General features: G+C 54.6%; 8 protein-coding genes and 3 long non-coding RNA genes across 40 annotated transcripts in view; 5 read left to right on the forward strand and 6 right to left on the reverse strand.

Annotated features, from left to right (window-relative positions):
- Positions 1-2399: 2399 nt before the first annotated feature.
- Positions 2400-7949, forward strand: SLC25A39 (solute carrier family 25 member 39). Of its 6 annotated transcripts, none has more exons than XM_045814327.2 (12): positions 2400-2423; positions 4529-4628; positions 4762-4821; positions 4946-4990; positions 5238-5371; positions 5734-5801; positions 5945-6069; positions 6248-6421; positions 6758-6867; positions 7091-7178; positions 7264-7344; positions 7434-7949. In XM_045814327.2, exons 2-12 carry the CDS (start codon positions 4544-4546, stop codon positions 7547-7549), a joined length of 1086 nt encoding a protein of 361 aa, XP_045670283.2. In that variant the 5' UTR covers positions 2400-2423; positions 4529-4543; the 3' UTR covers positions 7550-7949. The 6 variants fall into 6 exon arrangements, with proteins under 6 accessions (XP_045670283.2, XP_045670281.2, XP_045670284.2 ...); XM_045814325.2 differs by lacking the exon at positions 2400-2423 and adding an exon at positions 3290-3445; XM_045814328.2 differs by lacking the exon at positions 2400-2423 and adding an exon at positions 3290-3445 and having other exon boundaries at positions 7091-7172.
- A 650-nt stretch (positions 7950-8599) lies between these two features.
- On the reverse strand, positions 8600-17883 carry RUNDC3A (RUN domain containing 3A). 5 transcript variants are annotated; one of them, XM_045814401.2, is made up of 11 exons: positions 17726-17883; positions 13880-13995; positions 13352-13485; positions 13067-13152; positions 12032-12121; positions 11851-11931; positions 11598-11763; positions 11339-11496; positions 10472-10609; positions 10249-10355; positions 8600-9209 (listed from the first exon to the last, which is right to left on the reverse strand). In XM_045814401.2, the coding sequence occupies exons 1-11, from the start codon at positions 17830-17832 to the stop codon at positions 9067-9069; spliced, it is 1326 nt and encodes a 441-aa protein (XP_045670357.1). In that variant the 5' UTR covers positions 17833-17883; the 3' UTR covers positions 8600-9066. The 5 variants fall into 5 exon arrangements, with proteins under 5 accessions (XP_045670357.1, XP_045670356.1, XP_045670355.1 ...); XM_045814400.2 differs by having other exon boundaries at positions 13352-13488; XM_045814399.2 differs by having other exon boundaries at positions 13352-13500; positions 17726-17881.
- An 8696-nt stretch (positions 17884-26579) lies between these two features.
- LOC123802978 (uncharacterized) lies at positions 26580-35742 on the reverse strand. 2 transcript variants are annotated; one of them, XR_015721279.1, is made up of 5 exons: positions 34820-35742; positions 34074-34219; positions 32742-32799; positions 29904-30083; positions 26580-26772 (listed from the first exon to the last, which is right to left on the reverse strand). It is a non-coding gene; the product is annotated as an uncharacterized LOC123802978 (long non-coding RNA). The 2 variants fall into 2 exon arrangements; XR_015721280.1 differs by lacking the exon at positions 32742-32799.
- A 4074-nt stretch (positions 35743-39816) lies between these two features.
- LOC148107942 (uncharacterized) lies at positions 39817-44630 on the reverse strand. The gene is made up of 2 exons (XR_015721281.1): positions 42106-44630; positions 39817-41849 (listed from the first exon to the last, which is right to left on the reverse strand). It is a non-coding gene; the product is annotated as an uncharacterized LOC148107942 (long non-coding RNA).
- On the forward strand, positions 40717-56677 carry SLC4A1 (solute carrier family 4 member 1 (Diego blood group)). Its single transcript, XM_045814047.2, has 20 exons — positions 40717-40856; positions 44421-44501; positions 44627-44717; positions 45763-45842; positions 46706-46886; positions 46990-47125; positions 47569-47692; positions 47831-47915; positions 48083-48264; positions 48760-48970; positions 49197-49409; positions 49588-49736; positions 49848-50042; positions 50894-51067; positions 51513-51602; positions 52094-52260; positions 52780-53033; positions 54015-54184; positions 54277-54453; positions 54923-56677. Exons 2-20 carry the CDS (start codon positions 44487-44489, stop codon positions 55001-55003), a joined length of 2775 nt encoding a protein of 924 aa, XP_045670003.1. The 5' UTR covers positions 40717-40856; positions 44421-44486; the 3' UTR covers positions 55004-56677.
- A 17530-nt stretch (positions 56678-74207) lies between these two features.
- UBTF (upstream binding transcription factor) lies at positions 74208-88806 on the forward strand. Of its 6 annotated transcripts, none has more exons than XM_045814098.2 (21): positions 74208-74643; positions 77580-77718; positions 79176-79351; positions 79882-79965; positions 80063-80218; positions 82677-82741; positions 83023-83143; positions 83506-83616; positions 83954-84087; positions 84264-84405; positions 84703-84744; positions 84868-84981; positions 85077-85232; positions 85600-85755; positions 85858-85968; positions 86342-86430; positions 86533-86722; positions 87512-87559; positions 87664-87735; positions 87825-87968; positions 88054-88806. In XM_045814098.2, the coding sequence occupies exons 2-21, from the start codon at positions 77661-77663 to the stop codon at positions 88177-88179; spliced, it is 2295 nt and encodes a 764-aa protein (XP_045670054.1). In that variant the 5' UTR covers positions 74208-74643; positions 77580-77660; the 3' UTR covers positions 88180-88806. The 6 variants fall into 6 exon arrangements, with proteins under 6 accessions (XP_045670054.1, XP_045670050.1, XP_045670055.1 ...); XM_045814094.2 differs by lacking the exon at positions 74208-74643 and adding an exon at positions 74803-75107; XM_045814095.2 differs by lacking the exon at positions 74208-74643 and adding an exon at positions 76314-76449.
- A 6309-nt stretch (positions 88807-95115) lies between these two features.
- Positions 95116-103173, forward strand: ATXN7L3 (ataxin 7 like 3). Of its 5 annotated transcripts, none has more exons than XM_045814133.2 (13): positions 95116-95736; positions 97094-97204; positions 97499-97631; positions 97837-98008; positions 98192-98289; positions 98486-98508; positions 98816-98882; positions 99021-99106; positions 99431-99499; positions 99773-99816; positions 100091-100162; positions 100257-100414; positions 100535-103173. In XM_045814133.2, exons 2-13 carry the CDS (start codon positions 97154-97156, stop codon positions 100681-100683), a joined length of 1122 nt encoding a protein of 373 aa, XP_045670089.1. In that variant the 5' UTR covers positions 95116-95736; positions 97094-97153; the 3' UTR covers positions 100684-103173. The 5 variants fall into 5 exon arrangements, with proteins under 5 accessions (XP_045670089.1, XP_045670086.2, XP_045670087.2 ...); XM_045814130.2 differs by having other exon boundaries at positions 95118-95736; positions 98837-98882; XM_045814131.2 differs by having other exon boundaries at positions 95120-95736; positions 99078-99106.
- Positions 103174-103251: 78 nt separating this feature from the next.
- Positions 103252-107407, reverse strand: TMUB2 (transmembrane and ubiquitin like domain containing 2). 11 transcript variants are annotated; one of them, XM_045814142.2, is made up of 4 exons: positions 107300-107387; positions 106391-106489; positions 104761-105327; positions 103252-104519 (listed from the first exon to the last, which is right to left on the reverse strand). In XM_045814142.2, exons 3-4 carry the CDS (start codon positions 105300-105302, stop codon positions 104153-104155), a joined length of 909 nt encoding a protein of 302 aa, XP_045670098.2. In that variant the 5' UTR covers positions 105303-105327; positions 106391-106489; positions 107300-107387; the 3' UTR covers positions 103252-104152. The 11 variants fall into 11 exon arrangements, with proteins under 11 accessions (XP_045670098.2, XP_087710455.1, XP_087710457.1 ...); XM_087854329.1 differs by having other exon boundaries at positions 106330-106489; XM_087854331.1 differs by having other exon boundaries at positions 107246-107365.
- A 111-nt stretch (positions 107408-107518) lies between these two features.
- Positions 107519-111931, forward strand: LOC123803059 (uncharacterized). The gene is made up of 3 exons (XR_006782742.2): positions 107519-108007; positions 110455-110593; positions 111276-111931. It is a non-coding gene; the product is annotated as an uncharacterized LOC123803059 (long non-coding RNA).
- Positions 111932-112288: 357 nt separating this feature from the next.
- Positions 112289-120034, reverse strand: ASB16 (ankyrin repeat and SOCS box containing 16). Its single transcript, XM_045814470.2, has 5 exons — positions 119635-120034; positions 117453-117720; positions 114724-115216; positions 114221-114334; positions 112289-113764 (listed from the first exon to the last, which is right to left on the reverse strand). The coding sequence occupies exons 1-5, from the start codon at positions 119933-119935 to the stop codon at positions 113579-113581; spliced, it is 1362 nt and encodes a 453-aa protein (XP_045670426.2). The 5' UTR covers positions 119936-120034; the 3' UTR covers positions 112289-113578.
- A 3694-nt stretch (positions 120035-123728) lies between these two features.
- Positions 123729-135216, reverse strand: part of HROB (homologous recombination factor with OB-fold) — a 14659-nt gene continuing 3171 nt past the window's right edge. Inside the window, exons 3-10 of the mRNA XM_045814117.2 lie at positions 132544-133719; positions 131350-131433; positions 130051-130191; positions 129390-129498; positions 129118-129203; positions 128700-128825; positions 127016-127133; positions 123729-124554 (exon numbers count right to left, since the gene is read on the reverse strand). Of these exons, the coding sequence (XP_045670073.1) occupies positions 124466-124554; positions 127016-127133; positions 128700-128825; positions 129118-129203; positions 129390-129498; positions 130051-130191; positions 131350-131433; positions 132544-133719 (1929 nt within the window). The 3' untranslated portion in view covers positions 123729-124465. The remainder of the gene's footprint in view (positions 124555-127015; positions 127134-128699; positions 128826-129117; positions 129204-129389; positions 129499-130050; positions 130192-131349; positions 131434-132543; positions 133720-135216) is intronic.

A 135216-nucleotide genomic window follows, 5' to 3' on the forward strand; every position in this document is an offset into this window, starting at 1 on the left:
CTAGGCCCTGGGGGTGCAAGCTGGGGGTGGGGGCGAGCACACCGTCCTGCTGCTGGGCTTTGCTGGGGAAGAATTCAGTCTCAGAATAAACTACCTCCCATTTATTTCCCTCCCCCAGTGCCAGGCAAGGACTTGTCCCCACAAGGAGCTGTCCCTACAGTAGCTTCTGGGACTGGCACTGTTTTCTTCCCTTTTAGAGTTTCTGTTTTTCCATCTGATGAGGAAGCCAGTAATGGCCACATGGGGCCACATGCTGCCTCTGGAAGGACCACTGGGTGCGCGGTCAGTGTGAACCGTGACCAAGTGAGCCAAGACAGTGACTGCTTCCTCCTCCGGTCTCTGGGCTTGTTCCTCTGGGCAGGCAAGTCTAATCAGGGCTCCTGGGCTTCATGGGCTGGGCTCCTGCTCCCCCTGCAGCTGCCATGACCATCCTTGGGACATGTAGCCACCAGCTCCTGTCGTGCCTCATGGGCCACAGATCACCTCTCCCACCTGCCCACATGGCTGCCACGGAACTGGGCTTTGGTCACACCAATGATGCCACAAAGCATTTACCTGCGGCAGAAGGCAGGGACTGTGATCTGATCATCTCTGGGGTCCTGACAGGGGCTGCAGAACCGTTTGTCGACTCTTCACACGGCTTTCACAGATGTGAGTTTAGCTAGGAGTCTGTAAATTAGGCGGGACGAGTGACATAATCCTTTTTTTTTTTTTAAAGATTTTATTTATTTATTTGACAGGGACAGCCAGCAGAGAGGGAACACAAGCAGGGGGAGTGGGAGAGGAAGAAGCAGGCTCACAGCGGAGGAGCCCAATGTGGGACTCGATCCCGGAACGCTGGGATCACACCCTGAGCTGAAGGCAGACGCCTAACGACTGCGCCACCCAGGCGCCCCGACATCATCCTTCTTTTCAGATAAGGAAACTGAGGTGTAGCAACAAATCTCAAAGGCATCCTAGTGCCAGAAGAAAACCAGAAATGAAATCAAGTCCCTTATTCTACTGTGGGGGAAACTGAGGGTCAGAGGTCACCAGGTTTGGTTCCTGACCACTAATTTGCGGCTGTATGATTTTGGCTCTGGGCAGGAAGGGGTGTAAGGAATTACTGCTCTCTCTGCCTGCATTTGGAGTCAGAGGTAGGACCAGAACCTGGTTGCTCTAAAGGCCCTTTCCAGAACTTTCTGTGACACAGGTCAGGCGGTGGTGGTGGTGGTATTGGGGGGGAATCAATAATAATGATGATGACAATAATAATAATAGTCATTGAGTGTTTGCCACATGCTAGACAAGGGTCTGAACACTTTACGGCTATTAACTCATTAAATCCTCACATAATTCCTGTGAGGTGGGGGCATCATTATCCCTCTCAGCTCACTTTATAAAGGGGGCAACTCAGGCTTAGAGGCAGTAAGACGTTTGCTAGAGGTCGCAGGGCTCCTGCAGGAAGCAGCCAGGTCCCTGCCTCCCAGGTGCTCTGATCTTGAGGCAGACAAGTGCTACCTCCCCACAGGCTGTGTTCTTGGGAGTTCTGGAAGCCTGAGGCCCAAGTAGGTAAAACCTTCACAGGTGAGCAGGTCACCGCAGGCAGCAGAGAACCCAGGTTGAGAATGGAGTGGGTGGCAGCTCCTGCCGCCTCAGGCAGTTAGGGGGTTGAATTCTGGCTCTTTCCTTTGAGTGACCTTGGGCGATTTGACCTCTTAGGCCTCCATTTTCTCATTTATAAAACGGAGATTGCGCAGAAGTCTTGGTTCCATTTCGCACCAGCAGTCACTATACACGTGGCCCTCAGTTTTCTCCCCTGTAAAATGGGGAGGGTGGCTGTGGGCTGTGAAAGTGTTCGGGTAACCATAACTTTGGGGCTGTGAAAGACAGTAATAGAAACCGGGTTCTTGCCTTAACATACAGTTTATAAAATGATTTTGTGTAATTTCGGACCTCCACTGGATGGGGGAAGGCAATGCAAAGGGCGCCTTCTATCCTGCCCTTTCGACCATTGGCCACTTCACCAGTTACAGTTTCTACTCTCCCGCCCCTAAACTTCGGCTGCCCAGCCTCTACGAGCCGCAAGGCCAGTTTCAGGGAAAGCGGATGGTTGGCCCCTTAGAATCCACGTGCTAACCCCGCGGGCGCCGAATGGCTGGGCGGCTTAAGTCCGAGAAGCTGGTGACGTCAAAGTCACGGTCGGCCCTTCTTAAAGGCGCAGATTCGCAGCCCGTGTTGGTTTTTCTGTGTTTAAGCAAATAATTACGACCGCACAAACGTTTTAAAGGCGAGGCAGTTGGCGGGCTTTCAGGTGCGGGGCTTGCCCGGAAGACAAATGTGTCTCCTTGAGAAGCGGCAAATGTGTCTCCCTGAGAAGCGGGATCAGAGACGTCAGCGCAGACTTAAGCCCACCTGTCCCCCAGGGAGGCAGCCTGCTGAAGGTTCGAATTCCAGGCACTTAAACTTCGAGTCTCAGTTTCATCTTCTGTAAAAAGGGGCCTAATAATAATATACTTCTCAAAGTTTGGGGGCTTAGAAGAAGTAACGATGTGAGAGTAACCAACGCAAAAATGTCAGTCCCCTTCTTCCCTACTCAATCCTCTCACTGTGCGAAGGAGGAACCCGAGGCCCAGAGGGGTGGTGCAACTTGCCCAAGGTCACAAGGTGGTGGGACCAAGCCTCGATTGAGTCCGGCCGACCCCGGATTTCCTGGCTCCCGAGCCAACCTTTTCGCTGTCCAGCCTGCCTGGCCCGAGTCACGGCTCGTCTAATCCCATCGCCGACAGGCGCAGGATACCCAGTGGTTTGCCAAGTGGTTTTGGAGCTGTGTCTCAGTCGATTATCTGTAAAATGGGGATAATGCTAATTCCTGTTTGGGTCGCCGTTAAGTTGTAAAACCTCAGCAGGGAGCCCGGCGGGTAAATGTTTGTCATCACTGTCTGATATCCCCGTGGCCTTGGAAGAACTGATTCAAATCCCTGCCTCCCCGCAGATGAGGACACTGAGGAAGAGGGGAAGAGCGCGTTACCCGCGCTAGCCTGGCACGTAGGGGGACCGCCGGAACTCTTGGGGCAACGATCGTCTAGGATACTGGTGGGATAGAGTTTGTGAGAATACGCTGTTAAGTGCGGTGCTGCCGCGGGTCATGCCCGACGTGGAGACCCACGACCTTGGGGCTCTGGCCCTGCCGGGCAGCCGCGGCGCAGCAGCGGCGCCGGGTGGGGGGCGCGGCGAGTCCCCAAGCGGAGGCTAGTGGGCGGGGCCGTCGGCACTCCGGGCGCGTAGCTGGTCGGCCGGCGGAGGGCGGAGCGTCGCGGCGCGGTCCGTGGGCGGGGCGGGCTCGGGTGCTTTCAGAGAAGGCCTTGGTGCAGGGCGAGCGCGCGGACCGTACACCGGCCGCGGAGCCGCCATGGGCCCGCTGGGCCCCGGGCGCCGGGCAGCGCGAGCACCGGCCTAGAGTCAGGTGGGCGGAGCTGGACCTGGGTTGAGGGCCGGGCTGAGGGCGGCGGCGAAGGTGGGCCTCCGGAGGTCCCGGGGAACCTGAGTCCGGTCTGGGCTGGGGCCCCGGAGTCGCGAGCCGTCAGGCCGACCCAGTCGGTCCCATCGGGCGTCCCCGGCGCGCGGGGCCGGAGTTTCTCCGAGGGGCAGTAGAGATCCTGTGTTCCCAGACCTACTTCCCGCCCTCTCGGCCGAACCCGCGGCCTCTGTCTCGGGGAGAGAGAGCAGAGAGATTGCCCTTCCCATCCAGGCCTGGGGGACTGGCCCTTCCGGCCTCGGCAGGAGGGTGCGGGAGGGAGGGCCGGGAACCCAGCTTCCAGTTCCGAGAGCGGATGGCCCTTTCGCGACCGTCAGATTTGTTTACACGTTTCCCCCGTTGCTCGGCCCCACCTTCCACGCCCGGTGACTCGGGGCACACAAGTGCCCGCCTCGGGAGTGAGGGGCTTAGACGGATGGCTCAGGCGTCTTGATCTTTGGGTCCCCGGGGCCAAATAGGGCGCCTGCCCCGATGAGGGGGCACAGTAATTCCATGTTGTTCGGATGAGGGAATGGCAGTGGGCCGTTGTTGCCTCTTAATCAATGAGTAACTACCCAAGCTTTTTTCCCAACTACTCTCAGAGTGACCTTGTTCAGGTCGCCTCACTTCTCTGAATCTCTGTTTCTTCACTGACAAAGTAGAGCTGACGAAAAATGCATTAAAAGGTAATTGTGAGGGCGCCTGGGTGGCTCAGTCGGTTAAGAGTCTGCCTTCGGCTCAGGCCATGATCCCAGGGTCCTGGGATCGAGCCCGAATTGGGCTTCTGCTCAGCAGGGATCCTGCTTCCCCCTTTCCTCCCCAGTCGTGCTGTCTCTATCAATAAATAAAATCTTTAAAAATAAAAGGTAATCGTGGGGATTGTTTGAGTTCATATTCGGTGAGTGAATTCAGGTAAAGGGCTGGGTCAAATCCCAAAGTGCCCCTGCCTCGTGTCTCCCCCTCCTATTGATTCCCCCTCCCACTGATTCTTGTTTTGTGAGTCCGGGTTCCAGCTGACTGTTTGTTTTTCAGAATTGAAGCTACAAGATGGCTGACCAGGACCCTGGGGGCATTAGCCCCCTCCAGCAAATGGTGGCATCAGGCACTGGGGCTGTGGTCACCTCCCTCTTCAGTAAGCTCTGGGGAGGCGGGGAGGGGGCAGCTGGGGACTGGGGCAGACCAGAGGTTGGAGGTGTCTTGGTCCTGGGGGAGGGGGCAGGGATGGGGTCCTGAAAGGAGCCTTCAGACCTGTCCTCCTCCTCCAGTGACACCCCTGGACGTGGTGAAAGTGCGCCTGCAGTCTCAGCGCCCCTCCACGGCCAGTGGTGAGTGCGCGACCCTGGAGCCCATGTGGGGTGGTTGGGAAAACAAGGATCTTCCTGAGATGGGGTCCCCAGGACGGCGGGGGGGGGGGCCTCTCCTGACTTAAGGGACTGCCTTATATTTTAGAGCTGATGCCTCCCTCCAGACTCTGGAGCCTCCCCTACGCCAAATGTGAGTTCCCCAAGCCTCAGGGAGCTTGTGAAGGTCCAGGGGAGGGAGCGGCCCAGTCTCCCCAGGGGACCTGAGGGCCCCACAGCCCTACCCCACACTTCCAGGTTCTATCAGTGAGCCCTGCGTCCTGAACAGGAATGTCCACCCAGGGACCCCGGCCTCTGCTGGCCCCCTAGGGATGGGGCTGACCCCCGTCCCTACAGGGTTCCAGGGCACTGTCCTGCTAATGCCCTCTCCCCTTCCCCAGTGCCCTCCTCTCTCCGGTCCACAGGGAAGTGCCTCCTGTACTGCAATGGCGTCCTGGAGCCCCTCTACTTGTGCCCGAACAGCGCCCGCTGTGCCACCTGGTTCCAGGACCCCACCCGCTTCACTGGCACCGTGGTGAGGAGCGGTTATGACCCTGCCTGGGGCTCGAGGCGCCCCGGGGGGACTCACGTTGATGGGGCGGCAGAGCCAGGGGGAGCGGGCAGTGCGGAGCAAGCAGCAGTGGCCCGGGTCAGTTCGGGACGGGCTCCCCTGGGGCTGTGGTGCCTCTCTGCGATTTTGAAGGATGGGCGGGAGTCTGCTCGGAGCTTAGTGAGCCATTGCACGTGTGCCGGCCTGAGGGGCTCCTGGCTCTCAGCAGGACCCAGGGCTGTGGGCAGAGATGAGGGCATCAGGCTAGGGCCAGCTCTGGGGGAGCCCCTCTCAGAGCATATTCACGGTCTTCCTCCTTCCTCCTGGACTGCCGTCCACTCGGCCAGGACGCCTTTGTGAAGATCGCGAGACACGAGGGCACCAGGACCCTGTGGAGCGGCTTCCCAGCCACCTTGTGAGTCTCCCAGTCCCGCACATTGCTTTTCCCTGCTCTACTCCTCTGGTCCTTTGCTCTCCTGTCAGCTGGCTGGGGCGGTAGGCACCTGGGAGGTTGGAAGCCTTTGGGAATCCCGGCTAATGACTGTTCAAACCCCCCAGGGTTATGACTGTGCCGGCCACTGCCATCTACTTCACCGCCTATGACCAACTCAAGACCTTCCTTCGTGGTCGAGCCCTGACTTCTGACCTCTACGCACCCATGGCGGCTGGCGCACTGGCCCGCTGTGAGCACAGCCCTGGGCCCTTGATCTCTCTCTGCGCCCCAGCTCTCCTGGAGCCCAGTCCTGGCTTCCAGCTCCAGTGTCTGGCAGCTTACGGGTAGAGGGATCTCTGGGGCCCCCAGATCCCCAAAAGGCAGCTGTTGGGCCCTGTGAGCTGACCCCTCTCCACTCTTCCCCCTAGTGGGCACCGTGACTGTGATCAGCCCCTTGGAGCTGGTGCGGACAAAGCTGCAGGCTCAGCACGTGTCTTACCGGGAGCTGGGTTCCTGTGTCCGAGCTGCCATGGCTCAGGGCGGCTGGCGCTCGCTGTGGCTGGGCTGGGGCCCCACTGCCCTTCGGGATGTGCCCTTTTCAGGTAGGAATGAGGGGTGCAGGGGGTGGGTAAGGGAGCCTCTGGATGACGTACAAGAGGTTTACAGTTAAGTCCCAGTTTTGCTATTACTGACTTTGAAGTCTGTTTTCTGGGCCTTGAATATCTCATCTGTGAAATGGGCCCAGCAGACGGGGTAGTCACCCAGGTTTCCAAGAGAAAATTCCTGCAGAGGGCCTGTTACAGAAACTGACACGCCATAGGCAGTCCGCATTCTCAGGAGGGAGGGGTCGTCACATTGTGTGGCAGTGGAAAATGGGAGGTTTGAGGCCACCCCACTGTTCTCCCCAACTCTGACGGATGTACCCGTATGTCCGCCAGCCCTGTACTGGTTCAACTACGAGCTGGTGAAGAGCTGGTTGAGTGGGCTCAGGCCTACAGACCAGACATCCGTGGGCATCAGCTTCGTGGCTGGCGGCATCTCAGGGACGGTGAGTTGATCGCGCAGGGAGTGAGGCCAGTGGGTGTGGCCTCGGGAGGCCTGAGGGTTGTTGGAGGCGCTCAAGGGAAACGTGCTCAGGTAGCTGGCTGCCTGTCGAGGAGCTTGCTCTTCGCTCTGCCTTGGGAAGCCCTAGCTAAGGCTGCCAGAGCCTGGCTGGCTGCCCGGGTTGGGGGTCCTGGGACTGGAGACATGCTCTCTCCGCGCCCCACCAGGTGGCGGCCATCCTGACTCTACCCTTCGACGTGGTGAAGACTCAGCGCCAGGTTGCGCTGGGAGCGGTGGAGGCTGTGAGAGGTGAAGGTTGTGGTTGGCGTGGGGCTGGGTAGGTGGGGGCTCAGGTGGGGGCCCAGGTGGGGTCTTAACCGGCCGTGCCTCGCCTCTACAGTGACGCCCCCGCGCGCCGACTCCACTTGGCTGCTGCTGCGGAGAATCCAGGCTGAGTCAGGCACCAGGGGACTCTTCGCAGGTGAGCGTCTGTGTGGGTGTCCAAGCTCGGGGGGGATTGGGATCCCCTGGGACCCTGACCTCTGACCCTAACGCCCCCTCCCATTGCAGGCTTTCTCCCCAGGATCATCAAGGCCGCCCCCTCCTGTGCCATCATGATCAGCACTTACGAGTTCGGCAAAAGCTTCTTCCAGAGGCTCAACAGAGAACAGCCTCTGGGCTCCTAAAAGGAGCCAGGGGACAAGGACCCCATCTCTTCCCTGGATGGGGGGTGGTGCAGAAGGAGACTGAGCCAAGTGCCTTGTCCTCAGCACTGAGGGGAGGGGCCTCATTTCCCTTCCCCCTCAACTGTGAGCCCCAGGGGTATGGGGCTGCCCCTCAAGGCCTGCCCAGGCCCCCCCAAAACAGCTTTCTTCCTGCTGTTTCTCATTCCCAGGCCCCAAGGATAATCACTTTTCCACCCCCACCCCCAAGTCTAAGACCAAATCTCACTGTCCCTCCCTTCCCACCATTTCCCTGTGTGTTTGCTGTAGCTGGGTCTGCTCCCGGGAGCCACAAAACCCCAGGCCTGGTGTAGTCTGCACCCATCCCTGTTAATCCCTTGAATCTAAAGATGATGAACCTCTCTCCAGTGCCTGTGATTGCAGGGTGTTTGGCGGGGGGGGGGGGGGGGGAGGGGGCTTGGTGAGTGACTTGCACAGAGGAGGCCTGGAAAGGACCTTGACATTGGCTTTGACTACCCAGGTGGTACCCATACAGAGGACCCCACCCCAACTTAGAGTCAGGTTAGGGTGAGTACCGAGAATTGAGGGGGTGACAGGTAGCATTAGGGCCATGGTGGAGGGTGGTGAGACCTCTCCGGACGAACGTACTCCAGTGCCAGCGGAGGAGGGAGGTGCCTCGTTGTGTCTGCAACTTTGAGCCAAAGCTGAATTGCTCGGGATGATGGGAGAACAGGGCCCTGCCAGGGCTTGTCTCCTCCGTCCTGCCCCCAGGGTGTGTTCCTCGTGGGCGGGCAGCGAAGCAAGTTACGAAGAGTATCAGGTTGAGTGGGGCTTTTACATGTCGTGGTCCTGCCCTGGACAGACCCAACATTTAGGACGCTTCATACAAAAGCACCCTGCTTCCTGAGTTATTCTGACCGGGCTGCTCCTGTGGGGAGCACACCCGTTGTGTCTGGTCCAGCATCACCTTGGTTACGGGCCCAGCACTGCCTCTGTCGAATTGTGCCACCTTAGGACAGTGCCCAGTCCCAGCCCCCCACAGACAAAGTTGCCCTCAGTCTTCTGGTTTTTATTTGCCTGATCCCCTCAGAGCCCCTGCCCTGGGGGCTGAGGAAGGAGTGACTCCGGGGGATACACAAGGACAGACTGGAGAGGCATGGGGCGTGGGGGTGCTGAGGCTGGGCCACCAGCTCCTGAGGAGGTTGGTGGGGATGAGCGAAGAAGAGTCTGGTAGGAAGCCAGCCGGGTGCCAGGGACACCAGAAGAACGGAACAATCTTCCCCAAGGGCGCCCTGTGGCCATGGTGCCCCTGCGTCCTGGCCCAACCGGCTTCCCTTTGCAGCTCCTGCTCCCTTGGGCAGAAAGTTAAAATGGGCAAGAAGCAAAGGGTGCTTTTCACAAGAGACCCGTGGCTGGGTGGGCAGCGTTCTCTGGAAAAGTGGCCTGGACTGGGGGACTCAGGAAAGGTGGCAGGTGCCTGTGCCCCTGGCGGGTGGGGCTGGCGCTGCCCACGCCGCTCCTCAGCTGGGGCTCAGTGCCGGGCTGCCCTCGGGACTGTCGCTCACCAGGCACTCGTTGGATTTGAAGCTCGCCAGGGACTTGCAGCTGGGGATGGAGGCCAGGGAGCCGCAGAGGCCCAGCATGGAGGGCGTGGGGTCCTTCCCTGGGGAGAGAGGGCAGGTGAGGCCAAGCCAACCGGTCTGCCTGTGTGTGAGTTGGGGAAGAGGGGTTGCAGAAGAAGGCAGTGGAGGGGTAGCCCTCAGGTCAGCCCGCCCCCAGGAAATTTTCCCCATTTCTGGAGCATTTGCCATTTTCAAGTAAACCTGGAGAAGCATCCGGCCATGCCATGCACAGCGCCGGGACACTGTGTTGTAATCGTCAGTTTATGTCTCTGTCTCCCCCTGAGGTTCATCCTCTGTCTGTTTATTAAACACACGGTGAGCACTTGTTCCGTTCCAAGCACTGGGGATACAGAGAACGGACGAGACACGGTCCCTGCCCTCACGGAGCTCACAGTCTGGGGGGGGGGGAGACAGACACACAGACAACCACAAACACAGTGTGGCGGGGTTCCACGTCCATAGCCTGCCTTGTCTCAAAGAAGATCTAAAGTCATCCAGTACAGTGTGGTGTTTGGAAAGAAAAGGCAGAAGTCCAGGCCCCGGGGAAAACTAGGGTAGGGAACCAAGGTGAAGCCAGGGGAGGGCAACACAAAATGCATGCGTTGAAGTCCCGGACATTCGCTGGAAGGGAGCCACTAATTTGGCTTTGAGCTTCCTGGCAGCCAAAGAAAAGGGGGGAAACAACGGTCAGGCAAGCGGTTCACAGAGCGCATGAGATAAGAGCAAATTAGTTAGGCGAAGAATTCCCCGAGAACCTGTGAGCCCCTTGAGGATGTCATCATGGCAAAAAGCCATTGAGCCCCCACGGTATGCTACACTGGTGATCAATCAGCACCCCCTCGTTACCGATGAGAAGGGCTCAGCAAGGTGAAGTGATGGACCAAGCTCGCACAACTGGAGGAGGCGCTGCTGCAGTTTGCCTCAGGGTCTGCCCAACACCCCAAACCAAGCTCTTAAATGCTGTACTAAGCTCTCTGGGCTGAATGAAGGAGGTACTTGGCCAGGGTCTGACCACAGGCCGTAAGGCCTGGCCTCAGCCCTTCTTGGAAGATGCTAGGTGCTGGGTTGGGGGGGGCTCACCGATGGGGCCCCAGGGCTCTTCATCCCGCTTGCCCTCTCCCAGGCGCTGGGAGTCTGAGCTCAGGCTGGCTTCGGCTGACAGCGGCTCCGTGCTCATGAAACTGTGTCTGTGGCAGAGCAGAGGGCTGATGTGCAAGCAGAGGCCTACAGCCCTGCCCCCCCAGCCCCTCTTCCCCAGTAAGGGCCAGCACTCAGGCCCAAGCTGAGCCTGGCCAAGGCTTACCTCCGGTACAGCTTGGGGTTGTTGGCACCCTCTGCCCCATTGAGCGTTCCCAGTGATGGCCATTGGTTGACCAGGGGCGTGGTGAGCTCTTTGGAACCCTGGGCCAGGGGAACGTGGTCACCGGGGATCAGACCTGTCCTGGGATGGGGAGGAGGGGTCAGGCCTGACTAGGAGAGGGAGCAGAAGTGGGGAGAGGGGGCTCAGCAAGGGGTGGGGGGTTCCAAATAAAATCTGGGCAGTAGAAATGGGGACAGAATGTCAAGGACCAGTAGGGCAGCTCCGTACTGAGGGTCAGAGAGGAAATGGGGACTTAGTGTGCTCGTGCTTATGATGGGGGTTTGAGGGAATAATGGGGTGTCATGGGACTCAGGTCAGGGTGTTGGAGTGGGTAAATAATGGAGTGGGAATCCTGAAGGGCAATGGAGTACCTTGGGGGATCATGCTGGGAGGTCACAGGGTGATGAAGAGGTTTAGGCGGAAGCTATCAGAAGGCTGAGTAACAGTGAAGTCAGGGATCACAGATTAGAGGGGTGTTGAACAGAGGGAATAATGCAATCACGTTGAAGGTTACTGAGTAACATTCAAGGTCCTTCTGAGTAATGTTGGGGTCGCAGCAGTAACGTTCTGCAGCCATGCTAGCTGATGGATGAAGTGGGGAGCCGGTTTGGGGGGAGGTCCCTGGATCTTATGTTGAGGGTGATTTAGTTCACTGGGGAGGGGGCCTTGGGGTGGAAATGAGGGGATCAGTGGTTTGATGCTGGCGGTTGGTTGCGCTGGATGCTGTTATCGAGAAAGGTGATGTTAGAGTCAGTGGGGGCGATGTGGTCGGGGTGGCCGGGACGGGGGCAGGGCGGCGGCGGCGCTCACAGCTGCTCCTGCAGCTCCAGGATCACGCCTTCCAGCTCCCGCTTCTCGCGCTGGTTCTGCGCTGCAGCCTCCTCCAGCTGCAGCTGCAGCCGCCGGTTCTCCGCCTCCAGGTCCTTCAGCTGCGACTCGCGCAGGCGCACCAGCTCCTCCAGGTAGCCCTGCGGGGCGCCGGCTGAGCCCGGGCGGCCGGACGCGGGGGCTCCCAGCGGCCGCCCGCCCGCTCCCCCAGCCCCCCGCTCCCCCGCCGCGCATCACGCACCTTCTGCGCGTAGACGATGCGGAACTTCTGTTCCATCTTGTGCCATTTGCTGTACCAGCTGTCCTCGTCGGTGACGAGCGGCAGGTACGGGTGCTCAGGCGAGTTGTCCTCGCTCGTACTGCTCTCGGCGCTGTGCCGCTCCTCCTCGTCCGTCAGGTAGTCGTAGCTTGGGGGAAGGAGCAGTGGGCACGGCCCGCCCTGCCCGCCCGCGCCCCGCCATCCCCGCTCCCACCGCAACAATCGCGCTGCTCACCTCTGGGTGAACTTTAGGTAGGGTGTGTAATCGATGACCACGGGGGTCTTGCCGTCCAGCACTTCGCCCTTCAGGCAGAAGCTGGGGGCGGGAGAACCACAGGGTGGGGGGCGGGGATGAGGGGATGGGAGTGTGGACGTTCGGGGCTAAACTCCCTCCGCCGCCGCCACCCAGCCCCCACCTGAAGTCTATGGCGCTCAGTCCGATCAGCATCCCGGTGAGGACGGTGGCTTCCTCCCGCAGCATGATGGCTCCCGAGTCATAGAAACGTCTGCGGGGGTTGGGGGGATGGAGGGACTGATGGCGCGGCATCCTCATCCTCCCAGGGAGGCCCCACCCCTCAGGACTAATCTTGCTGGCTTACTACAAACCTTTCCTAGAGGAAGGAGGTATCCCTCTCCTGCTCACCCCTCAGGTGTGGATCTCGCCTCTCCCTCAGAGTGGCGCCCATTGTGGCTCCCATGTATTAGAACGTGTGTTCCCCGAGAACACTCTCCATCTTCTGAACGACCCCTTTCCCACCAAGTATGGGATCATCCAGATCCATAAAGTCAGGAAGCAAGTTCTAATCGTTAGTGCTTGGCATACAGTAGGTGCTCAAAAATATGTTGATGCACACTCTGAAATGCGAGGACAGACTAGAGATAGAATGGAGTAAAACCATAGGGTTGTATGTGACCACTGGATGGGGGGGCGGGAAACATGCCCCCCCCCCACTGTACTCCGTTTCAAACACACATCCTGCCTGTGACCCCTGCCCCTGAGACCCCATCTCTCTGCAAAGCCACAGTACAGGGACTGAAGCTCCGCACATTGGGACTCTGTAGTCCGTGGGCGGCAAGTACGGACTGCTGCCACTGTCTGGGGAGTAGGCGGGGCTCTGTGTTATGGGTCACGGAACAAGGCCAATAGATAAAATGATACATAGTTGAGGCTTGTTCAGAGGTGTGTCTAAGGTTAGCGATGTGCATGAGATCAATACCGTGGGATGATGGAGAAGAATGGATTTGACTTGGAAGAAATGGTGGTGCTAAAGGTGAGTTCTGGGACCACAAGCTCGATGGCCAGAGGATAGTCTGGGAGAGGAAAGCTAGCAGTGCATGCTGGGAGTTGTGGTCCAGTTGAAGGTTGCTCCAGGAACTTAAGGATCAAGTGTGTTTAGGCAACGAATGCGCACACTGGGACCTGTGGTCTGAGCTGCTGGAAAGGGGCTGACCTGGTGGTCCGGGTGTCCCGCAGAGCCGTGGTGATGTATTCCGACATTCGCTTCTCCATCAGTGCCACCCGGATCCATGCCCGGCCCTGGAAAGCACACTCAACTTTATTTATTGCCCTGAAGGAACCCAGGAGTGCACCATTGGGTCTAGACCTGCTGTGGCTCTTCTATCCAGTGCCCGTAGACAGAGTTGAGGAACAAGGAACAGGCAGTCCCCTCCCCCGCCTGTCTGTGTCCCCCTGCAACCAACAGCTGCCCTGGCCCTGCCCATCACAGGCCCCTCACCTTGGCTCGGGCTGTGCTGATGTTCTCCATGTTCTCAATGCTGCTCACACAATTGTTGGGCACTTTGCTGCAGGCCAGCCGGATATAGTCCCAGAAGCCCCGCTGCCCATCTGAGCTGAACCAGCTCACTGGACCTGCTGGGGCACAGGCTGAGCCAGGGCAGGGAGGGGGCTCAGCAAAACCAGGGAGTTTGTAGAGGGTCCATGTAACGGGGTACACACATGCATAAGTATAAGCAGCCCCACCCGCACATGGTTCCTACCCCAAGCATGTGCACGCACATACATGTACACAAAGGGCACGCTAGCATGTACTTGCACGCCCACTGATGGCGCTTGCGGGCACCCACTGTATGTGGCCAGAAGACCCCCCTTCCCTCCTCCTGGCTGTGTGCATGGCCCAGCCAGAACTGGGACCAGGTCAATGACGGGGTTCAGAAAGCCACGAGGTAGATCAGAGCGGGAGGCTGGAAGCTAAAGGCTGGGAGTTGGGAGAGCTGGACGAAGGGGGACAGGGAGCGGGGCCCACCTTTGAAACGGTGGCTGAGGATCTGCTCTAAGATGGCTGCAAAATTCACAAACTCCTCGGATGAGTCATCGATGGGCTCCGCCGTGTATTTCTCCAGCAGCGTTTTCACAGAGAACCTGGTGGGAGGAAGGGAAAGGGGGCAGTGGGGTGTCCAGTGAGAAGACGGGGAAACGGTGGTAGAGGAGGGGTGTTAGGCAAAGAGAGGGAGTGAAGGGCAGAGGAGAGGTCATGAAGAGCATGGCGTGGTGGGGAGGCCCAGGAAAAGAAGGTGAGAGACGGGGGAGATATACAGTGACCGCAGAGGTGCTGTGACATGGCAGTGAAAGAGTGGCAGGTGGGAGACTGATTGACAAGCAGGTGGCAGCCAGAGAAAGGAAGCTTCAGGAATAAGGTATGAGAGGGGACAGAACCGTCAGGAGGCAGATGATGCATGTGGGGTCAGGGGGCTGTCCCAGAGCCCCTTCCTTCTTGCCCTGGCTTTGCAGTTGCATTTTTGTTGGGTGTGGGTTGGGGGTCAGCTACGAGTTAGAAAGTGGGTTTGTACCCCTGCCTAGAGCTGTCTTTCGCTATTGCTGAAACAAACTTCAGTCCCTTCTTGGGGGGGGGGTCACTTGTGCCAGGGCATGTGAGTCGAAACTGAGCACACGGAGCGTGGGCATGCAGGGGTGGCCAGGTGGGCTTGTAGCACACGGATGCCCCCCTTCCCCCGTCTCCTTCCTAGCTTGGTCGCCCACACACCAGCTGCCCAGAACCAGGCGGTGCAGAGCTGGGCTGGGGCGGGGTGTGTGTGTGTGTGTGTGTGTGTGTGTGTGTGTGTGTGTGTGTGTGTATTCAGGGTGTGGGTCTGACACACACACTGGGTGGGAGGGGGCATTGGCAGCAAATCTCTGGAAGGGGCCTTAGGGGCCCAGACACCTGGCTTTTCAGAGAGGAGGGGAACCAAGGGAAGCCAATGGGGCCGAGAAGCGGGGGCCCAACAGCCCTCATCCCCCTCTGCCATCCTGCTTGGAGCCTCAGCTACCTCTGCAGTCCCTCCCCCTGCAATCTCCACCTGCCATCCCTGCAGTGCGGTGGGGCAGGAATGAGGACGCAGCTTCCGACCTCCCGTTATTGCCCTACTGTGGGTGGCAGAGCAGGAGTGGGGTATCCAGGGGTATGGGGCCTTCTTGGAACTGCCCTTTCCCCCCTAAGCTTATCCAGCCATGTAATGTGCCAAGCAGTTCATGTACCCTCACCCATCCTACAGCAGCTCTGGGAGGTCCGTCCTCTTTGCATCATCCCCATTTTACAGATAAGGTGACCTAGGGCTCAAGACGTTGACTGATCTGTTCAGAGTCACAGGGTGGTGAGGAGTCAAGTCTGATTCCAAAGACCTTGCTCTTTCGGCTCCATCCTGCAGCCTCCCACTGGCTGTCACGATTACCAAGGCCTAGGAGAAGCCCCTGCCTCCTCTGCCTTCCCCTCTGCTGGCTCCAGGCCTAAGCACGGGCCTCTGTGGCTCGCAGGCCAACGGCGGACCTGAGCCAACGGACCTCCCTCCCTTCTCGCTGGGCTTAGAGCTGCTCTGACCTGAAATCAGAGCCAGGTCAGTGCTGGGCTTGTGGTAGGGGGAGGTGGCCTGGTGGACTCAGATCCTGTTTCCTTGTGATACCCTTGCGGCCTTGGACAAGTCATTTAATCTCTCTGAGGCCCAAACAGGACTGATAGTACCTGCCCCAGATGCCAGGAAGGACTAGGGGAAGGGGCCTGTGTATAGCCCATTGGGCAACGGTGGCCAGGAGCAGGGCCATTGATGGGAGGGTTGGCCCTGCCAGAAGGAGCCTGTGTTTGGGGCATTAGCTGGGCCTCATTATGCAGCACCCCCCCCAACCGTGATATTTTCTGTCATCTGGGTCAGCCCTCAGTGGGGGCCTGGGGCTGGTGTCAGCATGGCGGCCATCTGCCATCGCACTCAGGGCTGCTGCAGAACCGGCCATCGCCCCCGGGAGCCCCACGGAGTGCTCCCTGTTAGGTGCAGTGGCTGCTGCAGGTTACCATGGAGACAGGGAGGCCAGGGCCCAGGGGAGCCCTTGGCCTGCTAAAGGGAACTGTTCTGGGAGCTGGAGGCGAACCACATGACAGTGATGAGGTGGCAGAGGCCCGAGGGGTTTCTGAGCCTTTGTCATGCCCCCAATCCATCCCCTCCCAAAATCTGGGCCTCACACCCCAGCTCTAAGTCCACTTCCAATCCAGCAGAACCTCTGCTTCTCCAGCCGAGGCCAAAGGGGGCTCCCCCTTCCCCGTACACTGGGGAAGGCAGGCAAGAGAAAGAAGTATCTTCTTCTCAGGGACAGGAGGGGAATCATCAGGACAGGGCTGTTTTCGTGTGCCAGGCACTGGGCTAGGCTCCTACGTGAATTAAGCCATTACTATTCCTTGGCATGGCTGTTACATCTACAGTGGGGATGATGAGGCAGCCAAGGCCCAGAGTGGTTAGGAGACTTCCTCACGGTTGCACAGCTAATAACTGATGAAGTAAGAGCCTGACCCTAGGACCCTCTGGCCCCAAAGGCAGAAACCTTTGTTTTATACCACACTGGCAGGGTTTGAGGGGTGAGGGTGGAGGCACTGGCCTGTACTTTGGGCTGGGTGGGCCATTGCTGCACTCATTCCTTCTGTAACATTCCAGGCATTTTTATAGAGGTCTGATGTGTATAGCACTGTGCTAGGGACTTGGACATAATGGTGTGAGATGATGCAGTATGGTTGGGTGTGTGCTCGGAACCTGGACGGAGCTATGGGAGGCAGGAGCCAGGGCATCAGGTGAGCACTGATTCCTGGGAGAAGGAGCAGGGCCAAGGCCTGTGTGTAGGCAGGTGGGGGTGGCAAAGCCGGACAGCTGAGCCCTGCACTTGGAGCACCATGCCCTCAGAGATGGCATGGGCAGGGGTGGTGGTGGTGGTGGTGGTGGAGAGGTTGCAGATGGAGAAGGCAGCTGGTAGGGGGGTCCTAGAGGGAGAGAGGAGGTAGGTGAAGCTGAGGGACAGTGGCTGAGCAGCTGGCTGCTACTGGCTCAGGGTAGGGCAGTGAGGGTGAGTCACTGCAGGGCTGAGGTGGGAAGGGTCACTTCCTGGGCCCCCAAAAAGGAGATGAATCTTCCCAACACTGCGACAGCCCCACCCTCAGGGACCAAAGGCCCTGCCCTCCCCATCTCCTCCCTTGAACCCAGGAGACCCAGGCTTCTGCAGTCAGACTCTCAGTCCTTCCCATGGCAGGCACAGTGCCCCTCACCCTTCACTGGGTGGATTTAGGGGCCCTGCCCACACCCCCAGTTGACCCTGCCACAGGCTGCAGCTGTCCAGAGATGGAGGCGGGCACCGGTGACTGCTCCCGGATTTGAGCAAGGGAAAATCTCTCAGGAAACCCCTCCCCAGGGAGGCCAGGCTGACAGGGGTAGGAGTAAGGGTATGCTTGGAGGGCGTTCACACGCACTACTCGTCAGTGCTTCCCTGCCCACCCCGCCCCCGCCCCCAGCCAGGGAGCCAGCCAGCCCACCCCTCCCCCTCCCCCTCACGCACAATGTCACTTCCTGGTTTTCACAGGAAGCTGCAGTGCCAATTAAACACCCCTCACCCCCCAGGCCCCGGGCTGGGCATAGGCCTGACTTGGCCTAGAAGGGTAGGGACCAGACCTCCAAAGCCCCTCTTGGTCTGGACCAGGAGGGACAGTGGACACGCTCCTCTTAACTCTGCGCTTCCTCCCTTTTCTCCGCGGCTGCTGTGCATTCTCCCGCGGGCACGCTCAGTCCGTATTTCCGCAGCCCGCCCCGACGCCTCTCCCTGACCACCCCCCGCCAGCGGCGCCCACCTGCACACGGTGATCAGGTTCCTACGCTCCACGGCCACATTGCGGGAAGACGCTTTCTTGGAGGACAGCCCCAGAGCCATGGTGGTCTGGACAAAGCTCGCTTCCATCCAGATGTGCGGCCACTGCTGCCGCCACCAGCTGCCCCCCACCCCGCCTGGCGCCCCGGTCCCCCCGCCGGATCACGGCTGGGCCCTCTGCCCGCCGGGGCCCCTCGATCCCTGCACGGCCATCCCCCTGCCGCTGCTCCCGCGCCCGGCCCCCTGGCACCCTCCCCCGGCGGCGATTCCAGAGCAAAACAAGGCCGGGGAGGGAGCTCTCCGAGGTGCTGAGCCGGGGCCCGTCACCCCCCTCCCTTAACCGCCCGCCCCCCTCGGTCGGTGACGTCAGGGCCCTCGGGCCCCGCCCCCGGCAGGCTGGGCACCAATCCGCAGAGGATGCAGAATTTGGGGGTGGGGGCTGGGGCCCGAGGGAGGGCGGAGGGGGTCCCCGGAAGAGGCAGCGATTGGAAGGAGAAAGAGGGGGCATCTGACCTGTTCTCCACTCCCACACTCAGGGCCGGGGACCCCTCGCCTCGCGTTTCTGAGTTCTGACGACTGAACTCCCTTGTTTCTGACCTGTGATCGGTGGTGTCTCAGAGTTTTCCTCCTGCTGCGGGAGAAAGGAGGTCCTCACCCTCATCCCAGCCCCGCCTCCCCACCCATTCTGTATCCGCGTTCTCAGAGAGACCGGGGCCAGGTCTACGTCCAGAAGGTGCAGGTGACCCTATGCGCTAACCTTGGAGGCCAAGGAGCAGTCGGAGAGACTGTGTGTCTAGCATTTGAATTGTCAGCACCAACGGATGTATTCAGCTGCTCCTAGGGTGGGGGATGGGAATCCAGAATAAGCTGTAGGAGCCCAGCGCCTGGAACCACTCAGGACAGTGAGACTAGACTGGCAGCTATGGGCCTGGGCTCCGTGGGGGCTCCCAGCAGTAGGACTGGTGCCCACAGTGGTGCTAAGGCACTGCTTTCTCTCGGGAGTCCTACCTCCTCGCATCACCCCAGGGCAGAGGGCTTGAGGGTTAACCTCGTGGCTGCCAGCATTGCTGCGTGGTGCCATCAAATCTCTGCAAGGCTAGGAGGGCCCGCAAAGCTGATCGCATCTTTTAGGGGAAAGTGAAAGAGATGGAGGCATAGTCTGGCTTTTTTTCACCCTTTACCTCCCAGTTGCTCTCTCATCCCTACTCTCACCTGCTTCATTCCTCTACTCAACCTGTTCTTTTTCATACGCTGAAATCCCCAGCTCCCACAGACATCTTTCTGTGTTGATTAAGAGGGGGTCCACCGAATTTCCCTATCTGGCTTCAGGAATGTCCATCCAAGGGCTCAGCCTGTATCTATTCACCAACTCCACCCACCTGCTGATTTACTCCACTTTGCAAGTATAAAGTCAAATGTCTCCACATCGATTCAGATGTGCACCAACATCTGAGTAGGATCAGCAGGCAGGAACCCTCCGTTAGCACGAACAGAGGAGGAAGAGATAAAAGGCTACAAGTTCACAACGCTGTTCTGACTCCCCGGGGGCAGGGGAGAAGGTCTTGGCTCCCAGCACAGATCTCATGCCCACTCAACTTCAGCCTCAATTCTTGGCTTCTGGGACCTCAGACTTGGTCTTTTCCATTTCTCCTTTGCCTTTCCCCTCTTACCTCACTTCTAGAAGCCCCTCTTATCATCTTCCTGCCTCCAGATACACAGCCAATGCCAATCACGGTGGTCTTTTGTTTTTCAATTGCAGGATATGTTATATGCACAAAAGAGCACATAAAACACATATGCGCAGTTTAAAGACTGTTTACAAGACAAACACCTGCGTCATCCCCTTAAAGATCAAGAAATAGAAAGTTGTCAAGAACTCAGGACTTCCCATATACTTCTCCCAGATCTCATCTGCATCCATACCCCCGAGATAACCATTATCCTGACCTTCGTGATAATCATTTACTTGCGTTTCTTAATAGTTTTATCACCTATGTGTCCATCAATTAAAAATATAGTTTAATGTTTCTTTATTAAAAGAAAATTCTTTCTGTATTATTCTTTCTATTCTTTCTATATTATTTTCCTTGTATACTATTCCAATGCATGTCAATACTAGTCTCTATTCTATCACCGAGCGTAACTTTGTGTATCAGATAGGGCCAAGTAAGAAAAATAGAAACTGTGTTATGTATTTCAGATAGAGGAGATTTAATGCAGGGAATTGGTTACACAGGAGTTAGAAGACTAAAAGCAAAAAGAGAAAAAAAAAAAAACACTGAGGCACTGTGGAACTAGTAACTAAATGAAGCAAGGAGGGCTGAGGGAACAAAAGATAAGAGGTGGGATTACTACACCCAAGGAGCCCGCAGGTAGGGCCCTGCTAGGTTGGGGCTCAGACTCAGGCAGAGTCACCAGCGGGCTGCTGCTTATTCCTCAGAGGAATCATCTACAAAGCTGGGTTTTGGGCATGCAGAAAGAAGCTGAAGGCTGGAGACAACTTCCAATGACAGGAACTCGAACAAAACCAGAAAAATGGGGAGATAGTTTCTTCTCCCTTCTTCCTGCATTCCATCTCTCTCTAGTGTCTCCTATTAGCAGAACCTCACAGAAAGCCAGTTAGTAATGGAGTCTGGAAAACAAGTTTGCAGAGTCCTAATCCCACCCAGCATCGGACAGCAGAGACTGGAAGAATGGATTTGGAGCAGAAAGACAAGAAATGAATAACAGGTAACCATCTGCCTCTTTTCCTGCTCAACATTTACACACGTTTCTATACATATTTGAACGGTAACAAACTTCATGCCTTTGCCCAGCAAGATGCAATTGTCCTTTGTACAAATGAAGATGCTCTGGCGCCCTCCCCAAAAGTAGAGATGCAAAGTCTCTACAGTAACAGTATCCATTTCTGGGTGATACTAATACCTCTCCTAGTTCAGCCACATTTCCTCTAGAGGTTTCTGTAACTGAAAGACTGAAGTATAAAGTTCACTACCAACGACAACCTTTATATAAAATAATAAGGAAAAGGAAGGAGGGGGGAAATTAAAATAGAGAGAGGGTATATATAATACAAAGCAAGAAAGAAAATTCCTGGAGGAGCCCTGGTGGCTCAGTCGGTTGAGCATACAACTCTTTTTTTTTTAATCTTTATTTTTTTTAAGATTTTTTTTTTAAAGATTTTATTTATTTATGTGACAGAGAGACAGCCAGCGAGAGAGGGAACACAGCAGGGGGAGTGGGAGAGGAAGAAGCAGGCTCCCAGCGGAGGAGCCTGATGTGGGACTCGATCCCGGAACGCCGGGATCACGCCCTGAGCCGAAGGCAGACGCTTTAACGACTGCGCTACCCAGGCGCCCCTAAGATTTTTTTTTTTTAATTTGACAGAGGGAGCAAGAGAGCACAAGCAGGGGGAGCAGCAGAGGGAGGGGGAGAAGCAGGCTCCCCAATGAGCAGGGATCTTGACCTGAGCCCAAGGCAGACACTTAATGACTGAGCCACCCAGGCGCCCTGGAGCATCCGACTCTTGATTTCAGCTCAGGTCATGATCTCAGGGTCTTGGGATCGAGCCCCGAGTTGGGCTCCCTGCTCAGCAGGGAGTTTGCTTGTCTCCCTCTCCCTCCGCCCCTCCCCCTGCTCATGCTCACTCTCTCTCAAATAAATGAATAAAATCTTTTTTTTAAAAGATTTATTTGAGAGAGAGAGCTAGCAGTGGGAGAGGTGGAGGGAGAGGTGGAGAAGAAGGCTCCCCACTGAGCAAGCAGCCTGATGCAGGACTCCATACCAGGACCCTGAGATCATGACCTGAGCCGAAGGCAGATGCATAACCAACTGAGCCCCCCAGGTGTCCCCCTCAAATAAATCTTTTAAAAAAGAAAATACCAGTAGCTTCTATAATCCTTATTTTATTTATTTATTTATTTATTTATTTATTTATTTATTTATTTGACAGAGAGAGAGCCAGCGAGAGAGGGAACACAAGCGGGGAGAGTGGGAGAGGAAGAAGCAGGCTCCCAGCAGAGGAGCCTGATGTGGGGCTCGGTCCCAGGACTCTGGGATCACGCTCTGAGCCTAAGGCAGACGCTTAATGACTGCACCACCCAGGTGCCCCCTATAATCCTTATTTCTGTAACTTGTCATAAATTGATCTTTATAACTCTCCTCTTCCATTACTCATTTCATTTTCACTTTGCCCTTAGCCAAAACCTCAGTTTGTTATTACTGTTTTTTAACCAAGTCAGGTGACCAAACCTTCATTCTTGATGAATCTAAATCCTCAGAATTGTGTTCCTATGCTTTTTCTTTAACTTTTGCTATTGGACATGGAAGAAGAAAGAGCCATACCAGAGAATCACATGGGTTCTAGACAGTCTTCCCTACCGTCATTGTATAGCTGCAACCCACTATCCCTTGGTATTTGGGATAGTCGCCCCAGAAGGTAACCTCCTTCTTTGCTGTGAGCCTAGGCAAGCCTTAATCTCCATCTGAGTGGAACCATTGTTGCATCTAGGGCAAGGATTCTTCCCTTGGTGTAGTCAGTGCTGTCCATGCTCCTTCCACATTCCTCAAGCCCTTGGGTTCACTGGAAGAACTTCCAACTGCCAGAAAAACTGCAGTTCTTTCCCTGAGGGCTTTCTCTGGCCACTGGAGCCTGCCCTGCTAACACTGGACAGGCTGAAAGTTCTGGGGAATGGTACTCCCACCCAGAGCAACCTTCAGGGAATACTGGATGGGGATTGGTGAATAAATACCTCAGCTCCCTCAGCCCTCACGTGGGATGGTCCTGAGGCTCAATTATTACTGGTTCCGAGTTTCCCAATGGAATTTTAAGCTCTCGTGGTTCACACTCTTAACTTGTTTGACGGTACACCCTTTATTATCCTCCTCTTCTTCCCCATGTTACTTTCCCACTTGCTTAGCATCGTTTCTCAAATAAAGACTTGCTTTTGAATGCTTGACTTAGGTTCTCCTTCTGGGGCAACCCCCCAAAATACAGCTGGTATCTGAAGTGGTCCTAAGAAGCAGATCCCCAGGACAGGATTCTGGAATTGGAACACTCACCATCCAGATGGCAATAAGGATTCCATTGCTGAGGTAAGCGGGGGCGCTGATATCCACTAGACTGCTGCCCGTCACGCTCACTCTCACTGCGGTGAATACGGGGAAGCACTACGTGTGCGTCTCTCTCTAGTATTAGCGATATAAGAGGGAAATGGTAATTATAAGGATTGTGGAGTTGGCCGGTTGTTGTTAAATGCCATCGAAGTGCTAAAAGACAAAAGTGAGAGACTCTCTTCAGCCAAACCATCAACTCAGGGTACAGTGTAAGAGCCAGAAGGCCTCTGTGGCAGCATCTAACGAAACTCTCATCGGCAGCTTGTGCAGGGCAGACTGTGCTGAAAATCAATGCCATAATCTGATTGTGAGAAGAGCAGAATTATATGTTTAAAGACACAGCAAGTCATGACCCTGGTAGATTAGAAGTAGGACCCTCAGACCTGGTATGGGATCATCTGTCCAGGAACCCCCAGATTTTCCTGAACCCTTTGGGCCAGCAGAAGTGGCCTCTTCTCCTTAGAGCAGCCTCTCCTTGCTTGGATATCATGCAAAGTCTCACCTGAGGCAAATGCCTCACAAGATGATACCTGCCCTCTTCAAGATCGAACCCTGACCCCCTCTGTGATTCTAGACCAATAGCTTGGTCAAGTGTCACCATGAACTGAGTGGGGGAAGTACTGTCCCAGCTATGGGAAAAAAGGGATAATTCATCAAAAGACTGCAGGATCTGGCCAACCTGTAGCAGCAGAAATTGGGGGAACATGCTTGGGAATGGATCTTGAGGGTGCTGGACTAGGGCCAGGGGGTGGAATATAAATAAGTCTGGATGATGGAGAGTTTATTGATCTGGGATACGCTACCATGACTGAGACTTTAACATGTTAAAGGCTTGGCAAGGCATCTGAAGCCAGTTGCAATATGCTACTGGCATAGATCTTCAAAGTTTAGGAAAACTATACATTACAGCAAATGAGGTGGTGATGCTGGAACTTCCTTGGCAGAAAGGGAACTTCCTTGGGGAAGAGGTTCAAAGGCACAGAGAGGTGGGCACACAGGATGAAATTATGATTGTATGTGACCAGAGAACCCTCCAGCCTCCTGTGTTCCTCACGAAGGTCCAGAGATACTTCCTTCAATAAAGTGATAAGAAATATGCTAGTTGTTGGAGGGCACTGGTACCATTTGCAGCTCAGTGGTGGCTCTGCTCTGCAGGTGAAAGTTGATGGTAGTGGAAACTGCTGTGAAAGTGGGCTTCCTAGAGTCAACAGGTACAACAGGAGCCTAGAACAGAGGCCAGGTGATGGCACTTAACCATCAGAGTCAAGGTGGACATAATTACTGTAATGGGCAGAAAGACCAAAAGGGCCATCTGGGATCTGTTGTGGGCGCCTATTTTCAATTCTTTTGAATTGCTGTGTCATATGGTTATTCTATGTTTAACTTTTTGAGGAACAGCCAAACTGTTTCCACAGTGGCTGAACCATTTTATATTTCCACTAGTCATATACGAGCGTTCCAATTTCTCCACCAACACTTGCTGTTTTCCATTTTCTATAATAGTTATCCTAGTAGGTGTGAGGTGGTCTCTCATCGTGGTTCTGGTTCCCATTTCTCTAATGACGAATGATGTTGATTATTTTTTCATGTGTTTCTTGGCCATTTGTAGATCTTCACTATTCAATCCTTTGACAATTTTGTAATTGAGTTGTTTGCCTTCGTGCAATTGACTTTTAAGCTGATGCTGCTAATTTACTAAAAAGTTCTGTAAGCTGAAATAACGGACCTGTAGCTTCTTTTGGATTGTCTTGACTCACGATTAGGTCATTTGCAAAAACAGGTTTGCTTTTTCCTTACCAAATAGCAAGCATCCTTGTCCTGTTTCTGACCTCAGAAGGAAAGATTTTGTTAAGTGTGATGTTTGCCATAGGTTTTTTATAGATATTCCTTATCAGGTTACAGAAGTTCCCTTCTATTCTTAATTTGCTCAAATTATTAATCATTAATGGATGGCAAATTTTATCAAATGCGTTTTCTGTTTCTGAGACGAATATGTGGTTTTTACTCTTTCTTCATATTCATGTGGAGGCTTACATTAACTTATTTTTCTGTTATAAATTCCATTTACAGGATAAGCCAGTTTGGTCATGGTGTACTCTCTCTCTCTACTGGTTTTAGGTTGCTAAATTTTTCTTCATTTATGATTTAAAAATTTATGTTCATGTGTGAGATTGACCTATTATTTTCCTTCCCTGTACTATCCATGCCAGGTTTGGGTATTAAGATTATGTTGTTAAATGAGTTAAGACATGCCCCCTTATTTTTTATGCTTTGTGGAATAATTTGTGAATCTTCCGAAGCACTTGCTTCTCGAATATGTGACTGAATTTAGTGATGAAGGTATCTGGTCATGGAACTGCCTTTGCTGATCCGATTTCTCTAATGGTTGTGGATTATTTGGGTATTTTGTTTGTTCTCTTTTTATTCTTAGTTTTTTAGTTTGACTTTGTCAGTTGGTGTCTCCATCTTTAAAAATCAACGTCACCAGGGGCGCCAGGGTGGCACAGCGGTTGAGCGTCTGCCTTCGGCTCAGGGCGTGATCCCGGCGTTATGGGATCGAGCTCCACATCAGGCTCCTCCGCTATGAGCCTGCTTCTTCCTCTCCCACTCCCCCTGCTTGTGTTCCCTCTCTCGCTGGCTGTCTCTATCTCTGTCGAATAAATAAATAAAATCTTTAAAAAAAAATCAACCTCACCGAAGAATAATTTACACACAATAAATGCACCCATGTTAATTTTACAAGTCAGTGAGTTTTGACAAATGTATGTACCCTCAATAAAGATATGACATATTTCCATCACCGAAAAGATTTCTTTGTGCCTCTTCCCTGTCAATCCTCTGCATCACCCCTCACCTCAGACAACCATTTATCTACTTTCTGTCATTGTAAACTAGGTTTTTTTTTCTTTAGAATTTCATTTAAATGGAATCATATAGGAGGTACAAGTTTGTGTCTAGCTTCTTTCACTTAGCATAACATTTTGGAAATTCATTCATGTTGTTGCAAGTTTCATTTGCTGAGGGGGACTGGTGGCTAAATACAGTGGGTAAGGTGTATTATTCCATTGTGTGGATGTAACACAATTTGCCCATTCACTTGTCGGTGGACATCGGGATTGTTTTGATTCTTTTTGACTATTTTGGCTAATGCTACTACAAATAGTACTGTATAAATTTTCAATACTTTTAATCAAATATTTTTGTTTCTCTTGGGTATATACCTAGACGTGGAATTGCTAGATCATATGGTAAGTATGTGTTTAACTTTATAAAGTAATTTCTCAAGTGGTTGTACCATTTTACATTCCCATCACCAATGTATGAGAGGTCCACTTGCTTTATAGAGTTGCCAACATTCAGTATTTTTCTTTTTAATCTTAGCCATTCCGCTGGGTATGTAGGGGTACCCTGCTGTATTTCTTCTTTATTGAGGCATAATTGATATATAACAAAATGTTTAGATTTTGAGTATGCCATTCACTAATTTAATAGAGAGATGCACTCCTGTATCCCACATACCAGTTAAGGCACAGATCATTTCCACAACCCCAAGGACATTCTCCTCTGCTTTGTCCCAGTCAATCCCCACTACCACAGAAGCAACTACTGATTTCTAGAACCACAGATTAATTCTGCCTACTCTAGAACTTTATATAAATGGAACCATACAATAAATACTCTTTGGCACTGGCTGTTTTCATTCAGCACAATGCTTTTGAGATTCACTGATGTGGAAGCATGGGTAAGTAATTGTTTATTTTTATTGATAAGTACGCCAGAGTTTGTCTATTCATTCTCCTGTTGATAGACGTTTGAACTATTTCTAGTTTTTCGGTTATTATGAAGAAAACTTCCATGAACATTCTCATTCAAGGTTTTCGTGAACATATATTTCATATCTTCTCGGGTAAATATCTAGGAGTAAATAAATGAATCATAAGATAAGTATATGATTAACTTTTAAAGAAACTGCCAAACCGTTTTCCAGAGTGGTTGTACAATTCGTACAATGTATAAAAGTGTAAGATTTCCAATACTCCACCTCCTTTCCAACACTTGGTGCTGTTGCTCTCTTTGCATTTTAGCCATTTAAGTGAGTATGTAATGGTATCTCATTGTGTGCCTAATCTGCATTTCTCTGATGACTAGTGATGTGGAGCTTTTTCACGAGCTTATTAGCCATTTATTTTTGCGCATGTGCGATGTGTCTGTTCAAGTCTTTTGCCAATGTTTTTTATTGCCACCCAGGCACCCCGTTATTTATTTATTTAAATAATCTCTACACTCAACGTGGGGCTTGAACTCACAACCCTAAGATCAAAAGTCCGATGCTCTTCTGACTGAGCCAGCCAGGCGCCCCATCACCTTTTCATTTCTAATATTTGCAATATGAGATCTTTGTTTTCTTGATAAATCACACTGGAGATTTTTAAATTGTATTAATCTTTTTAAAAAACTAACTTTGTTGTTACTGATTCTGTCTATAATATTTTATTTTGGGTTTTATGTATTTTTACTCTTATTTTTTTCTACTTTTAAGGGACTCATCTTGTTCTGCTAAACTATAGAAATGGTACTTAAATTGTTTATTATAAACTTATTTTCCAATATATACATTTAAGGCCACAGTTTTTTCTCTGAGTATTGCTTTAGCCATATCTCACAAATATTTTTTCATTCAGTTCAAACCATTTTATAATTTCCATTTTGGTTTCCTCTTTAACCCATGGGAACCAGTAGGACAGATAGATAGAGACATACAGATGGAGATATATAAGCATGTCTCTCTCTCTGTACATATATATGTATGTATGTTTATGTATTTATAAATATATTCTAGATGTGCATAGATATTTACACATGAATATATACACAGATATTTATATGTAAATACATATACATATTTATATTTGGCATATTTGATTTATCTCCAAGAAATGGGCTCACTCAGTTGAGGGGGCTGGTTAGGCAAGTCCAAAGTCTGTAGGGCAGGTGCTGACACTGACCAGTCCACAGGCAGAAGTTCTTCTCCATCAGGGACCCCTTACTTTTGTTCTTAAGGCCTTCCAACCGATTGGCGAGGACCATCCCTATTACCCTTTACGTAAAGTCAACAGATTGTAGGTGCTAATCACGTATACAAAACAGCAACACCTAGATTAGTGTTTGATGAATGGTGGAGTGCTATAGGCTAGTCAAGTTGACACGTAGAATTAACCCATCACTCTGCTCTATGGGAATCTGTCTGATGCTTCTCTCATGATTAGAGTTGATGAGTTTTAGGAAGGAAGATCACGGAGTCCCATATTCATCCCATCATGTCAAGTACACATACTATCAACATCATTAACGGCTGATGATGTCGACCAGCCTCACGGCTGAGGTAGCGTCTGTCAGGTTGCTCCGCTATCAAGTTACATGCCTCCCCCCAGCACACACTTCCCAAACTGTAGTCTTTTTGAAGGGAGTCGCTATGCACTGCCTACACTTAAGAGTGGGGACTTATGCTCCCCCCCTCCTTGAAGGTGGAGTACCATATATTATCTAGAATTCTGCTGTTTGGGAGATTTACCTCTTCCCCTACATCTATTAATTTATTCAATCATTTAAATGTATCAATATAGACTCATGGATATTTATTTTATACTTTGGGTTATAATCCAATACTACTTTATTTTTTTTTACTCAAATTGTTCTAGGTTTGACCACTGGGAACCGCATGGTATGTATTTCCCCATCTTCTCACCTACACCTTTCAGCATCAGCACGCACAAACATTTATTGAGTATCTAGTGCGTGCCACGCCCTGTGACAATCATCCACGACCTACATGTAGTTTAGTGCATCTGTGGACGGAATGAAGAGGAACTGGGGAGGTTAGCGCTATGAGATTTGAACATCAGCAAGGAGTGATAGGCTCTGATTTGGGCTGTAGTAGGCCATCAGTTATAGGGAAGCCAACGGATAGCTCCTTGATGATTGGCCAGATAACGTGGAATTTTACAATTACTCCCGCGTTTCTGGCTTGAGCAATGGGTGGATGGGGATGTCATTGGCTGAGATAGGGCAACTTGGAAGAGGACCAAGTTACAAGACTGTGCAGAATGTAAGGAGAAGATAGCTCAGGAAAGACAAACTCTGGGGAGCATCAACATGGGGGGAGGTGATAGGAGGAAGATGCGCCAGCCTAGAAGATAGAGAAGAAACCATCCAAGAGATAGGTGGGGAACTGAAAGCAGACATTTCCAAGAAGGGAGAGGCTGCACATGTCAAATGATACAGAGAAATCCAGCTGGGAAGCTGGGCAGTGTCCATTAGATTTAGAAACTAATTGGTTATTAGTGGAAAGGGGAGATGGGGAGATGCTGGACAGTCTTGGGTAGAGGAGGGAACCAGGGGTGAGGAAGGAGTTGAGCTATGAATGGAGAGCAACACAGCAATCATTGTAGGGTCAAGAGAAGATCAGTTATTTTAACGGGGTAGGCTTAAGTTCATTTAGGGCTCTAGAGAAGGAGCCATTTGGGGAGGAGGGGACGACATTGAAGGAGGAAGACTGGAAGTGGTTGGAGCGGTGTGCTCAGAAGAGGTAGGGAGTCCCAAGGAACAGCCTGAGCCCCCTGGAGGGCAGGGGGTGTCACTACAGACAAGTTTATAGGAGTTGGGGGTAGGAGAGGTTATTTATTAAATTCTTTAAAGTCCAAGGGCCTTTACTGGTGGAGAGAAATCCTCACTAGTATGCAAACTTGGTTTTGTGTCCTGTTTATTACCCTTCTGAATCTACTGAGGAACTGATATTGCTTTAAGCAATCAACATCTCTCTAATATTCACCCAACAAATTCACCCAAATTAGGAATTTGACAAATTAAATTTCTCTAAACATTTTTTTTCTCTAAACATGTTAAGGACGCATTGCCTTCCAGCAACGACAAGAAACACAGGGAGTGCTTACTATCCCATTTACTATGCGCCAGGCACTGTTTGACGTGCTTTATATGCTGTATTTCATGAATCCTCGCAAACCCGGGAGGAAGGTACTAGATATCACCTGGTTCCAGTTAGGCATCTGAGCAGATTGAAGTCCAGAGAGGTGAAGTAAATTGCCCAAGGTCACACCATTGGAAAATGCCAGAGTTGGAACAGGAACTCAGTCACCTGGGCCACCGTGACTACTACGATCACGCACTGTGATGAAAACATGGCTGATTTTTCCGAACACGTCACACGCCTTAAACAATTGAGAAAACATACACAAATAAAGTTATTTCCAAATTTCCAATATGTCTGGTTACCAGGCAAACGGAGGCGTCTTTGCAATGGTTATTTTCCAATGATTGAAACTCTGTCTGTAAAGCACAAACCGAGGAGAGGGACCTTAAAGCCACCAGGTGAGGCATTTCTCATGTACTCGCTCATTTTTTGCTCTCACTTTCTGCCCCTTTGGTCACAAGGCTGCCCGCTTCTGCAGAGGCCCGTCCATGGTCAGAAGCACATTTCGACTCCCTGGACATCCAGTGCGCATGGCCCCGCTTCTTTGCACACCGGACTTATTTCCGGTTTGCCTAACTATCCTGACCTTCGTGATGCTCAAACTGTCCGTCCCCCCGGCAGAAGGACTTCCCACCCCCCACCCCCACCCCTGGCATCCTTCAATGTGTTCTTGCTTCTCCCGGATGTGAAAGCCCCTGTCATCCTGGGACTCTTATTCCCTTTGAGTGGAGAACTTAGAACAATCTGGGTGTTGGGCCACGTGGGGTCTGAGTGAGGACCTCCAGCAGCCGAGGCCTGGATGTGAGGACACGCCTGTGGTGGGATCGGGCAAGGTCGGGGGCTGCTGGGCAGAGGAGGCGTCTACACACCGCAGGTGCTGGCCGTCCTTGGCAGCTGCCCTCCAGGTCTTCCCGTTGGAGAGGGAGAAGGGATGGCGGGCCCCACCAAGCCGCGGGCCCGCTCCTCCATGGACACAGCATGTACAGTGCGTTGAGCACATCTGTGTACCTCTCTGCTACATCAAGGTTTCCAGGGGGATGGGGGGACGAATCCCTGCTCATCCTGAGGTTTATAGGCCAAAATGATGTGTGACTTGGTGTCTGGGAGGCTCCCACGGGTTCTGGGCTGCTGCCTTTCTCTGCACAGTCCCAGGACTGTGGGGTTTACTCTCTCCCAGACTTGAGGCCCCAGGCCCCTCAGCATGCATTCAAGGCTTTTGTATCTCCAAGTACCCAGTACAGTGCCGGACACATTATAGGGCAAAATAAATGTTATAGACCTACTCCTTGGATGAATAAATGAACTAACTCCCCATCTTTTCAGAGTCAAGGCTTAGCAAACCCCATGTCTTCCAGCTATCCAAAAGACAAACTGAGGCATCGACTGGAAACCCTTCCCCCATCCTCCACTTCCCACCCATATCAGACCTAGTATTTTTTCTCTAAGGCAATATGGGTTAATGTCCCCTCCCAAGTCTCCCAGCTGACAGCGCTGGATTCTGAGATAGGGGCCTGGGCCCTGCAGACACTGTTCCCTACTCCCCACCCCACCCTACCCTACCCCACCCCACCCAGGGCCTCTTCTGCACCCCTGGCCAGGCCCAAGTTGAAATTAACCAGTGGGGGGGGGGGGCAGGCCCGAGGCTCTGGGTCCTGATTGGCTGCTCCAAGGCTTATTCAAAAAGAAACAAGGGGGGGTTGGTGAGCTTGGACTTGGGGGCTCCCCGCCCTCCTCCAGGCTCTGGGAAGAGCAGCTGCTATTGAACAGAGTCTGTTGGAGCCTGTTGGCCTCCCCACCCAGGGACACAGAGGTGAGTGGGAGGAACAGAAGCTTCTGAAGATTCCCCCACAAGGTCTCCCCAGAGCTCAATCTTCCTGTTGGGATTGAGGGTGGGCAGCTCAAGGTCCCCTGGTTGGGACAGTCTGCAAATGAGGAGAAGCTAGGGTCCGGGGTTTTGGAACCCAGAGGCTTTGCCCCTCTCCTTCCCCACCAGCCAGGCCTTTGGGCATCTACCCCCACCTGCTGGGAGTATCACATGTCAGGATCCAGCAGGTGGAGGGCTCCCTCAAGAGACCCCTGTGCTGACTAGGGTCTTCTCCCAACCACCGCAATAGCTACTAATTATCAGACATGCTGTGTGCCTGGAGCTCCGTCAGGGCAGTCTGTACAAAATCTCACACTACCTCACAACCTCTCTGGGAGGCCGCATGTTCCGAGGAAGGATCCGAGACTTTAATGATATCTGGGAACTTACTCAAGGTCACACAGCTGGTAAGAGGCCAGACACAGTTGGTTTGACTCCAAAGCCATTGGCTTAACCACACCTCCCCCGCAACACACACACACACACACACACACACACACACACACACACACACACACACACACAGTGGGGGACACACCCATACGCCCAGGCCCTGGGACAGACCCTGCCATCAGCTGTCAGGCAGAGGCGCCAAACATCTGGCTCAGCTGATAGGAGGGACAGAGAAGGGATGGAACTGTTTGAGGAGGGAAGAGCTGTCCATCAAGTCAGGCCTGGCCCTTTTCTGGAGGAACCATCTGTGGCCTCCTCCAGCAGGGATGGTGAGAGAAGGGGCCCTCCTGGGCTGGAAGGGGGGGCCCAGACAGACGGGGAGGCCCACCTGCCCTGAGCAGGGGCAGCCACAGAGAGAGACCCCGGGGGACGCATATAAGAGACAAGCCAGGGGCAAGACAGGAAAGACAGAGGGAAGATGGAAGAGGACCTCCCCCAACCCTTCTCCTGTCTCACCACAGACAGCGACTGAACAGGAGCAAATTCCTGCACCTCGTCCCACTACCCCCGCCTCCTCCGACCTCCCCCATCCCCCCGCAGCCCTGGCCCAGCAGGAGCGCAGCTGCAGTCAGTGCTTACTGTGAAGGTTTCCCGGGGAGTCACGACTGCAGTGATACGTGTTCTATCAGCACTTTACCTTAAAATAAAGGGCACGGAGAGGGTGACTGGGGGAGACCCTTCCTTAATGCTGGGGCTCCTCTCACACAGCAAAAGTTGCCCTGGGGACCACAGATGCAGCCTTCTAGACACGGCACCCTGCTACCTTGGCTCCTGCCATCAGGGACCCTCTGAGCCCAGAGGGCTACTGCCTGGGGCTGACCCCCTCTCCCACCCCCCAGTAAGACAAGTGGCTACAGACTCCCAAGTGTTCCAAAGGGTCAGGCGGGGAAAGGAGTGGGGAGGGACGGGCAGCTTCCCAGCGGGGGCTGATGATGTTTGATGACGGTTGAGAGCCGGGATAAGGCCCCCACCCCACCTAGTTCTGAGCTCCTACTGGGTGCAGGCCTGCCCTGAAAGCAGAGGGGGACTGAGTCACAGGAGGGCCCTCGGGAAGGGGAGGAAGAGCGTGGTGGGGGTCCCCGCAGGAAGACCCAGAGAGGAGAGCCCCAATGGGGGACAGGTGGCAAGTCAACGAAGGGGAGGTGGCCGGCCTGCCGAGGGACTGAGCTCAATTTTAAACATTTAACCAGGGGAAGGGAGAGTGCAGAGACCAGGATGAGTAAGGTGGGACCTGGAATCAAGAGCAAGTTCACAGCCAGGAGGCCAGGCCAGGAGGTCAACAGAAACTGGGTCAGAAGGAAGAATTTGGACTTTATCCTGAGGTCATCAGGGGCGGCTGGGAGTGGAGTAGGAGTGCAGGGTCAGTGGGCCCCTGGCACCTGTGCGCGGCTCCCTGTGTGCCCTAGCCCCCTAGCCCCGTGGGAAGGAAGAGGGGGCCTCTCTCCGCACTTCCTCTGCCCACGCACGGCTCCCACGCTTGGAGCATCCAGGTACGGGGCCTCTCTCCCCACTCACCTGTGGGTTCTCTGCCCCTCCCCAGAGGTCCTTCCGGTGTGGAGCTCTGAATTCCCCCCACCTCCGCCCTAAGTGGGCAGGCGTCGGGGGGGAGGGGGTCGGGAGGGAGGAATTCAGGACCGAATGTGGATTCGGGCGGAAGGAAGGGGTTGGCCAACCTGTCCGGCCCGCCCCCCAGGCCTCCATAAGCCTGTAAGACTGCTAAGAGGCCGCAGCCCCACCTGAGCCTGAGGGGCCCACAGGGGTCTGGCTCCCTGTGGCGGCTTGACCAGGATTGACCTGGAACTCTCACTGACCAAGAGGAGCCATTTCCTGGAGGGTTTCCCTCCCTGCCCCCCTCCCAAGCTTTGTACCCAGGCTGCCTGTGTGGGAATCCTGCCCCAGTTCCACACTTACGATAGGTGTGACTTCTGGGAAGTAACTTGAACTCTCTGTGCTCCACGTTATTCAAATAGTGGGAGGATTATCAAAGGGCAGCCCGTAAGACAGCTCGCCTTGGTTGAGGGTGGTCTTTGTGCTCTGTAATAAGTCCTTTTGTTCGGCTGAGGAAGAGGGGGGTCAGAGGTTGATGGTTAATGGGAAAGAGACGAGGTGGGAAGGGCTTAGAATTTAGCCTCCCTGCCCTGGGCTGCAGTTTGTCTAAACTCTTCCTCATTCGGAAGCCCTTCAGTCTCCGGGATTTTGTGCCCCGTCCCACAGCTTCTCTCTCCCCCCGTGGGCTGTGCTTCACCCCCGGGGACAGAGGCTAGACCGTGGGGTCAGTGTCGGGTGAGAAAGAACCAAAAAGGATGATTTGGAACAGGACCTGCTGGGTTGGGAAATGGAAGGGGCCAGCACTCCAGGGGACAGGGACGGCGCTGCCAGTATTCTGCACCAGAGGGTCCCACTTGTCCTGAAAGAAGCCTCCTCCTGGAAGCCTCCCCTGACCACTTTGCAATCTTATCAGAGAATTCCTGGGGCCTGAGCAGTTGCAGCTCAGCCTCGGTGAGCCGGGTACCCTGTTCCCGCATGTGGTAAGGGCCAACCATCTATGCATCATTGAGGTATTTCTAGAGAGACCCTCCCAAGGGTCCTGGGAGGAAAGGATGATACGTTTACAGCCTTGACCCTAAGGTTCAGGGAATATGGAATATCTCGCTCACCGAGCATCAGGCATCGGCTGAGACACAAGTCGTGACCCCCTGGTTCCACGTCACACACGGTCTGTCCACTCCAGCACTTCTCCTGGGGGTGGGGCCGCCTCTGGGCATGTAATTTAAATTCCAGATTTCCTAGCAGCCATGGGAAAAAGGAAGATCTGGTAACATAGGTAGGTTGTTCTCCCTCTGCCGAGAAACAAAGTGAAACAAAGAAACCTATCAGTTCGTCTGAAGTTCCGGACCTCTTCCTAGCACTGGGTTCCAGGACGAACTAATTCATGGCTTCTATGTAACATCCGCCCCCAGTGATTTGCAGAAGTTACAGAAACCTGGCCACAACAGCCAGCTCTTGTGTGGATCCCATTCCAAGCTAAGGCATGCCATGGGGAGAACTCGCCGTGGAATTTCGCAGGGAAACAGCGCTAATAGACTCCATGTGATTGTTTCCTGGCTTCTAACTTGATCCAGGGTGGAGCTGAGGAGCCGGCCCGATAGGTAGAAAGAGTTGAATCAACGCTGGAGCCACAGAGAGCAAGGTTCACATTCTTGGCCCTGCTACCTGCTATGTCACCTTAGGCAAGATACTTCATCTCTCTGAGCCTCATTTTCCCCATCTGTGAGATGGGAATGAGACTACATTCCTCAAATAGTTATTACGGGGAGTCATTCATTCATTCGGTAAAAATTCAGAGCCTACTTGTGCCAGAGACTGTGGTAGGCTCTAGAGATACAGTGATAGAAAAGTCTAGCAAAAAACTTGCCCTCATGGCATTTATGTTCTAGTGGAGAGAGATAATTAAGCAGGAAACTCTCAGCTGGTAGGAAAAAGAAGAGGATTATTTAGCAGGTGATGTGATTCTGGCAGAGATGACTGGGTATCCTCTAAATTTCATTCCCCTTTTCTTCCCGTGTACTAGAACTCTGGACACAAGACTTCCCAACATAAAGACTACATTTCCCAGGCTCCCTTGAAGCTGAGTATAGCCATGTGACTAAGTCCTGACTTATAAGCAGAAACAACCTCCAGGAAATGTCCTTCAAGGGAAGGGGCACATCTTCCTTCACCCTTTCCTCCTTCCTGTTGGCTGGAACGCAGAAGTGATGGCTGAAGCTCAAGCAGCCACAATGAGCCACGAAGAGAAAGCCACTTGCCCAAGATGCCACAAATCAGAAGGTACCTGGGTGCAGTCCTTGACACTGCAGGGCACCGTGCCAGCCTGGGACCTGCTACTTCCAGATTTTACATCAAAGAGAAATAAATTCCTGTTGTGCTTAAACCACGGAGATTTTGGGTTTTCTCTCACACACAGTCCACCCTGATTTTCCTTGACATTGTGACAGAGTGGCGGGGGGTTATCTCTAAATGGATGGTCAAAGAAGGTCTTTTGCGGGGGTTACATTGATCTGAGGCCTGAATGGTGAGAAGGAGCAGCCAGGGGGAGATTAGGGAAGAGCATCCAGGCAGGGTGGGGAGAGACAGGCAGAAACGATGCAGGTGCCTAGGGCACCCACGTGGCTTAGTCAGTGAAGCATTTGCCTTTGGCCCAGGTCATGATCTCAGGGTCCTGGGATAGAGTCCCGCATCAGACTCTCTGTTCAGCAGTGAGTCTGCTTCTTCCTCTCCCTTTGCCTGCCGCTCCCCCTGCTTGTGTTCTCTCTCTGTCAAATAAATAAATAAATAAATAAATAAACAAATAAATAAATAAATAAAAAGAATGATGTAGGTGCCTTAAAGGAGCAGGACAAGGGGGGTGAGCCAAGGGCAGGAGTAGCCTGCTGTGGGGAGTGGTGTCACCCCACACGGGGGGAGCCATGAAGGAGTTTACAATGGGGGGTGAGGTCTTCTGACCTGTTTCTAAAAGGCCCGCGGGGTGCCTGAATGATGCAGTCAGTTAAGCGTCGGACTCTTGGTTCTGGCTCAGGTCATCATCTCAGGGTCGTGAGATCGAGCCCTGAATCAGCTCTGTGCTTAGCACGGAGTCTGCTTGAGAGTCTCTCTCCCCCTCTCTCTCTGCCCCTCCTCCCCACACTCTCTTTCTCTCTCAAATAGATAAATAAATCTTTAAATAAATAAATAAATAAATAAATAAATAAATAGTCAGTCACTCTGAGTGCTGGGGGGCACCTAGGGGGCCCAAGTGAAGCCAGGAGACCAGAGGGAGGCTCCTGGGGTGACTGAGGACTGAGATGGTGGGGTATAGGATTCCCAGGGAGGAAGGCTGGGCTGGTTCATCCCTGAGCACCTTTCCAGTTCCAGTGCCATCCCCCACCTCCCCCATCCTCCCACCCCCACACCCCTCCCCTGCCCTAATGATGACGGTCCGTTCATAATGTGCAGGGATTACCGCCCTACTTCCATTAACCCCCGGCCGGCTCTGGCCTCCAACACATGCTGTACCTTATAACTCTGGTCCTTCCACGTGGCAGGACTTGCTCCCTCTTCTGATGCACTTTTCTAAGACTCAGCTCAGAAGACTCCCTGGGGCCAGCTCTACTTCCCAAATTCCTTGTCCCTCAGGCTCCCCCATCCTTTGTTCGTATTCCTGTCATTGCCCTCTGTGATCGTTATGTGCTGTCATCCACACTGGACATGAACTCCCTGAGGGCAGATGCTGCGTGATTCAGTCCCCGTGGCTGCTTCTCTCCCTACACAACTCAGTCCCTTACCTGTGTCCAGAGCAGGTGATGTTGTCAAGCTAGTTCCCATCTTCTTTTCATTTGGTCTTCACAACAGCCCAGAGAAGAAAACCAAGAGAGACGATATGGCCCGCTCAAGGTCATGTATCCACCTAGGTCGCAAAGCCTCCTGCCCCAGCAGTTCCACGGAACCCAGATGTCCCAGTCATGGGGCACTTTCCCATGGTTTGAGTCCCCAGTCCATGAGGATACAGGAAGTCCTATCTTCACCAGAAGTACCCACGGGCCCCTCCAGGTCACCTGGCCAGACCCCGTTCCATCAGTGGGTTACGCCATGCCATCTGGACATTCCCTCCCCTTAGTAGCCACTGCAAACCACGGTCCTCTTTGTCCTGAGTGTGGGCCCAGATCTTCCCTCCAGTGCCTGCAGGGGAACTGTCCAGCAAGGCTTTGCTGGGGGCTTGGGGAGAGCTGCCAAACTCACCCAATGGGCACCCAAGAGCAGGTGTGAGATTATGAGCTGTGTCTGCCTTCAGCGGTCACAGGCCCAAGCTGCTCCACCGAACAGCTCGTTGCCAAGTCCACTGCAAGGGATAGCTCACTGAATTGCCATGAAACCCCCTCCCCCTTCTCACGTGGAATCTCAGCCTCTGCTCCTTCAGGCCAAAGAGAGAAAAGGCAGCCTCCTTTCCAAGGCCCACTGCCAAGTCCTCACCTCTCACTGAGGACTGACCACATCCCGGGATGATGGAAAACGAGAAAGCCTCATCCTTCAGGAGAACTGCATTCCCTGCCCAGAAGTTCTCCCTCAGGGGCAACCTGTCCCTGTCCCCAATCTGGACTGTGTGCTTTGGAATAACATCATATGGGGAGTGCAACCAAGCCACCGCTCGGGGTGGACTTCCTCAGGCTCAGCCCGGAGGTCCTCAGCTTCCCTTGTTCCTACTGACACTTGGCCTTGGCTCTCAACCATTCATGAGCACAGACTTGGACAAGGACACCCATGAACCTTGGGGAGGGGAACCTGGTAGGCTCTTCCCTTAGAACTAGGAAATGGGGGCAGGGTGGGGGGACAGGGGTGGCAAGAAGGACTCCATGGGAAGAGGGAATCAGAATACACCCTCAAGGCATCCTGGGGCCCTGCTTCATTCCCCCAAAATGCCAGGTTTCTGACCATCTCTGTGTGGCCCAGGGGCATGGCCAAAGGGTGGTAAGCCCCTTTCTTCTTTCCCCAGCTCCTCGCCCAGTGCCAGGCTCGTGGAGCCTTCAGATGAACCGAAGTCCAAGTTGGAATAAAAGGTGTGATAGGAGCCATCGCTTCTTCCTGGAAAAGCATAAACAAGCAAAAGGTGATGTTGGGCAGATTGGGGGAAACATCGGCGTTCAGTCGGCAACAAGAATGACCCAGAACACGTGGTATGAGTACAAAGAACCAGAAGCCAACCTGTTCTACTGCTGCGTGGGTGTCTGGTGGGCTGCCAGGGGGTGGTACCCACAGAACAGCCCAACAGCTGGACTGAGCGGCCCATAAGCCAGATGTTCCCACCGACACCCCCCAGTTGGCGGTGATTTCTGGGCCGGGGACAGGGGCTCCTGTGCTGCCTTCTGCCTCCAGCTGCCTCTCACTCCCGGGCCAGGCAGAAGGGCAAGGCGCCCGGGGCCCTCTGAGCTGTGGTGAGAGGGCAGGGCCTTCACCTGGTCTTTGCTGCCACCGCCACAGCCCAGTCTGGCTGGGGCTTGAGACCGATCCTACCAGCCCAGAGCGATCACCGGTCCTGGAAAAGGAAGAGGCATCCGCCAGCTGCCTTCAGCCAGGGCCTCCGTTCGCGACTAGCATGAAGGCCAAGGCTGGCAGAAGGGAACCCAGGGCTTAGCATCAGGCAGGCAGTGGGCCTAAGGCTCAGCTCCCGCTCCCTCAGCCAAGAGGCCTGGGGCCAGTAGCCCACCTCTCCAGCCCGGCTTCCTCATCCATCAGAGAACAACGATAAGGAGGGGCTCGGAGGGTGCAGAGAGCTGGCGCGTCTGCAGGGCTGGACGCAGGGCCTGCACGGAGCCCGCGGCGGTCCACCCGTGCTGCTCTTCACAGGGAAGCCACTGGACTACTCTGTCACTCCAGTGGGAACTGAAGAGACTGCAAGGATTAGGTGTGACCTCCAGGGGAAGCCCCCAGCCCAGTGTCCGGACACAGGAGGAATCGGCCTCTTTCCCTGCCCCTTTCCCTCTCCGTCGGGCTCAGCACAGTGCAGGCTTGTGGTCGAGCCCCACGAAATGGTGGGGAGATTGCTGGATACGCCATCTCTCTGTCCCTGTCTGTCTGAGCCGGAAGCAGGGAATCCCCAAGCTGGGAGCCACAGAACCAGGTGCTCTCATTTTATAGGAAGGACAGAGAGGGCAGGCACTTGCCCAAGGTCCCACAGTCAGGGGGTTTTGGTGCTGGGCTAGGATGGCTTCCCCTTGGTGCCCAGAACAGTATCTACAAACCCCCCTTTCTGTCTGCTTTCAAGCCGCTCTTCATTCCTGCCCATCTGAACTCCTCCCACAGTCTGTGCTTCTTCAGCAAGCAGAGCCCGGGAACAGGTGACTGGCCCCAGCATCCCCGGGAGCCGAGGCTGCCCTGCTGGGGGGTGTGGGCAGGGGCATGGCGGGGGCCGAGAATGCGGGCTGCTCTGGCCTGGGGGCCTGGGCCTGGCTGCCGACAGAGAAGTCAGTGTGCCCAAACATTGGGGCTTTGTGAGCTCTGAGAGCCGTGTGGGGAAGGTTGTTTTTGTTGACCTGACATTGTTTCAGGTTGACCGAGCGGCAGCGTCTTCGCACCCAGGCACCGGCTCTTTGGAGCCATTTGGGGTCTTGGGGAGAAGGCGGTGAGGCTGCAGAGCAAGAGCGAGTTCAGGGAAGACACGGAGAGAAGAGAGAAGGCCCTGTGTCTCTTGGGGCCAGAAGAGAGGAGCCTGGCCAGAGTGAGGACGGACAGAGGCAGGACGGGAGCATCCAGGAGCTGCGGCAGACCTGCCAGGAGGCTGAGAGCTCGAGAACCCAGCCGTCGAACCTTAGTCCACAAAGGAAGACCCAGGAGAGTCCTTGGGAGCCAGGAAGGCAGCAGGAGGCATTGGGGGCTGGCCAGCTGGGGTGGGGTGGGCCAGACTCACAGCTGTCCAGATGTGTGTGAGAGATAACTGTGTTTACTGGGCACCCAGAAGGAGCAGGGCGGGGGGTGGGAAGGGGCTCCCCGGGACGGTGAGGCGGGCAGATTAGGAGGCGGGGGCATGAGTCAGGGGTTTGGGAGCTGCCCCCGGGGTTTGGAAGCCAGGACTCGGTGCTGTTAGAGCAGGCGTGAGCTCGGCTGGTGGCAGAGGATACCCGTGGCTGCGGGAGTTCGCGGAGGGACCCCGAGGCTCGTGAGCAGGTGAGCAGGGCTGGAAAGGGCTGGGGGTGGTCCTGAGGCACCTGTTCTGAGGGTTTCTGCAGGTGCCCAGCCTGAATCTGTGCCAAGGTGGACACAGGCGCCCGACCTCCAAGGGGGTGCAGGTGGGTGGGATGAGCAGGGTAGGATGTGTGTTGTTACCCCTAAGGGCACAGGCCCATTGGCACCTACAGCTGGGGAGCGGGGCTGCAGGTGTCAGGAAAAAGAGGCGGGCACATGGCGCCAGAGGTATGTGTGGCTGGTGGTGGCGGGGGGGGGGGGATCGGATCCCCCTCCAGGTGTGGATCCTTGTCAGGCTCCCATTTACCAGCCCCTTGGATCCCACAGACTCAGGTCTTACCCCCCCAGCCCCCTCTGTCTTCCACGCATGGGGACCCACAGGCCATCCTATCTCCCTCCGGTGAGGACTGTTGTTCACAGACACTGCTTCCCATTTGGGACACTTCCAGGGAGTCGACCAGGCAGACCTGGCCCTGTCCCCAGCCTAGGGAGTGTTTGGAGGGAAAGGAGGCGTCCCCATCGCCCGAGGATCTCAGAGTGCTTAGGCTAATTCCATGGGAACTGAAGGAAGATCAGAAACAGATGAAGATAGCAAGTCTGACCTTGACCCCCAGTCACGGCGGTAATGACAGCCAACATTCACACGGAGCTCTTTCTGGGTCAGGCGTGTTCTGAGGGCTTTATGTAGATCAGCTTAGTGCTACCACAGGCCAACAAGGTGGGTATCATTACTATTACCCCACTTTGCAGATGAGAAATCCAAGACACAGAGAGGTTGAGTCACTTGCCCATGGTCACACAGTAAGTGGCAGGTCTGGGATCCGAACCCAGGCAGTCCGACTGGGGAGTCCATGCTTTTAACCCACGAGCACTCAACCAGCTTAGAGCTGTTTTCTCTTCTGGGAGGCAGCTCAGCTGAGGGCTAGAGATGTAGCTGGAGTCAGGTAGGCCAGGGTTTCGTCCTGCCTCTGATACCTACCGGCCAGAGGACCAAGACCAGTTAACCTCTCTGAACCTCAGCTTTCTCATCTGTAAAACGGCGTTAGTGACATTACCCACTTCGCAGAATGCTTTAAAGATTCTAAGAGATAAGGCAGTACGGCTTTGTGCGGTGTGGGGGCGATTACGCAAGGCAGTGCTATGCCCCCGGGGAGCCCTCCCCATCATCTGGTCTCCCCCCCACCCCCTGCCAGCTGTGCCCCACCTCCGGGACTCCAGATGCCCTGCTCACCCTTATCTGGCCTTGCCCTGGCTGGCTGGCCGGCCAGGTGTTTGACGAGCTTCCAGACACAGGGCGGCGATCGGGTTCCGAGCTCTTATCAGTGCCGAAGCAAGGCCTGCAGCTGGGGCCAGAGGGCAGGGGGCCGGGCTGCAGTAGGGGCTGCAATCTGGGTCATGGGGGCACCCTCTAAGGCCCCAGCTGAGCTCAAGGCACCTCCATTCTCCCCTCCTCTCTTACTGAGGTCTCAGAACCCTGGTGGGAAGGCCCTCCCATTGTACAGATGGGATGACTGAGGCCTGGAGAGAGGCTGGGGGCTGCTCAAGGCTATTCGGCCAGTCGGTGGCAGACAGTCAGCCTCCTCTGGCTCTGAAGGGCCCCTCTGACCAATTCACCTCCCAGATAGGAAATGGAGGGCAGAGTCCCAGCCCCACAGGTGGGACCTTTAGCACCTAAGGCTTAATACCCTTGAGACCTCTCAGGATTTGAGGCCCAGGCACAGGGCAAGACCAGAGAAGAAGGAAAATAGAGATAGGAGAAGAGGAAAGCAGGGGAGAGAAGAAGGAGAGAAAAAGGTGCAAGACTAGGGTCGTCAAGGGGCAAGTCCTGTGCAGTAGGGACGGCCCTGTCCATGGGCTTTGGGACCGTCCCCCGGTCATCACTTCCCCTGCCACCACCACAAGGCAGGAACCCCTGCCCTTCTCAGTTCGGTGAGGCCGTGCCATGCCCCCTCCCTCCCTCTATCTCTTGGGACTACAGTGCCAGCCATCCCCCAGAAGGAAATGTCTCTGGACCGTTCTTTCTGTACACCGTCCCTGCCCTGTCCCTCACACAGCAGCCAGCCCCACCTCTGTGCGCTCGTGCTCATACCTGGGCCACCCTTGCCCACCTCTCGGCCCTTCCGAACCCACCAGAGCTTCTTGGCCCAGCCCCAGGGTCCCATCCTCAGAGACACTCCACCCCCAACCCTACCAGTCGGTCCTCCCTATTGTCCTGCCATATAAGCCTTGGCACCCAACACCTTCCACTCATTTCTCGTTTGTCTGAGGGACGTATCGTCTCCTGAAACACTTTGCGTGTCACGTGTTCCTGGCTTGCCTCTCCAGTCAGGGCTGGGGGCTTTTCCAGGGGAGGGACAGTGTTTCGTTCATCTCCGCTCCCACTGCTCAGCGCCATGTGGGCACAGAGTGGGCCCGTCTGTCACCCGACCCCAATCCCTGTTGCTGGGGGAGGGGGAAAGGGAGCCCCTCCACACCAGTCTGGGGCCACCCTAGGGGACTTCTGTGCTCCCCTCCAGATGGGCTTCACATTCCTGGGGTGAGCATACCTTCCTCTCTGCCAGAGATGCAAGTGAGCAAACCTGAGACAAAGGGCTCGGTCTCCTCTTGGTTGGGTCCTAGTTGTCCTGACTCCCCAGTTCCAGAGGCCCAAGCCTCCAGGGGGGAGCCACACTTACCTTCACCCAGCACGTATTTACTGAGCACCTACTCCGTGGCAACCATTCTGCTAGGAGTGAGGGATTCAGTGGGGACTGAGACATGGATCTTAGCACTCGAGCGGCTTCCCTTCTAGAGGCCCCCTCAGACAATATATAGACAAATGAATCAAGAAACCAGAAAATGACAGATTGGGTTAGTGAATGTGAGGGTGGTCGGGAAGGGAATCTGAAGAGCTGAGATGTGAGAAGGGATGAGGTTGGGGGGCAGAGGGGCACCAAGGATGCGGACAACTGCGTGTGCAAAGGCCCTGGGGCAGGAAAGGGCTTGGCAAGGCCAATGGGATAGGTGGGGAGCAAGCAAGAGAGATGGAGTTCACGAGGAGATGGAGGAGAGAAACAGGGCCACCTCATTCAACACCTGTAAGCCACTCCCAAGGATGCTGCAACCCCATGCCTAGCAGAACATAGCTGTTTCTGGGAGAAAAGGGTATGCTGTGAAGACTCTCAGGGGAACTAAGTTCCTTGAAGAAGGAACAGGTCATGCCCCTGGAGTTGGCTAAGTCCTGGGGATGGACAGGAAAAGAAGCCGGGTGAGGACTGGTGGATGGAAGAAGGAGCTGAATTTGAAGGACACCCCATCCTCTCAAGCACCCTTTGATTGATGCCAGCCAAGCTTCCTCTTCCCGCCCCAGCTCTCTCAGCCCCTGTACACCTGTCCTCACACCTACAAACCTAGCTCCTTCCCACCGACGCCCAACTTCCTTCCCCTGACCCCACTGCCTCCCAACACCTGGGATCCCCCTTGACTCAAATGTAGCCTCCTCTGGGGGAGGATCGGGAGACCCCAGGATGCCCTGGGCCTCACTTGGCCTGCGCTCCCACCCCACAGGGACCCGCAGTGCGGGTTATGCTGGGGGCTTGAGTCCCTGTGGACAACTGGACAATCAGGAGCATCATGGAGGACCGGCAGGTGAGTCTTCCGTGGTGTCTGCCGGGCTCCCATCTGGGGGCCCTGGGAACCCAACCCTGGACTCCTACCTTCATGGTGGCTCAAGAAGCCCTTCACAGCCCAACCCTGATGGCCACTTCCAACAGGAGGATCACGAAGAGGGGCTGGAGGACGCTCTAGAACAGGAGGAATATGAAGACCTGGATGTCCCCGTGATTCAGGCAGAAGAGCCAGTAGGTGAGCCCCATCTCTCTCTCTTGCTGGGCTGAGCTGCTGAGCCCCAGACAGAGACACTAAGGGAACTTGTCCTCCCCTTCTCCACACCCTCCCCCACCCCAGCCCCAGGGCCAGTTCTCCCACAATCCTGGGTGATTGAAGGATAAACAGAGTTTTGTTTGAAATGATCACAGGAGGTGACTGGGGGGCGGGGGGCAGGACTAGTCACCCATGGCTGGGCCCTTCGGTTTGGGACAGGGCAGCCAGGCCCGACTGTGACAAGGGCATGAGCCCCCATGCCATCTGTGCCCGTCCCATGTTGACTTCTAGGCCAGGCACCGGGCCTGTTCCAGGAACATCATTCTGTTTGGGGGTCTAGAGGTCCTGAGAAATGAGGGGCCGCGGGGACCCCCAGGGCAGAGAGCCATCAGGAAACCTTCCTGGGCCTGCCAAGGTCTCAGTGGGGAGCCCCAGGTGGGGACCTGTTTACTGTCAATAGGAGTTAAGTGCTGGCAATTGGCATTGAAGACCAGAGGCCCCTCTGGGAAATGAAGGCCGGAAGTGGGGTGGGGGGTGGGGGGGCAATATAAGGCAGACCCCACCCTGGCTCCTAGAGCTCCAGTAGGAGACACGGAGAAGTATTTGGCTGGTGGGATTGCTGAGGCAGGGGGGACAAAGGAAGGGAAGCTGGTCCCAGAAAGTGGAAGGAGAATAAAGAGATCCGAGGAGAATCCTGGGAATTGCCATTTGGGACGCTCTACCTTGAAGGTGACCCTCTGTGTCACCACTAAAGATGACTCCTAGGGGTCTTCCACAAGGCTTGGATGGGGCGTGAAGGAGCCAGGCTGGGCCAAGAACAGGCACAGGGAACCACAGACCCTTGAGCAGCAGGGGTGGGGTGGGATGGGGTGGGGTGGGGTGCAGGCACTCGGGACCTAGCCAGTGGCAACGGGAGGGAGTGGGGCATCATCTCACGCTGCTCTTGGAGGCTCACTTGTGGGTGCTGCCGGAGGCCCCTAAGGGGGGATTATCTGGGGGCAACACTAACCCGCCTCCGGGTTTTCAGCTGACCACGCTGAGCCGACAGCCACAGACCAAGACACAACCACAGACCCAGAAGCCACATCGCGAGCGGGCACCCACGAGGTGAGGACCCATGGCATCCCCCTGATTCTCTTTTCTGTGCTGCCTGGGAACCGACCCTTCTACCAGGAGAAGGGAGGTGAAGAGGGATAGGCACAGCTTCAGCATGGGGGAACCCCACAAACAGGCAGGGAAGGAGTGGGCATCCCGGGAAATAGGCAGAAGGGAAGAGGACACTCCTGCTGAGTGGGGAGACCTGGGTCCCTTTTCCACTGAGCAGGGAGCTTCCTGGGCAGAGATAAAGTGACTGCCAGAGGTCTGCGCTCCCAGGCCCTCTGGCCCTGGCCGGGCTGTCAGGTGCTCCCAGGGGAAGCACAGAATTAAATACGTGCCCCCTCTGCCCAAGCCTGCCGGGCCCCACACGTCCCTGCGAGGCATGACTGTCTAGCCGGTTAGGACATTGGATCTGCCCTCCGCTAGGCCCCTGGGAGCAGCCAGCTGGCCCCAAGGAAACCCAAGGGCACGTTGAGCCTGCCCAACAGTCTTGGAGGCAGGAGACCCACCCGAGGACCCCAAAGGCTTCCTTTACAATTTCCTCCCAAGTGTCCAATCTAGCACTCCTTTTGGTCCAGAGGTTCTCCAGTGCCTCTGAAATGGGGTAAGGGCCTGGCCAGGGAGTTGGGGAATAGAGCCAGAGTTGTGGGCTGCATCCCACCCCCCACACTTCCTACCTCGCTCAACACACCCAGGCTGCAGCTCCCGCCGGTCCCCTCTGAACTCAGGGTCTGCCCTGAGTGCTCCAGGACTCCGGGCCTCCTCCAAACAGCTCTCAGAGCCTGCTGAGTGCCCACCACGCCCTGGACTGCCAGTCTCCCCAGAGCGCGGCCCCAGGCCTGAGACACTGATTCAGGCTTGCGGGGCCGCAGGTGTATGTGGAGCTGCAGGAACTGGTGATGGATGAGAAGAACCAAGAGCTGCGGTGGATGGAGGCAGCACACTGGGTGCGGGTGGAGGAGAACCTCAGGGAGGATGGGGTCTGGGGCCGCCCACACCTGTCCTACCTCACCTTCTGGAGCCTCTTGGAGCTGCAGAAAGCCTTTGTCAAGGGTGAGCCCCGCTGGACCCGTCCCCAAGACCTGCGCGTGTGGCGCACGGGGGTGGGCAGGAGGGCCACCGTCCAGCCATTGGCTCACCCCTCCACCCCCTGCAGGGACCGTCCTCCTGGATCTGCCAGAGACCTCCCTGGCGGGAGTGGCCAACCAGCTGCTGGATGAGTTTATCTACGAGGAGCAGATCCGGCCTGAGGCCCGGGACCTGCTGCTCCGGGTCCTACTGCTGCAGCACAGGTGGCCCTGCCTGCCAGCACCTGGCCTCCCCAGCCAAAGGGCCCACCTCCCCGGCGCACCTGCCCCGGGCTCTCCCTGGAGGCCCAGGTGGCCCCTCCCCACCAGACCAGGGCCCACGTTTCTTCCACGGTGCCTCCTGCCTCTGACACCTCTTGAGGGGTGGCCGTGTCTCCATGTTCAGATGTGGGGGCTGCTGTACTCAGGAGGGCAGGTTCTCAAGTCCCTTCCCTCCGTCCATCCTGGCCCCACCTGGTCATTCCAGGCAGAGACCACCCGCTTGCATCCGCAGCATCCTTCCAAAGGAGGCTGCCTGTCCTTGTGCCCCTGGGTCCCTCTAGTCCGGTCACTGGGAAGCCCTGCTTGATCCCTCCGACCACCCCTCTCGGCATTACTGACAGCCCAGCCCAAACAGCTTACTCACATGTCCCCTGTGTGTCCCACAGCCATGCCAAAGACCTGGAGGCCCTGGGGGGTGTGAAGCCCACGGTTCTGACACGTTCTGGGGACCCCTCACAGCCTCTGCTCCCCCAGCACCCCTCGTTAGAGACGCAGATCTTCTGTGAACAGGTGAGGCTGTACCAGGGGTGTGGGGGAGGCAGGAAGTGACCCACCTGAATCGGGTTAGAAATGAGAGTGGTTAGGGAAGGAGGCGGCTGGATGCTCGGACTGGCCAGAGGACTCACCTCACCACACTCCTTCCAACAGGGACAGGAGGGCACAGAAGGGCATTCACCATCTGGAATTCTGGAGAAGATTCCCCCAGATTCGGAGGCCTCCCTGGTGCTCGTGGGTAAGCAGCTGGGGCCTCCACCCCCAGCCCCTCCACACCCCCGCTATGCCTCCTGTCCAGCCCCAGCCTCCCTCTCCTGAAGCATGGATGCAGCAGCCCTCCCCTCCACTCCCCCCTCACCCCCGCAGCCTGGCCCGACAGCTTCCCAATGCCCCTTCCCCTCGCAGGCCAAGCAGAGTTCCTCGAGCGCCCTGTGCTGGGCTTTGTGCGGCTGCAGGAGGCCGTGGTGCTGGAGGCCGTTCAGCTCCCGGTGCCCGTGCGCTTCCTCTTTGTGTTGCTGGGACCCGAGGCCCCCAACATCGATTACACCCAGCTCGGTCGGGCTGCGGCCACCCTCATGTCAGAGAAGGTGAGGAGGGGCTGGCAAGGGCTGGGGGAGCCTGAGGGCTCGGTGGTAGCTGAGGTCACTCACTGCACAGGCCTGGGTCACTTGAGTTTTGCTCGTCTGGCACATTCCGTCTCACCCTGTTGCTTCTGCCCAGTCTGGTCAGGGGCAGGTGGTCCGGCCTGGTCCCGCCTGATCGGCCTGATCTAGGGCCGCTCTGACCTGGTTCCATCCAGTTAGGTCTGGCCTGGTCTAGCCTGGCCTACTCTAGTTCCAGCTGGTCTGCTCTGAGTTACCCCATTTGCTTTAGTGCTTTCAGCTTTCTCCACTCCAGGCCCTTTCTGCCTCCCCCACACGCTTTTGTGGTGGGCACAGAAGTGAGGGGGGTGGCAGGGCAAGCAGTTCCTAGCAAGAAGCTGCTGAGAGGGAGGGTCTGGTTCTTGGAGGCTGTGGATGTGGACTCTTGGGTACTTTCATCCAGCAGGTGCTGGCAGCCCTGACCCTCTCTCTGGCCCCCAGGTGTTCCGCACGGATGCCTACCTGGCCCAGAGTAAGGCGGAGCTGGTCTGCAACCTGGAGGGCTTCCTGGACTGCAGCCTGGTGCTGCCTCCCTGCGAGGCCCCCTCCGAGCAGGCCCTGCTCAGTCTGGTGCCTGTGCAGAAGGAGCTGCTGCGGAGGCGGTACCTGCAAAGCCCCGCCAAGCCCGAGCCCCACTTCTACAAGGGCCTAGGTACCTGCCCCGCAGCCCCCACGGCCCCTCAGAGACCCCAGCACAGCCCTGTGAGCCCCTGCCTCCCCTCCTCCCATCCAGTACCCCGGTGTCCCCTCTCTCTGTCCTCATGCCTCCCAACCTCCTTGGCCACCCCACTCCCATCATAAGATTCTCCCTGCGATTCCTCTCTCCCCATGCCTCCTCCCGTGACCCCCTGTGACCATGGTCCTGTCCTTGACTACAGATTTGTATGGGGGTCCAGGGGCCCCTGATGGGCCAGATGACCCTCTGCAGCGGACAGGCCTGCTCTTTGGGGGTCTGGTGCGTGACATCCGGCGCCGCTACCCTCACTACTTGAGTGACATCACGGACGCGTGCAGCCCCCAGGTCCTGGCCGCTGTCATCTTCATCTACTTTGCTGCCTTGTCACCTGCCATCACCTTCGGCGGCCTCCTGGGTCAGTGCCTCTGCATGACCCCCTAACCCTCACTTCTGACCCTTTGGCCTCCATGTCGACCCTACGTTCTGACCCAATCGGACAGTCTGGACCCCTACAACAGCCTGCCCTTGAAATGCTCTATTGGACCCTGGGAACGACCTCTTGACCTTGACCACCCTGTAACTTCTACCCGCAGGAGAAAAGACCCAGAACCAGATGGGGGTGTCGGAGCTGCTCATCTCCACCGCGGCGCAGGGCATTCTCTTCTCCCTCTTGGGGGCTCAGCCCCTGCTTGTGGTTGGCTTCTCAGGACCCCTGCTCGTGTTTGAAGAAGCCTTTTTCTCGGTAGCTCCGTTGTGGCCCCACGTGGCCCCTGTGCCCGGCCCTGGCCCCACCCGCCCGAGGCATGGTGCCTGGGCCCTCCAGCCTGACCCCGCGCCCTCTGACCCCTTGCAGTTCTGCACTAGCCACAACCTGGAGTACATCGTGGGCCGCGTGTGGATCGGCTTCTGGCTCGTCCTGATCGTCGTGCTCATAGTGGCCTTCGAGGGCAGTTTCCTGGTCCGCTTCATCTCCCGCTACACCCAAGAGATCTTCTCCTTCCTCATCTCCCTCATCTTCATCTACGAGACCTTCGTCAAGCTGATCAAGGTGGGGGCCGTGGCGGTGTGGATGCACGTGTGTGTGTGTGTGTGTGCGCGCGACTCTGTGCACAGACTATGTGGCCGTGTGTGTCCTTGCACACGTGTCCTCAGGGCACTTGTGTGGCTGTGTCTTCATCGTGCGTGGCTGTGACCACATTCACGTTGACACCTGCTGCCTCTGGCTGGTACTCTGGCCACGATCGTGCAGAGCACCTGCGCTTGAGGGGGCGCCTCTGTGTGCGCATGTGCGGCCTGTAACCACGCCAAGAGTGACGAACAGGCGAGCGTGTATGTGAGACTGAGCACGGATAACTGCGTTCGTGGAGGGGCTGTAGGGGTCCCGGAGGCTCTGCTGTCCCCCACGTCCCCTTTGGCACTCACCCTCAAAACCACAGGGCCTGTGGGCGGAGCTCCCTGCCTCCTCGCCTTCCTTACCTTAACCTACGCCGACCTGTACATCTGCGTTGTGTATGGAGGGAGGGCGGACGCTGCCTGTCTGCCTCTGATTCTATTGGTTGTTGGGGCTTTCTGTTTCCAAGTCTTTGAAGCCCCTTTCAGGAGCCCCCTAGGCCCTTGTTCCCTGCCCACCAGCCTTACGTCTCCGAGGTCCTGCGTGCTCACATGCACACCTATGCTTGTTGCCGCCATGGCCTGCCCCACCCAAGCTGAGCTTGGTCTCCACTCCTGAAAACCAAGCTGTAGAATCCCACTGGCCCTCTGTTACCCTGTCAGCTGAGGAAGAAGATAAGTGGATGGATGGATGGATGACAGATGAATGGATAGATAGATGACGGACAGATTGGTGGATGGATGACGGATGGATGAGAGAAAGTAGGATGCCTTCGTTCTCTGCTGCAGATCTTCCAGGACCACCCACTGCAGAAGCATTATGAGCACAACGTGACAGTGGTGCCCAAACCTCAGGCTCCCCTGCCCAACACAGCCCTCCTCTCCCTTGTGCTCATGGCCGGCACCTTCTTCTTCGCCATGCTGCTGCGAAAGTTCAAGAACAGCTCCTACTTCCCTGGCGTGGTCAGCATATCCTCCCCCCAGCCCCACTCTCGCCTACACCACCCTGTCCCCAGTCCAAAGCATTCCTCCAGGTTCCTCAGTGCCATTGGCTGTCCTTCTTACCCTAGATTCCCATTCTCCATTCCAAGCCTCCCTGGCCCCCTCCTCATTTAGGCTTTCACTCTTCAGGCAAGCCTATCTCCCTTTCTCAGCATGCCCAGGCTGAGAACCTAGTGGGAAGTCAGGGACAGTTCTTAGAAAGGGCTGGAAAGCTGTGGGGCCAGTGGTGGGGCTGGGCCAGGGAGAGAAGAAAGGAAGCGAGTACATTGAGGTGCACGACAGGGTGTTAGATGTTGGTGGAAGAGCAAGGCCCCCTGCATGAAGAAGGGGCAGGAGTGGGGGCAAGTGGGAGGTGGGAGGTGGGGAAACAATTGGGTGTTGACCAGATTTTTCCACCTGCCCTCAGCTGCGACGGATCATTGGGGACTTCGGGGTTCCCATCTCCATTCTGATCATGGTCATGGTGGATTTCTTCATCGAGGATACCTACACCCAGGTGACACTCTCCTCCTACTGTCAGCTTGTTCTCCCAGTATGCCCCCTCCCAAGAACAGCTTTCCCAAACCTGAAGCCGACTAGAACTCCCCCTACTCATCCCTGACTCCCCCGAGAGCCCCAAGTTCTTCCCACAGCCCTACAGGACCCCTCTGGCTGAAGCAAGGGCCTGGGTCAGAGTGCCTTTTTACTCCTTAACCCAGGGCAGTAGGAAAGAATCTGCTTTGGAGCCAGGCAGATCTGAGTATGTATCTCAGGTCTGCCACCAAATAGCTGTGTGATGCCGGCAAACTATACAACCTCTCTGATCCTGTTTCCTTATCTATAAAGTGGGGAACGAGAAGATGTATGTAAAGGGCTTAGTGCAGTGACTGGGTATAAAGTAGGTGCTCAATATAAGTAAGGTCCCAAGTGCCCAGGACCCTGGGTCCCCTTGCCTCCCTTCCCCCAGGCCCCCGCCCCAGTGTTCTCACCAGCATTCCCCTCCCACAGAAACTCAGCGTGCCTAAAGGCCTCTCAGTGTCCAACTCCTCAGCCCGGGGCTGGGTCATCCACCCACTGGGCTTGTATTCACCTTTCCCCATCTGGATGATGTTTGCCTCCGCCCTGCCTGCCCTGCTGGTCTTCATCCTCATCTTCCTTGAGTCTCAGATCACCACGTAAGAGCCAGGGGCGGAGCTGGGCCTGGGAGGGTCTGGGGCAGGGAAAGGGTCAGACTCTAGGCAGGTGTGACAGTAACGACTGAGCACTAGTCGTAGTGGAGTCTGGGGCCCTCCTGATGACCAGGAGTGATGGATGGGCTGGGGCTGGGGCAGGGGCAGGTTCTGTGGGACCTGACATGGTATAATTTGGGGAGGCCTTTTGAAGAAAAAGAATACAAAATGAGAACTACAAAATGAGGTGGCATACCTCAGAAGGGACCTTACCGGCTCAGCTTCATTGGCTTCAGCGTCAATCTGCCTGTGGACGTCCTAGATGATATCTTGAGATCCTGCTACTCTTAGAGTCTGGATTCTCAAGAGGGAGTGGGAGGGAGGGGAGCAAGGAACTCCAAGGGAGAGGAGCACAGCAGGACAAACTAAGATACAGAGGGACCCAAGTATGGAGAATGTGGGAGGGGGCAAAGAGGGTGGGGGCGAGGGAGAACACTGCTTACCCCTGACCTCCCGCACCCCCAGGCTAATTATCAGCAAACCAGAGCGCAAGTTGGTCAAGGGCTCTGGCTTCCACCTGGACCTGCTGCTGGTCATTGGCATGGGCGGTGTGGCTGCCCTCTTTGGGATGCCCTGGCTCAGTGCCACCACCGTCCGTTCTGTCACTCACGCCAATGCTCTCACTGTCATGGGCAAGGCCAGCGCCCCAGGGGCTTCCGCCCAGATTCAGGAGGTCAAGGAGCAGCGGATCAGCGGGCTCCTGGTCGCTGTGCTCGTGGGTGAGTAAGGGCTGGCTACACTCTCCATCACCCTCTCGCCTTGCTGCCGGCCTCCAGCCTCTGCCTCTTAGGATCCAGTGCCTTCTGGCCACCCTGTAGCCGGCTCTCCCCACATACCCCCTGCCCCTGTCTCCCCAGGGTCCTTTGTTCACATGAGGGAATTCTGGAGGAAATGCCCAAGACCTAAGGCACGGAGATAGACATCTGAGCAGGAGAGGGAGCAGGCAGAGGGAAGGGGGGGCACCATACGGAGGCCTTCTCTAGATAGGACCGGGTAGTCAGAGCTTTATCCAACAGAAGCTCAGTGAACGGTGGGTTCCAACCCTGCTCTGCTGCGGACTCGGTCCCTCCTCATCCTGTGCCTCAGTTCCTCTGTCTGTGCCATTAGGGGGTTCATTAGATGCCCCTGAGGTCTCTCTCGCTTGGCTGCTCTCTGACTGATGCCAAGGGGCAGTGCTCCAAGCATAATCTGGGCTGGGAGAGCAGGGACAGGGGGTCACTGGGGTCAACCCACGTTCTGGAGCAGCAGGGAGTCCAGCCGGGCTCAGTGTGGGCAGCGCCACAGTCATGGATAGAGTTGCCAGGGAAGGTTCTTAAAGGAGGCAAAGTTGGTGTAAGGTGGAAGAGGGTTAGGGTTTGGCTAGGTGGAGGGGGACAGAGGCATTCTGGGCTGGGGTGATGGAAAAATTGGGCTTCTCTGACCTCTGTGAGCCCCCGAGGCTAAAGCAGTAGGCTTTGATGTCCCTCAGGCAGGAGTTTCCCTCCCTGATCTGCCACTTAGTAGCTGTGTGGCCTTAGGCAAGTTGCTTCACCTCTCTGAGTCTGTTTGCTCATCTGTAAGACTGGGTAATACTTATGAAGAGGATCCACAGAAAGGGCTTCATATGGTCCCTGTGGTTTCATTCCCCAGCCCCTGATGCTGTCGGCCCTCTGCCCGCCCCCCCCCCCCCCGGGGCTAAGAGTGCCCAGTTCTCCCTGCAGGCGTGTCCATCCTCATGGGGCCCATCCTGTCCCGCATCCCCCTGGCTGTGCTGTTCGGCATCTTCCTCTACATGGGGGTCACGTCCCTCAGCGGCATCCAACTCTTTGACCGCGTCTTGCTCCTGTTCAAACCATCGAAGTACCACCCGGATGTGCCCTACGTCAAGCGGGTACAGAGCCCTCCGGGCGGCCCAGCCCCGGGTGGGGCGGGGGCTGCGGGGCGCCAGGGCAGGCAGGCGGTAACCGCAGCCTCCACCCGCAGGTGAGGACCTGGCGGATGCACTTGTTCACGGTCATCCAGATCGTCTGCCTGGCAGGGCTGTGGGCCGTGAAGACCTTCCCCACCACCTCGCTGGCCCTGCCCTTCGTCCTCATCCTCACGGTGCCTCTGCGCCGCCTCCTGCTGCCGCTCATCTTCCGGAAGCTGGAGCTCCAGTGTGTGCGTGGCCGCTCCCCGCCCCTACCCTGCGGGCCTGGGCGGGACCCCAGAGCTGGGGGGCAGGGAGGGGTTAAGACGCGTGCAGGGTGTGTTCCCAGTGAGCTGTCCTGACTGCGGAGCAGCTCGTGCTGTGGTCTTCCGGGTCAGTTCGGACAGGGTTGCTCCTCCAATAGAATCCCCCCAGCACGTGACAGTTGCCGCGGGGCTGCCCTGATGAAGGGGTGCCCTGCCCGCCCTCGGTACGCCCTCCCCTGCCGGGATGCCACAGCCCCAGGGGCTCCTCACCCTTTTGGAAAGACCAAACCAGACCATCCTAGGGGTTGAGAGGGCAGGACATGACTTGGCCAAGGTCCAGAGAGAGCCAGGCCCTCTCCTCACTCCAGAGGTGCTCTGGGCACTGGGGGGAGGGCTCATCGGCCCCAGGACTCCCCGGAAGCTCACCCTCTCTCCTTCCTACTCTACCCTCCAGCTGGATGCTGACGACGCCAAGCCGACCTTCGATGAAGAGGAGGGTCGGGATGAATACAACGAGGTGACCATGCCCCTGTGAGGGGAAGGCATGGGCCTCCAAGCCCCCTCCATCCTCCCACTTCCCCACTCTCCCAGGAAAAGCAGAAGTTCATGGGTATCTCATGGACTTTCACATCCCTCCTGGGGTAGCAACTGGAGCCTTGTGGGTTGTGGGTGGGGGAATGGAAGGGGTGTCTAGAAACCCTTCCACAAGGGGTAAACCAGCTTTTATGGTCAGTAGGGTCCACACTGGGGAATTTGCTCTGTAGTCTCTCTGGCTGCCATGTTGCCACGCTGCCACGTGGGGCTCCCAAGCTGGAGGACTTAGATCTGAGCCAACCTCTTTACAGCACAGACAGGGGCAGGAGCAAGGGAGGTAGAGGGGGTGGGGTTCAAGTTCCTGCATGCTGTGTGACCTTGGGCAAGTCCCTTGACTTCTCCAGCCTCTGCTTCCCCTTCTGTAAAATGGGTATATTTATAGTAATACCCACGTTACAGGATGGTTACTGGGGACCAAAGTTAAATGTGAAAAAGGGGCCTTGTCCACTCTGAAAGGACTATCATATGGTAGTCATCATTCTTCTTCAGGCCATCCCAAGGTCACACAGCTCCTGCCCAAGTTCATACAGCTCCCGAGCCTCACAGCTGGGATCTGAACCAGGTCTCCTGACTCTGAGGCCAGAGCCCTACGCTCTGCCTCAGTCACCTACCTTCCCATGCTTAGAGATGCCCCTACTGACCCCTCACCTCCCCCCCTCTGCTCCCACTCCCATCCTGGGGACCCTCTTCTGGGGGTCGGAGGGAGGTGTCCTGGTGAGGGCAAGTTTCGGGTGAGGTACAATCAGGGCTGGGACTCAGGACTCCAAAGTGCTCACTCCCTCCTCCCGTGCTCGCACTCATTCATGCATTCATTCATTCCACAAACATTTATGGAGGGCCCCGGACCCCGCAGCTACAGAGGCAACTAAGACCCTGCCGTGGGGTGGGGTGCGGGAGTGGGGGGCAATGCACAGTCTGTTCTAGATTTGGATGGGGGAGGGTGGGAGGAAATGGTGGGGGGGGAAGGGAGGGAGGTTTGTAATTTATTGATTGTATTTTCTAAGAGCTCTCATTGTACTCTGGCTTCACACACACACACGCAGGCCTCTAGTTTGAGACCCACTGTCCACGATCTCAGCGCAGCTGAATCTTGGGGAGAACCCAGATTTGATCAACTGGGGTAAAGGCCAGCGGGCTCTGCAGAATATGGGCATAATCTATTTTTTTACAAAACAAAAATATAAAAACAGCTGAAAGAGCTGGAAGTGGTGAGAAATGGTCGAAACGGAGAACCAGGGGCTCGGGGCACCTGACGGGAGGCCCTCGGGTGCTGCCCTGAAGGCCGACAGCCGCCTCTCACCACTTCACCGCCCTGTGCCTCCGATTCCTCATCAGGAAGGTGGGGACGATAATGGTACCTACCTTGTAGGATTGTTGTAAGGATTAAATGAGACAGTAAAGCGCATGCTTAGCTCAGCCTGACCTCAGGCCTCCGAGGAAGCGCTCAATAAACGTTAGCTGCTGGTGGGGTTACCCTCGCCGGGTTCGCCCTGCCCCCTCCCTCCTGCTCCTTGAACACTGCTAAGGAAAGTGGAAAGAAAGCCGCCCACTCTGCTAGTGCCCTTCCCCTTGATGCTTGGTTATAGGCTTTGCCAATAAATGCGTCTGCGGTGGAGTGATTGCCTTGCTGGCCTTTCCCTCGCAGAGTCGGGAGGCCAAGGGGTCTTGTCTTGGTTGTACCAGGTGGACATGGAGTGCATGGTGGGGGGCTGGTGCCAGAGTTGGGACATGGAGAGCCAGGCTGGGGGCAGGGGGCGGCCGTGGAGCCAGGGGCTGGGACAGAACTGGTGGCCCGGAGTCCTAAGGCGGAGAGGGCCAGCTGCCAGGGAGAGGGTGGGAGAGCAAGGGGAGACACGTTTGCACTCTGGACATCCTTCTGCTTCAGAATAAGCAAGACCCCTGTACTGTGGGCCCCAGGTCGCTTTGGACCAGTCAGCGCCTTTGCCTGCCCTGGACACGCGGGGCAGCCCCTCTGAGGGGGACCACCAGGGAGAGAATGCGGTTTGTCCTCACTTATGTGGGAGCAGCGTCTCTCAACCAGCTTCTCCACTAGTCCTCACTCTGGTTCGCATGGAGGACCAGCTGCTTCCAGCAATTCTAGGGGCCGCTGAGCCTGGGGTCACTCACCCCTGAGGAGGAGGCTGGCAGAACATAACCCCTCCCCACCCTTCTCCGCCTTGCAGCGAGAGGTCAGTGCAGGGCTGGGCTGCCTGGCTCCCTTCCCTGCGTCTCTATTTACTTGCTGCCTATCCCCAGCTGACCCCTCCCGGGCTGCCCAGGGCAGCCGCCCAAGGGCCAGAGAGCTACCTTGGCCCCGGGGAGAGCAGTCCCAGCTGTCCACTCCTACGCACAGCAGCTTCACGTCCCCACGGCAGTTGGCCTGTCCTTAGGGCTTGCCAGAACCTCATTCGCCACCTTGAGCCCGGAAGGCATTAAGGGAAGTGTGAAGGCCCCGCAAAATCAGTCCCGCTGACTTCCTGCCTGTCCTGAGGCCTTACTCCCCTTGCATTTCCGGCCCCCCCACAGATGCCCTGACCCACTCTCTCCACCCCCCACCCGCATTTCCTCTAAGAGCTGTCCTTCTGCTCCACTCCAACCCCCCAATACATACACACTCCCTCAAAATCTCTGCGGTTTTAAATCCTGCTCACCCATTTAACCCCATTTTTTTATTTTTTTATTTTTTTAAAAGATTTTATTTATTTATTCGACAGAGATAGAGACAGCCAGTGAGAGAGGGAACACAAGCAGGGGGAGTGGGAGAGGAAGAAGCAGGCTCCCAGCAGAGGAACCTGATGTGGGGCTCGATCCCAGGACCCTGCCATCACGCCCTGAGCCAAAGGCAGACGCTTAACGACTGCGCCACCCAGGCGCCCCTTAACCCCATTTTTTAAAAGATTTATGTATTTATTTGAGAGAGAGAGAGAGAGCGAGCATGCACCAGCCAGGAGAGGGTCAGAGGGAGAGGGAGAGACAGAATCTCAAGCAGATTCCCCACTGAGCACGGAGGAGCAGACAAGGGGCTTGATCCCAAGACCCTGAGATCACGACCTGAGCTGAAATCAAGAGTCTGGCCGCTTAACCGACTGAGCCACCCAGGCACCCCTTGTTCAACCCTTTCTTGAAGACTACCTCGCTGTGAATTGGTAGCCGAAATGAGGTCCGCACTTTTGTGTGAGCACAAAATATAACCCCACCCCAGGTAAGGGAATAATTCAACAGAATCCAAAAGCTCTATACCTGAAGATGTTCTTTTTCTTTTCTTTCTTTTTTTTTTATTTTTTTAAAGATTTTATTTTATTTATTCGACAGAGATAGAGACAGCCAGCTAGAGAGGGAACACAAGCAGGGGGAGTGGGAGAGGAAGAAGCAGGCTCCCAGCGGAGGAGCCTGATGTGGGGCTCGATCCCATAACGCCTGGATCACGCCCTGAGCCGAAGGCAGACGCTTAACCGCTGTGCCACCCTGGCGCCCCTCTTTTCTTTTTTTTTTTTTTTAATTTTAAGTAAACGTTGCTCCACACCTGGGGCTCAAACTCAGGACCCGAGATCAAGCGTCACATGTTCTACCAACTCAGCCCGCCACCCCTAGACCTGAAGTTGTCCTTTACAGGACTATCTGTGGACGCAAAAAACCAGAAAGAGGCCAAATACTCAGTAAGAGGGGAGTGGTTAGTCAATTATAGTAAATCACTCTACCTCAATATAATAGACCACTCGGCAGGCCCTACAAGCAATAGCGATGAGGGGCACCTGGCTGGCTTGGTCGGTAGAGCAGGAGACTCTGAATCCTGGGGTTGTTGGTTGGAGCCCCACTGTGGGCATAGAGATTATTTAGAAAACAAACAATAAAAATGACGAAGAAGCCGCTGGAGCAGCTTACTGCGATCCCATGATCCTCTGAGGTCCATGAGTTCGGAATTCCGGTTTTGTGAGGTAGCAGATGGACCGACAACCTCATCTCCGAGCTCAGTTTTCTGCATCTGTAAGGTGGAGGTCATGAGAGCACGGATCAAGGTCACACACCTCGAGGTCCCAGCCCAGTGCCCGCGTTTAGGAAGCAACATGTTTATTCTTGTTTCTTAAGCACCCTTCAGGGGACAGCCATGCAGAAGAGGGTAGTGTGTGCAGGAAGGAGGCTTAGACAGGAAACCGTGGTGGTAGAGTTATAGGGGATATCGAGTTTTCCCCTCCTGCGTCTGGACCCTTGGTGCGAAGGGTTAAATCCGTCATCCTCAGTTCAGGGTAGATTACCACGGACCATTCTGCTTTCTTTCTTCTTCTTCTTTTTTAAAAATATTTATTTATTTCGGAGAGAGGAAGAGAGCGAGTGGGGTGGGAAAAGGGCAGAGGGAGAGGGAGAGACAGAATCCTAAGCAGACTCCATGCTGATTGTGGAGCCTGACAGGGGGTTCGATCTCACGACACTAAGATAGTGATCTGAGCCAAAACCAAGAGTCAGACGCTGCACTGCCCAGGCACCCCTGGCCATTCTCCTTTCTTTCCGTCTTTCGTTCCTTCCCTTTTGTCTCCATCCCCTACTCCTCTTTCCCTCTCCCACCATAGGCGGCTACTCTAACGTGTTTAACACGTATCCTTTTGTGTGGGCACGTTCTTGAAAAGATGTCATTGATATTGTTTCACATTTTATTATGGAATTTTTAATACATACACAATAGTAGACACAAGAGTACAATAAACCCTCATATGTTTTTCTCCCAGACTCAAAAATTATTAAGACTTCGTCTTGATGGTGTCTGGGTGGCTCAGTCGGTGAAGCGTCTGCCTTGGGCTCAGGTCATGATCTCAGGGTCTTGGGATCGAGTCCCACATCAGGCCCCCTGCTCAGCGGGGAGTCGGCTTCTCCCTCTGCCCCTCCCCCCAGCTCATGCTCTCTTGCTTGCTCTCTCTCAAAAATAAATAAATAAAATCTTTTAAAAGAAAGACCTTGTCTTGAAATCTTGCCTGTATCTTTGTCTAAAATACATTTGTTTCATCTTTCTCTTTTTTCCTTTTGCTGAACTACTTTAAAATGAACCTCCGACGTCATGCCTTTTCACCCCTATACTCTTCGGCTATGCATCCTCCCACCAACATCGAACATTTTCTTACCAACCGCAGCGCCACCATTACACCCAAGAAAATGAGCGATAACACCTTGGTATTATCTCATATCCATCCAGTCTATAATAAATTTCTCAAGATGTCTCTTTGCAGTTGGTTTGTCTTGTGTGTGTGTGTGTGTGTGTGTGTGTTTCTATACATTATCAGCATCGTGTTCTAGTCCTGGCTCCGTTGCTCCTCTTTCCCACCCTGCACTGTGGTTTTAAGATACAGAGGTTGCTCCGTGGACACTGAGTTGCTTTAGCTCCTGCGGGGTGCTCCATCGGGCACCCCTGTCTTTGGCCTCTTCTCTCTCCCAGGGAGGGACACTCAATTACACCCTACTCCCCTCCCACAAAGGATTTGCAGAGCAAGTAGGGGCATGTCCCCTTATGGCTCTGGTGAGAATCTCTTTGGGTTATGTACACAGGGGCCAGGAGTGGATTTGCTAAGTCTCGGGTATAGACATCTCTGTCTCGACCTGACTAAATATGGCTCTATTTCTCTCCACATTGTCTGCACCAGTCCACACTCCCACAGGCAGCCCGGGAGGTTCCTATAGCTCCGAATTATTCACATCATTCAGCCTTTTTGATTTTTGCTCGTCTGACGGAGGTATTACCCCACTGGGTTGTTTTTTTGTTTTGTTTCTTTTTCATCTCTCTGATCATTAAAGAGTTTGAGCATCTCTGCATTTCTGATTAGTCTTTAAGATTTCCTATTATATAGGGGCGCCTGGGTGGCACAGCGGTTAAGCGCCTGCCTTCGGCTCGGGGCATGATCCCGGAGGTCTGGGATCGAGCCCCACATAGGGCTCCTCCGCTGGGAGCCTGCTTCTTCCTCTCCCACTCCCCCTGCTTGTGTTCCCTCTCTCGCTGGCTGTCTCTCTCTGTCAAATAAATAAATAAAATCTTAAAAAAAAAAGATTTCCTATTATATAAACTGTTTCCTCATATCATTTGGTCCTATTTCTGTGGAGGTTGATGCCTTTTTGGGTGTTGATTTGCAAGAGATTCTGGAAGACTCTAGCCTTCGTTGGTTTTAGACCTTGCTAAAATATTCTCCCATCTTGTCATTTCTCTTTTAATTTTGTTCGCCTCATTGATCAGAAATCTTTAATTCTGACATTATTAAATACACCCAAGGGGAAGAGTTTGGACGTGATTCAACAGACACTAGCAGGTCATTGCAGGCTCTTGAACTGGGGAGTGACGGGATTACAGTGACTCACCTGGGAGCTATGTACAGGAGGGACTGGCTACAAGGAGGCAAATTGCAAAACTGCAGGTCAGTGAGTGACTAGCAGAGGCGAGCAGACATAGTCCCCACCCCCCCAGAGCCTCCAGTCAGCATGGGAACCCAGCATTCAACAAGAGTGATGAGTATTGCACGGAGTGGTGGGAGCCCAGGGGGCTGGAATTAGACACAGCTTCCTGGAGGCAAAGATATTTGGTCTGATTCCTAAGGGAAAAGTAAGAGCTGGCCCAGTGATGAGAGAGGAGGAATGTCTTGAGGGAATCAGGGTCTAGAAAATGAATATATTCAGGGGCGTCTGGCTGACTCAGTCTGTAGAGTGTGTGACTCTTGATCTCGGGGTTGTGAGTTTGAGCCCCACGTTGGGTGTCGAGATTACTTAGGAGAAAGAAAGAAAGCAAAAAGAAAGAAAGAAAGAAAGAGGGAGAGAGAGAGAGAGAGAGAAAGAAAGAAAGAAAGAAAGAACGAATGAACGAGAAAGAAAGAAAAGAAAAAGAAAATGAGTATATTCAAGAAATACCCTGAAGATAAAGTGGGTGAATTTGCTCAGCAAGGTCCAACGACACGTTGGAAAGCCCGCTGGGTTGGCAGGCCACGTGGTGATCTCAGAAAGGTGTTTCTTTCCCGGGTACCTGGGCGCAAAGCCAGATGACAGGAAGTGAGGAAGAGCTGGTAAGGAAGCAGAAGCAAGAGGTGTGGGCCGTGGGGAGCTTGGCAGGAATAGGCCAGGCAGAGAATGCCCAGCTGATTCTTCTTCCTGGTGGTCCAGAGGCTGCTTTGCAGGTGGGAGGACACATTCATAGGCATGCAACCATCTCTCTTTTTGCTTTAAACCACAACTTCATATTTTCAATTATTAAAAATTTGTATAGGGGCGCCTGGGTGGCGCAGTCGTTAAGCGTCTGCCTTCGGCTCAGGGCGTGATCCCAGCATTCTGGGATCGAGCCCCACATCGGGCTTCTCCGCTAGGAGCCTGCTTTCTCTCCCACTCCCCCTGCTTGTGTTCCCTCTCTCGCTGGCTGTCTCTATCAAATAAATAAAATATTTAAAAAAAATTTGTATGTTAAAACTTAAAATTATAGACCTATCGAACACAGAGAAAAAAAGCCCCCCCAAAACCCCAGTAATTACTGTTAATTATTTAGATATTCCTGCAGATTAATTTATCTGTGAACACTAATTTACCTATTTTAATTTTTTTTAAACTTTTTTTTTATTATGTTGTTAGTCACCATACAGTGCATCATTAGTGTTTGATGTAGTGTTCCATGATTCACTGTTTGCATATAACACCCCGTGCTCCCTGCAATACGTGCCCTCCTTACTACCCATCACTGGGCTAACCCATCCCCTCACCCTACCTATTTTTTTAAAATAGATCATACATAATTTTTAAACACAAATTCAAATGCATGAAACAAAAACTGATGGAACAGAAAGGAAAAATAGATAAACCCACTATTATAGTAGGAAACTACAGTCACTCTCTCAATAAGCCACGGGACAAGTAGACAGAAAATTATTAAGGATATAAAACGCCTGAAGAGCACTACCAACCTAGTTGACCTAATTGATGTTTGTAGAGCATTCCAACTAACAACAGCAAGATACATATTCTCTTGAACCGCAATGGATCATTCAGCAAAATAGACTGTATTCTGGGCCATAAAACAAACCTTAACAAATGCAAAAGAACTGAAATCATAGGAAGTATAATCTATGCCCATAGCAGAATTAAATTAGAAATCAATAACAGAAAGACATCTGGAAAAGAAAAAAAAAAACAAAACTCTAAATATTTGAAAACCAAGCAAGTCACTTGTGAATAACCCATGGATCAAAGATGAAGTCATAAGGGAAATTAGAAAATATTTTAAAGTGAATGCAGATGAAGACTGATCAAAATTTGTGGGATGCGGGGGCGCCTGGGTAGCGCAGTCGTTCAGCGTCTGCCTTCGGCTCAGGGCGTGATCCTGGCGTTGCGGGATCGAGTCCCACATCGGGCTCCTTGGCTGGGATCCTGCTTCTTCCTCTCCCTCTCCCCTGCTGTGTTCCCTCTCTCGCTGGCTGTCTCTCTCTCACATAAATAAATAAAATCTTTAAAAAAAAAGATTTGTGGGATGCAGTTAAGTAGTGTTTAGGGGAAAACGATATTAAATACTTAAGTCAGAAAATAAGAAAGATCTCAACTCAATAAATTTAAGCTTCTACCTCAAAAAACTAGAGAGGGACGCCTCGCTGGCTCAGTCAGCAGAGCATGCGACTCTTGATCTCAGGGAGGTGAGTTCGAGCCCCATGCTGGGCATACAGTTTACTTAAAAAAAAAAAAAACTAGAAAAAGAAGAGCAAATTAGAACCAAGGCAGGCAGAAATAAAGAAATAATAAAAATTGAACAGAAATCAATGAAATTGTTGGGGCGCCTGGTGGCACAGCGGTTAAGCGTCTGCCTTCGGCTCAGGGCGTGATCCCAGCATTCTGGGATCAAGCCCCACATTAGGCTCCTCCGCTATGAGCCTGCTTCTTCCTCTCCCACTCCCCCTGCTTGTGTTCCCTCTCTCACTGGCTGTCTCTATCTCTGTCAAATAAACAAATAAAATCTTTAGAAAAAAAAAAGAAAAAGAAATCAATGAAATTGAGAACAAACAATAGAGAAAATCAGTGAAATCAAAAATTAGTTCTTTGGGGAAAAAAACAATAAAATTAATAAACTTCTAGCCATACCGACCAAGAAAAAAAGCAGAACTATAAATTATAAATAATAGAAATCAGAGGACATTACTACAGACCCTAAGACATTTAAAAAAATAGCAAAAGAATACTACAAACAGAAATATCTATAAATTTCACAACCTAGATGAAATTAACAAATTCCTTGAAAAATGCAAACTGTCCAAGCTCATTCAAAAAGAAATAGAGAGGGGGCGTCTGGGTGGCTCAGTCCTTTAGCATCTGCCTTCGGCTCAGGGCGTGATCCCAGGGTCCTGGGATTGAGCGCCGCATGGGGCTCCCTTCTCCACTGGGAGCCTGCTTCTTCCTCTCCCACTCCCCCTGCTTGTGTTCCCTCTCTCGTTGGCTGTGTCTCTCTCTGTCAAATAAATAAATACCATCTTAAAAAAAAAAAAGAAATAGAGATAACAATAACAACAAAACAATCCAATTCAAAAATGAGTAAAGAACGTGAATAGACATTTCTCAAAAAAATGTGGATGTGGAGAAATTGGAACCCCTGTGCACTGTTGGCAAGAATGGAAAATGGTATTGCTGTTGTAGAAAACAGTATAGTGCTTCCTCAAAAAATTAAAAATAGGATTACTATATAATCCAGCAATTCCACTGCTGGGTATATACCCCAAAGAAATGAAAGCAGGGTCTCAAGAGATATTTATAGACCTACATTCATAGCAGCATCATTCATAATAACTAAAACTTGGAAGCCACCCAAGGGTCCATTGATGGGTGAATGGATAAGCAAAATGTGGTATATACATACAATGGAATATTATTTAGCTTTAAAAAGGAAGGAAATTCTAACACACGCTGCAACGTGGATGAACCTTAGGGGCATTACACTAAGTGAAATAAACCCTCACAAAAAGACCACTTATGATTCCACTTATAGGAGTTACTTAAAGCTGTCAAAAATCATTAAGACAGAAAGTGTAATGGTGATTGCCCTAGGGGCTGGGGAGGGGGATGGGAAGTTGTTTAGAGATTCAGTTTTACAAGATAAAAAGAGTTCTGGAGATGGATGGTGGTGACGGTTGCACAACGTTATGAAGGTACTTCATACCATTGAACTGTACACTTAAAAATAGTAAAGATGGTAAATTTTATGTTAAATATATTTTACTACAATTTTTAAAAACAGGAAAAATAATACATTAAATTAAATACTATAGCAAAGAGGAAAAAACAAACACAAAACAAAAAGAAATAAACAGAAAAGAAATAAAGACTTCCGGTTTCTGGTCCAGCAAATAAGAAGTCTGGAAATCTTCACTCTGTCCCAACAGCAAGAAAAAACTGAACAAACTGAAAGATCAACAGCTCTTCTTAGATCTGTCAGAGAAGTGAGGTCACAGGGCAAACTGTCCCTGCCCAAAGTGAAGAGACAAACAGGCGAATGCAGGGAATCACAACTCATGTGACCAGAGACCTCCACAGGAAGCAATGACAGAGTAGGAAAACCTGAACTATAATTGACGAATTGCTGGAGGCTTAGTGTAGACTTATCTGAGAGGTAAAAACTCCAGAGGGACCCAGTCATGGGGGACCCCAAGCCTCCATGAGTCTTATCTCCAGGGGCTCCACCAGTCCTCACAGTGAATATCAGAGAAAAATCCCCTCATGCAGGGAGAGAGGAAAAGAAGCCATTTTGAAATACGCCAGATCGTTTTGTTCCTAACTAGGCTTGCCCTCAGGAGAAACTGTTTTACCAGAGCCTAACCTGCTGGGGTTTTATCAGAGCATAACCTAACGAGGAAGGGAAATATCCAGCTTCAGCCCCCTGTAGCCATCCTGTCCCACCCAAGAAGAGACAAAACAGAAAGCATTGTGAGGTTCACTTATGTATGCCTACGTATAAGTGAAATGGATGACAGCAATAATACAAGGGATAGGAGGGAGGAATTAGGAATATTTTGTTATTATAATGTACTTGCAGTACTCATGGAGTGGTAGTGTTATTTGAAAGTAGACTTCGATTAGTTGTAAATATGTATTGCAAACTCTAGGGCAACCACTAAAAAAAGGTTGGGAAAAAATGACATGACAGGGGCGCCTGGGTGGCGCAGTCGTTAAGCGTCTGCCTTCGGCTCAGGGCGTGATCCCAGAGTCCTGGGATCGAGCCCCACATCGGGCTCCTCTGCTATGAGCCTGCTTCTTCCTCTCCCACTCCCCCTGCTTGTGTTCCCTCTCTCGCTGGCTGTCTCTATCTCTGTCAAATAAATAAATAAATAAATAAATAAATAAATAAATAAATAAACAAACAAACAAACAAACAAACAGGTCCAGCAGGCAGAGCATCAGTAAGGACATAATTGAACTCAACAGCACAATGGATAAACTGTATATAATTGACATTCGTACACTGCTCACCCAACAACAGCAGATAACACATTCTTCTCAAACTCATGTAGAATATTCACCAAGATATGTCATATTCTGGGCCATGAACCACACTTTAGCAAATTAAAAAGAATAGAAATCATACAATGTCTACCCTCAGACCATGATGGAACTGAACAAGAAATCAACAGAAAAATAGCTGAGCTGGGGGCGGTGCGGGGAGGGAAGCTTCCAAGATGAAGCAGCATACTTTTAAATAACACATGGTCAAAGAAAAAATCTAAAGAGAGATTTTTAAATATTTTGACCTAAATGAAAATGAAAATACAACTTATCAAAATTTGTAGAATGCAGCAAAAGCATTGCTTAGAGAAAAATTTACAGTATCAAATTCAAATATTAGAAAAGAAGACATATCTACAACACGTGGGTATCTCCGTTGGTTAAGCATCAGACTTTTGACCTCAAGGTGGTGAGTTCAATCCCCATGCTGGGCATGGAGCCTACTTAAAAAGAAGAAGAAGGAGAAGGAGAAGGAGAAGGAGAAAGATCTAAAATCAATAATATAAGCTTCCACCTTAAGAAACAAGAAAGAGAAGAGCCATTTAAATCCAAATTAAGAAGAAGAAAATATAAAATTCAGAGCTGAGGGGTGTCTGGGTGGTTCAGTCAGTTGAATGACTGACTCTTGGTTTCAGCTCAGGTCATGATCTCAGGGTCTTGAGGTCAAGCCCCACCTTGGGCTCAGGGGGTAGTCTGTTTGAGATTCTCTCTCTCCCTCTCCCTTTGCCCTTCCCCCACCTCTGAAATAAATAAACAAACAAACAAACAAACAAATAAATAAATAAATATTTTTTAAAAAAGAATAAAAACCAGAGCTGAAATCAATGAAATTGAAAACAAGAAATCAATAGAGAAAATCAACAAAACCAAAAGCTGTGTTTTTTTTTTTTTTAATCAGTAAATTTCTAGGTAGGCTAACTAAAAAAAAAAGAAAGAGAGAGAAGACAGATTGCTAATATCAGAAGTGAAAGAGAGGACATCACCACAGATCTCATGGGCACTGAAAGGATATACAGGAATATTATAAACAGCTCCACAAATTTGATAAATGGAGGAAATGAACCAATTCCTTGAAAGGATACAATTTGCCAAAATTCACACGAGAAGAAATGGACAACCTGAATAAGCCTATCTCTATTAAAGAAATTAAATCATTAATTAATAACCTTTCAGAAGAAGAAGTACCAGTCCCAGATGTGTTCATTGGTGACTTCTACCAAACATTTAAGGAAGAAATTATATCAATTCTCTACAATTTCTTCCAGAAGATAGAAGCAGAGGAGATACTTCCTAACGCATTCTGTGAAGCCAACATTACCCTAATACCCAAATCAGATTATAAGAAAATCATTGATCAATATCTCTCATAAATATAAGTGCAAAAATCCTCAATAAAATATTAGCTAATTGAATTCCACGATGTATAAAAAAATTACACACCACGACCAAGTAGGATGAATTTCAGCTGTGTAAGGCTGGTTCAACATTCAAAAATCAATTAATATAATCCATCACATCAACAGGTCAAAGAAGAAAAGTTATGTGATCATATTAATGGAATGGATGAGAAAAAGCATTTGACAAAATTTAATACCCATTCATGATAAAAACCCTCAGCACGTTAGGAATAGAGAGGAAGTCCCTCTATTTGATAAAGAACATCTACAAAAAATGTACAGCTAACATCATACTTAATGGTGAGAAACTTGGGCACCTGGGTGGCTCAGTTGGTTAAGCAACAACTCATGATTTTGACTCTGGTCACGATCTCAGGGTTGTGAGATTGAGCCCCTTGTTGTCGGGCTCCATGCTCAGTGGGGAGTCTGTTTGGGATTCTCTCTCTCCTTCTCCTTCTGTCTGCCCCCTCCCCCGGGGTGCTCTAAATAAATAAATAAATAAATAAATAAATAAATAAATAAAATCTTTTTTAAAAATAGTGAGAAAGTCACTTTCCCACTAATATCCAGAACAAGGCAGGATGTACCCTCTTGTCACTGCTCTTCTTTCTTTCTTTTCTTTCTTTCTTTCGATTTTATTTATTTATTTATTTGAGAGAGAGAGCAAGCAAGGGGAGGGGCAGAGAGAGAGAGAATCTCAGGGAGACTCCCCGCTGAGCCTGGAGCTGAAGCAGGGCTCTATCTCAGGACCCTGAGATCATGACCTGAGCTGAAGCCAAGAGTCAGATGCTCAACCGACTGAGCCCCCCAGGTACCCTGCCACTGCCTTTCAACATGATACTGGAAATCCCAGCTAAAACAATAAGAGAAGAAGAGAAACAAAGGAAAAGTTGCACAAATTGAAGGAAGAAATAAAAGTGTCTTTGTTTGCAGAGACATGATCATCCATGTAGAAAATCTGAAAGAACTAATAATAACAACAATAAAAAATCTCCTAGAGCTAAGAAATGATTATAACAAGGTTGTAGTACCAAGGTTAATATGCAAAAGTCAATCACTTTCCTATATACCAGCAATAAACAAGAGGGATTTGAGATTAAAAATGTGTTATAATTTATATTTACACTCAAATAAAGTTAAATACTTAGATATAAATCTAACAAAATATGTATAAAAACTACATGGGGAGGGGGCGCCTGGGTGGCGCAGTCGTTAAGCATCTGCCTTTGGCTCAGGGCGTGATCCCCGCGTTCTGGGATTGAGCCCCACATCAGGCTCCTCCGCTGGGAGCCTGCTTCTTCCTCTCCCACTCCCCCTGCTGTGTTCCCTCTCTCGCTGGCTGTCTCTGTCTCTGTCAAATAAATAAATAAAATCTTTAAAAAAAAAAAAAAAGAACTACATGGGGAGAACTACAAAACTCTGAGAAAATATATCAAAGAACTACCGAAATGGAGAGACTCCCGTGTTCATGGGTAGGAGAGCTCAATATTGTTTTGGGCTTTAAAAAAAGATTTTGTGTATGTATGTATGTATGTATGTATGTATGTATGTATGTATTCGAGAGAGAAGTGGAGAGACAGAGCACGAGTGGGAAAAGGGGCAGAAGGAGAGGGAGAGACAAGCAGACTCCCCACTGAGCAAGGAGCCCAACCCAGGGCCCAATCCCAGGACCCCGAGATCACGACCTGAGCTCAAGTCACACATTTAACTCACTGAGGCACAGAGGTGCCCCAGAAAGCTCAATATAGTAGAGATGTCGTTCTTGCCAGTTTGATCTATAGATTCAAAGCAATCCCAGTCAAAATCCCATCAAGTCATTCTGTGGCTATTGACAAACTGGTTCTAAGGTTTATATGGAGAGGAAAAAGACCTTGAATAGCCAATACGGTACTGAAGGAGAAGAACAAAACTGGAGAACTGATACTACTAGACTTCAAGACATACTATAAAGCTACAGTGACCGAGACGGTGTGGTATTGGCAAAAGAATAGACAAATAGATCAATGGAACACAATAGAGAGCCCAGAAATAGAGCCACATAAATATGGTCAACTGTCTGACAAAGGAGCAAAAGCAATACAATGGAGGAAAGATAGTCTTTTCAACAAATGGTGCTGGACATCCACACGCAAAAAAAAATTTAATCTAATTAGACCTTATATCTGTCACCAAAAAATGAACTCAAAATGAATCATAGCCCTCCATGTAAATCACAAACGTATAAAACTCCAGAAGATAACATAAGAGAAAAACCTAGATGACCTTGGATGTGGTGACCACTTTTTAGATATAACACCAAAGGCATGAAAGATGTAAATGATAAGCTGGATTTTATTAAAATACAGAAAAGGTCTGCTCTACAAAAGACAATGTCAAGAGAATGCGAAGACAAGCCACAGACCGGGAGAAAATATTTGCAAAAAATATATCTGATAACAGACTATTATTGAAAATATACAAAGAAGTCTTAAAAGTCAACAATAAGAAAATGAACAATCTGATCAAAAAATGGGCAAAAGATCTGAACAGACATCTCACCAAAAGAGAACTGCAGAGGGCAACTAAGCATATGAAGATATTTGACAGCATATGTCATTAAGGAATTGCAAATTAAAATAATGAGATATCACTACACATCTATCAGAATGGCTAAGACCCAAAAACATTGACAACACCATTTGGCAACATTATTTACGCCTAATATGTTTATAGTCTATGATATGTATCATAGAATATACCAAAATATATCCCCGGGAAGAAGGAATGCGTATATCCACCAAAAGATATGAACAAGAATGTTTGAAGCAACTTTATTCTTTTTTTTTTTTTTAAGATTTTATTTATTTATTCGACAGAGATAGAGACAGCCAGCGAGAGAGGGAACACAAGCAGGGGAGTGGGAGAGGAAGAAGCAGGCTCATAGCGGAGGAGCCTGACGTGGGGCTCGATCCCAGAACGCCGGGATCACGCCCTGAGCTGAAGGCAGACGCTTAACCGCTGTGCCACCCAGGCGCCCCTGAAGCAACTTTATTCTTAATAATCAAAAACTACATACAATCCAAATGGCCACTAAAAGTAGAAAGGATAAAGTGTGACGTAGTCGTACAATGGAATACTACATAGCAATGAAAAATAAGGAACCGCGGCTACATGCGACATCACAAATTAATCTCAGACCCAACATTGAGTGAAAAAGCCTAGCTGTAAAGGAGTTACATACATCTATGAACTCCAGAAACAGGCTAAATTTCTCTCTCTATGGCAATGGAGCTCAGAATACTGGTGACATTTGGAGGGGAATATTGACGTTGAGTAAGCTTGCTAGACACTAGAAACATTCCATACCTTGATCTGGGTGGTGGTTACGTGACATATGATAGGCTATATATAAATGTATAAAAATCAAACAGGAAACTTAAAATGTGGGCACTTTTTTATCTGTAAAAAAAGGAAAAAATTTATCAATTTTTATTTTTTATCTATAAAAAAGAAAAGATGGGGCATCTAGGTGGCTCAGTTGGTTAAGCATCTGCCTTTGGCTCAGACTGTGATCCTGGGGTCCTGAGGTCCTGGGATCAAGCCCCTCCTCAGCAGGGAGTCTGCTTCTCCCTCTCCCTCTGCTCCTCCCCCCTGCTAGTGCGTGCTCTCTCTCTCTCTCTCTCTCACCCGCACACGCACTGTTTCTGCCTTTCTCAAATAAATAAAATCTTTAAGAGAAAAAAGAAAAAAGAAACAAGCAACAGCAGCTCAGAAAGAAAAAAAGGAAGAAGTCTTTATATCATCATCTTGAATAAACATTAAAAAACAGAACATTTCCAATACACATTAAAATACATAATTTTGAAAATAATGTTCATCTGTATACCATCTACTAAATAAATAAATAAATAAATAAATAAATAAATAAATAAATAAATAAATAAATAAAATCACTCCATGTACATTAGGAATTCAAGCACCACACTTTGGTTCACGCATTCCAGGCACACTAGGGGTTTGATGTGAGCTGGTGCTGGGATATTGGCAACCCAGGGAAGGGCTGGGGCCAAGTGGAGAGTGCGTAGCTAGGATTATGCCTTGTCACCAGCGTGATCTGGGACTGTGGAATGCTGAGGCTCTGCTTCAAGGTACTGGAAGGTACTGGCAGAAAATTGGAAGGGAGGGAGGGTAAACTGGGAGAGGGGGCAAAGAAAAAGGACCAAGGGCAGATTCGCTCATGCTCTGGCCCACAGCCCAAGTCCTGGACTCCTGACCTCACCAGAGACGCAAGAGATGTGTAAAACAAGGCAGTTGGTTTCCAAGTGGGAAGAGTGCCAGCCATGATTTTTGCTGCCCAAGGAATGAAAAATCAATAATAATCATTTTTATGATTCATGTTCATCCTGTTTTATTCCAGAGCACTTTACCGAAAGGCCCCTTGGCCCAGCCAAGAAGCTCAGGGCCTGGAGCCAGGACACCTGGACTCCAGATCTCTATGTGGAAGACTTGAACTTTCTTGGGATCTAAGTTTCTCAATCGTGACAAGTGGCATTGTGGAGCAATGTACAGTGTATATACATCCTTTCGGTTGACCCTCCAACCCCTGGGGAGGAAAGCAGAGAACACAGGATTGCTATTCTCATTTTATAAACAAGGACACAGGATCAGATGAGGTTAAGAGAATTGATCAAACACACACTGTTTAAAGAGGTGGGGAAGCTGAGAAGCTGGGAGCTGTGACTTCTGACTCCAAACCCTTTGCTCTTTCCCAGCCAGAGTAAGAAAGTCGGTCCCAGCCTTCTCTGAGTACAGTGTGTGAGATGGTTTGATCCTGCACAAAATGCCCTGGGTATGTTCCAAGGGCGGAGCTGGATTCGTGGAGACTTCACTTGTACAATGTGTCTGGGGGAGAGGGGGTCTTTAACAAAAATAATACCAAACGATGAAATCAATTTAAGAACAGGGCATTGCATAGGTCCCGCAAATGAGGGGCCATTAGCCCAAGCTTCATCAGCATCAAGGTAAATCGGCCTCTCCTATGTGCCCTGCCCACTCGAAAATCCGGTCACACCAGATCTTGACAGGGGTTTCCTCCCTGTTTGTAAAACGTGGCACATGTGGGCTGTCGAAGTCCTGGGAAAGGAATCTCATTTCTCCCAGGAGACAAGAGGAATTACAGCAGCAGTGAAGCCGTGGAGGGAGGATGGAAAAGGCTGTGTGCCAGGGGGGAGTCCAAGGGGGCTGCTGACCCAGCGGGGCGCGATGCGGTGCGGGAGGCTGGCAGCCCGGGAGCCCGCGGAGCCCGGAGCCCGGAGCCATGGCGCTGCCCGGGGAGCGACCGCCCAGACCGCAGGCGCTCTTCAGCCTTCTGGCTCCCTGCGTTCCTGACAACCCTTCCTCTGAGCAGGGGAGGCAGAGACAGAAGACCGCAGCCGACGGCAGTGCGAGGGTGGATGGTGGTCCCCGCCCAGGCCTCTCGACCCTCCGCTCCGCAGGACGGTGGAGTGCCGGAGGCCTCGGCGAAGGCTGCCCCGCGGCGGCTCGGGCGGCGAGGCCCGGGTGCCAGGCTCCCCTAGCGGCTCCCCGCCGCCGCTGGGGGGGAGAAGGGGGGGAGCAGCGCCCGCGGCCTGCTTTCCCAGGGCTGGCCGAGCCTTTTTGACAAGCTGATTGCATGGCGGGGATTGGCTGGTCCGGGCGTGACGCCGGTAACAACAAAGGTGGAGTTGGAAGAAATTAGATTAAAGGAGAGGGAAAAAAAAAAAAAAATTAAAGGGGGAGCTGGCAGGGGACAGGAGGCAGAGACCGAGGGGGAGATGCGGGAAGCGCGGTCTCCCCGCTCCCACTTCGCCCCGGAAGCCCCTTCGCGCAGACCCACCGGGATTAGGCTCTCCACCCTAGCCCCGGCCCAACTACCGAAACCAGGGTGGAGGGGGGGATGGCTGCTGCTTCTTGAGAAATCCCCCTAACTCCCACCCTGACACCCCTCGCTACGGCCCAGGGGGAGAACTTTTTGCTCGGACACCTCGGATCCTAAACCCAGCGGAGGTGAGGGGCTTTGAGAACAACGAGAGGCTCGCTCTAAAACCCGGAAGGCCCTCGCGGGGAGCCGAGATCCGGCGAGGCTGGGTGCTCCCCCGGTTTTTCGATGTGTTGAAAATCTAAGAGCTTCTTTTTCTTTCTTTTTTTTTTTTTTCGTAACACCCCCCTCCTTTATCCCCCACCCCCTCGCTTTGGCTTCAGGGTTGCAAAAGCAAAGAGCAATAAAAAAAAAAAAAAACCCGCGCACACACTCAGACACACACCAGTGGCGACAGGGGAGAGTTGGAAAGACGCAGGAGAGAAGCAGGAGGCAGGAGGCAGCGGGGAGGGAGCAATGGGAGCGGGAAGCAGGCAGGTTCCCTCGCAACTCCCCCTCCGGCCCCACGTCGCTTCGCCGGCCCCGGCAGGGGAGGAAGGAGCCGGGCTAGCAGATGGAGGAGTGGAGCTCGCTCTAGGCAGCGGGCTTGGCCGGAGAATGGAGGAGCCGCCAAGCGACCGGCTGATTGGAAGAGAAACGCAGAGCGATGGAGGCGGGGGTAGGAGGACGATTTCTCTGCGGGGACTGGCGGCGGCGTATACGCCCGGGTCGGGCGCTGCAGAGCTTGGCTAGCTTTCAACCCGCGCTCGCCGGCTCCAGCCCCGCGCGCCCCCACCCCCAGCCCTCCCGGCGGCTCCGCAGGTGAGTGAGAGCTGGGGGCAAAAAACCCCAAAAGTCTCAACACGCCTGCCCTGCCCCCCACCAAAAAAAAAAAAGAAAGAAAGAAAAGCATTTTTTCTTTTTCTTTTTTTATTTTCGTGCAGCCCCCATCGCGGTGGGAGGGAAGGGGGTGAGGCTGAGTGGCCCGAAGGAGGCGGAGGGGCCAGGCGAGGCCGGGGTGGCCCGGGAGGCGGCGGCGCCGAGGCGGCTCTGACGGGCGAGCGCTCGGAGCGGCGCTGCGCTGCGCCGAGGCGGGCGGGCGGGCGGAGCGGGGCGGGCGGAGCGCGGCGCGTGGGGCTCGCCATTAGCCGTCGCTCCGCTTCGCCATCTCGGGCTTTGTCTGGCGACTCGCTGCCCCGGCGTCGGCTGCGGCGGAGCTGCGGCTCCGCTCTTCGGCCCGCCGCACCCCTAGGTGCCCCTGGCCCGCGCTCCCATTCACACGCTCGGTAAGTGAGCCCGGGCTCCGCGGATTTCGGGGGAGAGGGGTTGCTGTGAGTGGCGGCGGCGCCGATCTCCATGCGCCCGGGCAGGCCTGGGGAGCCATGCCGGGCTGGATTGAACCGGCTCCCAGCGCGGCTCCTCCGCCGAAGCCCATCGCCCCCTCGCCGTTTCCGGGGTGTAAGGAGCAAAGGGGATTTTTTTTTTTTTATTTGCAGGGAGGACATTTTGTACGGTATTTTTTTTTTTTTTAAGTTTTGTGTGTGTGCTGTTCGGCAGCAAGGGGACCGCGAGGTAGGCGCCGAAGGCTGGCGCCGCGATGGGCGTGCGTGCGCCCCAAGCCGGTCGCCACGCTCCGGGGAAGAGGGTGGGCGCGGAGCGCCAGCTCCAGGAGGCGGGAGAGGGTAGCGAGTGAGGACTGCCGTGGAAGCCTGAATCTGAGCTAGGAGGACTTGTGGGAGAGCTCCGTAGCAGGGCTGCGGGCACCCCTCAGCCTCCCCGGCCGCCGGGGGGCCCTCCGGGCACCCTCTCTGCGGCCGCGCCTCGCGCCCTCCCTCCCGCGCCGGCCGAGCCTGCTAGTTCCCCCGCGGGTCTGGCGAGGTCGCTCTCGGCGCCCGCCCGCCTCGGCTCCGAGCCCCGCCGCCATCCGGGCGGCTGCGTGTCTCCCTGCCCCGGCCCCCCCCCTCCCCGGCGGCAGCAGCAGCAGCAACAGCAGCCGCCGCCGCCGCCGCCGCCGCCGCCACCACCACCACCACCACCACCACTACCACCCCCCTCCCCTCCTTCCTTCCCTCCGCCTCGGCCGCCCGGGTCCCCCCAGCTCCCGCCCCTCCTCCCAGCTGCCCCCCGCGGAGCCCGCCCGGGCAGGCTGTGGGAGGGAGCGGAGCCGGCGAGGCGGGCGGGCTGGCGCTCGCTCCCCGGGGGTCGGTGTGCGCTCTACGGGGAAGGACGCGCTCGCTGCCCCGCTTCTCCCGCCCCCCCTCCCGCTCCTCCTCCTCCCTTCTCCCTCCTCCTCCCCGCTCCGGCGGCGGAGGCTGCGGCGGCGGCGGGGGGTGTGCGAGCTGAGGCCGGGGCCGGCGGGCGGGCGGCGGGCGGGCTGCCTGCAGGCGGAGGGCGCTGTGCTTTGTGCTTTTCGCCGCGAGGAGCAGCAGGCAGCAGCAGCCACAGCCGCCGCCGCCGCCACAGCAGCAGCCGCCGCCCCAGCGCCGCCGCCGCCGCGCCCGGAGGAGGAGCCGCTGCCGCCGCGGGAGGGAGCTGCGGCTGTGCCCGGCCGAGCGGGGGAGGGCGCCGCCGCTCAGAGCCGGGGAGGGAGCCGCCGGAGCGGGAAGCCCGGAGGCCGCGCTGCGCCGGGTAACCGAGGCGGCTGAGGACGCGCGCCGGGGTCGGGGCCGGGCGGCGGGGAGCGAACCGCGGGTGCCGTAGACGCCGGGGGGGACCCGGGGCGCCCTCCAGGCAGGGGACTGGACGAAAGAGGATCAGGGCACTGGAGAGGACGCCGAGAGCCGGGGGAGGGGAGGGCAGGAAGCGAGGCCCGAGCAGAGCCCCGGCCGCGGGCAGAGGAGCCCGCGCTTCTCCGAGCCGGCAGGCGCAGTTCTCGCCGGCCGCCGGAGGGGGCGGCGGGGCCGGTGAGCTCTGCGCCCCCGCCTCCCGGCCGCCGTCCTCCCGCCCTCTCCTTGGCTCGGCTCCCCGGAGGCCGGGGCGGGGGCGCCGGCGGGGCTGGGCCGCAAGCTCGGGGGAGGAGGCGGCGGTTCCCGCCGTGGTCGCGCCTCTGCGCCGGGCTTCTCCGTGCGCGTCTGGGTGGCTGGGCGGTGGCGGCGCCTCTGGCCGGGGTGGGTGGCTCGGGGGCGGGGGGCAGGCTAGGCCGCTTCTCTCCGGCTGCTCGCCCGCCCAGGCGGGCGGGGACGGCGTCGGGAGCCCGAGAGGGGGGGCGGCGGGAATCCGGATCCGGTCCCCGGGGGCGGTGCGGCCGCTGCGCTCCGGGGCCGGCGGCGGCTGCGCTGCGTCCGGGTCCCCGCCGGGTTGCGGAGGCGGGGGGAACCGGCTGGGGGGAGGCGGGAGGAGGAGACTGCGGCGCGTGCCCGCTTCCGCGGCCGCGCGCGCCCTTTACCCGCCCTTCCTCCTCCCCCGCCCTCCAGCCTGGGGCCTCCCCGGGGCGGGCGCACAGAGGAGGAGGAGATCTTTTTTTTTTTTTTTTTTTGGCCCGGGTGGGGGAAGGAGGGCGGAGGGCGGGCGCTAGCTGCACGCGGGAGCTGGGAGCAGTCTCTCGCGTGGGCAGGGGAGGGCGCACGCGGTGGAGCCGGGCTGCAGGGGTGGGGAGGGGGGGCGCACTCCCACACCCACCGACCCATTAGGTCTACTAGGGTCTCGGCAGGGTCTCCGCGAGTGTGGACTTGTGCCCCCCCTCCCCTTTGGGGGAGGGAGGAATAGAAAGTCCCTCACCTCGCATGCCGCCTGAGTGGGGACTGGTGTCTCTCCTAAAGGGTGAGGTGGTTTTGACCGCGGGTTGCCCGGCCAGCACGACCCGAGGAGGTGGCTGGAGGAGGTGGCTGGACGGCTGAAGAATGAACGGAGAAGCTGACTGCCCCACAGACCTGGAAATGGCCGCCCCCAAAGGCCAAGGTAGGAGCCCTTTAACTTATGTCCTCTTTTCCCACACGGCTGTCTGCAGGGCCCACTCCCCTTCCAAAGGGGCTAGACAGTCGGCAGTCTCTGAATTGAGACGAGGGGGCTGTCTTCGGTTTCAGGAGTCAAGTTTGGCTAAACCCAATTATTTGGCCTTGAGGCTATAAACTGTATTTTTCACACTCCATTCTTCCGCTTAGAGAGAGAGAAGGAGGCCTGTGCAAAAGCCTTCCTTCTGGGCTTCCCAATCAGGCCAGAGTGTGTCCTCTCCTCACCCAGTGTCCTGGAGTGGGAGGAGGGATGAGGAATGTAGGGGAAGGGGGAGAAGGAAAAGATGGGGAAGGCTTTTCAGGTGTTTTATTGTTACTCAGAGGACGGGTTTTGGCGAGGCAGGTGGAGGGAAAGGATGTTTTGGTGGTTTGAGGTTCCAAGCCATAGGAGGTCCATCACTAGACCCTACCCCATCCAGTAGGGATCTCATGTGTGTGGGGGCAGGGGGTAGGATGAAGCTGAGCAGCTGGCCATGACTGTGGGACACTGAGAGGAGAGAGGATTATTGGCCCATGTGACCCACCTTGTGGAAACCCTGACCCAGGTTACCAGATGCAAATGCAAATGAAGAGCCCTTTTGACTCCTGGCCCTGGTATCTGTTCTCCCAGCTTACCTTCCAGGGTCACCACCCTCCAGAGAGGCCTCCTGGAGCTGTAGTTCAGTGGTTGGAAATAGCTGGTTTAGACCCCCCCCCTTTTTTTTTGCTTCCATGGGGAGTGGGACCCAGAAGACAACTCAGAATTCTGGGGGTTCTCCCTGGAGCCAGGGCCCTGAGGGCCTTTGCCCACCTGCCTTGTCTTGCCTCCCAGCTGCCCTGTATGGTTCTTCCATTTGCATTCCATTTTTCTTCCTTGCCCCAAATTATTCACATCTCCAATGTTAGTTTCCGGCTGTGGCAGAGAGAAATGTCTGCATGGGTTCTCCTTACTGCCCACACTCCATCCTCAGTCCTTTTACATCTATGGGGTCCACCTGGAACTTAAACTTGGCAACACATTTAGACGTGTTGTGCCTCCCTGCTTCTCTCCCCTATCCCAGTAAGTTAGCCATTTGCCCACCAGGCCCCAAATCACTGTAGCTTCATTTCTTTCTCTCCCCCACAATAAATAGTAGCCTGTTGGCAGCCTGGCATGTTAGAGATGATCATGGTTTTGAAGTAGGCCAGACCTGACTTCAAGTCTGGCTTTCTAGGTATGATGCTGTCTGGACTGGAATTCCTGTTCTAATCCATATGGTCACAGTTTTCCCTTATGAATAGGTCATGTCTTGTCTTTGCCTTCAGATCGGAGGTAACCAGGGATTTGGGACGCTCTGGGAAAGAAGGATTGAACATTTAAGGACTGGGGAACAGAGGAAGGGAAAGCATGAGCTGGGCATGATTGCCTTTCTTACCCCTCCCCAGACCGCTGGTCTCAGGAAGACATGCTGACTTTGCTGGAATGCATGAAGAACAACCTTCCATCCAATGACAGCTCCAAGTTCAAAACCACCGAGTCACATATGGACTGGGAAAAAGTAGCATTTAAAGACTTTTCCGGAGACATGTGCAAGCTCAAATGGGTGGAGATTTCTAATGAGGTAACTGATCCTCCCCTTTCCTGACACATCTACACGAACCCCTGCCTCAACCTTCCTGGTGGGGGAGAGGAAACAGAAGTCTATAAACAGGAAGGAAAGAGACCAGGCGAGGTGCTCATGTGGTCGCCCTTGTACATTTGGGAGGTGGCACGGTTGACAGCACTGGCCTAGAGTTCTCAGTTCTGCCACTTTCTAGCTGTGTGGCCTTGAATACTTACCGTCTTGGAGCTTCTGTCGCCTGAACTGTTCTGGGGATTGAATGAGGTGCTGGCATGGACAACACATCGAGGTCAGGTGGTCACCTTGTTGCTGTCCTTTGGTGTGTACGGACTGCCTGGTCCTCTGCCGGAGGCATGGGCCAGCGCCTGGGTGTCAGGGGCTGAGTTGTGGCTGTTGGACTCTGCCCCTCCCCCTTCGATAAATTCAGTCTAGTGGAAAATAGAGGAGACCCATTGGAAAGGGGGGTATGCTCTGGGGTGGTGTTTCGCTTTCTGAACTCCCCCTTGCATTCACCTCCCTTCTTCCTCCAGGTGAGGAAGTTCCGAACGTTGACAGAATTGATCCTTGATGCTCAGGAACATGTTAAAAACCCTTACAAAGGCAAAAAACTCAAGGTGAGTTTTCAGGAAGAGGAGCATGACGTGTAGGAGAGGAATGGGCCAAAGAACGGATACTGTCTGACCTTCACCGTGTCCTTGACCCTCCTTCCAGAAACACCCGGACTTCCCAAAGAAGCCCCTGACCCCTTATTTCCGCTTCTTCATGGAGAAGCGGGCCAAGTATGCGAAGCTCCACCCTGAGATGAGCAACCTGGACCTGACCAAGATTCTGTCCAAGAAATACAAGGAGCTGCCGGAGAAGAAGAAGGTGGGGGGAGGGGGGCGAGCCGGGGAGGAGGGAAAAGGCAGGGAGCAGCTGGTGCAGTGTAGGTCAGCTGTGGGGGGAGGCTTAGATGGAGGGACTTGGCATTGGGTGGGGGTGGGTTGGCCCAGCAGAGTGTAGGGTCTTGGGCAGCCACACTCGATCTCCTCCTCCCGGTCCCACACGCGGTCAGGCCCAGGCACTGTCGAAGGCGTAAGCCGGATTGCGGCAGGTGCTCAGACCCACCTTTACAGCACAGACAGTCCACAGTGTTCTCTCACACAGCTCGGCTTCTGTGCTCGCCTTCTCACTGGCAGGCTGGCCCAGCAGTCCATCCTCGGACGTTTCCCACCGTGGTCTCATCTGATGCACGCAGCATCCCCGTACAGGGAACCCCCTGGAGAAGGGGTTATTCCGATTGTGAGGGTATGGAACCGAGGCTCAGGAGGGACTTATGTCCCGGGTCCCGCAACTAGTGACAGCAGAGCAGGACTCGAGTGTGCTTCCCACTGCCACATCCGCACGTGAAGTGGGCTTCCTTCCTCCGCGCACGTGTTCACCCAAGGACGCACCGTGTCCCTTGTGGCCTCCTGCGGTCCGGAGGTCGTTGACCTTGGGCAGAGGTTACCCCAGTCTCCCAGGCAGGGTTGGATATAGTCCCGCACAGTGAGGTCAGGTGGACCCTCCCTGAGGTTGGCAGCCAAGCCATGGAGGAGCCTGCAGCCAGGCGGGCCCTGAGCGAGATGGGGTGGGGAGAGAGGTGGACAGCCAGGGTGCCGGGCTGCGAAGCGGAGCTGGGAGAGGTGTCGGTGAGGGGCAGCGGGGGAGAGAAGAGGGCACATTGGGGGGAAGAAGAGACACAGCCACACACAGCCAGCTCTCTCAGGAGGCAGCACTGGCCCTCCTGTCTTCCCGGTTCATGCACTCTGGCTGCAGGCTCACATGCCCCCTCGGTTGTGTACCCGAAAAGGAGCCAGCTTGGCAGGGTGAAACCAGCTGTCTACCACGGCTGCCCAGGCCAAGCCGGAGTAGGAGGTGGTGGAGTTCTCCTCGCCCCCTCTGATGGGGATGTTGCAGAGCAGACTGTACATGACACCCAGATACTCAGGGCGTGGGAGGGAGAGGCAGAGGGTCCCAGGACCAGGGAGGGCTGAGACATTATGTGGTAGAGCGGACAGGGTGCTGGCCTGGGGGACCCAAGACTTGGGCCTGTTCTCCTGACTATCCCTGAATTGCTGTGTGTGACCTGCGGTAAGTTCCTTCATTTCTCTGGACTTGGGTCTTTATCTGAGGTGCGGAGGGTAAGCCCAGTCCTGTGCGTGACTTCTTGTTCTTAGAGCCGCTGTTCTTTGCAAGGAGGGCTGAGACTGGGGCAGAGTGGGCTGGGCTCTGCTCCCCATGTTCTGCAGGAATCCCAGGGGAAAGTGAGGTGTCTCTTCCTGTGCCTGGTGCCTCTCCTGGGAGAGGCAGGGGTTGGGCTCAGTTGCCGTGAGCCCCTGGACCCTTCCAAGGCTGTCTCTTGTGAATCGGGGAAAAAGGGAGAAAGGAGAGCTGGCCATTGAGTGGTAGCCAGGACGGGGTAGATGAGGAAAGGAAAGAGACAGGTGGGAAAGGAAGGAAGAGTGAAGGATGGAGAGGCAGGAACAAAACAGAAGTAGTCGGGTGATGGCGGGAAGGGAGGCCAGCCCTTCAGAAAGAGGTGGGGGAGAAGGAAGAGAAGCCAAGGCGGAGGAGAGCCAGTGGGGTGGGGAAGGGAGGGCTGGAGGAGCCGGGAGGAAGGTGATGGGAGGGGGTTCAGAGTGGGGAAGGCATGTGAAGGATAGCCAGGGGACCAGAGGCACTGCTCCGTGGATGAGGAAGAAAATCCAAATGCAGGAGATCGGTCTATTAGCATGTCACTTACACTGCAAGAATTCAGTCTGGGCGCCCTCAACACCGTCTCCCCTCTTGGGCCTTGAAAGCGGGACTCAGCCTGCCCCTGGCCCCGTGGGCCACCTTGGAGGCAACGGACCAACTCCAGCTGCCACAGACATGGGAGGAGGGAATAATGGGAGCAAGGCCTACGCCTCCTCCTGACTCCTCATGGGGAGTTGTGCGGTGTTGGGGAAAGGTGGGCAGGGAGGGTTGGTAGGGCCAGGGGGAGTCCTGGCCCTGTCACTGCTCACTGTGACTGGGTGAGGCTGGGTCCCACTTCTGGGACTCTCCCTCTCTCAACAGAACGGAATAGGCTATAGGATGTGTTCTGGGAGACCCCTGTAGCTCGCACTGTCTGGTTCTAAGCCAACAGTCTGGGCTACCGTTGAGTCTCCCCAACCCACTGGAAGGCAGGCCACCATCCTCTGGCAGCTCACGTCACCCTCTGTCCACGTCACCACTGGGAGGCAAAATAGCTAGCAAGGAGGACTCAGTGGCTTTTATAGCTCAGGCTTTGGGTCGTGGATGACCCCGTCCCCTCCTCCCCCAGATGAAATATATTCAGGACTTCCAGAGAGAGAAACAGGAGTTCGAGCGAAACCTGGCCCGGTTCAGGTAAGGCAGTGGAGCCCAGAGGAGGGCCACAGGGCACTGGGTGTGGCAGGATAGGGTAACACCAGAGCCTCAAGCTTGCCATCCGTGAGGCATGGAAGATGGATGGGTCATGTGTAGACCCTAGTGGGTCCTGTTCAAGGGCAGGGACAGGCAGGTAGCCACTGTCCCACTAGGTCCCAGCTGTTAGGCCGAGAAGCCTTGGTGGGTGGGGTAGCTAGCTGGGGTCTCCCTGGCAGGGTCCCCCTGCACCGGCTGACTGTTGCTCCCCACACCCTGGCTAGGGAGGATCACCCTGACCTAATCCAGAATGCCAAGAAGTCGGACATCCCCGAGAAGCCCAAAACCCCCCAGCAGCTGTGGTACACCCATGAGAAGAAGGTGTACCTCAAAGTGCGGCCAGATGTGAGTGTCCGGCCAGGGGGTAGGGATGGAGGGCGCACGGTGGTGGCAAGGGGGGAGCCGCGCCAGGTCGGCCGGGCACGGTGCAGGGGAGCAGGAGAGGAGGCCCCTCCCCAGGGGTGGGCTGCATGGACAGGGCCTGGGCCAGCTGGCGTGCGAGTGCGTGCGTGCGTGCGTGCGTGTGTGAGCCTGTCCCCTTGCACCTAGGCGGGACCCCCGCCTCTCCACTTTCCCCTCCTGGCCTGTGGGGGACACTCATGTGACCTCCTGTGGCCTGAGGGGGCGGGGGCCTCGGTGCCCCCCTCCCCCCTCCCCTCCCTGTGCCCCTGGCTGCCTGTGTGTGTCTGACGGCTTTTGGTTTGCAGGCCACTACGAAGGAGGTGAAGGACTCCCTGGGGAAGCAGTGGTCTCAGCTCTCGGACAAAAAGAGGCTGAAATGGATTCATAAGGCCCTGGAGCAGCGGAAGGAGTACGAGGTTAGGCTTCCGCTGCGCTCCTCCCCATCCGGCTCTTCAAGAGCCTCTGCCCTCTGACTCTGTGGCCTCCGCAGTCTGCAGGAGGCAGCCATTCCCTGTCCTTCCATTGAGGGAGGGGCCTTCTGGGCCCCTCACCTCTGCCCCTACCTTCCCTGCCCCCTCCCATGAGATCTCAGGCTAGGGCAGGGCAGGGCGCCATGTCTCGTGTGGCATAGCAGACACACGGCCACCCCCCAGCGTTTGCTCCCTGCCTCCCCCCCCCAGCGGCTCTCCCCCCGCCCCGGCCCCGGCTAACCCCACACCCCGTTGCCCTCCGTCCCCCCACCTCACTCTGCAGGAGATTATGCGTGACTATATCCAGAAGCACCCTGAGCTGAACATCAGTGAGGAGGGCATCACCAAGTCCACCCTCACCAAGGCCGAACGCCAGCTCAAGGACAAGTTTGATGGGCGACCCACCAAGCCACCTCCGTGAGCGCTGCCCTGGGGTGGGGGTGGGGGGGTGAGTGGCCAAGTGGGCATCTAGGGAGCTAGGCCCGCAAAGGCCGGGCTCTGAAGTTGAGGAAGCCAGCTGCCCCGGGGCCGCCCTGGTCACTCAGGGAGGATACTGAGGGAGGACACCTCTCCCTTCCTGCGGGTTCCGCTAGGAACAGCTACTCGTTGTACTGCGCCGAGCTGATGGCCAACATGAAGGATGTGCCCAGCACTGAGCGCATGGTGCTATGCAGCCAGCAGTGGAAGCTGCTCTCCCAGAAGGAGAAGGACGCCTACCACAAGAAGTGTGACCAGGTGAGCTGTGCTAAGGAGGCCTTCAGGGGACGCTTCGGCCTGGCCTCGGGAGTCTGATGCGGGAGATCTGGCCCTAGCTCGGGGTCAGTCCGTTACTGGGGAGAAGGATCTCGGGCACCTGCTACAGACGCGGTGGTAGGCGAGGTTTCGCACCTGGGCTGCTCAGGGCAGATGGCTTCCGGCCTCGCGTCTGCCATCTATAGGGGGAGACGAGCCCCTGTCCAGGCTCTGGACGTTTTGTAGAGGGTTATTGTGCTTTGAGAACCAGACTGACCCTGACTCCCCTCCTTTTCCCAGAAAAAGAAAGATTATGAGGTGGAGCTGCTCCGTTTCCTAGAGGTGAGTGTTCCTGGAGGGGGGCGTCGGGCGGACAGAGGCCTTGGGGTGGAGGCCCTCGGGAGCACCTGGGAGCGGGCCGGCAAGCAGGTGCGCAGCCCCACGCGGCCTCTTGTGTCCGGCCAGAGCCTGCCTGAGGAGGAACAGCAGCGGGTCCTGGGGGAGGAGAAGATGCTGAGCATCAACAAGAAGCAAGCCACCAGCCCAGCCTCCAAGAAGCCCTCGCAGGAAGGGGGCAAGGTGCGCAAGGGGGCAGACGGCCTGGGGGTGGGGGTGGGGGAGGTGGGGCTCCTGCCAGCACCCCCACGGACCCGACCTTCTTTGTCCACCTACAGGGGGGCTCGGAGAAGCCCAAGCGGCCCGTGTCAGCCATGTTCATCTTCTCTGAAGAGAAGCGGCGGCAGCTGCAGGAGGAACGGCCCGAGCTCTCGGAGAGCGAGCTGACCCGTCTTCTGGCCCGCATGTGGAACGACTTGTCGGAAAAGAAGAAGGTCAGCCCAGCCCGGAGTGGCTGCCAGGGCCAGGTTCCCCGGTCCCCCCCCCCCCCCCCGCCGCTTCGCCCCCAGGGGCTAGCTGCACTTAGCCTCGGGCTGTGCGAGCCCCACGTGGGTGCCGGCTCGGATGCTGGGGCTGGGAGCTCAGCAAGCCGGAAGGCGGGAAGCTGTCAGCTGAGGGCCCCGGCTCCCCGGGGGAGCAGAGCCCGTTGGCGGGCTGAGCCCCAGGCTGGAGACATCTGCACCAGCCCACGCCTCCGGCAGCCCCGCCCTGGTGGGTGGGGGGGGCCTTCCAGCGCTGGACGGGGAACGCGCGCCCCCTGCAGGCGGCCGGAAGGCTGACGCCCCTGCCGTCCCTCCGCAGGCCAAGTACAAGGCCCGGGAGGCGGCGCTGAAGGCCCAGTCCGAGAGGAAGCCGGGCGGGGACCGCGAGGAACGGGGCAAGCTGCCCGAGTCACCCAAGAGAGCTGAGGAGATCTGGCAACAGAGCGTCATCGGGGACTACCTGGCCCGCTTCAAGGTGGCAGGGAGCCCGAAAGGGGTTGTTCCGCAGCCTGGCCACACGGGCCGCCTCCTGCCCCAGGTGACCCCTCCCATAGCTGACATCCCTGTTTGTCTCCAGAATGACCGGGTGAAGGCCTTGAAAGCCATGGAGATGACCTGGAACAACATGGAGAAGAAGGAGAAGTTGATGTGGATTAAGAAGGCAGCCGAAGACCAAAAGCGATATGAGGTGGGACGAAGGGCTCTGCCCGGGTCAGCGTGGTGGGCACCCCTCCACTTCAGGGGTCGCAGCCCCCTTTCCTTAGTGGGTGGGCCGTGGAGTCAGAAGCCCCAGCCTGGGCTGTGTGACTCTGAGCAGATCTCACACCTTCCTTCTCTGAACCTCAGTCACACATCAGTAAATGCGGGCAGTGATACTGGTCACGTGGTTGTAGTTATGCCAGCACTTTCGAGCAGCGGCGCCTGACCCAGGTGTGAGCTGTCAGGACGTTGCTCCCCAGCTCTGCCTCCATTTCTGAGGCACTGATGGCGTGGGGCAGGAGGTAGAAATACTTCCGGGTGGGGGGGTGGAGCGAGCGTGACCCTTGTGGGTGTCCTCGCAGAGAGAGCTGAGCGAGATGCGGGCACCCCCAGCCGCTGCAAACTCGTCCAAGAAAATGAAGTTCCAAGGAGAACCGAAAAAGCCTCCCATGTGAGTCAGAGGGCCGGAACCCACCCTGGCCGGAGGGAGGGTCACGGCTGGAAGGTGGCTGCGTCCGTGTCCTAATCCTCCTGGCACCGCCCCGCCTCCTAGGAACGGTTACCAGAAGTTCTCCCAGGAGCTGCTGTCCAACGGGGAGCTGAACCACCTGCCACTGAAAGAGCGCATGGTGGAGATTGGCAGCCGCTGGCAGCGCATCTCCCAGAGCCAGAAGGAGCACTACAAAAAACTGGCGGAGGAGCAGCAGAAGCAGTACAAAGTACACCTGGACCTCTGGGTCAAGGTGAGAGCACTGGGGACCCTGGGCAGGAGTCAGCATCGGCTGGCTGGTCTGCATTCGTGATTTCATTCAGTGTCCCAGCAGTCCTCTAGGGTAATGATGACTAGCAAAGAAAAGAAACCAAGGTTCAGAGAGGTGAAGTAACCTACCCAAGATCACACAGCGAGTAAGTAGAATAATCCGAATCAGATTGCTTTTTCCTACCTCCAGCCGAGACCAGAGGACCTCGCCCAGGCTCTGGTTTGGCCCTGAGCCTCTGAGCGCCCCTTCGGCGCCTTGGTCGAGCAGTCAGAACTATAACGTAGGGAGAGTCACCTGTGTCATCCCCAGCTGTCCAGGCAGGTTAGCCAGGGACCCTGGGAGGTAGCAGGGTTTTAGTGTCCAGAGGTTTGGGGAGCCCCAGACCCCCTCATCTGTGGCTCCAGGCTTGTTGGGTGAGAGTGGTGATACCAGACTGTGGTGGTCGTTGTGGGTGGCTTCTCTGAGCTAAGGAAGGACTAACTCCGGGGCCTCCGCTTCAGTAGAACGACAGGAGGGACATGAAAACCAGTGGTCCCAGGACAGGGTAGCTTAGAAAAGGGTTCAGGGTATCTCAAGCAGTAGGACGGAAGCTGTGTTCTCTGATCCTGGGGGGCTGTCTGTAGAGACCCAAGGTGTGGGGGGAGTGGCAGGGGTAAAATGGGGTAACGGTACGTACGTGCTTAGCCCGCTGCCGGGCACTCGGCCAGCACGCTCGGGCCGCAGGAGTCTGGGTGGTGTTCCGACCTGTACGTCCTCCTCTGTCTCCTGCAGAGTCTGTCTCCCCAGGACCGTGCAGCGTATAAAGAGTACATCTCCAATGTGAGTCTGGGAGCAGGGCAGCACCGGGGAAAGGGAGGGGTTAGGGGGCGTTGTCTGGAACTCACGGCTGCTCCCTTGGTCTGTGTCCCCATGCTTTCCTACAGAAACGTAAGAGCATGACCAAGCTGCGAGGCCCAAACCCCAAGTCCAGCCGGACTGCTTTGCAGTCCAAGTCGGTAAGGAGCGCCTCCCAGACGGAGGAGGGGGGTCCTCAGTGCCTGGAGGGGTGTGGCAGAGACCACTGATGTGCCTCCGCCCCTCCCAGGAGTCCGAGGAGGATGATGAAGAGGATGAGGAGGATGAGGATGAGGATGAAGAGGAGGAGGACGATGAGAATGGGGACTCCTCTGAGGACGGCGGGGACTCCTCTGAGTCGAGCAGTGAGGACGAGAGCGAGGACGGAGATGAGGTCAGGTGGCGGGGCGTGGTGGCAGGGTGAGGGGGGCGGTGCTCACCAAGACTGCCACCTGGTGACCGCGCTCCTTGCCCCCCAGAACGAGGAGGATGACGAGGACGAGGATGACGACGAGGATGATGACGAGGACGAGGACAACGAGTCTGAGGGCAGCAGCTCCAGCTCCTCCTCCTCGGGGGACTCCTCGGACTCTGACTCCAACTGAGGCTCAGTCCCACGCAGGGCTCCCCTCCCCAACTGACCACCTTTGTTTCTCCCCCATGTTCTGTCCCCTGCCCCCTGGCCTCCCCCACTTTCTTTTCTTTTTCTTTTCCTTTTTTTTTTTTTTAATTTGGTGGGGGAGGGGCTGGAGGAGCCCAGGCCAGGACTCTGCAGCCTCAGAGACATCAGCCCTGGGGGGCCCTCCAGGGAGCGCAACCATCAGACTGAGCCACCACTGGACCGGCCCGGCCCACCCCTCTTCTGCACTTGCGGTTCCGTCATGGACAATGGACCTGGGAGTGGGGTGGGGGGGTCCCAAAGAGTTCGGTGAGGCCCTCCACACCTGCAGCCCGACCCATGGGAGGGTGGAAGCTTGGGGAAGACCCCTCCCTTCCCAGGGGGGCTTGCCGACTGGACCCCTACATTGGAACTGGAGGCAGGGAACATGTGGGGAGAGGAGGGCAGGAGCCTCAGAGAAAACGGGCGCCGCCCCACAGCCCTCTCCCCTGCCCTCTGCAGGAAGGAGCTGCCTGGACCCACTCATGGGGGGAGGGGGCAGAAGTGTTTTTTATATATGTGTATATATTTTTTTTTTTAAGCTCTGAGCTGTCAACGAGACGTTTCCTACCGATCTCGGCTGCCGTCTCTGTTGTCATTTCTGGGAGAGGGTGGGTTTAGGGGGTAGGTTTGGGACTTTTTTAAAACGGTCTTGATGCGAATGGGAAAGTGTGTGCGCGTGTGTGTCGCCTGTACATAGCATGGGTGCACCTGTGGATGTGTGCAAAGGCGTGTGTGTGTGCGCATGCATGTGGATGTGTGTGTGTAAGAGAAGGGGGAGCCCACCTCAGTCTGTGAATCTGATGAATGGGTTGGTGAGGGCCAGGGAGACATTGATCCTGGTGGGAACAGGCTGGGGCAGCCCCCTTTCTCCACATTCTCTGCTTTGCCTAATATCTGATTCAGTTTTTTGGGGGGGTTCTGAAGCCACTCTAATGCTTCCTATAGCCGCTTCCCTCTGCCAGGGCCACAGGACTCTGGGCTGCCGCTGGTCTCCAGCGGGGCCATTGGGAGGGGGACAGACTGGGTGAACCGAAGAGCCTTTTATTTAGTGGGAAAGGCCTTTCCAGTTCATCTGAGAGGTTGTCTGGCCACCTTAGGCTCAGAAACTGGGTTCCAAGAAATGCATTGGAAGCTCTTAACCTACACCCCTCCTGCCTTTCCCTATATCCTCCAGCTCCCCCACCCCCATTCCCTTTGATTTCTCAGGTCTGCTCCCTTCCCCACCCCTCCAAACTCCCAGCTGGGGAAGGGGTCTGCAAAGGCTGCTTTTGCAGCTGTCCCTCTAACCCTTCCTGGCCGTTTCAAAATTTCTGGTACCCTAAACCCTAGACCCTTAATAATAAGCCAAGCCACCTTATCTCTGTAGATTGAAATTTTTAATTTTTGATTAAATTTTGGCTTTTTTTTTTCCCCTTACAATCATGTCCACGACCCATTTAGTTGGGGCTTTGTGCTTTTCCGCCTTCCCCCTCTGAATGAAAGCCAAGGGGTGGGGGAAGAGTGAGAATTCCACCCAGGAGGTGGGATGGGAAAGTGGATCCCACTCCCAAAGGAAAGCAGACAAACTGCTTTGCCTTGGACGTGGTGCTGGGGGTGGGGGAGTTAGGGGAGGATTCTCCCCACTCCCACTCCCCTTCTTTTGTCCTGACCCTGATATAGGGGTTCATAGGTTCTATTTCTTCCCAAGAGCCCCTGCAAAGAACCCCATTTTCCTGTTTGAATGCCCCTACGATGTTGTGTTTTAGTGGAATGTGTTTTCATTTAAAAACAACTTTGAATGGGGCACTTTTTCCCCCCCCCCGTTTTAAAAATTGAAAATTCTTACAGTACGAACAGGGCTGTGGGGATGGGGGTGTTGGTGCTGTAAGAGGTCACTCTGAGTGCATTTTGGCACTGGGATGGGATGGTTGGAGTGGGAGGACCCCCCCCCACTCTCTCCCCTTTTTTTCTAATATTTAAGGAGTGTTTTTGTAGGTTTCAACAACAACCACGACTTGAATTTGTATCTTGGGAGGTGGGAGGGAGTGTCTTAGAGGTGTCTGCCTAAGCTTAAGGCCAACTGTAGAAGTTTTGTTTTCCCTCTTTTTGTACAATAAAGTGAAAAACTAAGGTTTGACTGCTGTCTGGTCACTGGAATCAATGAAGGGCGGGGTACAGGGAGGACGCACCAGGTTCAGTGGGGAAAGACTCTTGAAGCCAGCTTGTTTGCCCCTTCTAGAACCATCTTTCCCTGAAGATTCCATAGGCAGCCCACTGTCACATTGTTCTGTGCTGTTATTGCACTTTTATTTCAGTTGGTTCACCTTGGGTTGTCAGACCACGAAAGACTGAGAATTTGGGGAACAGATAACATTTTCTCCCAGAGTGCACTGCCTTGGGAAGTTGGGGGCAAGGAACTATTAGGGTCAGGGGTTCACCCTTGTCATGTAAGGACTTATCATTGGGAGTTGGGGTGACCCTCCCATCTTGAGCCCTCAGCCTCACCCAGGGTTAGAGATGACTTTCCTAACTCCACCCAGGGCTCTTATGGGAAATGGGCTGGGCCAAGATGACTCGGCCTCTGAGGTTAAGGAAGATAGCCTTCCCTGCACAGGCCTTGCCCAGGTTCCTGGAAGCACCAAGGGCTGGAGACCTAGGCCCCATCTAAGACCTCTCCCTTGGCCCCACACTCTGGTGTTCTTGGCCAAATTGCTGGAAGGCTCACAGCCCTTCATGGTCTCCCATTTCCTCACCTCCCACTCACCACTCTCCTGGGGTGACAGTCCACCTGCATGTTCATCATTCCATCCAGTGGACACTTGTCCATCTCTTGACTTCTTGGTCCATTCTGCTGGCATTGGCTCCTCCTCATTCTATCCTAGGTGTTTGTGTCACCTTAGGAACCTCCGAGTATCACCCATAGGTAACTAATCCAAAAGGTGGTATCTGCAGAGACTGCTCTTCCAAACTGCAAACCTGTGTAGGTTTCTCTGTATCCTCTGGGATATGGTGCAGGCACCTCATCCCTCAAGGCCCAGAATGATCACCAACCTCTAGTTATTCAAACTAGAAACTACGATAACATCCTTGACTTCTCTCTCCCTGTTAAACCTCCATATGTATTTGCTCGCCTAGACCTGTCCATTCCACTCCCGTATCTCTCCCGAATCTGCGTACCCTTCCCCACTGCTTTCATCCCCATCCTATTCAAGGGACCATCATTGCTCAACTTTTGCAAAGACTTCCTAAAACTGGTCTTCCTGCTTGCAGTCTTGCCCCCTACAGTCCATTCTGCACACAGCAAGCAAAATGATCTTTTAAAAAGAAATCTGGGGGCACCTAGATGGCTCAGTTGAAAGAGTGTGCAACTCTGGATCTCGGGGTCATGAGTTTGAGCCCCACATTGGGTGTAGAGCTTACTTAAATGAATAAAAAAATTTAAAGAAATAAACAAAATGGAAAGAAATCTTATTACTTCTGTACTAACAACTGACGTGACTCTACAAGGCCTGGCCCCCGCTTCCCATCTCCCACCTTCTCTCACCCTGCTCTTCCTAATCACAACGATCCAGCCAAGTGATTGCTTTTGTTCTTCACACATGCCTACCACAGGGCCTTTGTACTTGTTCTTTCTGCCCCAAATGCTAATCCCTCAATTCTACACACAGCTGGCTTTCTCATCCTTCAGGATTCAGCTCAAATGCCACCTCATAGACAAGCCTTCCCTAACAACCCTTTCTAGTGAGGCCTCCTCCTCCATCTTTGTTTCTATATTTGTTTACTTGTTTATTGTCGATCTCCCCAAGTAGAAGACACCTTATCTGCTTGTCTACTATAGTAATCCCAGGACCTAAAATTGCCTGGTATACATTTGACACTCAAGAAACATTTGTTGAATGAGTGACTAAGTATGGCCGACAAGGTCCTGGGGGATCTGTTGCGCCTACTGGCCTCCACATCAACTCAGCTATACTAGCCAGCCACATCCCAAAATATACCACACTCTCTTCCAGGGCCAGTACACATTCTGCCTAGACACATACCATTCCCTCTGCCTCGAATGTTCCTCTTCACCTCACTGTCTAGTTAATTCAGGGCTCCCCTTAAAAGATCACTTCCTCCGAGGGGGTCTTCTCTGACCCCTTAACAAAAAGATCATGCCATTTGTATCTTCAGGAGCCCAGATGCCTTCACATTCGGTCTTGTTTCATCCACATCAGGCTTTGCTGGGGTGTAAACTCCCGTAGGACAAAGTCTGTGTGTCTCTCTGGCTTGCTGCTGTAACCCCAGGGCCTCACCCAGAGCCCAGACCAGCTCAGTCCTTACTGTTTACTGACTGACTGATGCTAACTGTGGTCACCGGGCGCGTTCCCAAAGAGGTCACCACCACAGAGCAGCCCAGGCCAAGGGCCGGATGAATATAACAATCCACTTGTAAAGGAGTTTGGTGTGAGGACGGCCATGGGTGGGAAAGCGAGGAAGGATTTAGGTAAACAGAGAGCAGACAGGAAGACTTCCTGGGCATGTGTAAATTCCTCGGGGCAGATATACTGGGCATATTTAGAGACGGAGAAACAGATCAACATCGTCGGAGTTGAGAATTCCCGATTCACATTTTGGAGGTTCCAGAAGATCTGGCCTCACTTCAATGACCTTCAGCGAGTCTTCACCAGCTGGTCCCGCGGTACCTATAAGATATACCAAACCGAACTTATCCTTCTCCTTGTACCCTCATATGTCTTCCTCAGAGTTCCCCATCTTGGTTAAAGGTGTTTTCAGGGTTTCTTTGTCCTTTACCTCATACACCTCAATCAATAACAAAAATCTACAGGCTCGGGGCACATGGGTGGTTCAGTCAGTTAAGCGTCTGCCTTCAGCTCAGGTCATGATCCCAGGGTCCTGGGATCGAGCCCTGCATGGGATCCCTGCTCAGTGGGGAGCCTGCTTCTCCCTCTCTCTCTGCCACTTCTCCTGTTTGTGCTCTCCCGCCGCCCAGATAAATAAATTTTAAAAATCTACAGACTCAGCATGCCAGAGTGATCTACTTAAAATTCAAGTCTGAGCAAATGGTTCCCCTTGAGGACTCCTCATGGCCTGTAGGGTAAAAGCTCCTATTACTCAGCACACCTTTAGTCCCATATGGTCTGACCTGCTCACCTTCTGCTGCTTCCCCACCCATTCCTACATTCCAGCCAGGCCCCAAACTGAACCATACTCCTGAAGCTTGCTGTTGGGGATGTCTAGTGCTTTCCTGGCCTGTCTTGACCTAGTTCATCCGTTACTGATCAACTCTCTTACACCATTTTATCTGTCCTCCTGGCCACCCCATCCCCTGTGCATCTCTCTTGTTTGTTTGTTTGAAGATTTAATTTATTAGAAAGAGAGCGAGAGAGCGAGAGCGCGCAAGCAGGAGGGGGGAGGGGTAGAGGGAGTAGGAGAAGCAGGCTCCTGGCTGAGCAGGGAGCCCCATGTGGGGCTCGATTCCAGGACCCCAAGATCATGACCTGAGCCGAAGTCAGATGCTTAACTGACTGAGCCACCCAGGTGCCCCTCTCTCGTTTTTATCACAGCTTTTGGCAATTATTTTCCTACAGTTCTGTCTCCCCGACAAATTGTGAACTTCTTGAGGAAGCACAACTGCCTTATTTCAGCTTTGCATCCCAGCACAGGGCACTGTACGAATTCTTAGAGCATGTAAGAATAACAGCTAAAATTTATAAAGCACTTACCCTGAGCTAAGAGTTTCACATGTACTGACTTGTCAGTCCTCACAACAACCTAATGAGATAGGTACTATCATTATACCTGGTGACAACAGAGTAAACTGAGGCAACAGAGAGCTCATTTGATCAAGTTTATTTGTCAGGTCCACAAATTCAAATTCAAATCTGACTCCTGGTCTTAACCATTCAGGACTATTGCCTCAATAAATGTTTGCTGAAGACCAAACAGCCAATGATGGTCCCTAAGTGTATAAGAATTTCCTTGTTTAATCCCATCTTCTAGGAAAGAGGGCTGTCAGACCCCCGTTCCAACACTTCAGATCCAGAGAATAACCGAGATAGAAGCGCCAGTCTGGGCATCGGTTGCGGCTAGGAAAGGCCTTTTCCTCTAGAAGGTAAAGGGGGACTGGGAGAGCGCGCGCATATGCGCACACCCAGGGGAGTAGCGCGGGGTCGGGGGAAGGGTCTGGCCAGTGCCAGGCAGGCTGTCCGAGAGGTGGGGGGTCCAGCGTGGGTTCCGGAAGCAGGAAAGCCGAGCAGGTGTGGGATCTAAATTAGGCTGAGGGCGGGGAGGGCGCTCGGCTCACAAGGGCACAGCTCGGCCTCCGCCCCCAGCGGAGGACCCTCATCTCGGGCGTTCGTTGGCTCGCAAGCCTGGAGTGGGCTGAGACCCGCCCAGAAACAGGGGAACGGAGGCTCGGACGAGCCCCTTTGGCTCCATAGGTTTTCTGCCCTGAGGTGCTAAGAGAGCCCCACTTCAACTCCGGCCTCTTCAGAGAAGTGGCTGCACGCTACGGGGTAAATGCCGGCGTGGGGGCGCCGGGGGGATGGGGGGGGGTGAAAAGAGCCGGGAGCCCCGAGGGAAGGGCGGGGGATCCTGGGCCGGAAGGCGTCCCAGGCTCGGCTGGGAGCCGGCGCTCTCTTTCGACGCCACCCGCTGCCCCCGCCCCGGAGCCGGCCGGGACGGCACAACGTCTCCGCCCCCAGCGCACCGCGCACCTCACCTTGAACGTCGCTCCACCCACCGCCATCTTATTGGGCCGGCCGGACCCAGGCGAGAAGGCAATTGGCAGAGGTGGCTCCCGAAAGCCCCGCCCATCTCCCCGCCCCCGCCCCCGTCCGCCGGTACTTTGGACGGCGGCGTGGCGCCCCTCCTCCCCGCCCGGTCCCCGCCCCCTGGAGCAAATGCTGCCGAGCTGCGGCCGCGGGGCAGATGCACGCGCTCGGGCCCTTCTAGCAGGCGCGAGCAGTCGCTGGGCGCGCGAAAGCGAAAGAAGGAAGAGGAAGGGAGGGCGGGGGCGGGGTGTTGAAGAGGGGCGGGAGGAGGAAGAGGAGGAGGTTGGAGCGCGCTCGCGCTTGGCCTCGCGCCCGCGCGGAGGGAGGGGGAGAGGGGCGCGCGCGCGCACGCTCGCGTTCTCGCTCGCTCCATCCATCCATCCTCCGGTCGCGGCACGCGCGCGCGCTCCGGGCTCGCGCCGCACCCCCCGCCCGGGAGAGGCGGGCTGGAGTGGGGGGCGGGGGGAGGGGCGCGCGGACGGCGCGCGGACTGCGCGCGGGCGGGGTGAGGTGAGGAGGAGGAGGCGGCGACGGGACGAGAAGGGAGGGGAAGGGGCCATGGCCGCCCGGTGAGGCGGCGAGGCGGGGGGGCGGCCCGACCCCCCGGCCCCGGGCCCTGGGCCCCGGGGAGAGGCGAGGACGGACCGACGGACATGGGGCTCCGGAGCAGCCGCCGCCGCCGCCGCCGCCGGAGGACGCGGCCCTGAGAGGCCGCCGGGCCCCGGCGCGGCCCCCCGGGCGGGGTGAGTACGGGACGGAGACGGGGACGGGGGAGGGGCCTGCGGGGGGCGGGGGGCGGGGCCCGAGGCGGGGCTTGGGCCCCCTCCCCCCAGGTCTGGGTCAGCGCCCCTTCCCCTCCCCCCGGGCCGACGCGGAAACGCCCGGCTTCCCCCGGCTTCCCGGCCCGGCCGGGGCCCCCAGCTCTCCCCCTGTCTGGGTCCCCCCTGGGCGGGGCAGGGCCGGCCGGGGAGGGGGCGCGGGGCCTTTGTTAGGGAGCCAGGCCCCAGCCCCCGGGACAATAGAGACACCCTCCCGGACTCCTCTCCCCGGCCGGCTGGGGCTGTCGGCGGGCGGGGAAGGAGAGGGGCCGGGACGCGTCCCACTCTGCCCACTCTCTAGGGGTCGGTCTGTCCCGGACCGGCGCCGGCCTCGGGCGGCTCGGCTCTCCTCCCCCCAGTCGGTATGATGCAGCAGCAGTGCCGCAGGGACGGGGGAAGAGCCGAGGCCCGGCCTCCTACCCTCCCCAGTGCCCCTGGCTCATTTGTCAGTCCCCACCCCACTCTAGGCCGGCAGCTCCTTAAACTCGTACCCACCGTTCAGAGGGGCCCCGGACTGTGGGCGCTGTTTCTGAATCCTTTGGTGGGGATTCCTGGACTTTGGGGCTCTTGGAGAGACTTCCGGGCTGGTCCTGAGGGAGGGAGGGTGGTTATCTAAAAGAAGAACAGGTAAGGGGAGTGCCCACTCCCGTCATGCCATCCCGACCGGGCTCTACCCCGTCTTCTTGCTCATGGTGGCTAGAAATGCTCCTTCAGCTCTAGGTTTCTGTGGGCTCTGCTCCCCTGTAGTCACAGGCTTATTTCAGGGGAAGACAGAGTGGGGTGAAGGTTGTAGGGTTCTAGGGCTATTCCTACTTCTGGTAGCAGTACCCCCCCAAGTGGACATCCTGGCTGAAAGCAGAGGTGACTCTGAGGAGAGCCTAGGGAAGGGGGGGGTGTATTTAGGAGTCTGTGCAGTTCTTTGCCACACCCTGTGGGTTTGCTTTGAGGCCTTAGAGTTCCTTCTCCTCCCCCTGCTGCATTGCACCATGGGTATCGAAGAGGGGTTTGAGTTTGGGGGACCTGGGGTGAGCTGCTGCCTTGTATAGACCCAGACTTGGACTGGTAGCAGAGTCCAGGGCCCGAGTTAAGTCCTGGGAAGGACTAGGCCGCCTTTGGGTTTCAGGCCCTGAAGGACCATCCAGACTTAGTGAGCCTAGGCCTTGGGGACGGGTATATCCCGATGCCAGGATTAAGCTCTGGGCAGGGAGGTGCAGAAGGGGAGGTGGCAGTCTTCAGAGGTGCCTGGGACTCACACCAACACCCCCCACCCCCATGTGTGCAGCCGTGTTGCCGCCCGCTGTGCTATGAGCAGTCAGAGCGCCGTCTCCACAAGAGTTTACAAATGAAAATGGAGGAAATGTCTTTGTCTGGCCTGGATAACAGCAAACTAGAGGTGAGGGCTCCCCCACGTGTGCCTCTAGTTCTTTCTCTTGATGTCTCTACGTCGCTATATCTGGCATTCACACCAAAGAGGAATTTGGGTAGTCAGCCTGGTTCCTTAAAGGGAATAGCCAACTGAAAAGGCCCCAGTATCCGGAAGGAGAAAGGACGCGAAGTCAAGATGGGGAGAATGGCAGAGAAAGCGTGATTTGGGGCCAGGGCGATTGGCAGACTTGGTTGGTGAGAGCTGCTGTCAGTCCAGGGGGCCGTGACTCTCCTGACCGCGGCTCTTCTCCCCCGGGCCCAGGCCATCGCTCAGGAGATATACGCGGACCTGGTCGAGGATTCTTGTTTGGGATTCTGCTTTGAGGTGCACCGGGCTGTCAAGTGTGGCTACTTCTTCCTGGACGACACGGACCCTGATAGCATGAAGGATTTTGGTGAGCTTCAGGGTTGAAGGGGAGCCGTCGGGCCCCTGCCCCGGGGATCCTTGGAAGTTCCTCGTCTGGAAACCGTACCCGATGTGGCGCCTGGAGCTCCTGTGAGCCTAGGCAGGGGGTTTCAAGAGGCTACGGGGCCTTGGGCGGGAAACAAGAGGTGAGGGTCCCCTGCCTGCCCTGATCGCCACGCCTCTCCTGTCCCCAGAGATCGTGGACCAGCCGGGGTTGGACATCTTTGGACAGGTTTTCAACCAGTGGAAGAGCAAGGAGTGTGTCTGCCCCAATTGCAGCCGCAGTATTGCTGCCTCCCGCTTCGCTCCGCATCTGGAGAAGTGCCTGGGAATGGGCCGGAACAGCAGCCGCATCGCCAACCGCCGGTGAGGGCTTCTCCCGCTGCCGGAACCAGAGCTGCTTGGCTCGTCTCGTGTACCCTGTGCCGTGGTGTAGTTCCCCGCCCCGGGGCCTTGGTAGGGCACACAGGGTGGCATGTGCTTGGCCTCCGTGGCCGGGGGCAGAGAGAAGTGGCCGCCTTGACCCTGTCTCTTCCCTTCTGTTGGCAGGATTGCCAACAGCAACAACATGAACAAGTCGGAGAGTGACCAAGAGGATAACGATGACATCAATGACAACGACTGGTCCTATGGCTCAGAGAAGAAAGGTGCTTAGGGATCTGGGGAAGCTGGGTGTGGGGGGGTGGGCATCAGGGTGAGGTGGGCAAGTGGGAATTGGCTATGTGAGGGTCACAAGTTGTCACGTTGAATGAGGGGGGCAGAACGTAGCGTTGTGCGTTTCCGTAGGGGTCCTTAGACTGAGAACTTAAAGTGACCCTGCCCTTTTGTTTTTGTCCTACACAGCCAAGAAGAGAAAATCAGACAAGGTGAGAGCTGGGGCAAGCATGAGGGAAATTTGGGCGAAGGACAGATACCCTCCCCTTTGGGCAGGGAGTCCTCGGGTATCTTGACTCAAGTGTGAGGTCGTGGGGTGCCTCGCTGGGTTTCGGGCTGAGGGTGTCTGTGGTGGGCAGGAGAGCACTGGAGGCCTTGGGGGAGTAGGGGAGGAGGGAATATGGGTAGGTGGGCCTCTTATTGGGGAGGAAGAGTAGGAATTTGAGGATGTTTCTTTGTCAAATCTTTTTTCCTTCCCTGGGTTCTCGGCTCCCCCTTATCGTTACCCTTTCCCCAAAGCTGTGGTATCTCCCATTCCAGAACCCCAATTCCCCTCGAAGATCCAAGTCTTTAAAACACAAAAATGGTAAGTGGGGCTTGAAGGATGGGGGTGGTTCTAGCTGCGTCTGCTGGAGGGTGGAGGTGGGGACCTGAGGGGACAGGGGTATCGAGGGAGGGCCTGTGATCCTTCTGTCACCCCCACTTCCTCTCTGGTTATTTTCAGGGTTCTCTGTCTGTACCTCTGCATCAAACACCCTTCCCCTTCTTTTTTCTTCTTCAGGGGAACTTAGCAACTCGGATCCTTTTAAGGTGAGTAGGTGCTGCTCCTCTCGGGTTCACTCTCGCTTTCCTTGCTGTGAGTTGGGTGGGATTCGGGCAGGTGGGGGTCGGAGTGCTGATGCTGGAAGCACTAGGTGGGGTGTTCCGGTTTTGCGTATTTATGTTCTTGCTGGGTCCCAGCCCCTCCCCGACGTGCAGGTGGGATGGGAAGAACCACTGAGAAGCTGCTGGACTGGCCGAAAAGGCCCTCCCACGTAGAGAAGGATGAGAGGGACTGGTTCCCCACCCCCATCCACCCCTTCCGTCCTCTCTCTGGGGCTGCCTCTTTGACCTGTACCTTTGGTTCTCCCCCAGTATAACAACTCAACTGGGATCAGCTACGAGACCCTGGGGCCGGACGAGCTGCGCAACCTGCTCACCACGGTGAGAGACCAGGGAAGGGGAGGCCCCTGGGAGTGGGCTGGAGCCACAGGCAGTGGTCACGTCCCCGGAGAAGGCTGGTGACAGCAGTCAGGGCCACACAGCTCACTCTCTCTGGAATTAGGTTTCCTGGCCAGTGGTGGTCTGGGACTGTCTGTTCTGGACACTTTGGGCCCATTTCTGCTTGTGCGATCTAGCCTTTGTACAGAAGAGAATATCTAGTGTCTAGAGTAGGTTCCCCTCCATCCCTCCTTTCAGCTTATATTCCTCTTCCAGCAATGTGGGGTGATTTCTGAACACACCAAGAAGATGTGCACAAGGTGAGCTCAGAACCTAGAAAGGGGGCCAGGGGGCTCTCCTGCACACTCACCCTGGGCATGGGTCGGGAGTACCCTTGGACTTGAGCAACGGGGCTCCCACCCTTCCCTTCCCTCCTCTAATGGTCAGGCCTTAGGCCGCAATCTGGGGGCACTCTGTTTATCCCTTCCCTGTCTGTGTCCATGCCTCCCGCCTCTGCTGAGGGAAAGGGGCTTCACCTGAGGTCCTCAGACCCTTTCTGCCTTGTCAGGTTCTGATTAATTCTCTCCCCACCAGGTCCCTGCGCTGCCCCCAGCACACAGATGAGCAGCGGCGAGCCGTGCGGATTTATTTCCTCGGACCCTCAGTGTAAGGGACCCTCCCAAGGAGGGTGGTGGGTTGTGGAAGATTAGGATGATGATCAGTAACCCTAAAGGACTTCTTTGACCTGTCCCCTTTCCAGCGTCCTTCCCGAGGTCGAGAGTTCCCTGGATAATGACAGCTTTGACATGACTGACAGCCAGGCCCTGATCAGCCGGCTTCAGTGGGACGGCTCCTCTGATCTCTCACCCTCCGATTCAGGCTCCTCCAAGACGAGTGAGAATCAGGGATGGGGTCTAGGTAGGTGATACAGCTGGGCCCCACGGGCTCTTTGCCCGTGGCGCTCTGCCAGGGTGGTGGGGACACCTGTGTTCTCCTGACACAGCCCAGCGCTCATCCCTGGTGCCTCTTTCTCTTCAGGTACCAATAGCTCTGAGTCACGGAAAACCAAGAAAAAGAAATCCCATCTGAGCCTGGTAGGGACTGCCTCCAGCCTAGGCTCCAACAAGAAGAAGAAGCCAAAGCCACCGGCACCCCCGACGCCCAGCATCTACGATGACATCAACTGACTTGGGTGCAAGGGATAGCCTTTGGCTGAGCAGAGCCCTCTCTCCCAACCCCCACCCAGGTGGCAAAGCCTGGCAAATGGACGGCTGCTGGGGGTTTGGGCTTGGGAAGCTTGGTGGGCCAGGCAGGCAGAGGATCCAGTTATGCGCCCCTGGGGGGTGTCAGGGTCCTCTGCGACGGAGCACGACCCCTTGGCATGCAGGACTCAGACCTGGACATATTATGCCTTGGACATAAGTTTGGTGGGGAGGCGGTTTTCCTATTTATTCTGTGAGTTACTGGATGTCCAGCTAGGCCAGGGGCCTGACCTGGGCACTGTGCCAGGGCACTGCCTGCCCCCCACCCCAGGAACTGGACGAAGCCCTGCCGAGAAGCATTGTGGCTACCCGGGAGGCTGTGGGTTGGAAGCTGAGCCTGGAGGGGGCCTCCCCCAGCTGCCCTCAGCAATGTGAATGGGTCCGGTGCTTGGAGCTGAGGGGCAGGGCTGGGCGTGTCCTGTCTGTGTGCAGAATCTTATCAAATGCCCCCAATCCCAGGGGTAGGCAGGCACAGCAAGCTGTCTGCTGAGGTGGGCGTCCAGAACTGCCACCGCCTTCCCTGCCCCTCACAGGGGCAGCCCTTTCCCCTCAGTCCCCATGGGCCTCCTTGGCAGCAGGAGCTGTCCTTTTGTTGTTGGGTGCCAGGAAAGGGCCTCCAGCCTCTACAGCTTCAAGGAAGGGACAAGAGGAGGGTAGGAAGAGGGAGCTGTGTATCAAAATGACTCCCCCCCCCTACCTTTCCTCCCTGACGCAGGGCTGGTGAGGAGTGGGGCCCCAAGGTGAGAGGGAACGGTGCTGCTTTATTTGAAATGTTTTCTTACCTCATTCCCTGCCCCAGGAAGGGGCCCAGCCTCACCCTCCTGGGGTGGCCCCATGTTCCTCCCGCCTACCCTGCCCCACTGCCCTAGCAGGGCGGTCCAAGTTCCCAACTGCTGCTTGCTACCCCCCTCCTTCACCTTGACCAGCTTCAGTTCCTCTCTCGATGCTCCTGCCTCCGAAGCCTGCCCTGTTTCCCCTTCCTTAGCCGCTTTTAAGTTATTTATTCTGTACTTGTGGTTTGGGGCTCTGAGGAAAAGCCCGATCTTTTACCTCTCCCCCTTTGCGAGGAGTTGGGGTGGGAAGAGGCTAGTCTCTGTGCTCTGGGCTGTCAGTGGAGGGGTGTCATGCCTAGGCATTGCCCCTCTGTGGGACTATCATGCCAGCGTGCCCACCTGCCTGGTCTACATCCCGAAGAGATGTACTGTCCCGCCTCCACGTGGGCACCATCGCTCCCAGGAACTGAGCTGGAAGACTACAGTCTGGGCTGGGAGCAGAGCTGACTGACACAGGGATGGAGTTAACCCTGAGCCATGTTCTCTGGCATTTGCTGGATGTGAACCCTGCCCTCTTCCCAGGAGGAGCCATCCCACATTTGGGTAGCTAGTACCCAGGACTGGTTGGACTGATTTGGGTTAGGGACCCTAGAGGGTTAAGGGAACAACGAGAGATAGGGCTGCAGTACCCTGTCTGGAACCCCAGTCTCCCCCTGGGGTGGTTCTGATTGTGGCTGATGCCTGGTTACAAATTGGTTTTTAACCCAAGAATTGTGATTATTTTTTAAAAAGCCAAACAAATTTTGGCAGGAGTTAGAATAAATCCTGGGGCCTGGGCTCCTCTGTTCTTGACCCTCCATAGTCTTCTCCCTCTAAGGGGAAGCCAGAGGGAAAGGAGGAGTTCAGCCAGCCTCCAGCCTGCTTCCAAATGAAGTCTTGGGAGTGGGTTGAAGGTGAAGGGAGGAAGGCCATGGGCCATTCTCCTTTCTGAGAGGCAGCTGCAGCTCAGGCCCTACCATACCCTTTCCCCTCTGGCCTCTCCCTTTCCCCCCTCTGGTTGGAGGAGGGAGAAGTGGGAAGTAGTTTGGGAACTGGTTTGTCCACATCCACTTCCCCATTGTTCCTTGGCCCGCCCTCAGGGCAGAGCCCCCTGCCCAAGCTGGGTAAGAGATGGGCTTGGTCCAGCAGGGACCCTGAGGGAGCAAACCCCCTTTCCTTCTGGGGAGAGTGTGCCCCCCTACCATGTAGTTGAACAGGGGCTAGGAGCTCTCCACTCCCTCCCTCTAACAGCAGGCTGTGTGGGTTTCAATTCCCATCCTTCCCACCCCGGCTAGGTGTCGTCCACCCTGTATCCTATCATGTGTCTGAGTGTGTGTGGGGGGGTTCTGTACTAATTTCCATGGCCGGTGGCTTTTCCTTCCATGCATCACTCCCCCCCGCATGCCCAGGGGCCACCCGCCTGGCATTTCCGCATGCTGGGGTCATTGGGGGAGGGGGGTGGGGCTCACGCTGTCCTGTGGTCTTGAGATTTTTATTTTTGCATATGTAATCCATCCTGTACAGGTAGCTAACTTTGTAAACGCTGTGTATTTCCCCTGCCCCCATGGCTGCTGGTGTAAATAAACTGCATCTCCCGTTGGTAGCCCGGCCTACCCACCCTCATTACCATGTTGATGGGGGCAGAGCAAAGCCATTCTCTTAATGTCACAGAAGGAGGCTCCACAGCCACAAAATGGAACTTTATTTAGTCACAGACACTGACCATCCAAGAACCCCAGAGGCAAAGGCTTGGGGCCCAGGGCTCCATACCCAGAGCTCGTCCTTGGAGCCAGGCAGGGTAGGACACTGGCTGAGGGCCAGAGCTGTCTCTTGCTTACAGCCTTAGGCCTAGGGTAGCAGCAGCTGTGGCTTGGCCTCTCCCAATGCTGGGGGCTTGGCTTTGTGCCCCAATCCCCTTTCTGACTGAACTCTATAAAGGACTATTAAAAAAAAAAAAAATACAAGCAAAGTGCTTTGAAAAAAGGGGAGAACACGGGAAACTATCCAGAACACAGAGAACACCCTATTCCTGCTACAGGGGTGGAGGGAGAAGGTAGAGGTGGCTAGGTGCCTATACAGAAAGCAGACACGACCTTCATTCCTGCTGTGTGACTTTAGTCTCAAAAGATGGATATTCCCTTAAGAAACAGAAAAATACTCCAGGCTCCCTACAGAAGTATGCTGGGGCCATGCTGAGCTGCCCTGGCAGGCGGCCCTGGGTACTGAGGAGCAGACATGCAGGACAATGGAAAGAGCTAGGGCCACAGCTGGGAGGGAATCCTCAGAGCCCAGGCTCCCCACTGAGCTGGGCCACCAGCTCTCAGCTCTGAACTTTAGGACCCTAAAAGTGAAGGAAGATGACATCCTCGTTTCTACCTGAGTTGTGCTTGCACAGAGATGGGATGTCTGTACCCTTGTGGACGTGAAGGGGAGGCCCTGTACCTGCCTCCTATGTCTTATGGAGGAGGACCTGCCACATCCTTTCCACCCCTCCCTCCCAAGCCCTTGGGCCCAGCTCTGGCCAGGAAAGGGGGGAGGCCATAAAGGAGGAAGACCATGCCTTTCATTTTCTCCCTATGTCCTTATCGTCCGTACATCCCAAATACTAGGAAGCTGAAGAAGACAGTGACCCCCACCAGGGAGACAGTGGCAGGTGCTGTGAAGAACTGGCGGTAATTGATACGGAAGTACCAGACCACACCCAACAGCACCACAAACACAGGCACCATGAGGCTGCCCACACTGACGCCGAGGCTGGGGGGTTCAGCGGCCGAGGAGGGGGCCAGGGAGGCTGAAGGGCCTGGAACAGCTGACCCTGGGGGTGAGCGGTGGCAGTGAATCACACAGTTGTCGGTAATGTTCAGGGAACGCAGTGTGCGGGCTGGGTCCTGCAGCAGACGGCCCTGGTAGATCAGTTTCATCTGGCTCTCTTGTCCAGGGAAGTATTTACTGGAAGGATCAAAGAGATAGAAGGAAAGACAAGGAATGAGAAGGGAAACAGGCCCGGACCGACAAAACGGCAATGAGGGAAGAACTGAAGGGTGAGTTTCTAAGAAGTATCCCACCCACCCCTAGTGGGGGCTGGACCGATACATCCCTGCTGCTCCCAGGTGGATACCAGCCTCCTCTCAGGTGACCAAGGGCTGAGGGCATGGGGTATGAGCAGCCTCCCACTCTCCAGTCCACTTACCTCTTCAGGGCACCCACAGTATCCTCCGGCCTGGCCACAGCCAGCTCCTCGGTGTCGTTGAGGAATTTGAGCCGCACACTGATGAGGCCAGGGCTGGGAGGGAGGCAGCTGCTATCCTCAGATCTCAGAGGCGCCTCTGGACTGCTGCTTTCTGGGCCCACTTGTCTTTTGGGGAGGCCTTGGATGTCAAGCAGATGCTCAAGGCTCGGCTCAATACCACCCCCAGCTCCAGGCTCCCCTGTGGAGTCTCCCCCACCTTCGCCAGCCTCTTCAGCCTTCTCATCATTACCCTCTGATGGATGGGGGAGTTCGGTTGGCTCTGGGGTGCCTTGGCCTGCCACTAGATGGTCCACATGCCCCAGGTGGAGGACGGATGTGTCTCCAGCTGACACAATGGTGCCCAGGAGCTGGTTGCTACCGCTGTCTGCTACGTAGGTAGAGAGCCAAGCTAGGACCAAGGCTAGAATCAGCACCACCACACCTGCCACCACAGTCACCTCATTACCCACACCCTCAATGAGGGTGACATCAGAGAGCTCCATGGCCTGGCTGCTGACTGGGTCGACACTGCAGGAACAAAGGGGGATAGCATCAGCAGGGTAGGTGGGGTTGCAACCGGGTTCCTAGTTTGTTTAGGTCCTAACTGACTCAGCCCTGAAAGAAAACGGAGTTCAGTGTCCTCTGGAAGAGGGAGCAGACCTTCCTACCTCTGGACCCCCAACCTAAGGCTAGAGACTTACCCTTCGCCTCTGCTGTTAAACACTAGCTTTCAGGTTCCACATCTTTCCTCTCTCACATTTCGAGCTCCCAACGAGCGCAGATCATCGGGAAAATCTCATGGCTTTGTTGTGCTGACTGCTGCTGCCACTGGCTGTTGCTTCTTTGGTAGGTGGGGAAAAAACATTTGCTTCTTTGAGCCCTCAGTTTCTCTAGGATTTCTATCACTTGGTTGAGCAACTATGCCCCCCTGAGAAGACTCCAAGTTGGCTTCAGAGACCAAAAAGCATGCAATATTTCATTTTAGGGTCTCCTAGAGGCATAGTGCAGCCACTCTTGCCAGATTGTCCCATTTGAACCCTACCTCATTCGTGGTCACGTACTCAGGTTCCGATGTCAAGAACCAAAAAATTAAATTTTTCATCAGAAGCACAGTCAGACTACCCCAAAGGGACACATCTGCAGACATTATGCAGCAGGCACCGTGTCTGTCACCTCTGAAACTCTTCTGACAAGTCGTAGGGAGCGAAGGAGGACAGACACCAGAAACACCACCCTCCTGGGTCACCATAGGCTCACAACTGCAAAACCACTAAGCGGAAAGGATTTGGAAAAGATTCCAAAATAGCTCTCACAAACCATATCCCTATCTCTCTTCGTGCCCTGTGTAGTTTCTCCCTTGGCAGTTTCTTAGAAAGACAGGAAGGACCCTGGCTTGCTCCTTTGCAGTACCTATTCTTTCCCTCGGAGAATGTGCAGCTTTCACAGCTATCCCCGGGCAAATCCAATCTGATGATTATCATTCATAGACTAGTCTCACAATACGTATAAAACTTCATTATACTCCTCTACCTGTCCATCTCTCTCTGCTAGACTTCTGGAAGACAAGGATCACATGTATTTTTCTATGTACCCTAGTGCCCAGCATAATGCCACAGTAGCTGCTCAAAGAAAATTTGTGGGACATATCAACATCCGAATAGCTTCCACATCCTTATTTAGAACACGGGCCCTGGAGTAAAAAAACCAAAAACAAAAAACCTAATTATAATTCTGGTCTTGCCTCTTACTAGCTCTGTAACCTCAGACAACTTTCTCAGAACCTCAGCTTTCTCATCAGTAAAATGGGGTTAAAAATAGTACCTACCTCATAAGGTTGTTTTGACGGTGACGGGAAATCATCGAAGCAAAATACTTAGCACAGTGTCTGGCACATTGCAATGGTTCAATAAATAAATGGCAGCAATTACTTATCGCTGCCACAACTAGCCCCTAACGGTAAGATGGGTAATGTCACCAACCCTGATTTACAGAAAGGGAAACTGCGGCGAAGAGAAGCGAAAACGACTGGCACAGACACAGGGCACTTTCGTGGGCAGGGGCCGGGCAGGACCCCAGATCTCCCGCCTCAGAGGCCTTTGGTGTCTCCTCAGTCAGTGGGCGACCCTGACTGCGCGGTGAGGAGGGGTCCCGACCCTGCCTTTTCTGAGGCGAAGGCTCCGCGTGGGGCGGCCCTATTCCCGCGGCGCTGGAGAGGAGTCGGTGGGCCCACCCGAGACGAAAGGCTACCTGGTCCCCGGCCGCCAAGCTCAGTTCTCCCAGCCCATAAGGGGTAGAGTCCGGTGAGGGGGTCACAAACCATCCACACCCCTCAAACTTCGGGGCGGGGCTGGGGGCCTGGGGGCGGGGCTTGATTACGCGGGGAGTCATGGGAAATTAAAGGGGGATTGGACCGGTACTGTGCGTGGATAAGGAAGGAGGTCCTCACCTGAAACGGCCAGACTAAGTATTTTGACTTCGCCAGGACGGCCCATGGACTCACCTTTCCGTAGGGGCCGGGGGAGGGGCTGGCTATCCCCGATTCTGTCCAGGGTCCCGTCTCTTCCGGCTTCTCCCGGAAGGTGTTTGAATCAGAGACAGGAAGTCCCGCCTCCGCGCTCTGCACTGATGACGTATGTCTACGTAAGGCGGGCTGACGTAAACATATTCTTTAAAAAGGGACAGGTTTCTCAGCGGAAGGAGGGGCGGAGTTATTGTTGGCGGGATCGTCGCCCTCCCGGGGCGGGGCCACGCTCATTGGGCGGGGCCACAGGAGCCCATGGGTGAGGGGAGGGACCACATGGAGTTGGGGGAGGTGCTTGGGAGAAGGCGTGGCTTCGTGTCTGGAAGACAGGAGCGCTGGCACTGCCGGGTAGAACGTGAGCCGCGCTTCCCTCGTCCCGGCGTGTTCTTCCGGCCTTCCTGCCTGTCTCCAGGGCTGATTGGCTTTATTACTGCTCTGTAACGCGCGTTGAGCACCTAGTTAGCGGGATCAGTAGGGAGTGGTCTCTCTGACCTCCGAAAGTGCAACTCAGGGCTAGTCAGGAGACGGGAGGCAATTTAGTTATCGTGCGGGTTCTCCCAAGAATGCGGCCCCAGATAGTGTGGAATCTCGGTAAATAAGGCGAGAAAGCCTTTCAAAGAAGGCACGGATTCAGCGAAGGCTTAAAGGCACAAGAAAAGGAGCCCGGAAGAAAACAGAAAAAAAAAGGTTCAGCTCCTAAGAACTTAGCGGGATTTTTGCAATTAAAATTCTTGGGGAAAGGGCGGTGCTGGCTGGCTCAGTGCGGGTTGTGAGTTCGAGCCCCACGATAGTCCTAGAGATTACTTTAAAAATTTGGCGGGGGCGGGGGGGGCCGTGCCTGTGTGGCTCAGTCGGTTGAGCGTGGTACTCTCGATTTCAGCCCAGGTGGAGATTTCAGGGTCATGAGATCGAGCCCCCCACCCAGGGGCTCCACGCATAGCGAGGAATCGGCTTGGTACTCTCCCTCTCCCTCTCCCCCCTGCACTTTCTCTCTCTAAAATAAACAAATAAATATTTAAAAAAATTTTTTTTCAAAAGACATGTTAGGATTTTTGTTGTTTTCTGGTGCACTTTTTTTTTTTTTAAAGATTTTTATTTACTTGACAGAGAGACAGCCAGCGAGAGAGGGAACACAAGCAGGGGGAGTGGGAGAGGAAGAAGCAGGCTCCCAACGGAGGAGCCTGATGTGGGGCTCGATCCCAGAACTTCGGGATCAGGCCCTGTGCCGAAAGCAGATGCTTAACGACTGAGCACCCAGGCGCCCTTCTGGTGCTCTTTTGATTGAAGTATAAAAAAGGCAGACGGGGCAAACTCACAAATGAAGAGTTCGGTCGTTTTCACCAACTGAACATACCAATGGAACCAGCACTCAGATGAAGAAATAGAAAATGACCCCAAAGTCCCCCTTCATGGCCTCTTCCAACCACTAACTTACAAAGAGTAGACAATGTTATGACTTCTGTTACCATACATTAGTTATCTCTGTCTTCGTACTTTGTATAAATGGAATCAAGCCATCCGCTTCTTCTTCTTCCCAAGTCTTATTGTGAAATACACATAAATTTACTGTTCTAACCATTTTTAAGTGGCTAATTCAGTGGCATTAAGTACATTCATGGGCACTTGGGCGGCTTAGTCAGTGAAGCGTCTGCCTTCAGCTCAGGTTATGATTTCAGGGGCCTGGGATCAAGCAGTGTATTGGGCTCCCTGCTCAGCCGGGAGTCTGCTTCTCCTTCTGCCTCTGCCCCTCCCCTCTGCTCATGTTCTCTCTCTTTCAAATAAATAAAATATTTTTTAAAAAAGTACATTCATAATTTTGTGCACCCATCACGGTTATCCATTTCCTACACCCATGTCTCTTTCCCACTTCCATTCTACTTTCTATGAATTTTCCTATTCCAGGTATCTCATATAAGTGGAATCATACAATATTTGCCTTTTTTGTATCTGGCTTATTTCACTTAATGATGTTTTCAAGGCTCATCCATGTTGTAGACCCTATCAAAATTTCATTCCTTTTTTAGGCTGAATAATATTCCATTGTAGGTATATAGGACATTTTCTTCATCCATTCATCTGTTAATGGACATTTGTGTTGTCTCCACCTCGCTGCTATTGTGAGTAGTACTGCCAGGAACACTGAGGTGTAAGTATCTGAGTCCTTGCTTCCAATTCTTCTGTCTGGCTTCTTTTGATCAACTGTGTTTGTGAAATGGAAAGTATTGTTTTAATTTCTGCATACATGTTTTTTGGGGGTTTAAAATTTAGTGTTTTTATTTTGAAGAGTGCAGGAGGGGTCAGGCATCACAGTGCAGTTAAACGGAATTTTGAAGACTGAATAGAGGTTTAGCAAGCAAAGTTCCAGAGAAAGTAGCAAGTTCAAGGGCTCTCAATAAATACTTGAGGGAGCGAATAAACCAATGAGCTGAACCACTGTTAATGCTTTTGAGAATTTATTATGTGCCAGGTACTATGTTAAGTACTTCATAAGCATTATCTTATGGGGCCCTATCAAGTAGCTCTTATTATACCCATTTTATAGGTTTGGAAACTGAGGCTCACAGAGATAAATAATTGTCCAAATTATGCCATTAGTGCTATAGCTAAAGTCATCTAGTGCTCGTGCTTGAGCTCGCTCTCTCGTTCTCTCTCTCTCTCTCTGCATATGTATGATCGTATTATCCATATTTGGCCCCGTCCTTTTGTCACTCAGCTGTGTACCATGAAGCTTGTCCTGTGGTACCGAATATTTTTTGTAGCATCGTAGCGTAGCTTTAAATACGTGCTCCACGGTATCATCTTTCATGTTGCACCATAATTTTTAAGCTAATTGTCTCATTGGGATGGACATTTAGATGGTTTCCAGTCCTTTGTTTTTGTTTTTTTTTTTAAGATTTTATTTATTTGACAGAGATAGAGACAGCCAGCGAGAGAGGGAACACAAGCAGGGGGAGTGGGAGAGGAAGAAGCAGGCTCATAGCGGAAGAGCCTGATGTGGGGCTCGATCCCAGAACGCCGGGATCACGCCCTGAGCCGAAGGCAGACGCTTAACCGCTGTGCCACCCAGGCGTCCCACCAGTCCTTTGTTTTTAAACAGTGTTTTCACAAACATCTTTGTGTGTCTTTGATGACAGATGGTTGTACGCACCCGTGATGTTTCCCTAGGATAAATTCCTGAAAAGGGGGTTGCTGGATCGAAGACTGTTCACATCGTTCAGGTTTTTGATACACCGTCCTCCAGAAGGCTGGACCTATTTCCATGCCCGCAGCAGGGTGAGTAGCACCTACTACTCTTTCTCTTCCCAAAAAACAGGGCGGGCGAGAGAGAACAGGGAATAAATGGGGGGAGGTTCTGAGAGACCTGACGATCCTGAAGACGTTTATGAGATGTTGTAAGGAGGAAAGAGCAGAGGAAGAGGGGGAAGTGAAATCTGAGAGGGCAATAAATGACTGGTCAGTGACCTCTGAAGCCCAGGGGGCGGAGCCCACGGCCAGGCCTGCCCTGCCCAGGAGCCTGCAGATCTGGCTTTTTTCATGGCTCTAGGTACCTGGTCCATCTGTTTGGGATTCGGTACCTACAGTCTGTGTTTCCCAAGTTGCACGGACTGACTTCTGCCAGGACACGTAGCAAACTGCATTGTGGTATTTGTGTTTTTTTTGTTTTTAAAGATTTATTTATTTATTTAAGGGGGGTGGGGAGGGGCAGAGGGAGAGGGAGAGAGAATCCCAAGCAGACTCCCCACTGAGTGCGGAGCCCCATGTGGGGCTCGATCTCACCATGGAAGATCACGACCTGAGCCAAAACCTAGCCGGACCCTTGGCCGACTGAGCCGGCCAGGTGCCCCATAACAGTGTATTGCCTCTGGTCCTTTTTCTCTTCATCTGCAATCATGGGGTTTGGCCTTGTCGGCTGTACGTATTGTATTCCAACCTGTTTTTTTCTCTTTAACAACAGTCTTGGCAATCGTTCCAAGGCCATGCCTACGACGGTCACTTGGCATGCCTCCCCAGTTCCTTCCCGTTGCGGGGACTACCCTTTGTAAGGGCTGCATCGTATTCCAGAGTATGGATTTGTCCACCACCTCCCACGTGCTGTGACACTGCGGGCAGTGCCGGGCTGCGTGTTCTGTTACCGGCCTTTCGTGTCAGCAGGGAGCAGTGTTTAAGGGTGCTGCTAAATTTCCCACCAATAGGATGAGCAAGAGTTGACACCCTCAGATCTTCATGGGCACGGCCCGGTATTGATCTTTACAATCCCCCTCTATCTAGAGGGGACCAGTACCTTAGGACGCCTTTGATTCGCATCTCCCTGATTGCTGGTGAGGTTGATTCATCGACTCGGCAGATATTTGAGCGTCCACTCTCTGCAAAGCCCTGCACAGGCACCAAGTCACCAGTGGCGAATAAAACAGATGCCGTTCCCGGTGAAGGAAAGGAAATCTTTTAGTTGTGGATTTTTGCCCCAGTATTTTTGTCTTTCACTTGTGTTTATGATTGGGTGTTTTATAACCAAATTTAAATTGTTTCTGTATCCAGATCTATTTATCTTTTCTTTTATCCTTTCACCCTGGAAAATCTCCTACCCCCAAATAATACACATAATCTTATGTATCTTTCGGGTTTTTTTTTTAAGTGGGTATTTTGTCATAGTTGTAAATGCAACAGAAAAGGCTGAGCTCACTGGGGTCTGCCTCCCGCAAAGGGGTGGACCGCTCAGCATCCTCCCCCCTCAACCCCAGAGAGTGAGGCTGCCAGCTTGGGCCCAGGACTACAGGCGCGGGGGCTGGTAAGGGCCTTCTTTTGTTCTTATAACCTTTTGCCTATTACAAGAGTAACAGTTGCTCCGTGGTGGGGAGATGAGGGAGGGGTATCTCAGCCACATGCCAACCGAACACGTCCACGCTTTGGTTGTGGGCACACATCATTTATTTGCATTCGCAAAAACTGGCTTGACTTAAAAGGTTCCTCTTAATTTTTTAAAAAGATTTTATTAATTTGACAGAGAGAGACAGCTAGTGAGAGAGGGAACACAAGCAGGGGGAGTGGGAGAGGAAGAAGCAGGCTCATAGCGGAGGAGCCTGCTGTGGGGCTCGATCCCAGGACTCCAGGATCAGGCTGTGAGCCGAAAGCAGAAGCTTAACGACTGTGCCACCCAGGCGCCCCTAAAAGGTTCCTCTTAAGGATGAAGGATGGTACTTTTGACTCTGGGACCAGAGGAGGAAGTGAGAGAGAGGGGGGACAGCTAGTGGCTTGTCCTCCTGTCACAGGCCCTTAGAGACCACAAGTGTAGTGACCATCGTTTAAGACATCATGCATCACTGGTGGGGGCGGAGTGGGGGGAGACTCGACCGTATATGGGTCCCGGGCATCATGCATTTTTTCCTTCCTCAACAACCATTTGCTGAAATGCCTGTTCAAGGAATATAGTCCCAGTCTCAGCCACGCTGAGACAGACACAGGCTCTTCATTAAATAAGGGCAGTCCGAGGAAGGCTCGGAGGAGATGGTGCTATTGGGCTCAGTCTGGAGGATCAAATCAGCTTCAATCAGGACAAAAAATGTGGGAAGGGTATACCAGGCAGAGGGAACAGCATATGCAGCACGCCTAGAAGCAAAGCAGAGCAGGTCACAGCCAGCAACCCGCAAGGTTGCCAAGTTGGACGAGGCTGGATTACAGGAACCTCAGAGGGAGAAGGGGGATCAGAAGACCAGAGAGCTTGGTGGAGGCAGGGGTGGAAGATCTGTCTACCTTACTGAATTCAGATTTTAGCCTGAAGGTGGTGAGGAGCCACCGAAGGGCACGATCAGAGTTGTGATTCCCAAAGGGAACTCTGGCGTCCTTGCAGGACATGGGTTTCAAGACCAAGCAGGGAGGTCCTCCCTTCAAGCCACAAAGGCGGTTTGGGCAGAGGCAGTGCAGGTGCAGGCAGAGTTGGTCACTCCTGAGGAGGCCAAACAGGTGCATAGATGGCGGGGGGGGGGGGAAACAAGGATCACCCCCACCTGGCTTGGGCTGGAGGGGCCATCCGCTTAAGCATAGGAGACGGAGGCGGGTGAAGGCGGAGTCTGCACACCTTCCCATTGGAAGCCGAAGCTCAGGTCGGGCAGGAGATCAGCGAGTAGCTCAAGAAGCCGGTGAAGGGAGTGAGCTGGCCGGGGAGGGCACGCGGAGTGTGGACAAGAGAGCCAGGGATTGGTCCTCCAGGGAGACACCGGATGGAGGAGCAGAACCAGCTCCGGGAGCACCGTGGCATGGGGCTCATTGGATACGCCCCTCGACGCGCAGCAGCAGGTAGTCCCTGAGGACCGGGGGCAGTGGGAGGCGGGCGGCAGCCTGTCGGCAACGGCTACCCAGCTGAGCGCGCGCAGCCAGCCGGGCCAGATGCTGCAGCCGCCTGGGCTGGTTCACCATGCTCAGGGCCGAGACGTAGAAGGCTTCGTGCTCCTAAGCCAGGAGTGGAACAGGATCAGATGGCCCGCACCCTCCACCCTGCCCTTCCATCCGGGGATGACCTAGCACTGGGGGCCCCGGGGAATTTGCAATATGCACCCACCCGGGTGTTTGGTGCATCTTGAAAAAGACTCAGCTTCAGAGCCCAGAGGCCCTGCAGGGGTCACGGGAGATGGGACCGCACCGTAGGGCAGGGTCGCGGCCATGTCTGCACCCACCACTCCAAAGATGCTGGCGCAGTGCCCGCTGAGTCAGCGATACCTGAGTAATATCCACGCGGGCATAAGTGAGAGAGGCTGGAGAGGTGTGTGGGATTAGAGGTTGTTCTGAGCTGCTGGGGGGGCAGGAGACCCCGGGAAGCCCATCCTGGAGGGATAAGGCCTGGGGCTCATCCTTCCTCTCCATCTCCCCAGAGCCCAGGAAGGAGCTGTGCCCCTGGGGTGGACATACCTGCCACAGCTCTGGGAGTACTGCCTCCACCCAGGTATCACAGGAGGGGACACAAGGGTAGGCATTAAGCAGGACTTCCAGGGCCCGAGGGAAGTTGGCACAGTGTTTCAGCATCTAGGAATCAAAAGAGGGTCTTAGGGTCACCATGGCTCCCCCAACCAAGGACAGAACCGAGTCCAGCCTAAGCCAAAGCCTCCCTCACACCCAAATCTGGGAGCCTAAGGTCTGAGTCTCTCCTCACTCTTTCCTATGCCTCAGTGTATCCCATCTTCTGTGGGCTACAACCTCTGAGCCCTGGCCAGTTTCCTTGGGAGCGCTTTTCTCCTTGGACACGCTCCCCTATACCCCTCAGTGGTCCTGCCCGAGGTGAGGACAGACCTTTGGCTACAGGTCAGGCTCTCAGCCTCCTGCCCACCCCCCTTCCCACATCTTCCCTGGTGGCAGTTCCAGCCACAGGCTCCCCGCCCAACTGGGGCCTCCTTTCTCAGGCCCTCCCTGCGCACCTCAGGGCGCACAGGCTGCGCCCCGTAGTCCAGCAGCGCTGCGAAGAGGACCTCGGGCTCCCAGTTGGGGGCGTCCTGGACGGCCTGCAGCGCGCAGTCCATGGGTGTGTGGCCCGCCGCGTTGGGCGCTCCCGCGCACGCGCCGTGGCGCAGCAGCAGCTCGGCCAGGGCCCCGCAGCCGTTGGCACAGGCGTTGTGCAGCGGCGTGTGGCGCTTGCGCCCGGCAACGCGGGCATCGGCCCCGGCCGCTAGGAGCCGGCGCGCCGCCCCCTGGTGCTGCTTGCCGCTGCCCGGGCCCTCGGCCCCCGCGCACGCCGCGTTTAGGGCCGTCTCGCCCTGGCTGGTGCGCAGGTGCACGTCGGCCCCGTGCTCCAGGTAGAGAGCCACGTGCTCCTCCAGGCCGCGAGCCGCCGCCACGTGCAGGGGTGTCACCTCGCTGTCCTGCGCTGCTACGTTCACGGTCGCTCCCGCCTCCAGCAGCAGCTTGGCGCACCTGGGGGCAAGGCGCAAGGCCCAGAGACAAATCCTGAAGGACCGAGGCTTGGCCTGCTGTCATCCCCTGCCCCCTTTCTTCCCAGCCCGCACGCCCTGGAGGGAGCCTGGGGGCCACCATCAGACTCACAGAAGCCCCATGACCCACGGCAGACCTGCGAGGCCCATGATCTCACCAGGAGCATCTCCAGTCTTCAGATGGGAAACTCAGCCAAGGAAGGCCGCGGTGCAGGCAAGGACACCGGCAAATTCGAGGCTGCTTCAGAATGAGTACTCAGGGCCTCAGACGGTCCCTCCCAGAATCCGTTTATTTCCTCGTTAAGTTCCAATCATGGGTCAATTTTTGTTTCTAAAACCTGACTTCCAGAGCGGTTTGGGTCCCCAAGGCCTGGTTCTGAATCACTTGCCAGTGGTCTCCTAACATTTCGATAGCACAAAAAGTTTTGAAAACCCACTACTGTGTCCACTATGAATGTTACACATAGAAAATTAAAAGAGTATGAACCGAAAAGAAAAAGGAATAGAAGTCCTAATATTTTCTTCATGCCCCAAACTTGAAGACCACCCTTCCAGACCAGGGACACCCACTCAAGCAAAGGAAGGACTTTGGGGATCCGCCTGCTCCGGTTTCCCCTGGAGAAGACACATGGAACCAAACAACAAAAACCAGATTTTAGGGAGAACGTGTTTCACAGTCTCCCAGTTCCTGGAAAACTATAGGCCAGAGGGGGGGCGCCTGGGTGGCTCAGTGGGTTGATTTCGACTCAGGTCATGATCTCAGCGTTGTGAGACTGAGCCCCACTGGGGCTCGGTGCTGGGTGTGGAGGCTGCTTAAGATTCTCTCTCTCTCCCTCTGCCCCTCTCCCCCTCCCTGTCCTCCCCCCCACCCCATCTCACGGGCACGCATGCTCTCTCTCTACAGGAAAAAACAAAACAAAACAAACAACAACAACAACAACAACAACCACACCATAGGCCAGAAAACTGTTGAGGCAAATATGCATCATTAACCACCAGGCGGTAAACCAAACACGAAACAAACTCAATTAATGATGTAATTAAACTAACAGTAATTTATAATTAAAAAGCCAGAATGGCTGCCACTGGAAGTTCAGGAGCAGACCCAGCAATCCCAACGAAACCCTGATGACCCAGTGTCCCTCCCCTAAGATGGCCAGAATTCCTGCTCCCTCCAGTGCACAGGTCCCGTAGGCTCTGCTCAGTGGGCAAAAATGGAGTAGCAGCCAGCCGTCTATAAACGGCTGAATTTATTTCCTCAGTCAATTCTAATCATGGGTTAATTTTTGTTTCTAAATACACATTTAAATAACACTGAAAAGCTCATTCAGTAGGGCTTCAGTAAGTGTCACTTAAAAGGATAAAGTCTGTTGGAAAGCACACTGTGTGCTCATAAGAATTCAAGAAAGGGCTGGAAGATCGAAATCACTTCTGGGCCCATCACTGATCTAGCTTCTCCCCAGCTCGGGAGAAGTGCCCAGCATGTGGGCTATGAAGCGTCGTCCACCACGGCCAGCCCCGCCTGCGGACCTGATCTGTGCAAGTGCAAATACCATCATGTGGGGGGTCGAAAAACCTGTTGACCTTTTTTTTTTTTTTTGAGTATAGTTGACACATAATGTTACATTAGTTTCAAGTGTGTGACTTAGTGACTTGACAAGTTTATACATTATGCTACGTTTGCGAGTGTAACTACCATCTGTCCTGTAAGAGCTATCACAGTATCATTGACTGTGCTCCTTATGCTGAGCCTTTTACCCCGGATTCTCACTCATTCCATAATTGGAACTGGTATCTCCCACTCCCCTTCACCCATTTTGCCCAACCTTCCACCCCACACCAAAAAAACATCTGTTGATCTTGAAAATGTGGGAAGGGGGGCGTGGGGTGCGGCCTTGTACTAAGGTTGGGAGCACTGGGCCACATCTTTCTTGATGCCCACCTGAAAACAGGAATTTGGCTACAGAGGATTCACAGGGGACTGCAGTTGGAACAGGGTTTTCCAAAAAGGCAACAAGGCTTCTGCCTCCTGGGCTTAGCTTATGTGACCTTGGACAAGTCCCTAAACCCTTCTGAGCCTCGGGTTTTCTCACTCGTGGAATGAGACCTGTCTCCCAGATTGTCATGAGGACGCCTGTTCATGAGGTGCTTCTCCCCGTCTCCTGGCCATGAACACACACACACACACACACACACACACACCTCCCCCGGGTACCTACTGCAAGGACTCGGGGGTTGTGCAGAGGTGCAAGGGGGTCGTGCCCTCCTCGGACAGCACATTGGCTTTGGCGCCGAAGGTCAGCAGCAGCTGCACACAGTCAGACTGGGCCCGGGCACAAGCCTCATGCAAGGCTGCCCGGCCCCCAACCCGGGCATCCAGCTCGGCTCCCCGCCGGATCAGGTGGCGGGCACAGTCGGTGTAGCCTCGGGCAGCAGCGATGGTGAGGGGTGCCGTCTGCTTCGTCTTGGGGGTCAGCACCCAGAACCCTAGGGAGAGCAGGCAGGGTTGGGGGGTGGTGCGTGAGACTCGCAGGGCAGGCCCTGACCGCGGCCGTCCCTCTGTACTCTTGGCCGAGCACAGATCATGTGCCAGGCCGTCACTGTGGAGGGCTCACTGAAGCCCTGAACTGGGAGGGTATATTGGAAGAGCCTTCTAGAACGGTTTGTCAATCTGTAACAAAACGTAGTATGTGCGTCCGAGGCGGGGAAAAAAAGGTAATTGCTCTTTCAAATCACAAGGGCATTGGAAGAGAGTTAATCCTGTTAAGGAAACCTCTGGGTCTTTGAGCTCCTGACCGATTCCTTGGTTCTTGTTGTTCACTAGGCTGTTCTGGTGTTGGGGATGGGTCTGAGTTATGCATAGGAGAGCCTGGAGCTGAGCTTGGGAGTGACCGGAGAGCAGAGCTGAAGGAGCCTAGTTTGGAGTTCTAGGATATTCCTGGGGCAGGTGGGGGAGTGGAGGGTGGACGTGGGGGAAAGGTGGAGGGGACAATAAGTGATGGGGGTGGGGAAAGGAAGAGTGGGGTGAGCGGCTATCTTGGGACTAGTGTTGGATCTAAATCATAGAAATGGCCAAAGACTTGTTTAAAGGACATAGATGCCTAATACTCAACTGTTACGTTGTTTGCTTTATGGTGAAGTAAATTCCTGGGTTTGCCAAATTTTGGGTAAAGCATGTTTTGTTTTTTATTACTAGGATTGAAATTAAGGCCCAGCTCCATTTGGGGGTTGGTAGACATACTGTAGGGTGAGACCAGGATACGCTGGGTAGGGTCACATCTCTAACAGTTAAAGCCCAGCAGGAATCTGGAGCTTGCCAGGACTGGGAGAACATAAACCCTCCAAGGATTTGGAGCCCCCACATCCATGGTTTGAGGCAATCTCCGTCAGTCTTAAGAGCAGGGTGATCTCAGTGGAGGTATTTGGTTTACATGGACAAACCCACTGGTCTGAATAGAACCTAAGGAAATTATCTGGCAGGTAACAAAGACGTTCATCATACCGCTATTAAAAATAATTTTACAAAAAAGGAACCCAATCTACCCAGTCTATTTGGGGGCTAGTTATATAAGTCATGGCACCCTCGTACAATATAATTTAGGCACCTATTTAAAATACTATGTAGGGACAGGGTGCCTGGGTGGCTCAGTCGGTTAGGTGTCCCACTCTTGATTTTGGCTCAGGTCATGATCTTGGGGTCCTGAGATGAGTCCCACATTGGGCACCGCGCACAGTGCGGAGTCTTCTGGAGATTTTCTCTCTCCTTCCCCCTCTTCCCCTCCCCACTGCACGCACACTCTCTCTCAAATTAAAAATATATATATTATGTGGGGATGCCTGGCTGGCTCCGCTGGTGGAGCATGCGACCCTTGATCTCAGGTTTGTGAGTTCAAGTCCCACATTCGGTGTAGAGATTACTTAAAATAAAATCTTACTTTTTTTTAAAATTTTTATTTTAAGTAGGCTCCACATCCAATGCGGGGCTTGAACTCACGACCCTGAGATCAAGAGTCGCATGCTCTACCGACTGAGCCAGCCAGGTGCCCCTTAGAAATAAAATCTTAAAAAAAAAAAAAAAAATATATATATATATATATATATATATATATGTGTGTGTGTGTGTGTGTGTGTGTGTGTGTGTGTATATATTCAGAGAAAAGATTGCATTAGAATATAACTGTGTTCATATGTAATTGATACGTTAATATAATTTTAATTCTGGAAAGACATACAAACCACTAACTATGCCTCATCTCTGCTCAGGAGGCAACTAGAATGGGCTGTGGAAAGCAGCAGTCTAGTCTGTGCTCTGGAGGGGGGGATGGGGACAAGTCTCTCCCCCGTCCCCACCCCCACCCTCTCGTCCCTCTGTCCTCTTCTGCCCCACTGGGTGCTCCCTACCCTGCTCAGCTGACCAGGCCAGCTGGTTGCTCACAGTCTCCACAATCATGTTGGCAGCGTCTTCCTCTTGGAACAGGGCTTGGACCTGTTGCAGGTCACCGGAGAACAGCGCATTGTGCACGGCTGGGTCTCGGCAGCAGCGGCGCGGCCCAGTGAGTCGGGCCCGGGCACTGGGGGGGCACCGTTGGCTGCGGCACTGCCGGGCCGCGGCCCGCCGCCGGTCCTCCCACTCCAGCCACTCCCGCTGCAGGCGGAGAGCCCGCAGTGTGGAGGAGGTGAAGGGGAAGGTCTCCTCTGCCATGGGGAGGGGCCCGGGGGTCTGGGCGGCGGCAGCTGGGCAGAGCCGGGGTCCCTCGGCCGGCTACCGCCCTTGTTCTGAGCAGCCGCCCTGCCCCTCTCTCGTGACCCAGCCAGGAGAGCAGCTGAGGCTATAAATAGGTCCTTCGCGGGGCTGGTAAACACCGTTTGCCCAGAGTCATGATCCTGGTGCAGAGAAGGTATTGGGCCAACCCCCAGCCTGGGGGCCGGGGCCAACCCCTGGCCCAGCTGATACCCTCCCAAGTGGGCAGCAGGAGCCCCAGGGTCGGCAACCTCCCACTTGCCCGGAGTGAGTGTCTTGGGTTGGCAAGGTCCAATGGGACTGAAACAGTCACTCTGGGAGATGGCAGCACAGGGAGGAAGAGCCAGAGGCCCCCAGCCTCTCGGATGGTGGCCGGAGGGCAGACCCCAGCGCAGGAAGTAAGGGCGGGTGGAGCCGGGTCCCCACAGCTCTCACAGTGTCTGCGGGAGTCCTGGTAACCGCGTAAGTGCACGGGCTTTACAACCACGACGCTACTTTCATACCCATCTTCACTCCAAGGGCCATACTTTCTGGCTCACGGAGGTAAGAAGCTTGGTTTTGACAGTAAGTTGTACAGTCAGGGTAATTATCACCGGGGAACGCCTCTGAAATGGGTGCTTTTATGTTGGTTTTAACCACGAGGAACTTAAGGCTTAACAAGGTGAAACTTCCCGCTCAAGGTCACAGCTTGGGAGCCAGGACTAGGACCCCAGCTGTCCAGACTGCATAGATGGGGCACTTTGGCCGCTGCTGCTGTGGCCACGTGAGGGTTGACAGTGATAAGAGCCTCTCCCCACCCTCCTACAGGACAGCACGATCTCTAGAAACTGCCTGCCACGAATCTTGTGTCCCTCCACCCCCAGCTCCTAAAAGGGCTCACCTGTCAGGCGGAGGAAGGCCAAGGGGTTGACCTGGCAATTCTGGGGACTCCCACCAAAGAAACCTTCACGTCACAAACCCATTCACCCTCAGGAGAATGCGGCTCTGCTTCCAGGAGCCTCTAGGGGGAGGAATGAGGCCATGAAATGGCCCTGGCTAATGCTCAGCCCAGCCCGGGAAGGGGAGAGGAGGGCGGAAGGGATGCTAGCCCCTGCCTCCGAAGCGCTCCTAACACCCCCGACCTCGCCCAGCGTGCTGGCAGGAGGCCGCTCAGCCCCTCGGGGTCGGCCTACCCCAGGGCGCCCTGGTCTGTCTCCCCCAGCGCTGCGGCCTCCGGGGCTCCTCTGCCTGCAGCACTCTCTCCCCTCCCTAGCCCTGCAGCCAGCCGCCCCTGCTCAGTGACCTCGGACTTCTCCCTCTCCCCGGTCCCCTCACCAAGCCCCAGCATCCAGGCTGGATTGTCGGTCACCCTCTCAGTGCCCCTCACCCTCACCAGGACGAGCCCAGCCTCCTGGCATTCCTTTCTCTGGCCACAAACCGCTCTGCTCTGATGCCCAAGTGGAAGCATCTGTCTTAAACGGTTCATTTCCTAGTTTGAAAACTTCTGCTGACTTCCAACATCGGCCTCTCCAGGTAAGCCCGATGCCTCAGCTCAGGGCCTCATGTCACGCGGCATTCTCACGGCAGCGCCTGCGCCTTCCCTGACATGCCCCTGTCCGTGCTCCAGGAGGACTGTGCAAGTACTTTGTAAAGGGCCTGTCCCAAGGTCCTGGGGACAGAAGTCTGCCACGCTGGATGTGGGCTCCAGAGCACGACCTGACTTTATTCAGCTGGGTCTCTGCGACCCCGCAGCACCCGGCACACAACAGGTCTCACTGTGGGCCTTAGGAGCGCTCGGCTCGTCGCGGGCTGGCCCCTTCTGTGTAGGGCATTGACTGAGGGCCCTTGTTCTCTGCCAGAGCAAACACTCATCTGCCTGCCCGAGTGGGTGGCAGTAGCCTGGGCTGCTTCCGGCACTGCCCTTACCCTGCTGTTCACCCACCCTGGCCCCGGCTTCTTGGTGGTGTTCCAGGGTGGGGGACCCCAGAGGGAGGAATGAGATCATGCCCAGCGAGGTCTTCGAGATCCTCAGAGAAAGGCGCCTCTATAAATGCAGCTGTGATTAACCCTGCTGGAACCTATTCGGTGTTTTAATTGCCCCGCCAACGGCCTGGCTGCGCACCCACAGCTGGGTTCCCAGGGCTGGGAGCTGACAAGGCCGGGTGGGGCCAAGAGGGGCCAAGGTGGGGTGGGCGTCCCCTTCCGAGGCGCACAGTAGCCATGACGTGCAGGGTGCGAGGCTGTGTGGGCCTCAGCCTCTCTGCCGCCTTGTCTGCCATACACACCTGAAGGTACTCCGACTACAACCCGGTCCCTGGAGATATCGTGTGCTCTGTCTCCTGTCCTGAGCTTCCTGAGGGCAGAAAAAGGAGGCTTTTACTCCAATCCACACACGAACCCACAGGGAGCCCAGTTCTAGTGATTGGATCCCCACTCTGCCTTCTGGGAGCTGAGCCTGTAGGGTGACACGAGAAACCAGGACCCTGGTCGGGACTGTGAGCAGTAGAGATCAGGGCTTCCAACTAGAGAGTGGGGAATGGTAGTGCCGGCCAGGGGTATGGGGCGGTTTAGGTGCAGGAAGACCACACCGCGTAGGTGGGCTCTGGCCCAGATCTGAGCTGCACAGGCAGAGCCGGGGAACGAGCAGTGGGTAGAAGAGACAGAGAAGCACGTGATCTGTTCAGGTAGGAGGGTTGCTGGTGAATTAGCCCCTTCTTGCTCTTGGGCTTGGACACAAGAGCCGCCTAGAACAGGGCCCCACTGCAACCAACAGCCAGCTGAACATGGAATTCTTCTGGCACTCACTCACTTCCGTGTTGAGACTGGGATCGAGGGGACCAGCCATTTTTTGGGAAGAAAGAGATGAGTATCTTCCCCCAGAGCGGTACCAAGCCCATCGGAGGCCTCAGACTCACAGCCCCTTAGGGGAGGCTGAGGCTGAGGCAGGAGAGGCTGGCAGTCAAACTAGGGTCCCTAATCCACACGCCCTCAACCATGAGTTGGGGGATAATTCCTTTCTTCCCTTCATCCCAGAAAGGAAAACAAAGTATAATTACACCTTTTACACCCCACACATGCCCCTTGTCCAACTCTGGTCTGAGAGGTGGCAGGGCAAAGCTCGAGTGACGGAGTTGCTTGGCAACACAATAAAGTAACACTGGCTTATAACCCAACGTATAAGACAGTACCCCTGAGTGCGCAATGATGTGAATGCAGGACTCAGAAATGAGGGCGGATTCCTTCTGTCCTTAGAGACGGCGGAACAGAACTTGTTTCTTAAGTGTGGGCTGCACCTAGTGACTTCCTTCCCAAGAAGACAGTCTGAAAAGGCAGAAGAAAATTTACAGTGGAGAAACCTGACAAACGCTACTTTGGCCACGTCATCAAGGTCAACGTCAACCCCTGATGTGTGATGAGAACACACCATCCTCCGTGGCCTTCCTCGGCAAAACACAACCCCGGTCTTGTCCTTCTTTAAGGAGACAAATTCCAATAGAGGGCATCCTAGAATATGCCTGACCCATACTCTTCGCAGCTGTCAGAGTCATAAAAAACGAGGAAAGCCTGAGGAACTGCCAGAGCCAAGGGGAGCCTGAAGAGGCAAGACAGCTAGATGGAATGGGGGACCCTGGAACAGAAAAAGGACGGCAGGGAAACTGTGTGCATCTGAATAAAGCATGAAGCTCCGTTCATAGTAATGTCCCAGCACGGGCTGGTTAGCTGTAAGCGGGGTGCGTCCTAGCGTAGGAGGCTAATAATAGAGGAAACTGCTGTGGGGTATTTAGGAACTCCCTGGATTATCTTTGCCGTAATTCTGTAAATCTAAAACTGTCTAAAAGTAAAGCTTATGAAAAGAGAGAGAGAGAGAGAGAAGGAAAACGAGCAGCTTGGCTCTGCCCCGGCCAAAGCATCACCAGCAGGACAGATGGGACAAGGAGCAGCGGGGGTGGCAAGGAGAGGGGGAGGTAAGTGAACCGGGTGGCTGCTTTATTTCAGAACAAGATGCCACAGCCCCAGCCCCGCCCCCGCCCCAGGAACCCTGAGCACAGGTGAGCTGGGCAGCTGCAGGCCTTGAGACACAAAGCAGAGGGAAGTCTGAATGCGTTCCTCCCCTGACCAGAGGGACAGGTCGCCACGGCTGTGGTGTGATTCGTCAGCTGTCCAGGGACTAGGGAGTAAAGGGGTCACGGTCCTCTAAAGTCAAGGTGAGGCAGGAGGGGGGACACAGCTTCCCTGCTGGCAGGAGGAGAAGGAACAACGGTTGCATCCCAGGGCTTGGAGGACAGTAGAGCAGCGCCATCCTTGGGCTGAGTTCTGGAATGCCAAAGGAAGACCCAAAGTGACAGCAGTGCAGAATCGGAAGGACGAGTGCGTTCCTGGGGAAAGCATCCAGACTCGGGGCGGCCATCGTCCTGAGCTGTGTTTATTCTCCTATGATACTGGGCTTCCTCTCGCCCTGGGACCCAATCAGACACACCCAGAGCCTTGCCTGGGTGCCGAGAGGCTCCCTGCTCACAGTGGGGGCCCTGCCTTGCAGTCCCAACTGCTGGTCCCACAGAAGAAGTCCTCAGGGAGCTCACTCAGGAGTCCATCCAGGTCATCTGCGGGGGGACGAGACGGTAGATGGACTTAGTGACAATGTTAGGGCTCCACAGGACTCAGGTCCAAAGCTCCTGCCTTTCGGGGGGCCTGGACCTGGCTGCACAGTTGGGCAGGTGGCTCCCCCCGGGCAGGGGTGACTGTGCTAACGGGCCTGAGGCTGGCCTGACTCCCATCTTCCCTCTGCTTCCCACACACGCACACACCGCAAGAGACAGGGACAAAACACCCGGGCCTTTCTGTAAAGGAAGGCACTCCCCTTGGCCTTGGTGGTACCCCTCTTTCCATCCCGAGGCCCAGGGCTTGAGCACAGGCTTCAGAGGTCCACTGGTGCAACCTGCTTATTGGACAGAGGAAGACGAAAAGCCAGGAAAAGCCGTTGGCATTCAGAATCACAGCATTCATTAATCTGGTTTCTCACCTGAAGAGTGCGAGACATCAGCCCCTTCCCCAGTGGGCCTTCCGGGGCGTTTAGAGTGAAAGTAACTGTCCCTGACTGCAGTTCTCAGCTGGGCGCTTATGTCTGAGAACTTGGAAATAGAGCTGACCTCAGTAATCCCTGTTGGTACTATTACAATTAACAATAGCGTGGGACGCGTGGGTGGCTCAGTCGGGTAAGTGGCTGCCTTCGGCTCAGGTCATGATCCCAAGGTCCTGGGATCGAGTCCCGCATTGGGCTCCTTGCTCAGCAGGGAGCCTGCTTCTCCCTCTTCCTCTGCCTGCCACTCCCCCCCACCCAGTGCTCTCTCTCTGTCTCTGTCAAATAAATAAATAAATAAATAAATAAATAAATAAATAAATAAATAAATAAATAAATAAAATCTTAAAAAAACAGAAACAAAAAGCAACAGCAGCTACCACTCACTGAGCGCCTGCCCAGGGCCACACCTGCTGTACTCATCCCGTCAGTCCTCACAGTATCCTTCGCAGGGCATGGTTCTTCCTGTTACAATCCCCACTTTATCTGAGAGAACGGAGTTGAAAGAGGTCAAACAACCTGCCCGTGGTGAGCACACTCAAGGCCCATCTGATGCCACAGTCACAGCTTCCAACTAGAGAACTCCCTCGTGATGGACGGGCTCGGGGAGCCCACGGAGTCAGAAGAACTGGACACTACCCCCGCAGAACCGAGCCTCCAGCCTGGCTCGGAGCACCTGACAACACTGCTGCTGGAAGAAGTCCGTTTGCTGGCATTCAAAATTTAATTAAGGTGCCCAGCGCTGTACCTGGGGAAGTAAGGCTGGAATCTGGTTGTAACACAAGGTGATGGGGCGCCTGGGTGGCTCAGTCGGTTGGGCGGCCGACTCTTGATTTTGGCTCAGGTCATGATCTCAGGGTCCTGGGACTGAGCCATACATTCAGCTCCGCGCTCAGTGGGGAGTCTGCTTGAGATTCTCTCTCTTCCAATCCCTCCACCCCTCCCCGGCCTCGAATGAATAAATAAATCTTAAAAAAAAAAAAGGTGCCTCTCACTAGCTACACTATGACTGTTCAGGGAAGGCCGATATTCAATGAAGGGGATAGAGCAGACAGTGTGGGCCTAGGAAACAGGGAATCGGAGTAAGAACCAATACTGGTGTCCCCCGGCCCAGTCCAGCCACTGCTGGTAGTTGCCTGCTTGGCAAGTCTGTCCCTACAATGGAGATGGGACACCAGCCACAATATTCTACAGGTGACTCTCCTCACTCTTATTTCATGACCACCAGCAACCTTCTGATGATGGTTTGGCTTGTCAGCAAGCTTACTCAGAAGGAACGAGTGCAACATTCCAGAGAAGATTCCAGCATAAGGGGTAGATACTTTTTCATAGGCTATAAGTAAATGGGCTTTGTGGTTTATCCATTGGTCTAATGTGAATTTGGTTAGTGTGAGACACTTACCCATAATCCCATGAACTCTGGTGCCAGACAGGGTTGAATTTATGGCATCGAAAAGCTAAGGATCAGACCTGGACTGTGCTAGCTTCAGCTGGGTGATGCTGCCTCCTGAGGAACAAGCTGGCTATACCCTCACAGGTCTGTATTTGGGCGTCTCAGGTCTGTATCCTGGTCCCACCCTAACCACATGGATGTGTGACTCCTCAATGCTCCTGGAGGGTCTCTGAGCTTAGGATGGGGAAACCTGCCTCTGTGTTCTGGCCATCAGCCCCCAGAAGGCTCAAGGTGTGGTACAAGGATGGTGCCAGTCCCCCTCTTCCTTGTGGCTAACAGCACACGGCTTGGAAATGGGGGAGACCTATGGATCACACTGTATTTGCTTTATGTGGCCCCTATCACACTGCTAATTAGTTTGTGGCCTACAGCCTTGCCAGAAAAGATACCACATCTAATTTCTGTAAGATTCTGTAAGACCCAAAGATTCACCGAAGGAGGGGAAAGATGCAGCCAGATTCTCCTGGCTGTGCTATCCAAGGGGAAATAGAAGGAGAACCTCTTTTGCTCCTGGGTGGGCTGACTGCCTTACCTGCTTCTGGGAGTTCTTCCTCAAGGGATGGCCCTGCCTCTGCATTCTGTGCCGTTCTGAAGCCTTTTCCCGACTTTGCAGGCTCATGATGGAGGCTGCCAGGGAAGCTTCCTGGGTCCTGGGGACAGAGAGCCTGGTTACTAATGGCCGTGCCCCTGACATCCCTCTGGACAGTTCCATGTCTACCCAGACAACCTCAAAGGAATAGGGTTCAGGAAAGACACAACAGAGGAGTATGGCAGGAGCCAGTCACCCAGGGGAGGGAGCTGAAATACCAAACACCTAAAGAGCAGATCATTAAAAACACAAAAACTTTTTGGACGATTTTCTTTCCTAATTCTATTGGTATCTGGTGTTTTAGGAAATCTCTATATAGCTGGAACAGAGTGAACAGGCCATTCAGAAATATGTTGAGGATTTAGCCTAGGATTAAAAATGAACCTTTAGGGGTGCCTGGGTGGCTCAGTTGGTTAAGTGTCTGACTCTTAATTTCAGCTCAGGTCACGATCTCAGGGGTTGTGAGATTGAGCCCCATGTCGGGCTCATGCACTGGGTGTGGAGCCTGCTTAAGATTCTCTCTCTCTCCCCCCCTCTAGCCTTCCCCACTGTAAAAAAAAACAAAACAAAACAAAAAAAAAAAACAAAAAAACCCCCACCAATCTCCACACTAGCTAATATGCAGACAAGTAATGGAAATTAGTAATTGAACTGTTAACCTGGCCCTAGGGAATGGGAATGGAAAAGAGTAAGTTTCATGTTTTGCTTTATTCTGTACCATTTTGATTTTTATCAGTGAGTATGGATACCTTGAAATTTAAAAGAAAAAGAAGGATGATTTTTTGGAAGTGGGGTGATTTTGAGAAAATGTGGAAGGTTAAGGGGAAAGATGCGGGAAATGGAAGTAGCCTGTCAGAGCTAAACGTGTAACTTGAGTAGAAGTCATCAAATCTAACTCATTCGCTTTTTAGATGAAGCAACAGCAGGGGTGGGGACAGGACTTGCCCAAGGTCATGTTACAAATTACCGGGAGAGCGGGGACATGACCCAGGTCTCCTGACCCCCAGGCCAGGACATGACAACAACCCAGGACCCAGGATCCCAGGAAGGGGGGAGGTGGCCACAGAGGGGACACCATGTGCCAGGTCAAGGCCTGGCTCTGCACTCCTACCCTGCAGTGGAACTGTCTGGAACCCCAAGTCTCCCTTAGTTCCCAATGGGGGGGGGTCCCCAGCTGAGTTCTGTGTGGGTGCCCCCTCACCCAGCGGAGGCGGAGGCCAGGAGGGCAGGCGCAGAGCAAGGGCTGGCTCACATACGGGCCATACGTAGCTCGCCGTTCTCCGCACTGCCACCTGTAGCAGATCTGACCCTCAGTCACTTACCGAGGGCCACACCCCGGGGGCAACCACAACTTGGTTAGTTCTCAGGTGACTCCTATCCTCTCCGAGGCTCAAGCCTGCCATCAGGTCACCAAGAAGCCAGCTGCTCTAGGTCCTGTTACTGTACCGTCTGGCAGGCGGCTGCACTGGGAACAGGAGGAGATGGAACCGTCTCCAAAGGCATCTCTTCACTTCAGGGCAACTGCCCCCTTCACACCTCTGCTCCACCGGGTGCAGGAGGGGAAGATACCAGATGATCCAGCCAGAAAGAGGCCCTGTCAGTCCCCATTCCGTCCTGTTCCTCTTACCTTGGGGAAGGGCTGAGGTGGCTTGAGGAAGTTCCCATCCCCGGAATCTGGGCTGTAAATATGGACCAGGTTGTTGGGCGTCACGTTGAGGTAGTGATTTCGGAGCGAAGGAGAAAACACTCCGACCTGGAGCCAGGGAAGGGGGCGGGTCAGAGCCCTCACGGAGCACCAGATGCTGTCGGATGCCGCCTGGTCCCCACCTACCTCTCCCTTGCTGGCCTCGGCACCAGGGTTGCACAAATCGCTTCTACCCCAGCCCTGGGGCCAGAGTAGAACCACTTACGCAGCCTCCTCCCCTCACAGCACAACCTCTCCCCTCCATCCGCCTTCAAAGAATGGGAGCCAGGCAGACAACTCGGGGGCCTTCTCTGGGGTGGGAGGGTCGGAGAGCAGGCCCCCCGTTTGGAGCTCCCCATACCTGCTTTAGCAGCAGCACCGAGCCAGGCTTCAGCTCACTCTGTCGGGTCTCGAGCAGCAACCTGTGCACCGTGCCCTGCATCTCTCCTGCAAATACCGACGGCCCATCAGTCGGGGTCAAGGGCAGCACAGAGACTGGTGTGGGCCCTGGCTGCGAAGGGGGCTGCTCACTGCCTCAACTTTCCCCTCTGTGAATGGAGAGGACGACTCCTCTTCATCTCCTGAACTCAATGAAGGCCACTCATCAGACCCCCCCAGGACCCGACTCCTCACCCGTGGGGTCCTTGAAAACCACGCTGGCGTCCATCGCGCTCCGACTCAGGGACTTGATCATCACTGCCATGTTGGGGACCTTGTTCCTGGGGAGCTGCTTTAGGGCTGCCTGGTTACAGGGAGAGGCATTTGCTGAGCAAGCCACGTCCCACCTGTGAGGTTCCCGAGTGTGCCAGGGTGACCGGGGGGCTGGGCGGGGGGCAGAGTACAGACGTGGTGATGGTGTTCCCTCTGTGGAGGGGGAAGGGCAGTCTGAAGGACGCATCCTGTCTCTCCCTGGCAGGTCCTTCATTTATCCCCCCTGCTTCCTTTCTCCAGCCTTTACGTATTTATACAGAGCTCCATCACCGCAGGCCGTGGGCATGTGTCCGCACGTGACCCTGGACCTCTAGGGCGCTTGAAGGGTAGCCGTGTGCTTACCCCACCTAATCTAGGGCCCAGACACGCAGAGATATACCCACACCCCACTTTCGCCTTCCACCTGTGCCCAATAGTAGTGAAATGCTGGGTGAGTGGAAGATACAACCAAAGGGAGTCCAGGCAGCTGCTCAGAGATAGGCCTGGGGTCAGAGGGAGCAAAGGGACAGCCCCTTTCCTAAGCAGGTTGGTGAAAAGGAGCAAAATGGTCCTTCTTGCACGTCACCGCACCCGGGATCCTTACCTTCCGCAGCACCATGACGATGCTATAGGTATGGAGGAAGCAGGCGGGGTCTCTCTCGTCCAGGCCCAGAGCAGATTTCATGGCCCTCCAGGGCCCTCGCCCAAAATCCTCCACCGCCGATGCCTGGGAACTAGTAACAATCTGGCACCACAGAGCAGAGGGGGGGCCTGCGTTAATGGAGCCGCCCCGCTACAGACCTTGACTGAGACCGGATCGGGGGTGGGAGGGAAGGGTGAATTCCCTGCAGCATGGTGACCACGGTCTCGCCTCTCCTACGTCACAAAATGATAAGTGAGATTTTGTGGCATAGCACTCCTGTCACTAAGCAGCAACAGCAAAGAGGCTCTGCACTGCATTGCATTTTAGATCAGGTCCTGACTTCAGCTGCATTGAAGCAAAAGGCCATCCATGCTGGTCTCTTGTGTTATAGACTCAAGAAGTCTTAGGCCCGGGGAGCCCCCCCCCCCACATTGATAGGCTTCCAGAGTGCCTTAGCCATTTTGAAACCAGTCCTATTTTATTTGGGATGCCTCTGGCTTAACTATTAAACTTCTTATATTAAAAAATGCTTTGGGGCACCTCAGTGCCTCAGCTGGTTGAGCGTCTGACTCTTGGTTTCAGCTCGGGTCACGGGATCGAGCCCCGCATCAGGCTCTGCACTCAGTGCAGAGTCTGCGGGTCCCTCTCCCTCTGCTCCCCCCCCCAATGTGCTCTCTCTCTCTCTCTCTCAAATGAATAATTAAATAATCTTAAAAAAAAAATGCTTCGTATCCAGATGAGTGTTTGCTGCTCTGGATCTGAAGCGGCCTGGTGGATCTGGGGAAGTGCAGCAAAGAGAATTAAAAGCAAAAAGAGGCCTGAGGGCAGAGCAGGTCAACTAGAATCCCAGGGAGGAGGGAAGATGGGTCTCACCCACCAAAAAGGAACCCACTGGAGGCCAGATGAAGGCAAATCTTTCCCAGCTCGATTCTCAGAAACCTGAGAGGAGGGGTTCCTGAGATACAATTTCCTAATACTCATGACACTCCCCTCCCCCGAGGGAGGATGGAGTTAGCTGGGCCCTTCTTTCTTAGATGAGTAAGAAGACTGGACACGACATCAGTCAGCATCAGAACAGGCTTCACCTTATGCCAGGAAAACCGCCACCTCCCCAAACGGCCTTCCCCACGTGGCTCTGGCGCATGACCCCAGAACAGGCCTAGCAGCACAGGCCCTGCTTCTCAACCGCGGCAACACGAAGGGAAGTCCCTCGCTCTTAAACGACGCCCAGGAAGTCAGCATTTGCGTGGAGCTAGTTACCTCTGTCCGGAATCTAGCCAGAGCACCATGAGTCGGAGTCTGGGGTGTGGAAACCATGATCTCCTCCAAATTCTTCCCACCGCGCTACAAGGGGAGAGAGAAGGGGGAGGCGAGAGCAAACGCAGCAGCTGTGACTTACGAGTACAGCTTCTTGTCTGGGTCACATAATGAGTTCAGGCAACTATCAGGGACAATTAACACATATCACATCTCTCCTAACGACGTCTCAGGAGCCTTGTTGGCAGCTCCAAAAAGATGCTTTGGGGATTGTTTGGGGAATGTGAGGAGGTTGGGGCAAAACCCAGCGCTTCCTCAAGGAGGCAACGACCCGGATAGAGAGGCCTGGGGTAGGCACCGGGGCACCTTTCCCCAAGGCCCTTCCCAGGGACCTAACCCTTCCCCACAGAGATCCAGCCCAGGAGGAATGTGGACAGTCCTCCCTGGATTTCCCTCAGAGTGCTAGCAGAGAGCAAGGAAGGGGCAGAAATGATTTGAACCACCCTTACAATGCGAGAAAAGGCGTGCACCGATCCCTGCCAGACCAGACCCTCAGGGTCCCATTATCTGGGATCCGATCCAAGATGGTTTGATGGATACCGTCCCTCCACCACTGTTGAAATCCAAACGGTAAGCATAGTGCAGCTTCCCCACGCTGACCCCACATGCCGGCCACACTGACCTGATCTGTGTACCTCTGACTGCTTCCTGCATAAGCCTCTGTGCCTTCGCACACGCTCTTCCCTGTCTTCCCACTGCTGAAATGTCTCCCAGAGCGTAGCCTCCCTACACACACCTGTTAACCTCCTCCCTGACCCTCCGAGGCCCACTCAGGAAGCCCGAGTGACTCTGCAGCACCTGGGACACTCTGCATCTGACGTTTAATCGTCCCCGCGCACCTGCAGCTTCTGCTGCGCTGTGGGCAACTTGGGACAGGAGCCATTTCTATTTAACCTCTGCGTTCTCAGTTCCAAGCAAATCGCCCAATACATACTAGTCCTTAGCAAATACAAGTGAATGGATCTTCCTGCCCCAGGGCTAGCAAACAGCAGGTGCTCAACAAAGCCTGAAGCACCTCTGTCACCTGTGGCTTTGCAAGCATTCAATTCTTACCGCTTCTTCTGGCTTCTTCCGCAGCTTTGGAAACCCCCCCCCCCAACATCCTGGAGCTTCTGCCGGAGAGAAGCTGTCCCTCACCTGGTGAGGCAGGACCCCAGCTGGGCCGGGGAAGCGGCGCGTCTCGCGGCGGGCGCACAGCTGGGGCGTGCGGGTGGCGGCGGTGACCAGCTGCACCAGGTGGTTGGTGACTACAGGAGTCTGCAGAATGGCCTGGGGAACTGGGGAGCAATGGGGGCTCTTTGGGGCGCTGAGAGGACACCTGACCAAAGACACTGGAGCTCGAAGTTGTAAGGGGCTCCGAGGAAATGATCCAGAGACAGTCCTTGGGGGAGTAGAAGAGATCGAGTTGGGAGTTTGTGGTCCAGGAAAATGAGATCTGCCAGGTATGGCGGCATTTGGACACGGGAAGGAGTGACCGGGGAAACGGTTTTGAGGGCTGCTGTGAACGGGCCTGCCAGCAGCTTGGGGAGGCTGTGGTGCCTGAAGAGGGGGGCCCTTCCGACAGGCTTCCCAGGGCGGCTGCTGAGCGGGAACCCCTGAGGCAGCTGGGACAGGAAGGTCGCTCGCGGCACCAGGTCTCGAGCGGGGCTGCGGAGTCCCACAGTGGGCAGGAGGCTCTGGAGGGTCCTCGTGTGCTGACAGGACACGAGGTATGTGCGGGGCAGGCGTGGGCCCCTTCTGGCGAGACCTGCTCAGATCAGCTACCCGGGCCTTTTTAGCCACGGCTGAGTCCTCCTCAGGCCAGGTGGGCAGGACTCCTGGGGCCTCACTGCTGACTCCAAGTTCCAGCTCCATGCCAGGCCCCTCCAGCTCCATGCTTGCCAGGACCTTATCAAAGTCATCTTGTTCAGGCCCCTCGAAGCCACCAGTCACCAGCTGCTGGCTCTCACACCTGAGCAGAGGGCGGGAGGCGGAGGTCTGAGGTCTGGCTGGCTCTTTGAGCACTTCCGTCAGTGTCACTCGTCTCTGATGGCCAGTCCAGCTGCTAGAAGTTGACACAGGCCTTAGGGGAGCTGTTCCTACGGAAGGTGGACCCCTGATGGCCCCGGGCACGCTGGAGGTAGGAAGGCGGAGTCCCAGGGCTGACAGGCCCAAAGCCTCTGAAGGAGCAGCGGGGCGTGATGGCAACTGCCCGGAAGACTGTGCCTGCCCCGTGTCCTGTAGCTTGGAAGAGACAGGTCTCAGGCACCCAGCCTTCACAGGCCGTGAGCCAGCGAACTGGTTCTCTGCATCCTCCACGGCAGACAAGAAGTCCTACAAAGAAGCAGAGACAGTGGCTCTTGGCATCCGGAAATCAAGAAACACTCCGCTTTTACTGCTTCAGGCATACAGTATGTATGTAGATACACGTAAGCATAAACCAGGGCATGAAAGGCCGTGGTGGGGTCTCCTACCACCTTCGACCTTGCCCATGAGCCCACTTCCAGACTTTTTTTTTTTAAAGATTTTATTTTTTTTTAAGATTTTATTTATTTATTTGACAGAGAGAGAGAGAAAGCCAGTGAAAGAGGGAACACAAGCAGGGGGAGAGGGAGAGGAAGAAGCAGGCTCCCAGCAGAGCAGGGAGCCCGAAGCGGGGCTCGATCCCACGACCCTGGGATCATGCCCTGAGCCGAAGGCAGATGCTTAACGACTGAGCCAGCCAGGCGCCCCACTACCCCCAGACTTCTACCAGAAACATTCCGGGGTGCCTGGTTGGCTCAGTTGGCGGCGCATGCGACTCTTGACCTTGGGGTAGTGAGTTCGAGTCCCACATTGTGTGCAGAGATTACTTAAAAATAAAATCTCTACCACTATTTGTTAACTAACTAGAATTTAAATAAAAATTTGAAAAGGGACGCCTGGGTGGCTCAGTCAGTTAAGCGTCTGACTCTTGATTTTGGCTCAAGTCATGATCTCAGGGTTGTGGGATCAAGCCCTGCGTCAGTCTCCAAGCTCCGTGGGGAGTTGGCTTGAGATTCTCTCCCTCTCCTTCTGCCCCTCCCCTCTCTAAAAATAACTAATGAATGAATTAATTAAAAATTTGAAGGAAAAAAGTCTTAAAAGAAAAAACCAACAACATTCTAAGGCTAAGTCTTTAGGTAGCTTCTCTTGGGGGTTGGGGGAGCCGTGGCAGTCAGGGGAGCAGGCAGAAGCAAACACACCAGGGCACCAAGGAATCAAATCGCCCAAGGTCACACACCCACCTCAAGGAAATAAGTTTTCTGGTGTCCAGCCTGTGCAATAGGGGTCTACCCAGCTGGTCATGCTGCCTGTCCTCAACCACTCCTCCCCCCTCAAGTCCCCTCCTCCCGTTGACCACACACACACACACACACACACACACACACACACAGCCCTCGGTAAGCCAGAGAGGCCTTGGATCCTGCAAAATGAGCAGAAGTTAAATATAGCTTTTCAGGCAAGTTAAATTAAGTATGGATGCCAGTTGGGAAGCAAGGTGAGATTGACACCTTCAAGAGCAACAGACCTGTTCTGAGGGTGTTTTTGAGTCAGAACTGCTGATTTAACTGACAGGAAGGTCCCTTCCATCCCCATCCCCTGCTGCTGCATTGGACTGTCTGGGCCAGAGAAAGGTGTTTTCCTGCTTTGTGTATTATCAGGTAGCATACTCCAGCAGGACTACCGTGGGGTTTAGCAATAATAACAATATTAGAATTACAGCAGCGATAAAATCCTCATGATCCCGGAGGGTGATGGATCCTTTTTCTCCCAAAGAGCTCACTCTTAGACATGACGTCATCTGCCTGT

This window comes from Ursus americanus, chromosome 23, assembly GCF_024610735.1.
Source record: "Ursus americanus isolate L20-20 chromosome 23, mUrsAme1.1.p, whole genome shotgun sequence".
Lineage (NCBI taxonomy): Eukaryota > Metazoa > Chordata > Mammalia > Carnivora > Ursidae > Ursus > Ursus americanus.

Coding starts and splice junctions, on each gene's coding strand:
- SLC25A39 (XM_045814327.2), top strand. CDS start 4,544: ATGGCTGACCAGGACCCTGGGGGCATTAGCCCCCTCCAGCAAATGGTG. Junction 6,422..6,757: donor TCGGGATGTGCCCTTTTCAG/GTAGGAATGAGG, acceptor TATGTCCGCCAG/CCCTGTACTGGTTCAACTAC. Junction 7,179..7,263: donor GGAGGCTGTGAGAGGTGAAG/GTTGTGGTTGGC, acceptor TCGCCTCTACAG/TGACGCCCCCGCGCGCCGAC.
- RUNDC3A (XM_045814399.2), bottom strand. CDS start 17,832: ATGGAAGCGAGCTTTGTCCAGACCACCATGGCTCTGGGGCTGTCCTCC. Junction 13,501..13,879: donor CCTCAGCCACCGTTTCAAAG/GTGGGCCCCGCT, acceptor GCCCTGGCTCAG/CCTGTGCCCCAGCAGGTCCA. Junction 10,610..11,338: donor CTGGAGCTGCAGGAGCAGCT/GTGAGCGCCGCC, acceptor TCCCCATCCCAG/GACAGGTCTGATCCCCGGTG.
- SLC4A1 (XM_045814047.2), top strand. Junction 46,887..46,989: donor GCAGAAAGCCTTTGTCAAGG/GTGAGCCCCGCT, acceptor CACCCCCTGCAG/GGACCGTCCTCCTGGATCTG. Junction 47,693..47,830: donor CGCAGATCTTCTGTGAACAG/GTGAGGCTGTAC, acceptor TCCTTCCAACAG/GGACAGGAGGGCACAGAAGG.
- UBTF (XM_045814098.2), top strand. CDS start 77,661: ATGAACGGAGAAGCTGACTGCCCCACAGACCTGGAAATGGCCGCCCCC. Junction 86,723..87,511: donor ACCTGGACCTCTGGGTCAAG/GTGAGAGCACTG, acceptor TGTCTCCTGCAG/AGTCTGTCTCCCCAGGACCG. Junction 87,560..87,663: donor ATAAAGAGTACATCTCCAAT/GTGAGTCTGGGA, acceptor GCTTTCCTACAG/AAACGTAAGAGCATGACCAA.
- ATXN7L3 (XM_045814133.2), top strand. CDS start 97,154: ATGAAAATGGAGGAAATGTCTTTGTCTGGCCTGGATAACAGCAAACTA. Junction 99,500..99,772: donor TGCGCAACCTGCTCACCACG/GTGAGAGACCAG, acceptor TTCCTCTTCCAG/CAATGTGGGGTGATTTCTGA. Junction 100,163..100,256: donor TATTTCCTCGGACCCTCAGT/GTAAGGGACCCT, acceptor TCCCCTTTCCAG/CGTCCTTCCCGAGGTCGAGA.
- TMUB2 (XM_045814135.2), bottom strand. CDS start 106,659: ATGATTTCCCGTCACCGTCAAAACAACCTTATGAG. Junction 105,328..106,624: donor CGTCAAAACAACCTTATGAG/GTAGGTACTATT, acceptor TTGTTCCTGCAG/TGTCGACCCAGTCAGCAGCC. Junction 104,520..104,760: donor ACTGTGGGTGCCCTGAAGAG/GTAAGTGGACTG, acceptor TGATCCTTCCAG/TAAATACTTCCCTGGACAAG.
- ASB16 (XM_045814470.2), bottom strand. CDS start 119,935: ATGGCAGAGGAGACCTTCCCCTTCACCTCCTCCACACTGCGGGCTCTC. Junction 117,721..119,634: donor GGCCTGGTCAGCTGAGCAGG/GTAGGGAGCACC, acceptor TGCTCTCCCTAG/GGTTCTGGGTGCTGACCCCC. Junction 114,335..114,723: donor CGCAGCCTGTGCGCCCTGAG/GTGCGCAGGGAG, acceptor TTTGATTCCTAG/ATGCTGAAACACTGTGCCAA.